The 121896-nt window shown below is 49.2% G+C and overlaps 9 protein-coding genes and 1 long non-coding RNA gene across 13 annotated transcripts; 3 read left to right on the forward strand and 7 right to left on the reverse strand.

Moving 5' to 3' along the window:
• The first annotated feature begins 4374 nt into the window (after positions 1–4374).
• Positions 4375–19243, forward strand: CD300A (CD300a molecule). Of its 2 annotated transcripts, XM_072939525.1 has the most exons (7): positions 4375–4693; positions 9050–9379; positions 9987–10143; positions 11680–11774; positions 15729–15766; positions 16225–16338; positions 17129–19243. In XM_072939525.1, the coding sequence occupies exons 1-7, from the start codon at positions 4633–4635 to the stop codon at positions 17261–17263; spliced, it is 930 nt and encodes a 309-aa protein (XP_072795626.1). In that variant the 5' UTR covers positions 4375–4632; the 3' UTR covers positions 17264–19243. The 2 variants fall into 2 exon arrangements, with proteins under 2 accessions (XP_072795626.1, XP_072795627.1); XM_072939526.1 differs by lacking the exons at positions 15729–15766; positions 16225–16338; positions 17129–19243 and adding an exon at positions 12083–13060.
• Positions 19244–31901: 12658 nt separating this feature from the next.
• CD300LB (CD300 molecule like family member b) lies at positions 31902–40568 on the reverse strand. 2 transcript variants are annotated; one of them, XM_015235253.3, is made up of 4 exons: positions 40427–40568; positions 35294–35623; positions 33971–34058; positions 31902–33331 (listed from the first exon to the last, which is right to left on the reverse strand). In XM_015235253.3, the coding sequence occupies exons 1-4, from the start codon at positions 40464–40466 to the stop codon at positions 32950–32952; spliced, it is 840 nt and encodes a 279-aa protein (XP_015090739.1). In that variant the 5' UTR covers positions 40467–40568; the 3' UTR covers positions 31902–32949. The 2 variants fall into 2 exon arrangements, with proteins under 2 accessions (XP_015090739.1, XP_072796184.1); XM_072940083.1 differs by lacking the exon at positions 40427–40568 and adding an exon at positions 36904–36925.
• Positions 40569–42283: 1715 nt separating this feature from the next.
• On the reverse strand, positions 42284–45916 carry CD300C (CD300c molecule). Its single transcript, XM_015235128.3, has 4 exons — positions 45540–45916; positions 44966–45295; positions 43898–44009; positions 42284–42854 (listed from the first exon to the last, which is right to left on the reverse strand). Exons 1-4 carry the CDS (start codon positions 45598–45600, stop codon positions 42668–42670), a joined length of 690 nt encoding a protein of 229 aa, XP_015090614.1. The 5' UTR covers positions 45601–45916; the 3' UTR covers positions 42284–42667.
• A 3351-nt stretch (positions 45917–49267) lies between these two features.
• On the reverse strand, positions 49268–52449 carry LOC140686156 (protein CD300H-like). Its single transcript, XM_072939106.1, has 5 exons — positions 52389–52449; positions 51558–51896; positions 50097–50104; positions 49913–50010; positions 49268–49415 (listed from the first exon to the last, which is right to left on the reverse strand). The coding sequence occupies exons 1-5, from the start codon at positions 52447–52449 to the stop codon at positions 49268–49270; spliced, it is 654 nt and encodes a 217-aa protein (XP_072795207.1).
• Positions 52450–55643: 3194 nt separating this feature from the next.
• On the reverse strand, positions 55644–62893 carry LOC140686157 (protein CD300H-like). Its single transcript, XM_072939108.1, is given in 6 exon segments — positions 55644–55684; positions 57670–57779; positions 61360–61432; positions 61877–62064; positions 62066–62266; positions 62865–62893. Coding segments are annotated over 6 exon segments (642 nt in total).
• Positions 62894–66362: 3469 nt separating this feature from the next.
• LOC102526663 (CMRF35-like molecule 5) lies at positions 66363–74214 on the forward strand. The gene is made up of 3 exons (XM_072939109.1): positions 66363–66402; positions 72351–72680; positions 74060–74214. Exons 1-3 carry the CDS (start codon positions 66363–66365, stop codon positions 74212–74214), a joined length of 525 nt encoding a protein of 174 aa, XP_072795210.1.
• Positions 74215–77229: 3015 nt separating this feature from the next.
• Positions 77230–82893, reverse strand: CD300LD (CD300 molecule like family member d). Its single transcript, XM_072939110.1, has 4 exons — positions 82839–82893; positions 81879–82208; positions 80396–80492; positions 77230–78701 (listed from the first exon to the last, which is right to left on the reverse strand). Exons 1-4 carry the CDS (start codon positions 82891–82893, stop codon positions 78575–78577), a joined length of 609 nt encoding a protein of 202 aa, XP_072795211.1. The 3' UTR covers positions 77230–78574.
• Positions 82894–90518: 7625 nt separating this feature from the next.
• On the reverse strand, positions 90519–97604 carry LOC102527431 (CMRF35-like molecule 2). The gene is made up of 5 exons (XM_072939111.1): positions 97502–97604; positions 93923–94270; positions 92240–92351; positions 91248–91356; positions 90519–90572 (listed from the first exon to the last, which is right to left on the reverse strand). The coding sequence occupies exons 1-5, from the start codon at positions 97539–97541 to the stop codon at positions 90519–90521; spliced, it is 663 nt and encodes a 220-aa protein (XP_072795212.1). The 5' UTR covers positions 97542–97604.
• Positions 97605–107004: 9400 nt separating this feature from the next.
• Positions 107005–111644, reverse strand: LOC107033098 (CMRF35-like molecule 6). Its single transcript, XM_015235267.3, has 4 exons — positions 111547–111644; positions 109975–110301; positions 108316–108412; positions 107005–107323 (listed from the first exon to the last, which is right to left on the reverse strand). Exons 1-4 carry the CDS (start codon positions 111605–111607, stop codon positions 107212–107214), a joined length of 597 nt encoding a protein of 198 aa, XP_015090753.2. The 5' UTR covers positions 111608–111644; the 3' UTR covers positions 107005–107211.
• Positions 107697–110329, forward strand: LOC140686351 (uncharacterized). 2 transcript variants are annotated; one of them, XR_012060098.1, is made up of 3 exons: positions 107715–107785; positions 108016–108125; positions 110060–110329. It is a non-coding gene; the product is annotated as an uncharacterized lncRNA (long non-coding RNA). The 2 variants fall into 2 exon arrangements; XR_012060099.1 differs by lacking the exon at positions 108016–108125 and having other exon boundaries at positions 107697–107785.
• Positions 111645–121896: the final 10252 nt, after the last annotated feature.

A 121896-nucleotide genomic window follows, 5' to 3' on the forward strand; every position in this document is an offset into this window, starting at 1 on the left:
CAGAAGCGCACAAGTTCAAGCTCAAGGCCAAATGTGTCCCGTGAAGCCAAGTATTAGAGGTTTTTGAATGGACCGCTTGCTGATTCCTCCTATCCCTACCCTTTGTCAGCCCAGGGGCAGGAGTCAGAGGGGACTGTTTTGCCTTTCTCTGCATCCTTCTACAGAGAAGGAGGCCTGGGGCCACCCTTGGGAAGGAGGAGGACACAGAAGGTGGTGGTGGTGATGGGGGGCGGGGGGAACGAGGACTCCCTGGCAGTTTGGGTTCCTGTGGTCTCAGTTGCTCAACTTCCTCTTCCCCATCAGCAGTTTGGACACCTTCCACTGCCTTCTTGAGGCCCCTGTCTCCCTGCCCTGTGCGGTCACCACCCTTTGAGTCATCGTCAGCTGGACGGAAGTTTGGGGTTTACAATGGACAGATGTGGGTTCGTGCAATTAACTTATCTCATCTTGCTATGTTGCGAAGAGCAGAGATAAACACGTGTACCTGGTGGGAGCTGAGGACATCAGAGCGTCAGTGATGTGCCAGCAAATTCACATCCCCGGTTTTTAAGCCTCCCGTGAAGGGAACAGAGTGAGGAGTAGGATTCCCATTTCACAGAAGGAGAAACTGACTGAACAAGGATGCACAAGCGACGAGTGCAGCTCAGGACCGAGACATGAAGGCTGGACCCTCCCCCTGTGCTGTCCCTCAGTCAGAGGGGTCAGGGGTCCTCTGGAGGCCGGCTTCCCTCACCCACCCTCAGCCCTGCTCCCTGGAGGGAGCTCAGATTATTGCTTGTGACTTAGAAGAGACACTGGAGGCCAGTGCCGGGAGAAGGCACCTGCCAGCTTTGTGCTGGGGAGTCGGGAGCGGGTGTTGGTTGATGAGGCAGTGGATGCTGCCTCTGCTGCCCCTTCCAGGTGTGCAGACCGCTGGCCTCTGCTTGAACCTACGTTTCTGTTGAGACATAACTTAGATGACACGCTCACGTTTTGTGTGCTCGGCTCGATGGATTTCACATGCCTGCGCCATTTTAAGCCCTATCCCTTCCTCTCCCTGGGGGTGGAGATTGGCAAGAGGACGAGAGAGACCTCGATGCCCTGGTCTTCTCTGGATCGATCTCCAGTTCTGGTTTCCCTTCTCTGGAAAGGGCAGTGGGCCTGGGGTGGTGGGGGCCCCGCGTGGTCCTTGCTTTCGTGAAGTCTTACGGTCTTTCCAGGAAAAGCAGGACCTGCAGTGACACCCCGGTATAGATGATCAAACACAGAAATAGGCATCGCGGGGCTTAAGAGGTGCAGGAGAGGGTCTCAGAGAGGCCAGGAGAAGGAGGGGCATCGTCTGAGGAGATGGCTTGAGTGGGGCCATGAAAGAGTGAGCAGAGGGCATGAAGGAAGCTGAGGATGAAGGAATGGCCTCCAGCAGCCATCCACACCCCTCCCGCCTCCCCAGTCCCCATGACTGACACTGAGGAGCCCACCACCGTCTCTCTGGGTGGAGCCAGGAGCAGCCCCAGGGGGACGCTCCCCTGCTGAGCCCCCACGCCGCCCCCCTCCCAGCATGGGTGCCCCCGGGAGCTCTGCAGGCCCCCCGTTGGACCAGATCTGATTCCCGGCTCCTCCCTCCAGGCTGGAGAGAGTCTCTCCAGGTCCAGGCGCCTGTGAGGAGGGGCAGAGCCTGCATGAAGCAGTGAAGGAGGATTAACAAAATCCCCGCACTTAGGCTAATAGATTGCTTATTCTTATTCTTGCCCTTAAAACGGTCAGCTAACCTGACTGACCAGTTGCTACTCACCAGCTCCAGGCCCATTGTTAAAACTAAAGCCATTAATTTTACTGTTTCTGCTTCAGTCTAGTAATCGAAAGTAACAATCAGGCTTGGTTTCTGAGTCATTCTCCAGGGAGAAGATCACAGAACTGTAACCTTACGAAACAGCCTGAATCACCAAGAAGACCACGCCTTGGGCGCTTATAAAGAGACGGGAAGAGCGGCAACCACTAGCCTCTGTAGACTTGGTCGCCTGGAGACAGCTTGACGCCACTCTGAGTCTGATGAGAAGATAATTCTGTTGATTGTTATCCATGCCTTACCATTTGAGCTATGGCCACATAATCACCCTGCCCCATCCCCAAGGTGGGTTCACAGGTTTGAAGGCACCAGCCTGCTGTGAGTCCCCTTTGCCTGGCAAAGTAATAAAGATGCCTCTTTTCCTCCAAGCTCCAAGACCCTGTCTCTGAGTTATTTGGCTCGTCAGGGACGGGGGCCGATCTTTCGGCAACAGCAGCCAAGTCCCCTCGAGGAGCCCTCCGAGGGTCAGGGAAGGCTCTCAGGCCTCTGGCTGGGGCTGTCACCCATCTGCTCGCCCGCAGTTTCCTCTTCCGCCGTCTCCACCACAGCATGCCCAGCCCCAAGCTGGAGAGCACGTTACAGCCGTCACATTGGGTGTGGCCCCGGGCTGTGGGACGCACGGGAACCTGGCTGATCTAGCTTCCTTGGCCCCTGGGGAGTCAGGCCATGCTGGGGTAGCTTCCCTGGAGATGGGCAGGAGGGTGAGGTGTGGGTATCCTGGTGGGGTCCTGCAGAGAGGCAGGCCAGGCCGGATCAGGCTGTGGATGCCCGTCTCACCAGGCTCCTGTGGAAGGGAAACCAGATGCTCCCAGCCATCTGTCTGCCCTTCCCCTGACTTCCTCTCACTTAGACCTAATCTCTTTGCCACGTGGATTCCACCATGAAAGCACCTGGAGTGAGGTAGGTGCTCAGTGGATGTCGGATGCCCCCACCACCCCCATCACCAGCTCACCCAGCTGTCAAGCCCCTCCTCTCGCTGCCAGCCACAGGCACCCACTGCTTTCTGTGTCTCAGTCCAGCCTCCTGGCCTCTTGGGCACACTTGTCCTACAGCTGGTGAGACACTCCCTCCCTGAGGCCCTCTTGGCTTTCCTTTGAGCTCAGGAGGAGGAAGAGGCAGAGCTGATGGGGAGCCGCTGACCTCTGTGGGGAGAGGGCGGCTCTGCGATGTGCTGCCTCAGAGACCGACATCCTGCCGAGAGGCCCCACAGCTCAACCATCCCCACATCTTTTCTGGGGCCCCTACAGTTCTCAGGACTCAGAGCTGCTGCAGCAAGTCTGCCCAGACAGCCCCTACTTTTCCCCACTGGTCTCCGAGCACGTGCATCCCCACTGGGAAGAGGATCCCACACTGGTGAGAGGCTTTGCGGCTGCAGGACCCCCAGCCCAAGACGAGCAGGCTCAGGCCTGCAGCGGCAGGTTTCATCTTCCCCTACAGCATGGCTGATAGGGTTGTTAGTGCGAAAAGTGCCACTTCCTTAATTTTCTGTGTCACGTGGCAATTTTGCATCATTCTGTTTCTTGCTTAGGGTTTGTGGAGAGGCTGGGGCGAGCAGGATGGGTGGGGGAGATCGATTCCCCCGCCCTCTCCCCCCGCAGTTCAAGTGCTTCTCCATCTTCCCGAAGACAAGGTCGTCCCAGGGACTATTTGCACAGCGTACGTCTTCCTATTAAATCTTGTTTTCCCACCAACTATCATTAGAGTAAAGATGTTGTCCCCTGGGGAAAAAGACTGGCTGAGGCTGCATTACCTCACAGGTAACTATTTTTGTAATTATGATGCGATTTATCCCCTCAGATTAGCTATTATTATCGACACTTTACAGGAACTGAGGGTTTTGGTCACAGTCAGGCCAGTGGTACGTGGACGAGTCGCAGCCTCTCCTGCTTCTCAGTCTGGCGCACCCCCCTCCTCAACTTTGACACTCAAGACCGTGGCAATGGGTTTCAGTGGTTAAACTGAAAAATCAGCCTTCTGGAAACTTTACAGTCAGGGCAGGAAGAGAAGGGCGTGCTGGGGGCTCCGGATGGTGGCCCTCGGAGTTAGTATCTGCAGGCTCTCAGGTGATGCATGCATCACAGGTTAGGATGAATTTCCTGGACTCGCGTGGCCCTTCTGGGCGAGCCGGGGGCGCTCGTCCGGAGGAGTACGTGTGTCTGTGTATATTTAGAATCTGAATTCCACATGGATCAGGGAAGGGGGGTCCCTTGCTGAGTCTCACTCTGTGCTCAGCCCTGAGCTGGCACAGTCTGAGGACCTTTGGACCAAGTGGAGGATGTGTTTCCAAGACCGGAAACCACTCAGGGACTCTGGGGTCGTGCCGACGTGGGGGTCCGGGCCTTGATCGCAGCGCGGGGCGGGGGGGCTCCTGGAAAGGCTGCTCCCCAGTGCGGTCACACTGTGGGTGACACCCAGGGCCCTGGCTCCTCCCCTAGTGAGGGCCTTTCCCTCCTCCCTGACCACCCTGGTCACAGGGAAACAGAGGGAGTTACTAGAAGGGAACTTGGCCAAGTGGCTTTGGGGGAGGGGAGGGAGGGGAGGCGCACGGTGGGACTCGGGGAGGGGCTCCTCACTGGCTCTACCTGCAGAACCCGAGACTCGGCCGGGGGTGGGGGTCTCAGGCGCTGCTGCTGGCTCTGCCCACTCTGTGACCTCTGTCTTTGCCCCAGCTCCAGAAACAGAACCAAAACAGAGCTGAACAAAGAAGCCCGAAGCCGGAGGAAAAGCAGAAGTGGGAGTCCCGAGGCACGACCCGCCTTGAGGGGGACTGAAGCCTTGGGGGCAGCTGGGACCTTCATGCTGGAGAGATGGCCTGGAGGGACTGGCTCCTGTGTCTGCCCCCAGCCATGCTGCTTCTCTGGGTCCCAGGTGAGGGACTGCCCGGGGAGGGGGCAGGGGGGCAGGTGGGGGCGTATCAAGTAACTCAGAATGGGGTGTGCTCTGTCCACCACGGAAGATGGACAGACGCAGCGGCCGCATCCTCAGACGGGCAGGAGTGAGGGTTGGTCTCCCCTTCTGCATCCACCTGACCTTGGATGAGCCACAGTGGGGCAAAGAGGTGGGCACAGAGGAGGGGCTTTGCAGGGAGGTTTCAGCTGAATTATCACAAGAAGAAGGAGGGCAAGAGGCAGGTTGCACCAGAGTGGGTGGCAGGGGGACTGCTGAGCGCACCTGGGACATGTGCTTTGACAAGAGGTGCCCTCCTGGCTCACGGGTTCCAGGAGGAAGAAGCGTGGGGACCAGGCAGGGCAGACCCTGGTCTCAGGGACATGGAGGTGAACGAACAGCCAGGGAGGCTCAAGGGGCCAGTCTCCAAGGAAGGGACATGCAGACTCCCGTGGGGGGAGGGGAGGTTGGGGAGGGAGAGCACCTGCAGGACCGGGAGGAGGAGACATGCTGGGGAGATTTCTCTCCAGCCCCTCTAGGAGCATTTACAGCATCTGTAGTCATGCTAGGTGTATTCACAGCATCTCTAATTCTTTTGGTTGTTTTGCCTATAAATCGCATCTTTTATTCCATTCTGTTTGCCTACTAGTTGTCTACAGAAAAGCTATGATTTTTGGTGTAATAATTTGGAAACTAGACATCCCCTCACCCCTCATTCTTCTACCGACCTCTCAGGTGTCCTTGCGTGTTCACGGGATCTGCCCGCACGGAGGGTTTGCTGTTTCTCTGCTTTCTTCTCTCATCGATCATGGGCTGGTTTGGCCAGAATGATGCCCAGGACCGAAATGGCAGTGGGCATTCCCGTCTTGTCCCCAGCTAGGCAGGCGTCCAGTGTTTCCATTAAGCACGAAGAGGGCACCGGTTCACATTTTTAAAAACATCATTCGGTGTCGGATGCTTTTTCATTACCTGTCGAGACGATTACAGGCGTAGCTCGTTTTACTGCGCTTTGGTTTATTAAGCTTCATAGATTCCACGTGTTTTACAAATTGAAGGTTTAATTGAAGGTTTGTGGCAGCCCCACGTCGAGCAAGTCTGTCGCTGCCATTTTTCCAACAGCATTTGCTCACTACGTCTCTCTGCCACATTTTGATAATTCTTGCAGTATTTCAAACTCTCCACCAGCAAAAAGGTATAACTCACTGAAGGCTCAGATGATGGTTGTCATTTTTCAGAGATAAAGTAGTTTTTCATCAAATGATGTACATTGTTTTTAACGACATAATGCTGCTGCACACTTACTAGACTGTAGTATGGTGTAGACATAACTTTTATATGAGAAACCAAAGAATTTGTGTGACTCGCCGATACTCCCTGGATTGCAGGGATCTGGAACCGAGCCTGCATTACCTCTGAAGTATGGCTGTTTTTTTTCTCCTTTGAGCTTTGAAAGTGGTGAATTCTGTTAAGAGATTTGGCCAGATTTTAGTCTTGCTATATTACGCTGACTTCATGAGAAGAATTAGGGAGGTTTTTCCTATTTCTTTATTTTCTGCAAATGTTTAAATAAAATTAGGATTATCTGGTCCTTGAAGGTTTTGAGGAACTAACTTTGTGAAACTGTTTGGGTTTTGCTTAAAAAAGAAAAGGAAAAGAACTTCTTCTTTATTTTTTTCATTTCCTCCCAACTTTACTGAGAGAGAATTAACAAATAAAAACTGTGTTTAGGTAAGGTATACAACGTGATGTTTTGACACACATGTACGTTGTGAAATAATTACCACATCGCTTCACATAGTCATCACCAGGAAAGGACTTTGTGTGTGTGTGTGTGTAGCGAAAGAGTTTAAAAGATTAATCTTAAAAAAAGAAAAACTACATCCCCAAGAATGGGAGATGGGCTGATCCGAGGGAGGGAAAGCCAGAAAGGACTCCTTGCTAACATTCATTGCTATTGGCCTACATTTGTAAAAAATCTATTTAAAAAATCTATTTTGGGTCAATATTGGTCATTAATGTTTTTCTAGGAAATCATCAGTTTTGTCCAAGTTTCCAGACTTATTTGTAGAGACTTGCAAATTATCCTGGCTAGTTTCCTTTTTAATTGCATATGTGTGTCTTTTTTTTTTTTTCTTGATTTGGTTAAACGCACGAGAATGTCTATTACACTGTTTGTTTCTCCCAAAAGAAAAATCAGCTTTTCAGTGTATATTCTAGTTCTGCCGTTTTCTGTTTCCTAATTCACTGATTTCTGTGCTGGCTTTCGTTTCTCTTCTCCTGGGTTGGGTCTGTGTGGGCTTGTTCCTCTCCCGACTCCCTGTGTTGGGTGATTCTCTCGCTTATCTGGGACTTAGTGGATGAGACTTTGCGATCCCTAAGTAAAACATTAGGACAATAGAGGAACATCTTGTTAGGAGAGACAGAGAGAGAAGGGGACAGACAGACCCAGAGGGAGAGACCGAGAGAGATAAGGAGAGACAGAGACACAGGGAGAAAGATGCAGGGAGAGAGACAGAGAGATAGAAACAGAGGGAGACAGAGAGATGGAGCAAAGGGAAGTCAGACCCTGGAGACGGATGGTTGGGTGTGTAGGTGGGGGTGGGGGGCACCTAAGACCAGGGAGGGGAGCCAAGAGCCAGGCAAAGAAACATGACAACATACAGTCAAGGAGAGGTGAGGACTAGAGTCGGGATGTGGGGACCAGAAGCAGCATCTTGAATGAAGAAAAGCTGGGACAGACAGTTATCTATTAAGCACTTGGTACATGTCAATTTTAGTGATTTTTATGTTTCTAGAAAAATCACACCTTCGTCCAGATTTACACATTCACCATAGAGAATTTCTGCAGAGGACCAGCTCTGATTCTTTGAATTTTGTCTATCTCTGTGCTTATTTTACCTTTTCATGTCTTAATTCAGCTAGACAGAGGATTATCTATTTTTATCAGATTGAATTTTCTGAGATTCCCACTTTCTTGGTCAAAAACAGCTGAATAGCAGCAACTTCATACGGTTCAACCTAATATTATTTACCAGGCATTTAACGCCCATTATCTCTTTCCGCACCCTCAAATGTCATGTGAGGCTTATCAATCATCACCATTTTATAAATGAGGTATCTGAAGCTCAGAGAGGTTAAGTAACTTGCCCCAGGACACACAGCTGACAAGTCACGAGCCACCGAGCATCTCAGGAAATGTCACACCTGTGACAAGGCTACATAAGGTCTTCTCTGTAGGGCATCTGCACACCCAGGCCGGGAAAGGATGCCTGATGGGCCCCTGGGAGTGGGAGTGGTGGGAACTCGCGGTGATCAGCTTTGGGCTGCTGTGGACTGAGAGCTGCACTGGGTGGGAGAGGTGCTCATGCCGAAATGTTTGTTGACAGCCTATGTGCTGCACACTTGTAGACATTGCAGATTTAAGAAGGAGGCCCCTGTCTTCCTGGAGCTTACATTTGAGTATCTTCAAGTGATTTAAGAACCCAAAAAAGCAAGTAAAATTAAAAGAATTCTTTCCTTTTTTTGTGTATATATATATATATATTTTATTGAATAGAATTCTAACTCTAGGAACAGAGAGCAAGCCACACCACCCCCTCCACCAATCTAGGGGCCCGATCTGGGGGGCTGGCGAGGACCTGTACACACACAAACTGCGTGTAGGGGCAGGGGACAGGCCCTCTGCCTGGTGGCCAGCATTAACCACACGCCCCACTCAGTCTCCCAGCTCAGTAGCTGAGAACCGCCTGGGAGAATAGCAGATGAAAAACTGAGAAAGAAAACATGAATTTTCTTGAAAATTAAGTCTGCAGGAGCTGGGCAGACTGAAGTAAGCCCCAGGATGCAATGAAGGTTGTCATCAGTAAATTTGTGTGTGTGTGAATGATTTATTTTATCCACAAAATTTGCCGAGCGTGTGCAGTGTTTTTGTGACCTATTTAGCAGCCGTCTCCCTGCCGTGGTGTGTCTTCCCTTGGTGGGAACAGACTGGTGTGTGAGGCTTCTTCAGGTCTCTGAGATGCTCAGGGCTGTGGTGGCCCTCGGGGAGGGAGAGCTGGCTGCTTGGAGGCGAATTCTAACTGTCCTGACAAGTTTCCAGGTGGGGGTTTCCTGGACAGTGAGGGGTGGGAAAGGCAAGGAAAGGAGGTTGGGTCTGGAGGAAGGAGCTGCTGTGATCACAATCTGGGGGGTGCTGGAGGGAAGGGGAGGACACCCCAGGTGTGGTCTGGCTGACATGGGGGTGACTGATGTGAGATGGGGAACTTTGGGGGGTGACCCCCAGGGCGTCTCTGACCCAGGTCCACCTGATGAGGAGCCGGACTCGGCTGTGTTTTCCAGGCTGCTGGTCCCTGAGAGGCCCCCGCAGAGTGACGGGCGTCGTCGGGGGATCGCTGAGCGTGCAGTGTCGATATAAGAAGGAATTCATAGATCATATCAAATACTGGTGCAAATCCCCATATTTTTTACCGTGGAGCATAGTGAAGACCACAAAGTCAGAGAGAGAAGTAAGGAAGGACCGCGTGTCCATCAGGGACCATCCTGCAAACCTCACCTTCACAGTGACCTTGGAGAGCCTTAGAATGGACGATGCGGGAACATACTGTTGTGGGATCGATAAATCATTTTCACGTGACCTCACCTCTGAGGTTGAGGTGTCTGTGTTCCCAGGTGAGCCCTGCACACCCACGCCCCCTGTACCAGCAACAGGGTCACCTGAAGAGCCAAGACAGAAATCAGATCAGAGGCTTGGAGCAAACTCTGTGTGTGAGAGAGAAAGAGAGAGAGTCAGGGAGCTGGCATCGCTCCTCAATCCGGAGCGATGGGCGGGGCGGGTACTAGCCAGGGGAAGGGGAGGCTGGGAGAGCAGCGTGCAAAGGAGAGAGAGGAGGGCGTTCTGCGGGCAGACCTGCACAGGGGAAGGTGCGGGGGTGCTGGGTAGTGAAGGTGCCCAGTACACAGCGAGCGCTGACAGGTGACCGTCCGATCTGCAGTTGAGACAGATGTCTCTGACTGGCAGCTTGTGGCTATGGCTGGAGTCTGGGGGTGGAGGTGACTTTGGGGCTCTCAGGGGGACCCTAGCTTCATCAACAGGATGGAATCAGGACTGTTGGGGGCGGTGCCTGTCCCCTTTGGAAGTGCTCACTTGGCCCCTGGGAGGGGTCCTGGGGCCCCTTTCCAAGTAAGCATCTTGTATGAAATCAACCAAAAAAGGTGTTGGTGAGTGATGGGAGAGTCAGAGAGAGACCTCTGGGTCTGATCTGTGTTTCTGCAACAGCATCAACACCAGCACCAATGTCAACCCCACCTACCACAACCAAGACCTCAACAACCACAACCAGGATGTCAGCTCTGTCATCCACCGCCCCGGCCACAGTGAGTGCCACTTACATTGCCAGCAGCCAGGAGGAATCCCAGCCCGTCCTGGACCAGAGGTAAGGTGCCTTAGTCCCCGTGTCCCAGAGGTGAGCCTCCTCCTCTGGCCAGGTGGTCCATCTGGGGTCGGCAGCCTGGTCCCTGTTGGCTGGGGGCCTCTGGTTCTCTTTGTACCCAGGCTGGAAGCAGGTCTGATCCCCTGACTGGGGTTGTTGGGGCCACGCTAGGCCTGCCCGGGGCTCCAAGAGAGGGCTCAGGCTGGGCACAGGCTGGGGAAGGGGGATGGAAGGAGAGTGGCCTACTAGGCACGGGCTAAACGCCCCACGTGATGTCCCCATTTGTTCCTCACACCCTGTACCATTATTACCCTCATTTTATAGGCAAGTGAACGGAGAGGGTAAGGGCCATGTAGCTACCAGAGGCAGGCTGGGCTCCCAGCCCAAGTTTGTGTGATTCCAAAGTCGTGGGCTCTCTCGTCTAAACTCGTGATTCTTGACCCTTTTTTGGGGTCACAAAACCCCAGGAGAATCTGGCAACATTTATAGATTCTCTCCCCAGAAAAATGCATGCTATCATAAACCACCTCTGGGGTTCACAGACTCCCTATTCCGACAACACCTGGTGTCCTGCAAGTCGATTCTCGCACTGACTCCCCACAGTTAGCACAGAACCCTCGGTCCCCTGAGACCCAGAAGACTCAGTCCCGTCAGACAGCCTGGCTGCAGACGCCAGCGCCCTCTGGGGATTCCCAGGCCCTTACGTTTCTGACAAACTGGCTACAATGTTGGGAGTTCCCATGACCCCCCCCCCTTGGGTTGATCATTGTTACAATAACTCAGAATGCAGAGACGTGCTATACTTAAAATTATAGGTTTCTCACAGAGGACAAAGGTCAGGACCAGCCAAATGAAGAGACGCGCAGGTCAGGGTCTGGGAGGGTCTGAATGCAGCGCTCCTGTGCCCGTTCCCAGTGGAGTCGGGGGGGCATCACGCTCCTGGGACACTGATGTGCTCACCAACCAGGAGGCTCCTCCCAGCCTTGGCGTCTGTAGTTTCGGCTGAGGTTCATTACACAAGCCCGATTGACTGCATCACCGCCCACGTGAATGACTTCAAACTCCAGCCCCCTCTACTTCCCTGAAGGTCAGGCTAGCTCAGAGCCCCAGATCTTCAATCACATGGTCGGTCCTTCCGGTGGCCAGCTCCCATCCTGAGTCACGCCATCTCTTAGCAAAAACTCAGGCAAATCCAAGGGGCTTATGAATAGCAAAGACACTCCTGTTACTAGGAAAATTCCCAGGATTTACAGCCTCCCTTCCAGGAGCCAGGGGCAAAGGCCAGTTGGATTCTTTTTTATATGTAGTTCCCTGTGCCAGACAGTAGGTCCTTGTTGTCTATCTCTTTTATGTATAGTAGTGGGGAAGGTTCTTAGGTCTACTGTGTGTGTATGCGGGGGGATTTAGGTTGGTGGGGGTGTGTCAGAGGGAGACTTGATACCGTCTACATTTTTTCCCACGTGACCTAGTCTATCTGTGGAAGCAAAGAGGGGAAGGCATGCTTGGCCGCCCCACCCACCCCGCCCTTTTCCCCTCCAGGCTCCAAGTGCTGCTGCCCTCGTTAGCAGTTCTGCTGCTCCTGTTGGGGGGCATCTCATTGCTGGCCTGGAGAATGGTTCAGAGACAGAGCAAAGGTGAGTTACTCCTATACCCCACTCCCCACCCTGGAGGGCCAGGCTCTGCCCACACCCTCTTATCTTCGAGGCTCTGTGTCCTGGTTCCCCGGAGTGGTCATTGGATGCATCCTCTGAGACCACACATCCTGGGTGACCCTAGAGGCGGACCCCAGAGGAAGTGTCCCTAGGGTGGCAGATCCCAGCTATGGGAGGGGGCTTCTTGGAAAGAAGCTTTTCCCACGGTGGGCCTAGGGTGGGTGCTCAGGAAGCAATGTCCTTCTTCTGTCTAAACCCTTCTGTGACCTCCCACACACTCCGAAGTCCAGGCCCCCATAGGACAGTCAAGGCCCTCTGCAGTCTGGCTCTGCCTACCCCTCTGGCCATCCGTTCGCTCTGGAAGGCAGCCGTTCCCAGCTTTTCATCACTTGGCAAGAGCCACGACCTCAGTCTCCCCTTCTGAGTTTGCTCTGGGCAGCTGGGTTGCCTGCCCCGCCCTCTTTCCCCAGCTCACTCCTGGTCGGCCCTAAGCGATGCTCTCGGACTTCCTTTCCTCGGGGACCTTCTCCTGGCCCCCAAAGAGTAGCGTGGGGGCCCCTCCTGGGTGTCCTCTGGACCGCCACCATCATAGCCCTTTTCACAGCAGATTGTCTTCCTTGCCTGCCTCCGCACCAGCCCGTGCAACTTCTTAAGGTCAGGGACCCTGACTCCAGATGGCACACAATCAGTATTTGTTGAATGAATGTGGCATGTAATAGCTCCAGGGAGCTCCAGGCAGCCTGCAGTCCAGCCGCTCTCCTCTGAGCTCAGGTTAAAGAGAGGAACCTGGAGGATGCACCTAGCCACTTATCTGGTGCTCAGTGAGTAGACGCTCAATCAGCACTTGAGTGAACTAACTGAATAAGAGGAACCGAGGGAGGAGTGGAGTTGTGAGCTTGCTGTTGGCTGGAGGCCCAAGGCCCACCTACAGGAGGGCAGCCATCTGCCTGGGGTGGGCTGTGAGCTGGAAGTCTCCTTCCTGTTCTAAGGGTTCCTTTTTTTCCCCCCAAAGATGCTATTTATTTTATTTTATTTTTAAATTTTTTTGCAGGGGAAGGTAATTAGGTTTATTCATTTTAGGGGCGGGGGTAATTAGGTTCATTTATTTATTTATTTGTTTGTCAGTGGAGATGCTGCAGATTGAACCCAGGACCTTGTGTATGCTAAGCACATGCTCTACCCCTGAGCTATACCCTCCCCACTATTTTTAATTTTTTTCAACAGTGATACTGGGGATTGAACCCAGGACCTCGTGCATGCTTAGCATGCACTCTGCCACTGAGCTACCCCCGACCCCCCCACCCCCACCTCCCACCCGATCTTTTCTAAGAGTTATTGATTCCATGCGCATAGGGCTCTTGGGAGAATGTTTGTTCATAGTTATGGAAGCTGAGCCTTTCAAGGCTGCAGTGAGACTGGAGGTTGCTAACTGGGAGTTGGTCCCTACTGGGGCCGGCCAGGGTCGGGGGACCCTGCCTTACCCTCTCATCTCCAGTACCCCATGGGGCCCAGCCTCTCCCCTCCAGCGCAGCTCAGGCCTTTCGGAGAGAAATCAGACTCAGTGTATTTGAGCTTGTTGATGGAAAGAAAAAAAAAACCCACTTCTTCCCCATCTGCTTCTCCTGTATCATGTTCGGGAAACTCTGCCTAAACTTCAGGCCACGCTGCCCCCCACATGGGGTTTCCCCAGCCTGGACGGCTTCAGATCTGTGGGTCCCAGACATCTCCTTGGCGCCCTTTCGCCTGATTAGTTCCCCATGCCCCGCCTTCTAAAAGAGGGGTGTGTGACTGCTGCAAAAAACTGGAAAAATAAGTAGAGGCACAAAGAAGGAAATAAATTCGCCATAATAATGATGGAAATTCCCACCGGCCGGAGAAAGCTCACCACTGGTGTTTGTGCTGCGTCGAAGTCTCTTGCTTATCTGATTTCTTAAAATGTTTGCTGCATACCGTGATTCCACTTAGATTTTCCTTTTCTTTTTTCTTTTTTTTGCACTTCACAGATTGTATGATTTCCCCTGCTAATAGATGTTCTAAAAATTCCTGACTGCGGGTTGACTCGTGTGCGTGGGTTGCAGCTTGTTGAACTAACCCTTGTTTAACAGGAGAAAGGCTTTCTGTTCAAGCAGCCAGTCGCTCCCCCTGCTTTGCGAGTCCCAGCTCCTGTGTCCTGAGCGCGTCTGGGGCTGTCTTCCCCGTGCCTCTGTCCCTGCCCCTCAGCCTGACGCCTGCCCTGTCCCCCGACTCCTGGTTCTTCCCCTCAGCCCAGTCTTGTCATTCACTCGCTCACTCACGCAGCAAAGCTGACGGAACTGCTGCTGTGTGCCAGGCCCGGTGCTGGGCTCTGGGGGACACGGTCTTGACCAGGGTAGACTGGGTTCCATCTTTAGTGGGCTTCCTGCCCAGCTGGCTGGCTGTCACCCAGCTCCCTCAATGCCACCTTCCTTCCTCAGTGATGGACTCCATGTCCTCCTCACCAGCCCCCTTCTTTCTTCCCATCAAAACCCCTGTCCCAGCCGAAGAGAGGGAGGGGGCGTGGAGCCGGGGGGACAGCATTTGGAACAAAACGTGTTCATACCTTATAGTGCCCAGTGGCGTGTTCTGTTGTGTTGACTGTCGGGGATCAGCAAACACTTCTGTCGTACAAGGTCTCTTGTCTCCTGGCTGTGGGTGTCTCACCTTTGACTTTGGGGCTCCCCGAGTGGACAGTGTCTTTCTCTGCAGTGTTTAATGGAGTGGGCTCTAGAGTCACCTGGCTGTGCCCCTCGGCAAGGGCACTCTGGCTGCGTGGGCACCATCTGCTTGCCACCAGCTCCTGGGGCTCCAGGTCGAAAGGGCCGGGGAGCGAGGCACAGAGCTGCGCTCAGAGGCAGGACATCTGCAGACCAACACTGCAGGTGCCAGAAGCAAAAGGCTGTGCGGCCTGACCAGTGATCCATCAGAGCTACCGGGACCTCCCATCTGGGAGGGACAGACCCCCAGGAAGGCAGTCGGAGCAGATGACCCTGGTGACTTCATGTAGTTTGACGCAGTTCTAGGTCTCTGCAAGGACACGTCCCTTCATTTTTTTCTTTTAAAAAAACTTCAGGGCTTGTTAAAACACTGGTTAAAACACTCCACCCCAGCATTTATGATTCAGTACATCTAGGGTGGGGCCTGCAGATCTGCATTTTTTAAATTACAGCAAAAATACATTAAAATACTATAAAATTTGCCATCTTAACCATTTTTAAAAATTGTAGTATGGTTGATTTGCAATGTTGTTAATTTCTGGTGTACAGCAAAGTGATTCAGTTATACATATATATAAAAATATATGTATATATTCTTTTTCATTATAGGTTTTCATGAGCTATGGAATACAGTTTCCCATGCTATACAGTGGGACCTTGTTGTTTATCCATTTTGCATATAGTAGTTCACCATCTGAACCATTTTTAAGTTTACAGTTCAGTGGTGTCAAGTATATTTACTTTGCTGTCAAAGAGATCTCCAAAGCTTTTTCATCACGAAGACAGCTCCTTTTAAATGAGTTTCCTTCCTTTCTTGCCTTCTCTCACCTGGGAACTTTTTTTTTTAATAGAGCTACTGGGGATCGAACCCAGGACCTCGTGCCTGCTGAGCACACACTCTACCACTGAGCTATTCCCCACCCACCAGAAACATTTTTCTGAGTGACTTTTGAGGACTAGGTTTGTTTGGCCCCTCTCCCCAGGCTGGAGCCTTCCTGCCCATTCGTTTATTCACTCATTTATTTCCTCATTCACTAATTCACCCACTCAGCAAGCCCTTGAGTTCCTACCATGCTGCAGACCTGAAGTGACAGGTCCCCAGAACTTGTCCGAGGGCAAGGCCTTCCTCCAGGTGGATCACAGGGTGCCCCATCCCCGTCTTGTTCTGGGATTCGACCTCCTTACTCTTCTCTTGTCTCTTTAGCTGGTAAGAATCCAGAACCACCCCAGAACCCCAGTCAGGTAAGAAAGGCTCCGGCAGGAGGAGTGTCGGGTGGCTGGGGGGAAGCGCAGAGGATGCTGGCGGAGCAGGGGGGTTGAAGTGTCCCTCAGGCAGTGGAGGTCTGCATGGATCCTACGTGGATGGGGCGAGGTGCTCCTCCACAGCGGGAAGAACGATGCCTGGGAGATCTGTCACTGGGTCTTGCCACGGGTTCTGGCCAGTCCCTTCCCTTCCCAGGGAAGGGGGAATGAGGGAGGGTCCTCCCAGCCCAGCCGCTGACCTGACCATTCAGATACTCCCCAGAGAGGACCAGAGTGAGGGGAGGGAGGGGGGGAAGGCTGGGGCTGGGGCTGGGGCACCCAGAGCACTGAGAGAAAGGAGATGTTTGCAGAGAAGCAGGGATAGAGGCCTCTCTGGGCTGGACCACGGAGGGGCTCTGCGGACACCCACCAAGCCCCGCACCTCCTACCCACCCCAGGCTGCTGAGCAGAGTGAGCCCTGCTATGCAAATGTGGAGCTGCAGACGTGGCCCCCTCCGGCAGAGCCCCGGCAGCCTGCCTGGGAGGCAGAGGATGTGGGGTGCAGCACGGTGGTGAGTGCGGGGGCTCAGCTCCTGTAACGGGGAGGGGGGACCCGGGCTCCCCGGTCTTGTGCTTCCCTAGGACGAGGACACACAGAGAACGGGGCAAGTGCAGATTCTGCCGAGCTCAGTGTCTTTGTAGCTGGGGATGGGGGTGGGAGATGAGGGGCTATTGGGATGGCAGGTGGCAGTCAATAGTCAATAAAGTACAGCATTTATTAGGCCCCTACTATATATCACGTACCCAGCATTAAAACCTCTGACTTCTCACTGTTTTGGTCCCATTGTCTCTGGTATGATCCCCACTTCTCCGATTTGTATCAATGACCCCCTGTAGGTCAGCCCTTAGGCACAGTCATTGTAAAGTAAACTAATGGAAGAGGCTGCCCACCCCTCCAAGGTCGTGACCCGTTAGTGGAAGAGTTTCGGCTGAGGGGTCAGTTGTCAGAGAAGATGAGGGAGAAGGTTTCCACATCAGACACATGGCCCTGGGACCAGCCACATCCGTTTTTCTAACTTGGTGACTAATGATCTCAAAGTGGGTCCCGGAGACTCCCCCAGCTCTAGTGCCGGGGACTTTGTGCTGTGTCTTGATCAGATGGGGTGGAGCAGGTGGGTGGACAGGATCTTGGAGCCCAGTCCTTGTGGGAGAAAGAGGACAGGGCAGTGGGGAAGTGTGGAGCCACCTCCTTCCCAGCGGAGACTCCCCGGGTTCCCCTCTGGCGTGCCCCACCCTCCAGCCTAAGCTGGGGGTTCGTGCTCCCCCCACCTTTCCCCGACCCCCCTGTCTCTGTCTCTGCAGAGGCCCCCCGGTGAAAGTCTTCACTACACCACGGTGGTGTTTGACTCACCAAGACAGGATTCCAAGGCCGACAGGACATCCTCCCTGGGGCCCCAGAAGCAGGAGCCAGTGTACAGCCTGGTTAAGAAGACATAAGCTTGCATCTCCAGCCTTGCCATCTGGAGGCCTCTGTGGGGCACAGGAAGCCTAGGGCTGGCCCCTCAGCCCTCACCCACATCCGCCAACACCGCTTCTCTTGCTGGTGGCCAACAAGGCAGCTGGGCTCCCGAGGGCCAACCCTCGTGCGCCATCAGCCAGGCTGGCTTCATTGAGGACGAGTGGGAATGTGATTCTGGAAGGACCTGTGGGAAACCTTCCGTCCCACTGGCTCCTGATGCGTCTTTCCCCTTTTCTCTGCCTCTTCCCAGCTCTGGGGAAGGAGGGCAGGATCTCAGCCCCACGTGAGGTCTCTGAGAAACAATGGGACTCATGCAGGGTGACACCCATGAATAGCTTTGTACATCACAGCCCCATGGAAATGTCTGGGTTCCTGCAGAGTGGTCCCCACTGGCAAAGAGCCAGGAGAATGCAAAGGCCCTGAGGACTGGGTCCCCCTCATCTTACAGACAAGGAGACCAAGACCCAGAGAGAGGAGAGGCTTGCCCAAGGCTCCAGAACCGTGTTTCTCTGGACTCTGAGATAGGTTCATTTTTAATATGAGGTTAATAAATTAATAAAGTTTAAAATATCTTAAGAGAGAAGAAAATATTATTTATACAATGCCTGCTCTGTGTCGGCAATCTTGTATTTAAAGAAAAATCCTTTCTTCAGAAGGCTGAATAATATTCCATTTATGTATATATTACATTTTGCTTAACCATTCATCCATCAGCGGACACTTGGGTCGCTTCTGCGTTTTAGTTGTGAGTAACGCTGTTATGAACATGAAGTACAAGTATCTCTTTGAGACCCTGCTTTCCATTCTTTTGGGTGGATACCCAGAAACAGAGTTGCTGAATCATATGATGATCTATTTTTAATTTTTGAGGAACTGCTGGGCTGTTATCTGCAGTGTCTGTACCATCTTATACTCCCACCAACAGTGCACAAGGGTTTCCAATTTCTCCACATCCTTTTCAACCTTTGTTTTTTTCTGTTTTTTAAAAAAGTAACCATCCTAGTGGTAATTTTGATTTGCATTTCCCCAGTGAGCAGTGAGGTCGAGCACCGTTTCGTGTGTTTATTGGCCTTTTGTGTATCTTCTTTGAAGAACTGTCTATTCAAGTCTTTTGCAGGTTTTCAGATTGAGAAGGTTTTGTGTGTGTATGTGTGTGTGGCTGTTGAGTTTTTGTTGTCTATGAATTCTGGATATTAATCCTTATCAGATATGTGATTTGCAAATATTTTCTCTCATTCTGTGGATTGCCTTTTTCTTGGATCATGATTAATGCCCAAACAGTATGAATTGGGCCAGTCATCCAATGTGGCTTTTCTCCCACCTCAATATGAATAAAATGCAGTTAAGAACAATTAAGAGAGGGGGAAGGGTAGAGCTCAGTGGTAGAGTGCGTGCCTAGCACGCACAAGGTCCTGGGTTCAATCCCCAGTCCCGCCATTATAAACAAACAAACAAACTTAATTACCACCCCCCACCAAATTAAAAAAAAAGGAGAATCCAGTTATACTTTTAAAATTTATTTCTAACTTCATCCTGTTGTGGTCAGAGAAGAAACTAACTTTTTAAATCTAGTAAGACTTAGTTTCTGGCTTCACAGATGGTCTATCCTGGAAAATGTCCCATGTACACTTGAGAGGAGTGTGTGTGCTGTGGCTGGACTGATGGTTCCGTATACGGCTGTTAGATCTGGTTGATTTATGGTGCTGTTTAAGTCCTCTGTTTCCTTGCTTACCTCCTGTCTGGTCATTCTACCCATTGTTAAGAGAGGGGTATTGATGTCTCCAACTACTACTGTAGACGTGTCTACGACCCCCTTCAATTCTGTCAGGTTTTGCTTCATGTATTTTGATGGTCTGTCGTTAAGTGCATAATTATAAATATAATTGTTGTATCTTCTTGCCGTTACTCCCTATCCAAGTCCATTGCTGGTTGAGACAAATAAACTTGAATGTCTTTAAGTCACTAGTGGTTGCGATTTCTGCTACTTCCAGGGAATGACATTCCACACTGAGAGAGCGCTCTAACCCAGAATCTTTTCCTATTTTGTCAGGGATGTTTGCTAAACCGTCACCAGCCACCCAGAGGGAGGAGACACTGGTTTGGAACTCCCCTACAATGTTCTAATTAAGTCAGTATTCGTTCATCTGCAGCACGACGCTAGGTGGCACCCTTCCCGTACAGCACAGTGTTGAATGGTGTTCCCTAAATCTGTGCAACGTGGAGTCCTGAAAATGAGGGTTTGAAAGGTGGTTGTGAAGGGTGTTGAGGGACCTTATAATGTGGACCAGAGCTTAGCCATGCATCCAGTGCAGAGTGAGCGCTCAAAAATCTCTGCTGACGTGAACTGAATTCAGCTCAATCACCCTCCAGCCTGACCTAAAGTAGCCCTAGAGGCACCCTCTTTCCAATCAGAGAGTGACCTCTGCAGGGCGGTTTAAGACATAAACAGACAAGTCTTGTAATCTACACACATTTATGTAACTTCCTTCCAGGAAGCTGTGCATACCAAAGGGTATTGGGAAAGGCAATCTTTGTCGAGCCAGATTTTTTAAAAATGTGCTTTTCTAGCTTCCCTCCAGGGCTCCAGGCGGACATACATCATAATCGCATGAGGAAGAGTGGCAGCCTGGTCAGTCTTCCCTGAACAAAGATTTGCCCTAGGGAGTTTGTCAGGAAATGCCTCAGCTCACATTTTACTTGAGTTCATATTTTAAACTGTATCTATTAAAAATTAGGCACCATATTGCATGACTGAAAACTCAACATTTATAGGAAAATAGATGGCGAAAATCATTGTCCTTACTAGTCCTGTCCTTAGTCATTTAAAGATAATGTTAAAATTTCTTCCTTGAGATATTTAACCGTATAGTGTATATCTATACAGCAACATTGCTGTCTCTACCCACCTACTTATTTATAAACCCAGCATCTACTTATTGATGACATATATGATATATGTGATATATAACGTATATACATGTCTGACCTTCAGCTTTCTTATCTGTAAAATGGGGAAATAACCCTTTAAGTCTTCATATGTTTTGGTGAAGATAAAATGATACAGCAAGTTCCTTAAATCACCTAACACGATAATAACAAGGGCAGCTGATATAAAACTCTCCCTGCGCACGGAGAGTTGACAGTCTGTGCCCCGTGGTCTTCTCCTCCCCAGTCCCCACGTCAAGCCATGATTCCCTAAACTGGCGTCTGCTAATCCTTCTTCTGTTCGAGCAAGTGATGCTGAAGGGTCAGAGCTTTGACCTGAAAAGAAGCATCTGTTGGCCCTGAACGATCACCTCCTGGTGGAACAGGAGGAGTTGCGGGGAAATCTTTGTCCTACTAGGGAGCTGTTCCCTGCTCCCTGCTCCCTCCCGCCCTCCACAACACACACACACAGACACAGAACAGAAAGTTAAAGAAAAAATACTTTGCAGTGGGAAAATAGTTTTGAAATGCTAGCCAATATGGTTCTGTAGTTCCTTCCAATCCATTCCGTCCACTGGATTTGCTGCCCTCACTGCTCCAGGGAAGCCAGGACACAGCAGAAAGCAGAGGATAAAAGCCGCCTGCCTTTGTAGTTCCCAAGCCACCAAGCCTTTGTTAGAAGAGGAAGCAATGTACCCTGAACAGAGATTTGAGAGAAGAGTGAGGATCAAAAGAAAGCTTGCCAGCCTCAGACCAGAAAAGAGTAGCCTGGGGTGGGGAGGACAGGGGAGGGGGGGGATCTTGGTGGGGCTGGGGCTGGGGCTGGACTTGGAGCTGCCCAGAGAACCAGCAGTCCTGCTGCCCAGATTGAGGCAGACACGGGTCACGGGTGGGTACTAGCTTCTGAAATACTCTAGTCTCAGCTGAGGTGGGCTGTGAGTCTAAGAGGATTTGATACACTTAAGAGAGAATGTAGAATATCTCATTACAAACTTAATACATGATCACATGTTGAAAAGATAATATACTGGCATAAATAAAGTATGTTACTAAAATCCATGTTCTTTCTTTCTTTCCTTCTTTCTTTCTAGGGGAATGGGTGAGCTAAATTTTATTCATACAGTGGAATACTTTTCAGCAGTGAAAACCAATTGGCTTCTTCGTTTTACGTGAAAGCCACAGGCTAGAGAGGTCACCCGAAATGATAAATGCCACTCATACGGGTGCTAGAAAATCTGAATCTTGTGTCCAGGACTCCTGGAATCTTAGTGCTTAGGAAACAAACAATTAATTTTGAAATCATTTCAAATTTACAGAAAAACTGTGAAAACAGTACAGAGAACTCCAATATATCCCTTAACCAGATTCATCTTAAAGCCACATTTGCTTTGTTATTCTGTTTACATCTATGCATATTCTTTTCCTGAACCATCTGTAATCCCAAAATGTAGGGACTGGACAACCGTGTGTCTCCGCCTTGTGGCCATATCTGGAATTACATGTCCTGCTTCCCAGGCCCGCCATGCTTGCTCGGGCTGGCCCAGCAATGCAGGAGGCATTCTGTATTTTCCAGGTCAGTGCAGCTAAGAAGGCGAAGGGCCTGACACAGGGGAAAGGACAGGGAAACTCCTGCTCCGCTTTGCAGTTCCTCCACGCATCCCCTCCTTGGACGTCGTTGTGCTGAAAGAACACGCAGGAGAGGGACCTGGAAGGGACGTCCTCACGGGGAGGCAGCTGCTTCTGCTTGGCGCTGCCCGGGGCCCCTGAGAACTCCCAGACCCCAACATCTCGCCCGCCCACCTGTCAGGGAACCTGCATTCCACCCAAGGGGGCATTTAGTTGGATCTGCAACCTTACCAGATCAATTCCTCTGGGGAAACCTGGGAGCCTCTAGGGCAGGAGGGATTGGGCACAGAGTCCTAAATGAGGCTCAAGATCAGCTGGGGGTGAGGGAGGGACAGTCTCTGGACTTGGCTGGGACTTTGTGACTTTCCTTCTGAAAGGTGTAGGGCTTTTAATATGAAGCCTCTGTCAGCTACGCTGATGCAGCCAGCCGTGGGAGAGGAGGGAGAGGACAGGGACCCAGGCTGAGGTCTAGAACTCTCCCAAAATGCTAGAGAAGGAGGGAGTGAGAGTCTTCTAACCCCAGAACCAGGGAAGTTCTCACTTTTACCTGGACACCAGGTCAGGGGCCACCACAGTGCCAAGCCACGTCAGTAGGCATCAGCAACCATCATGGTCACCGTGAATGTGCAGTCCCTGTGAGTTCCTGAGGGACACGTGGCTTCTGGCCACCTCCAGCCTGAGCCACGTTTCAGCTGGAGTCCCAGGCTGCTCCTGACACCCCAGCTGCCCGGCAGTCTCCCAATGAATCCAGCCCATGAATCCCATCCACCTGGTGCATGACTCCACCCACACAAGCAGAGATGCTCAGTGCTCTGGAGCAGCCCGGAGAACACAAGCCTGGGGACAGAGCTTTAAGGGGTTGACTTCAGAAGGAACCACTCTCGGGGGAGGGTGCAGCTCAGTGGTAGAGCACATGCTTAGCATGCACAAGGTCCTGGGTTCAATCCCCAGTACCTCCATTTAAAAAATTAATTTAAAAATAAAGAAATAGACCTAATTACAACCTCAGAAAAAACAAAAAATTTTTTTAAAAAAAGAAGGAACTACTCTTCCTATAAATATCTGAGGCAAGTCCTCCAATTTCAAATTGTCACTGGCAGAGACAGTGCAGCCTGGTCAGTGATTAAAGAGACCTGGACCGGGTGTCGGAAAGCGGGAATTCTGTAACTTGCTCAGAGTTACGGGAAGGTGGGGCTGACAGGGATGGAACGAGCACGCAGCATCCTTTTCACAGATGTAAAAGCTGAGGCCCAGGGAAGTGAGGGCGTGCACCCGAGTCCGCGCGGTTTGTGCAGAGCCTGGATTCTGGACCCGGCTCTCAGGAGACCTGAATCAATTCTTTGTGCTGAATTCCTCCATCTGTGAAGGAGGCTTGAGACTAGGCTTGGAAACCAGCCGGAGCTGGTGGTAAGGACGGGTGGGATGGATGACGTAGAAGTGGGGTTTGAGCTGTTAGAATGCGGTGCGTGCGTGTGTTATGAAACATCAACACTGACTCATGATGTAAGTTCCCTTTCCCTCTTCTCACATCTGCCCACAACGAGGCCGATTCTTTCTGACCTCCCTCTGTGGGCTCTTCTCCTCGCTGGTGAATTTTAGAGTCAGCAGAGCGATTTAATGAGGACACACGGGGGTGATGCTGAGATGAGAGGAAGGAGGACTGTGAGGATTTGGAGCCCAGCAGACGGGCGGATGCACTGGTCCCCTCGGGGGTCATTCTGCTTCAGAAAGCGGGCCATGGAGACCCTGGTTTCATCTGGTTGGACCAATCCCCCCAAGTGCTTTTGGGGCTGATGGAGTTAGGAGATGAGGCAGAGACAGCATTCAGAGGTCTCCTCCTGTTGCATCACTTTGGTGAATTTACCCAGTCTGGTCCACATCTGCAAAGCTAGAGCCCAGACTCCATCCAGACGAGCAGAGATGTCCAGGCTCCATGATGACTCAACTCAAGAGACTTATTTTGGAGACGCTCCCTTCCAGGCACCTGAATGCCTTGACCCCCATGTCCAGGCATGCTTCAGTGCCTCTCTCCAGTTTCCGGTCTCAGCCACTGGGAGGTTGCCTGAATCATGGAACAGGCAGAAAGTAGCTCATAAGCTTGGGCTGCCTCTAGTGTCCCTGCACCGGGGGCGCCTCCTTCTGCAGCCAGGCTGGCCTCAAATGCCCCTCATTCCTTCAGTTCCATCTCCAAATATTCTGCTACTGGCATCACATTCTTTGTTTAGAGTAGAGTTTCTCAACATTTGCAGTATTCAGGGTTTTTTTGAGTGATTTAAGGTACGATTCACATACTATAAAATTCCCCCTTCCAAAGCATACAATTCAGTGGTTCTTAGCATGTTCACAAAGTTGTGCAATCACCACCTCTGTCTAATTGCAGAACATTTTCATTATTCCAAAAAGAAACCCTGTACGCGTCAGCATCACTCCCCATTCCCCCCACTTTCATTCCCTCAGCCCCTGGCAGCCACTGATTTACTTTCTGTCTCTACCGATTGACCTATCCTGGACACGTCATATAAATGGAATCATACAACATATGGCCTTTCATGTTTGACTTCTTTCACTTAGCATAACGTTTTCAAGGTTCATCCACGTTGTAGTGTGCATCAGTACTTGGCTCTTTTCTGTGACTCCATCATATCCCATTATATGGATAGACCACATTTTTATTGATTCATCAATTAATGGACATTTGGGTTGTTCACACCTTTTGATCACTGTGAATAATACTGCTATGAACTATCATGTGCAAAGTTTCATGTAGATGTTTCTTTTCAATTCTCTTGGGTCTACACCTATGGTTGAATTACCTGCTCATGTGGTAACTCAATGTCTAGTTTTGTTTACCGGTATTTTGAATGAGATAAGTCTTTGTTGTGAAGAGCTGTCCCGTACGTTGTAGGATGTTTGGCAGAATCCCTGGCCTCTACCTAGGAGATGCCCATGGTACCCCCACCCCAAATGCTCACCTATTGTGACAAACAAAATTGCCTCAGACATTGCCAGATGTTCCTCGTTGTCTTGTCCCTGGTTGAGAACCTCTAGTTTAGAGGGTTCATTTGGCTTATTAAAGTGAAGTCAAGGGGGAGGGTATAGCTCAGCGGTAGAGCGCATGCTAGGCATGCATGAGGTCATGGGTTTGATCCCCAGTACCTCCAGTTAAATAAAAAAATAATAATAAATAAAACTAATTACCTCCCTGCCCCCCAAAAAACAAAACAAAATAAAGTGAAGTCACGTCATGACCTTGGTCCTTTGGGCCTGGAAGACATTCCATGTGTCTCTCTAAATTTCCTCTTTCCCTGCCCTCCAATTTAAATTAAGTGGAGTTTTATTTTAAGCTAACTTGTCCTCACAGAGTCAGGCCCCACTCTCGTGCTGACAGCCACGCCATTCTCTATCATTTCCTCATTCCTTTCTTTACCATCCATTTATTAACGGCCTACGGGGCACCAGGTGCTGTCCACCCACCGGGCGGTGGGGAAATAACAAGATAAGAAGGTTCCTGCTTCGCAACGTTCCTCTTCCTCCTTCTGCTCATCGCCACCAATAACAAACGTCGGAGAGAGGGCTCAAGTGTTTTCGAAATTTAAAATGGGAAGCCTGCTAGAAGCGCTTACGTCTATGCCCTCACTGTACACGGGACACCGGGAGGGAAATGGTAGCACGAGGACCACCGTCCCCACAAGGATGTTCCCACTGCGGGGTTCCTTTGCTCCTGGAATTCAGGATTGGGTCCGCTCCTCCTGGTATAGCCAAGCCCTGACTTCCTTAGGGTCCCTTATGGACCCAGTCTTGTCAGATGATGCGCAAATCCAAGGTGTTTTTTTTTTTTTAGTCTAAAAAGTTTATTTTTGAGTCTAAAGGGCTTAAGAGAGTTATTCAATAGAGGAAAGACTGGAAAATCCTTATAGCTGCCACCTGCGGCACCCAGATGGGGAGAGAGTGTCGGCTTTCTATTATCCTGGTGGTATAATCTGTGTTTTTTTCCTCACTGCTGGTTTGTGTGGGTGGCAAATCCCAGCATGTCAAGGGCCCACGAGAAGTGCTCATCACCAGGCGAGGCACCAGAAGACACACCAAGTCCCCCCAGCTCCTGTATGAACTTGGGGGTCAGGTGGCCTCTATGGAAATGATCACTAATGGGTGGGAGGTGATGTCACTGTCAGAGGGCAAACTAGATTCTACGGCCACGGGCACGCACAGAGGACCTCCCAACTGGGGACCCTGGGCTGTGCCTTGTAGACGTTCTTCCTCTTCCTGCTCCCAGGTTTGTGCCGGCAGCGCCACATCTTTCTTTGGCTGATAACACTTGAGGATGCCCTAAAGTTCAGGCATATCCCCCCTGGCAACAGGGAGGCGAACTGAGCTCAAAGGCGTCCAGCACCTGAGGGCCAGTTATTCCCCGATAAATCTAAAAGATTTAGGCTGCTGAATAAAGTCTTAATACTTTTTTTTTTCAACCAGGGCCACCATCACCTGGGTTTATCCCTAGAACCTGGAAAGGCATCATGGCTTATACAAGACTCGAGATGTGAGGAGCCTGTACCCTTATGGAGCCTCCTGTTTGCAAAAAGCAAATTGCTGTTGCCCTGGAGGAGACTGACCTGGGCAAGTGAGGAGAGGAGGAAAGGGTGAGGTTCCCAAGGCTGCAGCCCACAGAGAAGCCCCGGCCGTGAGGGGTGGGTGAGAGAGCAGGGAGTTTGTCATGTTCACATAAACCAAGGTACAGGGGTTCAGGAAGGCTCAAGACAAGCCAGAGGACAGAGGGTTCTGTAGGAAGGCTCCTGAAGCACACACCTCGGTCGCCGTCTACCCAACTTCCGCTCCCCCAAAGTGGAGCGCCACCTTGTCTGGGTGTGGTGGTCCCAACTCTCCACCAGTGATTGGGGTAAGGTGGGTCTGAACCAGCCAGTGAAATCTCAGGGGGGACCTGGTAGTTAGGACTCCGGAGATGTTTCTCAGAGAGGCGGTCTGATTTTCCTTCTCAGAAGTCCTGAGTCTGGGTGTGATCACTGTCTGTACACATTCCCTGGGGGAGAACCAGCCACAGGATGAAGACAGAGATGCAGAGAATAGGAAGGAACTCGCAGCAGCCAGCCCCGAAGGCCGCACGTACCAACCTAAAACCCAAAACACACAGTTAACGGTCAAACCTGGAGGAAGCCGCGGCGGCTGTCAGCCATACACCCTTACAGGGAGGCCAGTCTGAAGATGAACTGTAGAGTCTGGGGAAACAGCAGACTCAGACTTGGGACAGGAGGGACAGGCGTGCGGGCACAGCCATCCAAGGGGTGACACAGCAATGAACACCAAGATGGCGGAAGACTTGACCCCTAGTAGATCTTGAGCTTCCTACGCTCATGTAGTACATTAGCATGGTAAATGGCATGCCCGCAGGTGCCATGACAGCTTTGAGGCTAACCATAAAAGGTCGAACAGAGGGCGGTGGCCCAACTCCTGGGAATCCTAGCCCCTTCCCCAGGGTAATTGGAATGGTCCTCCCACTTGCTAGCATAGGAAGCTCCCAGGCCTGAAACAGCCAGCCGCACTGAGCAAGCCTCGCGGCCACTCTCGCTCCCTCCTCTTCGGAGACGGCCTTCATTCCGTCTGTGGAGTGTGCGTCTGCTTTTACTTTAACCTGAGCACCCAAGCCCCACACCTCATGGCCTTTCTCTCGCCTTTTAAACAGCCTGCACTCTATGTAGTGTGCATCTCTCTTAATAAACATATCTTTGCTCAACTGTGGTTCGCTCTTGAATTCTTGCCTGCACGCAGCCAAGGACCCACACTTGGCCTGGCACATCCCCAGGACTCAACCGAGACCTGGGACACGGCCCTGCTCCTGCCCCACACCCGTGTTTCTGGAATCACCGGGAGGGAAGGTGCAGCGACTCAGGGCAGCTGCTGCTCAGGGTTGATGGGGGAGGTCTAAATTTGCCAGAGAGGCTGTCTTTCTTGTTCCGTTCTTATTGCTAACCACAGAGGCACATCACAGGAAACTCAGTTCCCAGCTCTGAGTGTGGACCCAGGTGGCTCATCCTGGACACTTCCACCTCAGCTTTGTCTCCACCCAGCTCTGTCTGCTGAAGCATCTGAACCATTACATCCTTCTTAAAGAGAAAGTGGCTTATCCCTCAGAACTGAGGGATAAACCAGGGAGCTAATTCCCAGGGGTTCGGCTTTGTCTTGGGGACCAACTTAGAACATAAGATTTTTTTTTTATGTACTTTTTGTTTTACCTGCCAAATCAAACCCCTTTTTGAGTGTGTGTGTGTGTGTGTGTGTTTAATAGTCACCCTATATTTTTTAATTGAAGTACAGTCAGTTACAATGTGTCAATCTCTGGTGCACAGCACCATGTCCCAGTCATGCATATATACACATATATTCATTTTCATATTCTTTTCCTTTAAAGGTTATTAAAGGATATTGAATATGGTTCCCTGTGCTATACAGAAGAAATTTTTTTTTAAATCTACTTTCATATGTAGCGGTTAACATTTGCAAATCTCAAAGTACCGAATCTGTCCCTTCCCACCCCCTTTCCTTGATAACTATAAGATTGTCTACTATATCTGCGAGTCTGTGTTTTTAATGACTCCAGATCCATTCTGGTCTGCCTTCAGGTGATTTTATGTAAATTTGTGTCCTTTGCAGGAAGCTAATGCCTTGAGGATGCTGTCCCACTGCCCAGAGCCTCCAGATCTCCTCTCTGGTCTCTCAGAAACAGCTCTATCTCAGTGTGGTCCTGGCTTCTGCAGAATATGTTTACTTTTGTGAGAAACTTCCAAAATATCTTAAGGGTGGTGGTACCACTTTGTTTTCTCATCTACCATAGATAAGAGCTCCTGTCGCTCCACACCCTCACCAGCATTTGGTGTCGTCAATGTTTTAGGTTTGAGCCATTCTAATAGATGTGTAGTGGTAGCTCACTATTGTTTTAATCCCAAGCTATGCTTCCTACGTCATCTCTGATGGAGGCTGAATCACCTTCACAGGTGACCCTGTGACCTCCCTTCTCAGCTGCAACCTTCTTCTTCAGGATGAAAGGAAAGTAGTTGAAATGAGAATGTGCTCTTGGATTCCAAGTCAAAGGTACAGAAGGAGACAACAGGGGGCTCTCCTCGTTCATACGACAGTCATTGTGCACCAAAAAGGGTGCCTGGATTTAGCAGGTACTTTAATTACATTTGTTGAATGGATGAAACAGTGAGGTAATTAAGATCCAACCTGACTCCAATCCCATGCTTTCCAGGGAATAGTAACCCTCTCTCCCCGCAAAAGGCCATCATCCTTGGAGTTCCCACTGGACAGGGGTCCTACCTGTTGGGGGCTAAGGCTGACCCCCACACTCAGGACACCTTTTGTCCTGGCCATGCTGAGCTGGCCCCAGTCATGGGGTTGCACAGACGCAGGGGTGATTCATGACTAGCAATAGGTGGGTAGGGTCCTGGTCAGGTTTGAGGTTTCCAAGCTCAAGAAAGGTTTGAGGGAAGGTGAGGAGCAGGTGCAGAGCTGGAGGAGATGGTGTCCAGCAGCAGATGGCACTCTTCCGGCGAGGGGATGGTAGAGTGGTGCTCAGAGAAAGTCCAGGACCCAGGCCCCCTCCCTGAGTTTAGGAGGAGCCCAGGAAAGCCACAGAGATGCATCTGGACCCCCATTCTGAGAGGAGCATTGCCGCCCAGACTCACGGGGGCAGGGGTCTGCAGGTCAGGCCATGAGGATCTGGGAAGCCCGAGGCAGGCGGAGGAAAGCCATGCAGACAATAGAGCCACGGAGAGCGAAGCTTCAGAGGATTGCTGAGGAAAAGTGCTAGAAACTTACTCCTTTAGTCTCATTTACTAAGAAAACCCCACTCAGGACACATCCAGAAGAAGGGCTCCCAGAGCCTGGCTGCTTCTGCCCTCGACTTGCTGCTTTCCCTTGGCTCTGGGTGAGCTTCCTCCGTGCTCATGCACCTGCTCAGAAGGCCCAGGAACAGAGACTCAAGGGGAAGGAGAAGCTGTGCTTTCCTCTAAAGGGAGCAATTGCGGGGTGGAGGGTGTAGCTCAAGTGGTAGAGTGTGTGCCTAGCGTGCATGAGCTTCTGGGCTCAACCCCCAGCACCTCCTCAAAGACCAAATAACTAAATAAGCCCAATTACCTCCCCCTGTTGCAGAAAAATGTGTTACAGCTCAGTTGTGACAGCAACCTGGATCCAGACGAGAGACCAAGCAGCACTCGGAGGATTGGAGAACTCAGGTTTATCACACCAGTTGACCCAGAGGAGTGATCACTCCAAGCTCTGGACCCCGTCTGTAGGTTTACACAGGCTTTTATAGGCTGCCAGTTTTACACTTTGCAACATCATATGCAAATAGAGTATAACAGAAGTTGACCAACCAGGAACAAGCTTTGTAAAAATAGACCAATCAGGAGTGACAGAAAGTAACCAATCAGGAGTGAAAGAAATACCCAATCAGAAGTGAGCTCAGGGAACCAATAGAATTTTAGGGGTAAGTAAGCCATTTCAGAGGCAAAAAGTGAGATAGAGCCTCTGGGCCAGGGAACCGGATGGTGCTGGCAGGAGAGTAGTGGCCCTGCTTGGGGGTCCTGCGGGTCTTTCTATGGGGTTTCCCACCTCACCCCTACTAAAAAATAAAATTAAAAAAAGAGCAATGGGCATCTGCTGTCACCATCTGTCTACCTCTACTGACTCTTGGTTACGAAATGCGCTAAAACCACACATGAAGAACCATCTGAGTCTCCGGCTGTTTACGGGCCTCTGCACCAGGCTCCTAAGGGAGACACGTCAGCTGGAAAACGCTGTCTTAGCTCTAGCGCTAATTCATCTCATTTCTGTCTTTCTCCCAACCCTGAGCAGTGGGCATATTAAGCAAGTTTTGCTTGACAGCTTTCACCGGAAGCCAGGGAAATTCCCAGAAGCGTGAGCGCACGTGTGTGTGTGTGTGTGTGTGTGTGTGTGTGTGTGTTTGTGTGTCGGGGGTGGTGCTGGGGACAGACTGGGGCGCCTATGCCAGTGGATTTTCTTTGATGACGTTATGAGAAGTAACAACCCAACCACAGTACCTCCGACGAGATGAGGGACTTCGTAAATATCAACAGTAAGGAAATGCGGGCAGCCACTGGCACTGGGTGGGCAACCGCCAGTAGCCCCCTCACCCCTCTTTGGCTTTGCCCCCTGCAGAGCTGCTGTGCCCCTGAGTCTGGTCAGGTCTTTGGGAGGCTAAATCCAAGTATTCACAGAGCGGGTGCCTCTGGAGCTGGTGGACTGTGCACCTTGGTCCCCAACAGGGCGACTCAAAGAGTCTGAGTCTGGCTCAAATTCTGTCCTTTCTGGCACTGCGGAAATTTCAGGCCAGTCACTGCCCAAATTTCAGGCCAGTCACTGCCCAGAGCCCTAAACCAAGTGTAAGGTGTGAGAAAGTTTCTCATTGGCTGAAGGGTAAAGAGAGGGTATTACAGCATCCTTGGGAAATGGGGCGGGATTGGGGTGGGGAGGCTCCAGCTCCCAACCCTGCCGGGGACTGGGAGACTCCCTTCTCCTTTGTCCCCAGATGAGGACTCTTCTGGTGGCCTCTTAAGGCTGAGAACCAGGGCCAAGCTATTAGGACAAAGGGCAGGGTGGACACGTCCTCACGGGTGTTCAAAGAGAAACAGTCCACGTGGACCCAGGGAGTAGAAAGGGGGCTACAGGGGCTGGATCGGGGGCAGGAATGGGAGAGACTGACCAAAGGGCTGACTAAAGGTAAATAACTCTGGGGATCTAAAGCACAGTGATTATAGTTAATAGTGCTGTGTTGTGCACTGGAAATTTGCCAAGAGGGTCAACCTTACGTGTTCTCACCACACCAAAAAAAAAAAAAAAAAACTAAACTAAAATTAAAATAAATAAAAAAGCTAACTGTGTAAAGTGATGGATGTGTCAACCTGACTGTGGTGCTTGTTTCACAATGTACATGTCTATTGAATCATCACGTTGTGTGCACCTTAAAAATCACATTTACACCTGAAGTACATGTAATTTTTATTTGTCAGTGATACCTCAATAGAGCTGGGGAAAAAACCATAGGGAAACATTCCAAACGTGTGTCTGTCTGTGTGTTCGCCTGGGTGTGTGTCAGGGGCTGCATCTCAGATGGACTGTTTCTCCTCACGTGGAGTGAAGTTCCCTTTGGTCCAAGGACCACGACCCATGTGACACCAAGTGACCAAATCCCAGGGTGTCACTGCTGTGAGTGAGGCCTTTCCAAGAGGCCTCTTCCCCGCAGACTTTTGTACTTATTAAGATGATTTAAACAACCTCATTTAAGAGAGGCAACATTATTTCCCTCAGACAGTTTTCTTTCATCTTATTTAAACAACATTGTTGAAAAGAGACAACGTCATTTAACCAGACAGCTCTTTTAACCATCCTCCCTGACCTGGAGGTAGTTTCTGAGACCCAGCGGCCCCACGGGGGATCCCAGCAGTCGTGCTGAGGGGAGAGGTGAGGGCTGGACTCCCAAGTCACAGCCCCCAGGAAGCCCCAGTCCCTGAGAGGTGGGAGGGGGGCAGGGAGCTAGGGGAGCCAGGATGGAGGAGGAGGAGGATGGGGAAGGATGGGGGGGAGGGGAAAGGAGGGAGGAGGAGGGGGAGGAAGGCCAGCACTGGGCCCCTCCTCAGCCCCATGTACCCAGAGCATCACCCTCCCTGGGCAGAGGGGCCATCCAACCTCTCACGACCCAGAACCAGGACTCTCCACAGAATCACCCTCCTTAGGGTGTGTGTGTCTGTGTTTGTGTGCATTGGTCAGGGTTCTTTTGGGCACGAGCCATCGAAACCCAATTTGACAAGCTCAAGAAAAAAATGTTTAAAAACCCCGCGTATCAGAAGCTCAGACCTAGAGCATGGTGAGCTGGTCTCAGGCGTGGAGGGGGCAGCTCCAGGCAGGGCTCCCCCTCTCTCTTCTGCATCCCTGTTGCTTCTCTCCGGGCCTCGGTCTCCGGCTCTGCATCCAAGTTCTTCCAGCAGTGGGGACACAACCGTCTGAACTCGGGCTCTATCCCAGTGGCTCCTGACGGTGAGCCCTGACCCGCAGGGGTGGGGTGGTGTGGAGGGGGTACTTGCTACCCAAAGAAGTGGAAACGAGGGGCTGGCACTCCAGCCGGCAGTGATGCATCGGAAGGGCCCTGAGCGCTGTCCTCAAGCTGGGCAGGGCAGGGCAGGTGTCTGGCCAGCCTCCAGGGTCCCCAGCCACAGTCACCGCATCCTGACCGCTCAGAGGTGTTTCTTCCACGGCCCGTGTCTCCTCTGGAAAGGGGGTCGGGGGCTGGAAGTTTCTGCTCATCCATCAGTGTAAGGTTCAGTGGGCCAGAGGACAGGTTTACATAGATGGGCTGTCCCCTTTGCTCCTCAGGGTCCCTCTGAGATCCCTTCAACCAGAGGTTGATACCAACCAAGACGAGCAAGATGGGCACTTTCACAAACGCCAGGAGCATGTAGTGGGTCCTGTGAGAGCGGGCAGAGTGGTCAGAGCCCTGGGCCCCTCCAGGCCCCGTCACCCCAGAGCCCTGACACCGGGGTGCCTTGGCCGGCTTAGCAAAGCCTGTGACCCTGGACCTGCCAGCCCCACTCCCAGGTCTTCCCCGGCAACCACCAGGGCTCCTCCAAATAACCTCAGGCTTTTGGTTTCGTTCTGTTCGAGGCCCACCTTCCTTTCTAATTCACCTTTGTCCGAAGCGCCGACAGGTCACCCACGACAGGCTGATTACCTGCCTGTGTGACTCACGGCTCCCGCTAACGCCAGTTCTGGGTTGCCACATCACCCTCCCTGCTGACTTACATCCTAGAGATTTGTGTCTTGTCTCCCGGGAACCACTAGGTCATCAGTGCTTTTTGTTGACAATCGAACGGGCGGAGGATGCTGGCAGAGGAGAGGTCTGCAGAGGGGTTTTCTGGCCAGGCGAGCACAGGAAGATGGACAATGGGGAGCAATGTGGGCTCGACAGACACGGTGGCCGGGCTTTGGGCCTTGACTCTGACTATGCTGGGCTCTGGCATCTGGTGACCGCACAGGAGTCCCCAGGCTTGGCTACTCCAAAGGAGAGGCCCCAGGGAGGGGTGGGAGAAAGGACCACAGTCACTCACCTGATGTAGGAGACGGAGGACATGGCCATAATGCTGTTGGCCATTGTCCCGGAGGGCAGGCTCTCTGATGTGCTCAGAACAGCTCTCTCTATACACAGGCAAAGTTGGAAGTTGGCCACAGGTTATCGGCACAGACTGGGGGCTTCGTGACCCCCTCATAACGCCACCCCCGCCTGCCCGCCCTCACGGGAGCCCCCCTCCCTGGATCAGGAGACTTCATCTCTTTGGATTCAGCCCCTCCAGCTTCTCCCCTTTCTGTCAAGTCATCTGAATCACAGCACACGTTTTCCCTCATCATTTTCAGGTGTGACAAGAAGAAATAAAAGTTAAGCAGAAGGAAGCACTGCAGTTTATTCCGGGGGTGGGGAGAAATCTTTTTACACCCTCTCTGCTGACCTTGTAAGTAGGACTTTTAGTTGAGGGGTCGGGGGGAGGGGGGAACCCCTGGTCCTTTCTACTCAAACAGAGCCTGCACACGGCTCAGGTACAGACAGTTCCAGGGGTGGGGACAGCTCAGTAGTAGAGCACGCTTAGCATGTACCAGGTCCTGGGTTCAACCCCCAGTACTTCCCATTAAAAAGACTAAAAAAAGTTAAAAATTTAGAAGGAGAAAGGTATAGCTCAAGTGGTACAGCACACACTTAGCATGCACAAGGTCCTGGGTTCAATCCCCAGTACTGCTTCTAAAATTAAATACATAAATAAACCTAATTACCGCCCTCCCCCCACCAAAAAAAACCCTTAAAAAAAAAAGAACAGATAGTTCTGGAAATGGGGCCTCTAGTTATTGGGGTGGGTAACGAGGTGGGAGGACTCCAGAAGGCTGGTGACTGAGAGGATCCATTCCGGTGAAATAGTGAACAGTGGCAGTGATGGAGGAAACATCTTTATGAGAAACTATGAAGATGGTTTATGTGAGCAGCCTGGTCCCCAGAGAGGAGAGGCCCCGAGAATGCTGGAACAACCCTGCGTTGTCCAGGTTGCTGGGGCTCAGCACTGGGAACCCCTGGGTTACCCCAGATGCCCCTTCCCTCCTCCATGTAACGACAGGTCTGGGGTGTGACTACCAGAGTTTGACCACCTCCTAGAGTGAGGCCCTGGGACATCACTGCACGTGCCTCGGAGAGGCCTCAGGGACAGGATGGGGCAGCTGCGCTGGGCTGCTCCTCTGCCTTGGCTCCTCCCACTTCCTTCCCATCTGTCTGTCTGTCCCTCGTTCTCTTTCACACTTGCTCTCAGGCACTACCTTCTACCCTTGGAGAGGAGCAAGGCAGAAGCCCTCACTCTTCCAGTCCTGAGCAGTGTAGACGAGGCAGCTCTTACCTGGGACAATGGTCACTTTAATTTTTGCCCCAAGGTCAGTCCCAGTCTTCTCAATCCCGCACCAGTAAGTGTCGGTGTCATTCTGTCTGAGCTCCAGCATGGTCACCATGAGCACGCGGCCTTTCTGGTCGTCCCTGATCGACACACGGTCCTTCTTCACTTCTTGCTCTGATCCTTTGGTTTGGACGAGGATCCTGCATAACTCCCACCTTTCTCCTCGGCACCACCACTTCCTGTAGGTCTCCCATCCTGGGTCATAGCGACACTGAATGGTCACTGATCCCTGCTCTACGCCTTGCACGGACTCTGGGCCTTGGATGGAAAAATAACCTGGAAAAAAGAATCCTAAGTTACAGCTCCTGACAGCCTGAGCCAGGACACACAGATGTCCTTCCCGGCCAGCCCTCAGTCGATGCCTCATGTTTACCTTCTCCTTTGTTCAGTGTCCCAGTCCCCACCAGCTCCCTAGGAGATGGTGTTCTGGCCCATTTGGTTCCCCATCTCCCTACACCTGCTCACGGCATCTGATTTTCTGACACTTTTTCCTTGTCTTCTCAACACTGTTCTTGCTGGCCTCCTCCTTCTTCTCCAATGACTCTGCCCCCGAGGTCTCTACTGATTTCTCTTCTCTTCCTCTCTCTTTAAATCTTGATGTAAACAGTGGCATGTTGATAACTATTTAACAACCAGCCATCTGGGGGGAAAGTCTCCAGTCTGGCACATTTTCCAGTTTCTACAGTATAAATTTTCCCACCATGGCTGATTTCAGGCTACCAACGCGATGTCACTGGACACAGAGTTGAGAAGAGATGTGCCACATCTGAGCCAGTGTGAGGCAGCGACACCTCCGGGGAGCCCCGAGCTCTCCCTCCAGCCTTCATCTGGTCTCACTTTATTGTAACCCCACGGAGTGATTTTCCACTCCCCCGCCTAGATGCTGATGAATCCCAAATCCGTATTTGTAAGCCAAATTCCCCCTCCGCCGTCACTGTCCACGGACAGCTCATCTCACACCAGGAAGGGAATGAGCTCTGGACATAGGAAGACATATCTGCCACAGGCTAGTTGGGAAACCTTGGGTAAGTTGCTTAATCTCCTCGAGTCTTTCTTCCTTATTTGTAGAATGGCTTGCAGGTTGTCATGGGACTTGGATGGGCGTTGAACCCCAGACATATGAGGGCTGCCCCATCAGTGAGAGCCCATCAGTAGGACCTCATCTGGTGCTCAGATGGTGAGAGCAGCATCGGGGGAGGGTCCCCAGCTCCACTGCGCCCCTCCTCCAATCCCTTCCGCATTTCGCTGCTGCCAGAGTTTTGTACCAAAACTGTCCCCACCTCATCCTCAGCATCGCCTGCTGTGAGCACTTAGACGTTTATCAGGACCTCTCCTACAGCCACTCCCCTGTGCCTCAGAATGATTTAAAATGCCTAAGTTTGGCATTTAAGTCTTTTACAGTCAAGATCCAAGTTCTCTGCCCAGTGCCACTTCCTGCCCCGGCTCCCACTCCGTCCTGCTTCCCACCCCCACTTTCCTCTTCCCCTCACCCTGATGCGCCCCCCCAGGCAGCTGTGTCATTGCCCTTCTCCACCCCCTGCCAGTCTATCGCTCACCCTTCAACATTCAGCATTCAATCTTTGCAGCATCAGTCCCCTTCCCAACGGAACGGCTTCCTCTCTTGGCTCCACGCCCCTCTGCATGGACCTGAATGCTGCGCTGGTATTTTGTCATTCTTAGCAGTGTTTCTCTCTGTCTCTGTTCCAAAGAGCAGAGATCCCGTGTTTGTTTGTCTGTTTTCTCTCTATCCCACCCCCGCGTTTTGCACAGTGTCTAGATCCTGGTCAGTATCGATAAAGTTTATGATTGTTTTTGAACAGAAGCTGGTCATTATGATCTGGGACATAATCATTTCAAGGCTAGGGTTAACTATAATTTCCACACCAGTGGGAGACAAAGCATAAGGATGCTGAAATATAAGGATGCGATGGTAAAGGCTGGAAACAAATCCAAATGCCACCAATGGGAGGTGGGGATAATAAATTACGGCCCATCCATAATAAATCACGGCTAAAAGGAAAAGACAAATCACTCATACGACAAGAAAGATGTCCCAGATATATTATGATCAGGTTAGAACAAGTTGCCAAACAAAGTATCTGTGATACCATGTCTGTAGTTTTTCTAAAGCAGGTGCACAGGGTAAAAAATCAGAAAATAACGTGTTCTGATTTTTTACCAGTGGTCAGTGTTGAGATTGGGCTTTGGGGGGGTGGGGGTGGATTTCACTTTCTAGATCACACATTTCTATTTTGTTAAAGCTTTACAATATCATTAACTGATAAAGCAATAATTTTTTGAATTAAAAAGGAGGCGATTAGGAGACGGATTGCTAAAAACAGCAATTGATGTAAATTAAAATCTAACGCAGGGGTGGGCATAGCTGAGTGGTAGAGCGCATGCTCGGCGCACACGAGGTCCTGGGGTCGATCCCCAGTACCCCCACTTAAAAAATAAATAAATAAACCCACTTACCTTCCCCTCCCCCCCGACAGAGAAAAAAAGATCGAATGCAAGAATCAGCAGAGAGGGTCATTTTTTACCCCTTAAAAACATGACACAGCTATAGTAGAAAGCAGAGGTTCAACACAGATTCTATTTGCCAACAATCACGAACAGCAGGGAAGAGATGCTGCTGCTTTGAAAAAGAAGTTTCATTAATGCCAGCTTCAGTCATTCATTCTGACAGCAAAGCACTCACAATGCGATGGGGGTTGTTTTTGAAAAAATAGGTGGGAGGCTTTTATAAACACACATTGTGATGGATGGAGCTCTTCACTGGGTTTATGTGTGTTTGTTTCGAAGGAAGAGAGGGAGAGAAATGATAAGACCGCGGCGAGCTGGGAGCAGAGCTCCGGGGAACGGGGCTAATGGGTTTTAAAAGCACAAGCCGGTCTGAATGTCAAGTTTTTGTTTTTGTGAGTCTGAGATATAAGCTTTCTCCTTCGTGTCAGTCCCGCGGGAAGGTTTGCCTCGTGTGGAAAATTCCTGCGTGAACAGTCCTGTCTCAAAATCGAGACAATGTGGATCTCCACCCCTGGGCTGACCGCAATGACAGAATGACACCTAAAATGAGGCAGCCATGGGGGTGCTCAGAGCAGAGGTGCCCGTGGGGCTGCGGGATGTGCAGTGGGGTCTGAGCCCGTCTCAGTTTGCACTTACGGGGCCAGGATGGCTTCTGGCGCCCCTGAAAATTCTTGCCAGCCCGAGCTCAGGAGAGTGATTTCTGGGGTACAGGTCTGAATGACAGGCCCCTGGTCATTCTTGTAATACTTTGCCTCGTTGGGAGAACAGGGGTCTCTTCTTCCACTTGCAAACACTTACTAAGCGCCTGCTGTATGCCAGTGACTGTGTCCCTCTCAGGGTTGTTGGGGGATCGGGTAGCCAAGCGGACGAGAGACTGTCCCCCGGAAGCTGGGACTTTCTGGCTGCGCCCCGTCCACTTTCTCTCCTTTCACAGAAGTGACCCCAGTGGCTATTGGTGTCTGGAGGTGAAAACTTGGTGGGGTGACTTTTTTTTTATCCTTGACTAACTTCACCCCCTGCCCACATTTTTTCAGCTTTGAAGGTGGAGGGACCCCCATCCCATCTCTGCAGCACCCACCCTCCCCGAGACACAGATCAGCCTCGGTGGGTCTCAGCCTTCAAACGTGTGTGGGGTGTGTGTGTGAGGGAGACTTGTGTGAGCCTGTGCGCACGTGTGCTTAACTGTGTATGTGTGTGTTTGTGTGTGTGTGAATTTGCGTGAATGAGAAAGACTGTGTGTATGTGTGGGACCGTGTAAGTGTGTGTATCATTTTGCGTCTCCGCGAGTGAGTGTATGTGTTGTGCCTGTGTGTATGCACGTGTGTGTGGATGGATGAGTGTGACTATGTATGAGTGTGTGAGAATGTAGGTGTGAATGGGGGTGTGAGTCCCTGTGGGTGTCTGTATTCACCTCCATTGTGTGAATGTGTTGTGTGAGTGTGTGTAGCAGGGTGTGATACCCTTCTTCTTGGCCTCCAGGTGAGCTGGATGTTGGGATAAAGACAGAGAACAGATGGGGGTCCTGGAACTCAAATGCAAAGCTGGAGCCCTAGAGGAGGTGCAGACTTTCTGCACCGTGGTCCTTTGGGAATTCTGAGCCACTTGGAGCCCCACTTAATAAACGTGGCCATCCCAGAGAAGCCGCTGCCCTCACAGCTGGTCTACGGGTGGCGTCACAAGGTTTCTGCATCATCAGTAAAACCAGCAATGGCAGTGGTACTTAGGGGGAAGGCCCACAGCCCTCATCTGCTTGTATCCATGTGAATAGTGGAGTCCTGTGTCATTAGCACTAAAAGGGCTCAGGGACCCCCACTCACACCAGAAGTCCAGGTCTTAGAACAAGGAGGGACTGGCCGAGTCACGCGCCCCAGTCAGGACTGGAGCTCGGCTCTCTGATTCCTTGGCCGTGCTCTTTCCCGTGGTCCCTCAATGGACCATCTGTACGTGTCAGGTGGTCAGTCCCCAGACCTGGAGAGAAGGCTGTGTGACCCACACACACTGCACACATGGTGCGAACTCCCACACTGTCCCCTTGTGTCCTCTAAGTGTGGGCAGTGGTTTTCCACAGAAGAGAAGCCCCTCCCGTCGCCCACTTAGGTCCCTGAGCAATTTCCTCTTCAAAAGTCTCAGTTCCAGGGCATGATGTCCTGGGTCCTTCATAATCCTGGCTTTCGCGTTCCCAGCCTCACTTCCAACCAGTCACCCCAAAGCTCTTTGCAAACGGAGCGGTCCCTCTGCACAAACCCACTGTCCTTTCTCAAGCTGCTGACCCTTGGCCATGCGGTTCCCTCTCTTGGGAATGCTTTTCCCGCTTGGCTCTTTTTTAAATTTTTTCCCTGCTCCTCTTTGAATGATCAGTCCTAGTTCTCTTTTCCCTTCATGTCCTCAGAGCCTGATGCATGCCTGGCATAAAGAGGCCCCCAGCACGCTTTTGCTGAATAAATGAACGAAGCTGCCTCCCATTTCCCCCGTGTGACACCTCTCTCAGTACCGAGCCGGACACCCCGTCACCCCCGACCCCCACCCTAGCCCTGCCCCAACCACCGCACTCACCTGGGAGGCTGAGAAGGAGCAGAGCGGGGGGCAGCCACATGGTGCTGCCTCCCAGGCTCCTCGCCCCTCTGACCCGTGCCCACAAGTCACACTTGGATCCCGGCTGGACGCTCAAAGTTCTGTCTGAGCACAGGTTTGTACCCTCGGCTTGTCCAGACTCGCTTTTGAGCTTCTTACTCATTCACTTCCTTTTATACAGTGAGTATTTCCTGCTTTTAATTATTCAGCAAAAGGAGGGTTGTTTTTTGGCAGGGCTGGGTCATAGGGCATGAGATTTTGCACTAGGTAAGAAAGAGGAAGCAAAGAGGCTGTGATGGGGAGGGGGGCGGAGATGTGTCCACAGAAGGGTCAGAGGAGGGGGGATCTGGCCTGTCAGGCCTTTGGTCCCCGGGGTACAACAGTCTGGGTGCCAATTCCAGAAATGGTTCTCCAAGACAATAACGGGTCCCAGCATCAAAGAACCACCCCCAACTCAGGGGTCAGGTGAACATGCTTGGACACCCGGCGATGCATTTGTTCAAAGGCACTTGTTACAGCCAAGTGCACGAAGTGCAGGCTGTGAGATGACACAGACCGCAGCTCCACAAGCACCTCTTATAAGCTGTGTGACAGTGGACAACTTAGCCTTTCTAAGCCTCAGTGTTTGTATCTGTAAATTGGACTAATAAGAATTGTTAAGGGAATTAAATGAGAAAATGTACGTGAAGTTCTAAGGACAGAAAGGGTTAGCACTCTAATAACCAGGGTTATTATTAACAACCTGGGCAAGACTTCAGACACTAGATGAAGAGGAGGATAAATTAAGGCCAGGACAGGGGGCTGAGAGGAGGCTGGCGGACTGGCTTTCCTCACTAGTAATAGGACAGATTCTAACCTTAACCTGATAAAATTTAATTCCGATTGCTATAGATACAACCCAGTAGCTAAAACTGTTCTTAAAGAACAGTTTTGGGAGGCAGGTAAAGATATTTTGTCCCAGGTGTCCAGAGCCAACTGTGGAGGGAGGAGCTCTCTTGTAGGCTGGTGACGCAGGACACATTCAGAAGGGCTGGAGAAGTAAGAGGTCTTGGTCATGCACCAGGGCCCTGGGGGCACCAAGAAAGTCTTGGGAAGGGGAGAGGGTATAGCTCAGTGGTAGAGTGTGTGCTTAGCATGCACGAGGTCCTGGGTTCAATCCCCAGGACCTCCATTAAAAATAAATAAATAAACCTAATTACCCCTCTTCCATAATACATGTATATAATTCATCACAGTAATGTAATAAAGGAGAAAAATCATACAGTTATAAATAAATATAATGCATGCAAAGCATTAAAGAAAAATCCATTATGATTCATGACAAGCTAGGAACAGAAGGGTTTCATGAGTAAATGTTCTGCAAACACTGAAACCAACGGTGAATCATAAAAAGACTTCCCTTAAAAAGCAGGAGGAGAATAAGAGTGTTGAAAGTCATTACTTCATTCAACACTGATTAAGTTATGGCACAAACAAACAAACAAAAGAAACAAAAGATATGAGAGTTGGAAAGGAAGAAACAAAATTCTAACTAATTATAGATGAATTGATTGTCTACATATAAAACTGAAAAGAATGGGTCCAATTTTTAGCAGGATTGCTAGATAGATACATGATCCCTGTGATAGATACATGATCCGTGTCCAAATGTCACTCATGCAAAGTGTGGCTTCAAAATTTAATGAAAAAGATACCATTTTTAATAACAATAACTACATAAGAGATTTATAATTAAAGTTAGCAAATATGCGAACAAGCTCTAAGGAGAAAATAATATGATGTTATTAAAAGACATCACAAATTGCCATATTTTTTAAATTTTTAAAAAATTGTGGTTAGATGCATATAACATAAAATTTACCATCTCAACTGTTTTGAGTGTACAGTTTAGTGCTATTAAATACCTGCATAATGTTGTGTAGTCATCACTGCCATCCATCTCTGTAACTCTTTTCATCTTGTACAACTGAAACCCTGCACCCATTAAACTATGACCCCCTCATTCAGAGTTAGAGGAGGAGCTTAGGGCTTCAGAAGTATTCATGATGTTTATGACTTAAGCAGCAAGGTGAGCACTCAAGTGTTGAAGAGTATGCCTGGTTGAAAGAGTACATTTATTAGGTATATTCTATTGTTTGCATGAGACGTTGCAGGAAAAAATTGTTTCCCAAAAGTTTATGGAGTATTCTGAGAGACACACAACAGGGGTGCTGGATTTATTGGTCAGAGGTCATTACCATCCACCAGAGCAGGCTGTGGTCCTGGGTCGGGATGGATGGGCAAGAGATGTTGCTGGTTCCCAGAGCTCCTCTGAGGCCTGTTGACCCAGAGGACAGCACCGAGCATGCCCAGGAGCAGGGGCACCTTCAGGAAGACCAGGAGCAGGAAGTGGACGCTGCCCAGCAGGGACCTGTGGGAGACACGGTGACAGACAGTGAGTGGCATCCTCAGAGGGTGGCCCTGGTGCCCCTGACTTTCCCCTACCCCAGTGCCCAGGTCCTGAGGCCATGACAATGCACATAAAGATCACCCCTGGGCAGGCAGCCCCACCCTGTGTGCCTCTGCCCCTTTCTCTCTGCTTAATAATTGCCCTTGAGAATTAGGACTGTGGACATAGGCAGGGCATGGCCACTGGATAGATGCAAGGGAGACCCATCCAGACGGGACCTGGACAGGAGGATTTCTTCATAAACCTCCACATTCGGGAGGTACCCTATCTCGGGTACAGGAATCAATAATAGACTTATTTGTCTGATGTGTGCTCGCCTATAAATAGCAGTTCCCTTTAAGGAAGGAACTGTTTGTTTTACTCACAGGGAGAAACTGGTACTGCCTTGGTACCTCCAAAGGTCCGTAGTAGTTGATGGGATAAATGAATGACCTCCCTCAGCTCCATCCTCCCTCAAGAGCCTGGATTCTTCAACAGGATGACACTTTGACCGGGGCTTGGGAAAGGCAGGGGTCCTGCAGGTTCCTTTTGTAGAATATTTGTACTCACTTTTCCCTCTGCCTGGACCCTTTTTTCCTGCACATACATGAACGCCAGGCTCCCCAAATCCTGCAGATCTCCACTCAAATGATGATCAGCGAGGCTTTCCTGATTATCGTGTATTAAACAGCAAACCCAGTCACCTTCCCACACAGGCTCTCGCCAAACCTAAGTGATGACTGTCTCTCCATCACAAATTGCCATATTTATATACTAACTACGTATTGATTTGTTCATGGTGTAAATCCCCCCTTAGATCACAACTTCCGTCAGAGGAGGTTCCTGCCCGGGTGGTTCGCAACTGTGTCCACTGAAGAGCGCCAGGCACTTAGTAGGATCTTCACAACTAGGTGTGGAATTAAATGAGGGACCTAGAGACAGGCGACCCAAGTCCCTCTACCCTGCCTGCTGACCTTGCAGAGTAGTCACCCAGGTACCGAAACCCTGGGATGCGGGCCCCTTACCGAGAGTGTTGACCAGGATCGGGGGTCTCCTGCCCAGACACGGTGCTCCAGGTGGGTGCTAGCAGGGTCGTGGGAGAATCTGGGGTGCTTGTGGACCTCTCGGGGCTGGCGGCTAAGGGAGAAGTACGAGTCAGGCCCAGTGTCCTCCCCCTGGGTCCCCGCTCTACATCACTGGTGTGGCTCTGCTCACACAGGCAAGGTCACTCAGGTCATCTGGAAAGACGTGCTGTGTTCGGCATCCCCCTGTGGTTGCACCCAGGCCTGACCTGCACCTTGGGCGCCTCCTCAGCCCCTCTCCAGGTGCACCCTGGCCAGGTGGGCACTTTGAGATGCAGAGAAAGAGAGGGGGCAGGGTCAGCCCGTCAGCCCGGCGGGGCAAGGTGAAGTCCCCCAGAGGGACAGAGAAAGCCCAGCGCAGGGGTCTGGGCTCCTTTTGTGCTTTCCTCAGGGTTACAACAGAAGGCCTCAAAACCACAGGAGGCCCTTCTGTTTCTGGAAGGATCACTGGTGACCTTGGGGCCAGCACAAGAGCAGGACATACGCTAGGAGCTGGGGACGGGGCTGGCGAGGTCAGCGCAGGGCGTGGACTCTCAAGCAGGCACCACTCAGGGCACAGAGTGAGGGCGCATCTCACGTCCTTGGGGCCCCAGGGTCCGGGCTGGCCTGTGTGGGGCGGGGTCGTGTGAGAGTGAGACCAGCGATGCCGTCATGGTCGGGTTCCCTGCAGGCAGGACCTAGCACAGGTCCAGAAAGAGACACGGGGTCCCCTTCAGAGTGGACGTGGCCCTTGCAGGACAGCAGGCAGTGTAGGTGCCCAAGTGCGGGACACTCTCCGCTGTGGGCCAGGAAGTTGCCAGCCTCACCTATGTCGGGGGGAGCCCCAGGGCAGGCCCCACACGGGGACAGAGATATACACATGGGCAGGCGCACACACAGACTCCGTGTCCCGAGCCACTGCCCAACCCCCTCCTCGCATCCTTGTCCAGCCTTTCTGTCCCACTTCTTCTCTGAGGGTCAAGGTGTGACCGGCCCTGGTGCTGGTGCCGGGGGGGCAGTGGGGGAGCTCACCTGGGAACACAGACACCTCAACCTCATAGGTGAGGTCAAGTGAAAATGGTATATCGATCCCACAACAGTATGTTCCCGCATCGTCCATTCTAAGGCTCTCCAAGGTCACTGTGAAGGTGAGGTTTGCAGGATGGTCCCTGATGGACACGCGGTCATTCCTTACTTCTCTCTCTGACTCTGTGGTCTCCACCATCCTTCTCGGTAACAAACATGGGAATTTGTACCAGTATTTGTTATGATCTATGAATTCCTTCTTATATCGACACTGCACGCTCAGCGATCCCCCGACGACGCCCGTCATCCTGCGGGGGCCTCTCAGGGACCAGCAGCCTGGAAAACACAGCGAGTCCGGCTCCTCATCAGGTGGACCTGGGTCAGAGACGCCCTGGGGGTCACCCCCCGAAGTTCCCCATCTCACATCAGTCACCCCCAACAGCCAGACCACACCTGGGGTGTCCTCCCCTTCCACACCTGGAAGCTTCTCTGCCTGCCCTCCCTCCCTCCTGTTGCGCTGCTGCTCACTCACCTCCACCCCCGCCCCTTCCTCTCCCCCAAGAAGGGCTGAGCCCCTCACCTGGGACGTGGAGAAGTAGCAGAGCTGAAGGCAGCCACAGGGCCCCATCCCTCGGGGTCATTCCTCCAGCACAGATGTCACCTGCAGCAGCGCCAGACCCTGGGCAGGGACAAAATGGACCCTCCTCAGAGGACTCACTCCAGTCCTCACTTCTGCTTTTCTGGGCCTCTCTGCTTCCTTGTCCAGCCCTGTCTTATGTCTTCACAATCTTCCACAGTGACTGGAGCTGATCAGGGTGCAGGAGGCGTGGGGAGAGAGGCAGCCCGGCTGGTCCCGGGACCCGGTGCCCTGGGCTTCTCTCAATCCAGTGGCTGGACAGGTCCAGGGTCCCTCGGTCGGGGATGCTGCCCCCTCCTCACAGCTCCCAGCAGCTCCTCTCTCTCTCACATGCAGCCCCTCACAGCAGGGCCAAGATGGGTTCCTCCTGGGTGGGGCCTCCCCGCCTCTGTGATGCATCATTTCCTTGTGATCAGGATAGACAGTCCCATCCATCCTCTCTGGCCTTGGTGGAGACCACAGAGGGGCTGTGTCCCCCAACCTGCAGCTCCAGGCACCCACAGAGCTCTGCCCCTGTGAGACCCTCAGCTCCTCTTCCGGCCACACACGTTGGCACAGTGATGCCGGACAACTTCAAAGGTCTCGTCTTGGTTCTGGGTTCCCAACCCAGGTACCAATCCTTCAGGCTGTGGCTTCTTTCCTCTTGTGCACCTTGCTTCCCAGACTTAGATACATAGTAGCAGTGACCAGCCTTCTAAGACCCCTAATTCATTCTTGTCCTCTTGCCAAACTCTACTCCCTTTTGAGAATCAGGGAAGAAAACTGTGAACGGGTAAGACTTCAGAGGTGGAAGATATGAGTGGGAAGGATGGGAAGTTGGGGGCCTCGGGGGCTGAGGCTGAGCCTCCCTCGACTCACTGGCACAGAGAAGGCGGTTTTACAAGAGACCCCAAAGGCACCGAGTGCTGGTGCCCCTCTCGGATCTCCAGTGACAACCAGGAGCCTCTTCAAGGTGCAGAGCTGGGATCGGACCTGCCTAGCAGATGGGAGGCAGGACTGTCCTCACTCAGTGTCTTGTTCGCACAATGTGTTGGTTCTTGTTGTCATATTTCCCTTGGAAGTGGAATGGGGTAATGAGGGCCTGCTCTCCTTCCCTCCGGTAGGCTGTTGTTACAGCGTCTCAAGCTTGTCGTGCACAAATCAGGTTGCTTGCTTCCTCCAATTCAGATCTCCTACCCTCCCCACTTCCTGTCTGGGGCAGCAGCACCTGCAGCCCAGTGCGCAGCGCTGAGGAATGCAGTGGAGGCAGCTGGCTCTGCTTGACCCCTTCTGTGGCTCCCGCTCATCACAGGTGAAGCCCCGTGTTCTGACTGTCTCCACACAGCTCATGGTGGTCCCCAGACACCCAGCACTTGCCTCAACATCCCGACTCCAGATCCACCCCCGTGCTGCCGCCCTCCCAACTTCCAGACCTGCCCGGGCCCTGGAACTCCTCCTCCTCTGCCTGACTCAGCCAATGGGCTTAACTGGACACCTTCCTCAACCCTCCCACATTAGGCTGGCTCCCTTTTGATGGTTCCTCTTGGCCCATCTGACACTTCCCTCTTGGCTTTCATCAGACCTGTGATTTGGGGTTCCATGTCTATCTCCATGTGGACAGTGGCCCATGAGTGGAGGGGCCACATCATGCTTCCTGCCTGGTGTCCTTCCTGGACGTGCTGGTCGCAATTCAACAACTAGGCTGTTGAATGAATGAGTGACTCAGTCATTCCCTCAGCTTTCACCTGCTTTCAGAAGACTGAGTTATCCAACACTGCTGCTCCTTTTCCTCCTCAAGCTGGGGAATAGGACATGTAATGATTCTTGAAGCCCATGGTGCCACCTGACCGATGGAGGTATCAGCTCTCTGGTCTTCCTGGATCCAGGTCTAAAATGCTCCCGTGGCAGGACATTTGCACCTGCCCTTTCCTTTGCCTGAGGATTCTTCCTCCAGGTGCCAACAGGTGCTCCAGGTGCCTCCAGGTGCTCCATTATTTTCTTCTGAACCTTGCTTAAATATCACCCTATTCTTGGGCCTGATAAGAGTCACCTCTTACTACTGTACCAATAACATCCCATCTTATTTTTGTAGGGTGGGGAGGTAATTTCTTATTTATTTGTTTTAATGGAGGTACCAGGGGATTGAACCCAGGACCTCATGCATACTAAGCACATGCTCTACCACTGAGCTATACCCTCCCCCCACCAATAATACCCTATCTTATTTTATGTTACTCCAAGATACTCTTCAACTTGGACTTGTACATTTCCGCATGCTGGCACATGTGGATCTGGAGTCGGGATGTTGAGGCGAGCGCTGGGACTCTGGGGACTGCCATGAGCTGTGTGAAGACAGTCAGAACACAGGGCTTCATCTATTAATTACCTCAGCCCACCAGCTGGCATGTGAGCTCCATAAAACTGAGCTCTTTCTCCTGTTTATTCATTGTTGGAACTCAACCCTTGAAAAGGAGATATGCAAATATATATGTAACATATATATGTATATACTTAAAGATGCTTATTGCAAATGATTCATCCAGTAAAAAAAAAAATTGGAGGCAAAATGAATGCTCGTCAATTAGAAAATGGTGGCCTACGGTATGGTATATTTCACTGCCTGCTACTTTGGTCATCTCTCAACATACTTGCTGGATGAAAAAGTAGGTGCAATTACCCAGGTCTAGGCTGCTTTGAATGGAAGAGTCACAATAATAACCGGCCTTTCAGAGGTCATCAGTGTTGGCAGATTCACCATGGTGCACCTTGAACTGAATCAATGGGCAGCCTACTCAAGTCTTCCTTTACTTGGATATCTAGTAGAGAACGAGGCTATTGAAGAGAAGACCCACTCAGCTACTAAAACAGTTTGCAAACTTGAACTAGTTCTACACCCATAGGCCTTGGAGGATGTGGGGAGGGGTCAGTGACCCACGAAGAGGAGGAAGAAAGGACTCTGTTAAGTTGCAACATTTTAATAGTATTATTCTTCTAGAGCCATCCGCAAAGTACCTGAATACACGAATCTGGTTGACTCAGCATGAGGAAGGGAGTAATGAGATTGTTCAGGGAATGCAGGATTCTGTTGTGAACTAACACCAATCAGAGAAGCCCAACATGGTCTGTTGGTCTATGAGAAAGAGTATAGGTTTATGGAGGTCAAGGAACGATGGATTTGTGACTCAGGTGGGCCGCATGGACCGTGATCCTCTGTGTTATTTCCTGACCTTCAGGGTGCATAATAAAATACATGGACTCAGCAATTGGAAGATTCCCCATGGGGGAATCCCAAACTTGTGAGTAGGTGTGACCATGGTAGCACAGGTCAGGGGGAAGCCACAGAACTGCCTGGAACCAGGAAAATGGAACCAAAACCAAGTCTACTGCATCCCTGGAAGGGACTGAAGATGTCAGAGAGAGCCCCCGAGAGTTCAGCGCATTAGTGATGCTCCGTGGATTAGCTGGAAGGCGTGTTCGCAATGTTGATCTGTGGTTGTAGTTCAGAAGCACCTGTTGGTCAGCTACACTCTTGGTTTATGAGAATCATGCACTAGAAAAAAGCTACCAAGAAGGTCACAAACACAGTAGTCTGAGAGAAAGGTGGAGAGCAATGCAGGACTGTTGGGTCGGAAGATCATTCCCATCCACCGGGTGGACTGCCTCCCTGAACAAGAAATCAGAAAACCCGGGGGCTATTGGTTCTTATAATTGGACTGACTCTCCTTGTCTGCAGAGCTCCTCTGAGGCCTGTTGACCCAGAGGACAGCACTGAGCATGCCCAGGAGCAGGGGCACCTTCCGGAAGACCAGGAGAAGGAAGTGAATGCTGCCCAGTAGGGACCTGTGGAAGCAACAGGGTGACAGACAGTGAGCCCCACACTCAACAGGAGGTCCTGACGCTCCCCACTCTGCTTGGCCCTTGGGCCCAGGACCTGTGGCTACCACAGTCCACATAAGGACCCATCCTGGGCAGGGCAGCCCCACCAGAAGGACCTGTAGGGCCCTGACCTTCAACCTAAGAATTTCCCCCAAGACTTAGTATTGTGGACATAGGGCTGGATGTGGCCATGAGAAAAGTGTGAGGGAGACCCAGGGATCCAGGTGGGACCTGGGCCAGGAGAAGGATTCCTACCTAAGCCTTCCACGTTTGGAGGTTACACCATCTGGGGTACAGGAATCAATAATGCAGAGACTTGTTTGATGTCTGCTTGCCTGTAGAGTGCAATGACCATGAGGGCAGGGACTGTTCTGTTTCACTCACAGGGAGAAACTGGTACCTGCCCAATGCCTCCAAAAGCTCAGCCCTGGTACCAAAGTCCTGGGATGCGGGCCCTTTACCAAGAGTGTTGACTGGTATCAGGAATCTCCTGCCAAGATGCGGTGCTCCTGGTGGGTGCTGGCTGGGTTGTGGGAGAAGCTGGGGTACTTGTGGACCTCTCGGGGCTGGGGGCTGTAACTCGGGCTAAGGGAGAAGCACAGGTCAGGCCGGGTGCCCTCTCCCTGGGTCCCCACTCTCCATCACTGGTGTGGCTCTGCTCACACAGTCAAGGTCACTCAGGTGGTCTGCACAGATGTGCTGTGTCCAGCATCCCCCACGACTGCACCCAGGGTCACGACCGGCACCCTGGGTGCCCCTCCCCGGTCGCTCTCCAGGTGCATCCTGGCCAGGTGAGCACTTTCAGATACAGCGTGGTCCTTGCTCACCAGGAGATTTCAGAGTCTATGGAAAGAGTACCTGGCTCCAGGTCACCCCCAGCCACGGCCACACCTCTGTCCTCTTCACCCACCCTGGCAGGGGACAGACAGGGTGATGTTCACTGCGTAGGGATTGATCCAGAGCAGTGGGGCAGCCAGGGCCCTCGGGCATGGCTGATGGCTGGAGTGAGACGCAAATGAAGCAGACGTGCAACAGAGTCTGCCCTGAACGATGAGACCCATCTTGCTCTCAGCCCCTAACCTCTCAGCCAGGCCTGCCCCCCCCGGGGGGTGGGGAATGACTAGAAAGAAAGATCTAGAGCAACATAGACCTCTGTGGACCCTGCAGCACGTGGCCTGCCCTGAGGTCAAAGGACAGCCCTTTCCCTCACACACGCCGCAGTCCAGTGAACCCTCGATTCCTCACTCGTAAACAGGAACCAGCAAAGGGCGTGTTAAGGGAGACCTGTCCCGTGAGAGCAAAACTGGGACCGATCGGGGGGACCTCAGAGGAGCCGGAGACAATCTCAGGATGAGAGAACTCAAGGGACAGCGCAAACACAGGCGATCTCGTTTAGGCCCTTAGGAAACCAAACCAGCCTTCTGTTACAGAATTATTTGCAGCACATGGCGGTCGGTTTGGGGCCAGAACATCTCCTTGGAGCCCGTTTCCTCGTCCTTCTCCCTTTGCCTAAGGCAAGCAATTTCTGGGGTTTTCTGGGGGTATTTCTGGGTTTCCTCCTGTGGGTACGAGGTGCCAGAAAAAGACGGAGAGAAAGGGCCAGCCTGGAGTAGCAGGGTGGTCTCCACAGCATGACAGACACCTGTACAGGCTCTGGGGTTCCTCCCCATCCTTCTCTGTGGAGACCCCCGGGGACCACTGCTGTGAGGTTGCCGCCCCAGGACCCCTCCTGGGGCAGCAACAAGGGGGACACAGGGATGTCCTCTCATGGCCCTGCTGGGCCCGTTCCCATAGGGACAGCTGAGAGAGGGCCAGGAAGAGACACAGGGTCCCCTTACAAGTGGACTCCATCCTTGTGAGGACAGGAAGGCAGCCTGTCCCCAGACTCGGGCTCACTCTGCCCCCTCCACCCAGGAAAGCTTCCGAGGTGGACACAGAGAATCTAGAAGAGCCAGAGGTGGGCATGCGCTGTGAGCAGGCAGACCACTCACAAGCTGGGTCCTGATCCCTGACTCTGCCACCCCACGCTCCTACTCCAGATCTTTCCTGAGGGTCAGGGTCCCAGGTGCAGACCAGGCAGCCTCAGTGCCAATGTCGGGGGCTCACCTGGGAACACGGACACCACAACCTGGGCAACCTGGGAGGCGGAGTTCAGTGAAAGTGCTGTATGAATCCCACACAGGTAAATGCCTGCATCCTCCACTCTAAGGCTCTCCACGGTCACTGTGAAGGTGAGGTTTGCAGGATGGTCCCTGATGGACACGCGGCCACTCCTCACTTCTCTCTCTGACTCTCTGGTCTCCACCATCCTTCTCGGTAGGAAACATGGGAATTTGCACCAGTATTTGTTATTTTTAATGAATTCCTCCTCATACTGACACTGCACGCTCAGAGATCTTCCCTTGATGCCCGTCACTCTGCGGGGGCCACTCAGGGACCAACAGCCTGGAAAACACAGCCGAGTCCGGCTCCTTATCAGGTGAGCCGGGGTCAGGGGCACCCTGGGGTGTGAATCCCTCAAGGACCCCTGGGGTCTGGAGGAGGCTGAGGCAGGAGACAAGCCTTTCCTCAGACCCTGGGGAGGGTGAGCGGGGAGTAGCCTGCTCACAAAGGAGAGGGTGTCCTTGGAGACAGGATGGGATCAGGATGGGAAAATCTCTGTGAGTATATGTGTGTGATGCCCCAAGATGTCATTTCTGACTGTGACAATTGAGGTGTGACCACCACAGGCGTCCCCTCTCACTGGTGCTGCCCTATCCAGCCCAGTGGATGAGACTCACCTGCCTTGTGCACTGAATCCTCGTGGTCCCTGCTGAGGCAGGTGCTGGCTGTTCCTGGAAGCTTCTCTGCCTGCCCTCCCTCCCTCCTGTTGCGCTGCTGCTCACCCACCTCCACCCCCGCCCCTTCCACTTCCCCCAGAAGGGCTGAGCCCCTCACCTGGGACGTGGAGAAGCAGCAGAGCTGAAGGCAGCCACAGGGCCCCGTCCCTCGGGGTCATTCCTCCAGCGCAGATGTCACCTGCAGCAGCGCCAGACCCTGGGCAGGGACAGGGTGGACTCTCCTCAGAGGACTCACTCCAGTCCTCATGTCTGCTTTTCTGGGCCTCTCTGCTTCCTTGTCCAGCCCCGTGTCAGGTCAGGTGATCAGGGTGCAGGAGATTTGGGGATCCCGGGATCAGTGCCCTGGGCTCAATCCAGTGACTGGCCAAGTCCAGGGTACCTCGGATGGGGATGCTGCCCCCTCCCCACAGCTCCCAGTTGGTCGTCTCTCTCTCACACAGGCACCCTCGCACAGCAGGTCCAACCTGGGTCCTTCCTGGGTGGGGCCTCCCCGCCCTCTGTGATTTGCCATTTCCTTGTGGTCAGGATAGACAGTCCCAGGGTTGGATGTCAGACTCATCCATCCTCTCTGGCCTTGGTGGGGACCACAGAGGGGCTGTGTCTCCCAACCTGCAGCTCCAGGCACCCATGGAGCTCTGCCCCTGTGGGACCCCCAACTCTTCTGGCCACACAAGATGGTACTATGACCTCAGATGCGTCCAAAGGTCCTATTTTGGTTCTGGGTTCCCAATCAGGGTACCAATCCCCCAGGACATGGTTTTCCTCCTGGCAGGCTGATCCCCAGATGTAGACCTGGAGCAGCTGTCACCAACCCTCCGCATACCTCACTTTTCACTCTTTCTTCTCTTCAAAGTGCACTACATCATGAGATTCAGGACAGAGAACTGAGAATGGATGAGAGTTCACTCATGGAAGATGCTGAGTGGGAAGTTGGGGACCGTGGGGACATCCCTCACCATCTGAACCCCCCTCATGCCCTTTTACTGTTTATATGTTATACTGCAATAAAAGAATTAAAAAATCAAAAACCAAAGCACAAACATAAAAAATGAACACATACACATGCAGACAATGTAAGCATGAACTTATACCTCTAAATGTCTGCTTGACTTGGAGGGGGAAGGTATTGTCGGGTTATTTTGGTCTTTTTCACATAACGAAGAGGACATAGATGAATGTCCCTTCCTCCGAACTACCTTTCCAACAGATCAGAGGGTAAGCAAACTGATCAGAAGAGTATTGTAAGCCATAAGTGACAGTGTCAAGATCTGAACCCAGATTTCTCTGGCATGAATGCCCAGGTGTCTTTCCACTGCACCGTCACTCTGAAAGAGAGAGTGTAGGAGGTGGGTATAGCTCAGTGGTAGAGAGCATGCTCAGCATGTAGGAGGTCAATCTCCAGTACCTCCATAAAAAAAAAAAAAAATGAAGGTGAGAGTAGGCAAGGGCTAGTAAAAGGGAGAAGCACAAAATTCAGACCCAGGAAACAGAATGAGAGGGATGTTGGGCAGCTGGTGGCCATGGTAACCCATATTGAGAAATGGCCCAGGAGTTGCTGATTCCTGTCTTTTCCCCTCACCACGGTTTCTCCTGCCTCTCTCACTTCCCTGGTGCATCTTTTCAGAAAACACTTCTTGAACTAAAAGCAGTTTCTGCCGGCTCCTAGCCGGGCCGATGGGTTGGAAGATCCAACAGGTGGACAGGGCAATGGCAGCAGTAACTTAGGAAACGCATTTGGTTTTAGGTGTGAGTGCCTGCTGTGATGGTTCATTTTAGGTGTCAGGTTGACACATACATGGGGTGCCCAGATTACACCTTTTTTCTGGGTGTGTCCACGAGGATGTTTCCAGATGAGACTGGCAATTGAATGCGTAGACTCGGTAAAGCAGGTTGCCCTCCCCAGTGGAGGTGGGCATCGCGTCCAATCTGACCAATAAAATTAGCATGACAGGCAGATTTTATTGGATAAAGGATGGATTTTATTGCTAAAGGAAGGAGGAACTCAGCCTTTCCTGCCTGGTTGCTCCCTGCTTCTGGTTCTTAGACTTTTGAACTTGGAATGAATTACGCTACCATTTTTCCTGGGTCTCCAGCTGGTGGACAGCACATGGTGGCATTCCCCAGCCTCCATAAGTGTGTGAGTCAATTCCTTATACTAAATATCTTCAAATACATACATCTCTTGCTCTGCTTCTCTAGAGAACCCCAGGAATTTCCTTCTTCAGATCTCAAGACTGCACATGAAGACCTAACTCAGAAAGAGCCCGGTGAGGACTTGACACAGAGAGACCCCCGATCTCCCCAGGCCGACCCCCCTCTCACCTGCAGTGACTTTCACACGGACATTCCCCAGAGCTGATGAAATGTTTGTGTTTCAAGGGGCTGCTCTAGGGAAACAGAGCAAAAAGCCTGAAAAGTCAGGCTGAGCATTAAATAGCATGGGGACCATCCAGAGTGAATTGGGTCTCTCTTCCCCAAGGGAAGAAATAATTAAACTAAGATCAAATTAAAGCCAAATGATTGTCCTTCTTTGAGGGAGAATCAGGGGTACCTGCTTTCATGCTCTGTGGCTTTCAGGGCCTCTCTAAGGTCCAGAGAAACCTGAGCCACTTATATTTTTTGACGCTCATCTCAGCATCTCAAAAAAAGAGACACCAAATTAGGGCTACAAATTTGTGGTATATTTTAATTTTTAATTTTTTTAAATTATTATTATTTCTAATTGAAGTACAGTTGATTTACAATGTTTCGGTCTACAGCAAAGGAATTCAGTTATACATGTATACATATATATCTGTCTCCTTTTTCAGACTCTTTTCCATTATAGGTTATTACAAGACATGGAACAGAGTTCTCTGTACTAAACAGTAGGTCCTTGTTAGTCGTGTATTTTAAATGTATAAAGTTCACAAATCAACTTTGTGTAACTTAATTGGCCATAAAGTATCATTAATTGGGCCATAAAATGATTATTGGATTAAAATTTTAATTTACTGGTGGTCTGATAGGCATAAAGCACATGCATAACTATGTAGGATGAACACTTCTGTCAATGCAGCCCTGTGGTCCTATAGATCATTCGGTTTAGAGATAATGTGAAAGACTAAATTTGAGGCCCTTCGTGGGGTGCTAGGCCAGGGCCAGACTGCAGGTCTCCCCCTCTGTCACTGCAAGACAGATCTTGCCCCCTGGCGTCTCCCCCATTTCAACTGTCTCTCTTGGTTCCTGCACCTCTGTTTCTCATCCTCACATGCTCCCCTGGGCCTTTCCTGGCACTGGTCATAGAGCTGGTTCCCTTGTTCATGGAAAATATGAAGAAACACAGACAGCTGCTGCCACTCCAAGTTCCCCGCTAGTCGAACGTGTTCAGCAGGGGGCCCTGGGTCTCTCCACCTCTCCCAGAGGGTAAGAAATCCAGAGAGGCAGCGTGAGTGTTGCTTCTCAGTAGAGCTGAAGACTCGGACTGGACTCCGTCGTGACCTCATCTTTCCTGCCTGGTTCTGACCCCTCCCCTGGGGCATGCCTCTTTAGGGCCTTGATCTACTCCAGGTTGAACTGCCCATTGGGCTCCAGACTTCTGCTTGTACCTTGAGCCCTGAGCCCTGACCCCTGAATGTCTGAATCCACATCTGACTAGTTCCCAAGGAGACAAGTTGATCCCTACTCAGACGGTTCAGGCGGATGAGCTGTAGGAAGGACCCAGTCTGGAGAGGAAAGGCTGTCAGGATACAATGGGTCTAGTTCAAATACTCCTAGTGGCCAGGATCAGGATATTCAAGTCAGCCAGGAGGGACCCAGCAGCCGAGACACCCTCCTGTTAGAGCAGAATTATTTGTAGTCCTTGAAGAAGTGAATCTCTGCAGTCACTCGCGCCATCTGTTGGTGGCTTGAAGAACTGCCACAAGCCTGCTCTGGTTAATTTCTGTTCTTACCCACAGGCTCAGGAAACAGACATGCTTCTGTACTTGAGTATCAAGCTGTGTCAACCATCCCTCCAGATCCCTCCAGACAGAGGCTGGACCTCAAGGAAAGGCTCCAGTCCCTTGGAAAAGGATATTTGGTCTTGAGTGAGGTAGATTCGAGCTCAGGTTTGGACTCCTGTTTCGGGTAGGAGTAGGGTGCTTTGCAAGAACAGAAATCACAGAAAGAAAAATAAGGTGGATCCTCTAAGAATGCACTACCCAAGGAGGGGGCCTAAGAGCGCTGAGTGCAGAGACTTAAGGGTACTGGAGTACGCAAGAGATGAGACCCTCGGGAATGCAGAGATGCCCAGCTGGCTTGGCTGAGTGAGCAGCTTTGGGTGCTCCCAGTCCAGCGAGGGATTCTCAGGCTGGGGTGTTTGCTTCCTGGTTCTGGAGTTGGAGCAATTCTGAGCCTGCAGGTAAAATTTTAGGAGACCCAGGTGTGGACCTGAGATAGGCGGGGGTGGGGGGGCTCCTCTCCTGTACAGTCAGTTCTCCATGGTACCTCAACCAGCAAGCCTGATGACTGACACGGGACTCAGACACGGGAGAGGCTCCCAGCAAGGTAAACTGCATCTCTACCCACTTCTCAGAGAGAAAGAGGCTCTATTTTATGGAGACAGTGTTTTTGACGTTGGATTAGAGGAAACAACACAGTGGGGGAGAGGGCTTACTCAGGGTCCTCACCGCCCTGGCTCCTTCTTGACCCAGCCGCTGCCTTTGCCCAGTCCTTCCACTCTCGCTCCCTCACCTGCCTGAGGCTGTCATCTGAGAGGCCATCCCTGGCCTCTGTCACCCCATCCTCTGAACTCTGGTCTGTTTTTCTCCATCTGTTTATTATAAACCCTGGTCTGTTTATTATAAACCAGTATTATTTCTTTATTTTCTGAAAACACCCGTTAGAATATAAAGCCCATGTTTTGGCGATGGCTCTACCCCCAGCACCTAGAAACATGCCTGGCACTTACTAAGCTCTTTGTGAGTATTCGGAGAATGAATAAAGGAATAAAGAAATCCTAAGTTGAGAATCCACACCTTGGGGGAAAGGTACTCAGGTGAGTAAGATCACAGAAAAGCAGCCCCCTTACCTCGGGGTCCCCTGGCCAGACGTGCTGTGCCTGGCGCTCTCTCCTAGGGAGTTAGGAGTTCTGGGGGCTCTAGTGGAAGGCTCTCCCCCGTCCTCCCCAGCCAAGCACCAGACACATACATTATATACACACTTTTGTGTATGTGATATATTTCATTACAATTTTTAGTTTTTAAAATAAGTCTCTAGCAATAAGGTGAAAAGAGATATAAGATTCAGGGTCAGAAGTTCCTTCCTCTCTAGTCTGAGTGGCTGTGTCTCTGGACAGGCTGTCGATGCGCGAGGGGAGAGGCAGATTGTCTGGGTCAGGCTGACTCTTGTTTCCCCACCAGTTGCTCGCTGAGGCCTGTTGACCCAGAGGACGGCACTGAGCGTGCCCAGGAACAGGGGCACCTTCAGGAGGACAAGGAGCAGGAAGTGGACACTGCTGAGCAGGGATCTGTGGGAGACACAGCGACTGGCCCAGGCTACGCCCCATCCCCATCTTTCTTTGTGCCCAGGTCCTGTGGCCTCAAAATCAGTATCAGCATCACCCCTGGTTGGTACCAAAGCCAGAGCACCCCATGCTGAGGGCCACAGACTACTGAACTCGAGTGTCAGGACCCAGCAGACAGGTGCAGGAGGATGTGGTGGTGAGGAACAGAGAGGAGGAGAGATGTAGGGACCCTGGCCCCGGAAACAGCTTTCTGAACCCACGTGCTGATCTATCAGCCATCAGCACTCCCAGGAACTCAGCTCTCACTGGGACCAACTTCAAGGATGAAATGTCCCCTTAGAACCACTCCTCAGTCAAATTAAGGTCTTCACTCATGCTCAAATACCTTCATGGGAGCAGCTCTTCTGCTTAAATGGTTCGACAATCTCAGTTCCATGGAGTGACCTCTCCAAGCTCACCCCTCACCTCCTGGGTCCCAGGACCTGCCCTCATTCCAGCTCCTCACAAATGCTGTGTCCTCTCCCCACACCGTGCCTTTGTTTAATCTCCCCACCCACCCTCTTCCTGGCTTGCAGTCTAGGGGTACAGCAGATGCCCTTCCAGGTCCTCTCCAAGATTACTTCCCTCCTGGCATGTATCCTGGTCCTCTGCCCTGTATCCTCTTTGCCCACTTGAACTCCTGGCAGCTGCGGACAGTCTTGGACCCGCCTGTGGTTTCCCACCTCAAGCTCCTGCATCCTTTGCCCAAGGGCTATCTCTAGCTTTCAGGACAGGGTTGGGGGCACATGGCTGACTGAGCAAAGTAGGCCAGACATGCCACAGAATTCATTCCCCAACTAGTGACCCTCTGCCTGGACACTCTTTCTCCAGATTCTTGTTTGATGGGCTCTCCCACTTCCTTCAGGTCTCTGCTCAAATGACACTTTGTTTGAGAAGCCTTCTGTCATCACTTTGTGTGAAATTAGCAACCCTACAGTCTTCTCCCACCATGAGGACAGATGTGTGTGGATCACGACCTCAGCTTCCTCACCACGCAGTGGGCCAGTTCCAAGGAATGTCCTACACTGTCTCTCTGAGGGTGGCCAGTGGGACTGAGCCCGGCTGCTACAACTCTCTCATTCATGTCCACTCCATTGGCTTTCCCCATTTCCCTCTCCCTCACCATATGTCCTGGGATCACCCCTCTGCAACTAATTGCACCTAAATCCTTGTCTTAGGACTTGGTTTTGAGAAAACCCAAACTAAGACAAGTTTCTTTGTTTTTTGTTTTCACTCAGCATCATAATAGCCTTCTTCATGCCCCATCATCTTCCCACGCACCCTCACCCTGTCCTTAGACACCTGCTTAATTTTCCTCCATAGTAATTACCATTAACTGACATTTCCTCTATCTATCTACCTGTCCAACTATCTACCTACCTATCCATCTATCACCTTTATCTGTCATCTATCTATCCATCCTGTCACATCTCTCCATCTCTACCAATGGTCATCTGTCTATTCCTATGTATGTATCTATTATCCATCCACCCATTTATCCGTAGCTATCTATCTATCTATCTACCTATCCATCTATCATCTGTCTTATCCATTTTGCCCCTGTTTACATCTACCCATTTGAAAGAAACTTCCTTGAGAGCAAACCTTGCCTTTTTTTCACCACCATATTCCCAAGACTTTGGATATGTTCCCAGCACACAGTAAGTAAATTAAGTATTTGTTGAGTGGTGACTAATCGAGGAAATCTGTGTCCAGAAAGCCCTACCCTAGGGAAGAAGCCATGCAGATGGTAGAAGACCCTGGGACACGTGCACCTTACCCTTGGTGCTGGCTGAGAGGTCCAGGTGTCCTTGCTGCTGGAGGTTGTTGCCGAGGGGTGGGGGGGGGAACAGTGAAAGGTGAAGAACAGAGATCCAGTGCCCTCTCTCCAGCCAGCTACCTGTCACCTGCATGGGTCTGACTTCATGAAGCAGAGGGAACTCAGGGAAAGGGCTGGACAGATGTTCTGGGACCATCATCCCCCCATAGTCAGACCCAGGCTTGACCAACGTGCAGGAGACTCTCCCTCTGCTCTGCAGCCGGGTGGACGCTTTATAAACCAGGACCAGAGAATCATCGCCTTCTGCCAGTAAGCATTTCAGTGCTCCTCATCTCGCTGAAAACAGGAGTGCGTGAAGGTCAGTACAGGAGTTAGGTCCCAACCCCCGGCCAGTGCATCCGCATACCACCCCCACCCCGACTTTGTCTACCCCCACAGAAGACTGGAGCTTGCTTCTGGGGAGTTTGAAAGCAGGGACGCCTCACATGGCTGATGGCTAGAGAGCGCCACCAGCCCCAAACAGGGAAGGTAGGTGGAATCTGCCTCTGGAAAGTGGGACCCCCTTGGCGCACCCAGATCCTCAGACATTGGCAGCTTAACCTCCATTCCCTCAGGCAGGAGACTGGAGAATCCGCACTGGCTCAGTGGCCAACCAGGAAGAAGGACATAATACAGAGACACCTAGGGACCCGGAGGAAAACAGCCCAGTGTCTGGGCAGTCACCTGAAGGTGAGGCGCCTCCCCCAGCCCCCCACAAGCCCCTCCCTCAGCTCCAAGCTCAGGGCCAATCTCAGATTCTTCTTTCCTTCTTCACAGTTTTATAAATTTAATAATCCATAAAGCAAGTATGGCCACATTCTGAAATGCACATAGACAAGACCTTCTAAGGAACACCTCATGAAACATGAAAGAGAGGAACCAACACAAAGGAAAAAAAAAAGAAACTCAGAGGAAGCTGAGACAATGCAGGAAGCAGAAGAATAAAAAAGAATATCCTTAGATTGATAAGGGGTGATACAGCGCTTATGAAACAAGAACAAGCTGAAAGAGAGAAAGAAAGGAAGAAAAGAAAGAAAGAAAGAAAGAGAAAGAAAGAGAAAGAAAGGAAGAAAGGAAGGAAGGAAGGAAAGAAAAGGTAGAAAGAAAGAGAGAGAAAGGAAGGAAGAAAGAAAGAGAGAAAGAAAAAAGAAAGAAAGAAAGAAGAAAGAAAGAAAGAAAGAAAGAAAGAAAGAAAGAAAGAAAGAAAGAAAGAAAGAAAGAAGGAAAGGAAGGAAGGAAGGAAGGAAGGAAGGAAGGAAGGAAGGAAGGAAGGAAGGAAGGAAGGAAGGAAGGAAGGAAGGAAGGAAAGGAAGGCTTATAAAAAGATTAAGAAACAAAATTCAAAAAGAAAAATGCTGTGTTAGAGGTCCCCCTCCCACTTCTGCCTTGTTGGGTCCAGGGGTTTTGAGGCTCCCTCCTGCCTGACCAAGAGTCCAGAGAGGGAAGGTGCAGAAGTCAGAGAGGATGCCAGACAGACAGACAGACAGAAACATACTGAAGCCAGACAGAGGGCTGAGGGCCCCCTCTTGGGCTTTCCCACAAAGCCCTCTGGCCCACAGCCAAGTGGCCAGGGCCTCCGGAAAATGCAAGAAATGGGTTTTCCCCGGGGCTAGCACAGCCGTCAGGGGCTGAGGAAAGGCCCAGGGGGAAGGGCTGGGGCTGGAGCTTGGATTTCTGGAGCAGGGATCACGCCATCAGAGGGGTGAGGCTGGCAGTCTGGGTCACCTCTGAGCCTGGACCATCTCAGGGTTCCTCTCCTGATCCTGGGTGAGACTTGGGGCCCTGGCTCTTGAGAGGCCTAAATCCTGAGAGCTCAAGTCAAGGGGGAGTGAGAAGGGAACCCCTTGGTTGGACCCTCCATCCCCACACATAAAGCCCTGTGAGGACAGGGAGGTGGCAAGAGCCTCTCAGTCCTGATGGAGCTGACGATACAGGGCCCTCCCCAACTCTGCCAGCCTCCCAATCCCTGAGGTCCAGAGTGTCAGGACCTAGGGCAGTGGCAGGGACCTGGAAGTCACACACACTCTACTCACACCCTCACACTCTTTCACACTCACTCTTCCACACCTGACACACATACACTTCCTACACACTCACATTTACACCACACACTTGGTCTTGAATCTCTGATGCACAAACACCAGCTCAGTTCTTCTCTCCTGGATTGAAATTTCCTTGGATGCTCTGCAGAGATGAGCTCAGATTCCTTCATCACTGGTACCAGAGAAAAGGAGGGTCTTACCTGGGGAAACAATCACCTGAACCTGGAAAAAGGGTTCAGGCAGGAAGCCAAGGAGTCCTTTCTGCAGGATCATTGTAACCCCACACCTGTATTTTCCTGCATCGGCTGCAGTGAGGTTCTCCAAGGTCACGGTGAAGGTGAGGTCCCCAGGATGGTCCACAATGGACACTTGGCCCCACCTCACCTCTTCTTTGGCCTCTGGCCTGCATGATCTGGTGCCAAAGTAGCAAGCATGGTTGTCTGCAACAGTATTTGTAAAAGGCCTTATATTCCTTCTTGTACCAACATTGTATGCTCCAGGATCCCCTCACGGTGCCTGTCACGTTGTGGGGGCACTCAGAGTCAAAAAGCGTGGGAAACACAATCAGTATTGTTTTCACCCTGAAGACACTGAGCCAGAGGAGCCTTGGGTGTCAGGTCCTCTGGAAGCCCGGAGGTCACCCTGAAGCCAGAGGAAGGAAAGGTCAGGAGCCAGGGAGGTAGGAGCTGTTTGCAGACCCCAGGGGGAGATCTAAGGAGCCATCTGGTGTGGATTATGAGGCTTAAGAGGCCATACCCAGCCAGTGTGAGCTCAGCTAACTTGGAATGTGAGGGGGAGAAGAAGACTTCGGTGGCCCCAGATAGGTTCTGGGTCCCCAGAAGTGTCAGTCCTGTGAGGGGACACCTGTCCCCATCGAACACCAAGAACTGAATGAAGCCACTGAGTGTACTCTGAATAAATAGATGAATGGATGGATGGATGGATGGATGGATGGATGGATGGATGGATAGATGGATGGATGGATGGATAGATGGATGGATGGATAAATGGATGGATGAATGGACTAGGAAATAGAAAATAAGAATGGGAAGCAGGAGAAACTGGGTGAAGCGCAGTCCAGGGGGCTAGGATGAAGCCTCCAGCTTCTGGTTATGCCCTCTTCTCAAATGCTCATCCATGGGCCCCAGGCTCATAACCCCTGCTGGTATAGATGGAGCCTCTGCTCACAGGTCTGGGTCACACAGGACACGGGCCATGGGATAAAAAGAGGCCACTTAGGAAGGGGCTTTTCTTGGCCATGATCCAAGGACAGCCACACTTTGATTTCCCTCCTGGGATAGAATCCTGTAGCAACACTTGCCATCACCCTATGTCTTGGGGGGGCTCCCTGCTCCATGCTGATGACCCACCAGAGGTTCCTTCCCTCCCCAACCCCTCAGTAGCTCCCCACTAGCCTTGGCATGCCTGGGGCTTCATCTCCAGGCCCTCTGCCACCTCCAAGATTACGACATTGTCCTCCCTCCTCCAGTCACTCTGGAGGCCCTGGTTCCAAATAACTAGGACCCAGCTCCCTAAACTCCCTGCTTCCTGCCTGGAGAGTCACGCTGGCTCCAGACACCGGAGGCGTCATCAGTGCTCCAGGGAACAGCTGCTGTCTGATCTGCTCTTGACAGAAAGGTGGTTAACCCAGGGCAAGGGGCTGTTGAGAAATGGTTTTGGCAAAATACTGAACTTCTGAAAAAGAACTGGATATGCAATCTATCTACTTATCGCCCATCTCTATGTCTGTCCATTTGTCCAACCAATCATCCTTCCATCCCTCCCTTTCCCTTTCCCTCTCCCTCCATCCACTCATTCAGCCATCCAGGCAATCCTGTCATCCACAGATTGTGAGGCTTTTGCTATTTTTTACCCTAAAATCAAAATAAAAACCATACTTTCTGCTTCTTCATTTTGAACATCTTGCATTTTTTCACTTTACTTCCCAGCAAGTTAAAGTGGCCTGTTTTCTACATCAGAGTGCTGTCTGCCTCTCCCATCCACAGTCCCTAAAGCAGTGGTTCCCAATCAAGGGTGAACCCACAAACCCAAGGTCAATTGACCTTCAACAAAGGAGGCAAGGCTGTACAATGGGGAAAAGACAGTCTCTTTGGCGAGTGGTGTTGGGAAAGCTGGACAGCCGCACGTAAAGCAATGAAGCTAGAACGCTCCCTCACACCATACACAAAAATAAACTCGAGTGGCCAAAAGGCTTAACCGTAAGACAGAACGCCATAAATCTAGAAGAAAACATAGGCAAAACATTCTCTGACATAAATCTTGGCAATGTTTGCCTAGGTCAGTCTACCAAGACAATAGATATAAAAGCAAAAATAAACAAATGGGACTTAATTAAACTTTTAAGATTTTTCACAGCAAAGGAAACCATAAACAGAACGAAAAGATAACCTATGGACTGGGAGAAAACATTTGCAAACGATGTGACTAACAAAGGCTTAACTTCCAACCAAGAGTGATATTGCGTGTCAGAGGAGATCTGGCAAAGTTTGGAAACATTTTTGATGATCTCAGTTGAGGTGGGGAGTTGCTACTGGCATGGAGTGAGTAGAGACCAGGGATGCTGTTAAACATCCTACAGCGCGCAGATCAGCCCCCCACCACGCAGAGCGGTCCAGCCCCGACGTCAGCAGTGCTGAGGTTGAGGAACCTTGCTGGAGGGGGCAAAAGGCCTCAACCTGAAGACTTCCAGACTCAGGCTTGGGCCTCTAGGGAGCAGGGGCAGCGGCCCTGAGCCCTCTCTGTGCAATCGTTGCTGTTCTCGGCTCAGGCTCTGGGGGCGCTATTCTCTCCGTTTCTGGGGGCGGGGCGGGGCCAGGTGAAGCGAGGCACACGGGTGGCTTCAGAGCTGGACTTGGACTCAGCAGACTCTTTCAGTTGCAGAAGCCCCACCCTTTAAGATATGGGAACCACTTCCTCAGGTCTGGATCGAAAACATCGTGAGAGACCCTGGGAGTGACACTCAGAGCCTCCCTCTCCTCTGATGCTCCGCCAGACCCTGACCCTGAGCTAGCATGGCCATCTCCCCCAGCCCACCCTAGCCCACCCCTACAGCAAGCTCCTTGCCCCACCAGCGCCTCAAAAAGAAATGTTCGATTTCTCCTTCCACCATCATTTATGGAAATTCTCAGACCAGGACTGTTGACAAGTTCCCAGCAGTGTCACATTCCAGGGGTCCACAGTGCAGAGCCCCAGGAATCAGACAGGGGCAGGCCACTCCCACCCCCACACCTTCCACTGGCCAGACATAGGCTCCCACGTGGAGATGCATCAGTGCCTGGAGATACATAAATGGATATTCACAAGGGGACTTAGTAGTAGTATATTGTATTGCATTGTAAAGTATAATGTACTATAATACATTGTATTATAAAGATGTGAGATACAAACACACACACACACACACACACACACACACACACACACACACAGGAATACTATTCAGCCATAAAAAATGAAAAATGAAATAATGTCATTGCAGCAACATGGATGGACCTAGAGATGATCATAGTAAGTAAGTCAGACAGAGAAAGACAAATATCATATGATATCATTTATATGTGAAATCTAAAAAAATGTTACAAATGAACTTATTTACAAAACGAAGAGACTCACAGACATAGAAAACAAACTTACAGTTATCAAAGGAGAAAGGCAGGGGGAGGGGTAACTTCTCCTCATCTCTCTGGCGTATGAAGATGCTATTCCTGATTTTAAAAATGATGGTAATAATGACTCAAGTGGCCAAATTTACTTAGGGCTTAGAACGGCTCACTCTGTGGGAAACGTTTTACATTTCGTCCTCATCCCACCCCAGTGAGGAAATACTGTGAGCTAGGGTTTTTACACAGACACCTCATACCCTTTTTCCTTATGCCTTTAGTTCTCCTCCTCCTATCGCCACCCTTTCTGCCAGCGCATACTTCACTACACCCAGCACAGCCCCGCTCACCTGGGACCCAGAGAAGCAGCAGAGCTGACAGCAGCTACATGGCCCCAACTCCCTGGGGGATGCCCTCAGCTACAGCTTGTCCTGAGGCTGGAACTTTCCCATCCAGGGTTTGCTCACCCAGCTCCTTCTTCTGCTTTTCTTGGCACTTTTCTGCTTCCTTTGTCAGCCTCTTGGTGCTTTTCTCATAGCTGGTGAGAAAATGAGGGAAGCTGGGGCCCCAGTGCATCACGTCATCTGTTGGTAATGATGCTGAAAATTTGCTGAAGTTCATCCTCATCAAACATAGTTGAACTGGCAATTCCTGTTTCTGTTCCCAGTGAAGATAATGCCCTTCCCATCCCTTACCCACAGTCAGCAGGCTCACCCCCCCTTCTCTAAATTACAGCATAGCCCAGACAGCCACTCCAGGCTGGGTTAATTTCTATCAAGATTTCCAAGCAAGTCTTCCCCTCTGTAAATAGCCCATTTCCTGTGGCTGCCGTGAGTAGTCCCATGTGGTCAGACATGACTAGGCCCTCTCTGGATGAGGCCAGCTGTTGGCAGGGCCCAGTGCAAAGTGAAAATCCCTTATTCTAGAATTATTAAGAATTTCAAGATGGTGGCCACAGAGCATTAGACCAACCATGGGACCCTTCTAAGTAGCCGGTGCAACCACACAGGGTGCAGCCCCGTGAAGCCGGCTGTCAAGGCTCTTGGTGGTACTGATCAAGGGCCACATGGAGGCCAGGGAGGCTGCCAAAGACCGCGTGGAGGGAGGTTAGTCGGACATGAGGTCGAAGAGAAACTCAGAGTGAAGTGAGGACCGTGAAAGTTCTTGAGCAGAGGAGTGGCATCCCACGCACATTTTCAAAGCATTGTTTCTGCTGTCGGATGGAGAACCGACTGTTCAGATGAGGAAGGGGACTAATGTGAGGACTGGGAGACCAGGGAGTCTCCAAAAGTCCAACAGTCGTGATGACTTGCACTCAGTCAAGAGCAGGGAGTGCATAGGGAGGGATCAGAGCCTGGAGATGGGCATGTTGAAGGAAAAGCAACAGGACATCCTACCAGATCAGTACAGCAGATGAGCAGAAGAGAGGGGTCAGGGGTTAAAGCCTGAGTAGAAGAATGGAATTGCAATGAACTGAAGTGGGAAAGGCTGGTTTTGGGACAAAGATCAGAGTTTGATTTAAATTTTAAGATGTTTGTTAATCATCTGTCATGGACCTAATATCTGTGCCTCCTCACAACCCCAGTTCGTATGTTGAAGCCCTAAGCCCCTAGCTACGTGACAGGATTTGGAGATGAGTCCCCGGGGAAGGTAAATAGGGTTAAATGAGGTCATGAGGGTGGGGCCCTGGTCTGATAGGATGAGTGGCCTTATAAGAAGGGAAAGATTTCTCTCTCTCTGTCTAAGAAAACAAAGAAGAAGACAAAAGCGGGATTTAGTTCATTTGAAAACAGAAAAGCAGTAAAAGCATGAATAAACCCGAGGACTGACTTTCCGGGGCATGGAGGAAAATGAGGGGGAAATGCAACAGAGGAATTAAAACAGAGAATAGTCCCAGATAAAGAGAAAATTAAGGGAATTGCAGGAGAGTGTTTTACAAAAGTCTTCTTGTAAACTGAGTAATTTTCTAGGAACTTATAAATGAACTAAGCTTACTGCAGAAGAAATAGAAAATTTTTTAAAAATACTATGGAAAAATTTGAGAAGTTATTCTTTCTGGTCCTGACTTCAACCCCCAAATGATGGACAAAGCCCAGTGATTTCACAGGTGAATCCATCCAAGGCGTTTGAGAACAGATGCTTCCAACACTACGGAAAGCGTTCCTGGGCATCTAAAAGGAGGGGACACCAACATTTTTTGGTGAAATTGGCATAATACTGATACTCCAACCTGACCAAGGTAACACACAAGGAAAAGAAAATATAGTCCAACCTCATTTCTAGATATCGATGCAAATGAAACTCTTCAATAAAACACTAGAAGATAAGCTTGGTGTGGATCATCAGCATTATTTCCCCTCCCTTGAGACACTGTGGACTTTCAACTGCTAATAAATAAAAATGCCGTCAATTTGTGTGTGTCTCCCTGGAATAGGCCGACTTACTCACTTCTTTGGTTTGTTTGTTTGAAGTGGTTTGTTTGATTCTCTTTGCTGAGTGAAACAAACCCAGCTCTGTCTCTGAGGACCTCGCTGCAGCACCCCTAGATGGGGCCTTTGTGGCCATGTTGCCTTAAGTGACCTGCGCAGCATCCTCCAACCACAGCCACAGGACAAGGAGCTGAAACATTCAGACCTCTGTTGAATTTCCTGGACTTTATTTTAAAAGAATAAGAGCCACTGAAGGAGGGTGATTATTGTTGTTTAAAGATCATTCTGCCTAGAGTATTGAGGAACGGACTAGATTTGGGCAAAACTGGAAGCAGAGATAATACTAGTGTGCAGATGGACTAACGCAGATGAAATAACAAGGGTAGCCTGGCCTTGGGTAATTCCAGTGGGTACTGAGAGCAGGGAACACCTTTAAGAGATGTCTGGGAAGCACCCACTAGAGGAATTACTGAATGATTAACCTTGGGGCATGTGGGAGAAGGCTGGGAGGATGACATGTGGATTTCTGGCCTGGGCATTCCCCTTGAACACATTGCTCCAAACAAGGATGGCAAGCAGGCCTTTGAGCAGTTACAGAAAATTGTCACCTGTGCAGGTTTGAGGAGGTGTGGCTTGGGTCACAGCTAAGGTTGCCAGATTTAGAATGAAAAAAAAAAAAAAAAGCCAGCAGGAGTAGAGAGGGAAAGAAAACAAACACTAAGAAAACTCTGGGAATTACCACCTCCCCCATCACTGTTTTCCTTCCCGGCCCTCTTGTTTCGCTCATCCTGAGCTCTGAAGGTCCTGTCTTGAGTTTTCAAGTCATTCGATGTGGACTGTTGGGTTTGCACCCAGGCAAGGCGATCTAGAGGAAACAGAACCAGAAAATTCCCATCTGGATTGGTCTGACTCCTTATGGTTTCCTTCCCCAATCCTCCAGTGACCCTTCATTTAGCAGAATCCTTGGCTGCTTCAACGAGGCGTGGATCATCTGTCTTTCTCATAATGCACAAAGGTCTTGACACATCTCCTGTCACCTAGTGCAAGTCCATCCTCACCAAGAATGACACCCTTTTCTCCTAATATGTAAAATGCAGAAGTAGGTGTAGACAATGGGAAGTGAATCAGAGATACATGCGAAGCAGATTCAAGTGGGTTCACTTGAACCTTGAAGGAGGCTCAGGGTGTTCATCTCCGACTTTGGCATCAAGCCCTTGAAGAGTATTGAGCTCGTGTGATCACCAGAGATGGGACGCAGGACCACGTGGCTGCTCCCAGCTCTGCTCCTTCTCTTCCACCCAGGTGAGTGGGGCTGGGCTTCAGGAACTGGAGTGACTCAGGCTGGGCAGGAGATAGAGAGGGTCTGTCCTACGGGAACATGGCAGGGACAGGGCAGGGAAAATTCACTGCTCCACACACTTACTCGTTATACAAAAATCAGGTTTTTGCTACCTCCCAGGTTCTACATTAGGTTCTAGGAAGCAAACAAAAAGCAAAACCAAACCAAAACACCCCCCATCTAGGACAGTGCTTCTCAACCCTGGCTGTTCTACACAAACAGATCCAAGAATGAAAGAATGAACTAAGGAAGGGATCTACCCCTGATGATCACAGATGCTCAGGCTCCAGCTCAGATCCGCTTGGTCAAGGTGGGGCTCAGGCATCTGGATCATTTAAAAGCCTCCACCACTGGTCTTGCCTTCCTCTAAAGAGCTCAGAGGACCGGGAGGTAGACAGGCAGCAAAGCCAGTGGGGGACAGGCTTTCTGGAGTGTCGCGCAGCCCCACACATCAACCTGCCTGAGCTTTTGCCCTGGACAAGCCAAAGACCAGCCCATGGTCCAAAGTAGTAAGCACAATAGTGGAGACACATCGGCGGCGGGGTGGGGGCTGGGTGTCACGGCGGAGGAGAGACCAGAGATGAGAAGGTGTCTAGTTCTGGGCTCGATGTCAAGTCCCTGAGGGGCAGCTAGTCCTTGATGCTCATAGAAGACAGGCTCTAGGGAAGTAGGACCATATGGCTCTGCAACTTCTCATCCTCCCAGGGGAGCCCCTGAGGAACAGGAACCACAGGGCTCGGGGCAGGGTGCAAGGAGAGTCTCTTCAGGGAAGGAGGTTGTCATGGGAAATAAAATGACCCCATTTATTCATCCATTGACTTACTCAACATCTATATAGGAATCAAAAATCTGATAGGAAGATTTGCATGTGGAAAAGTCACTGGGGAAACTTGCATGTTATTATTAGCTTAATCTGGAAATTATTCCGGGTAAAGAGACATACATGTGTATAAGTTAGCTTGAAGTGCCGTAGCAGAACACCGTAGACTGGAGTGGCTTAAACAGTAGAAATTTCTCATCTCACAGCGCTCAAGGTTGGGAAGTCCAAGATCAAGGCGCTAGCCTATTCGGCTCCTGATGTGGGCTCTCCTCTTGGCTTTCATTTCCAAGGACGATTATCAGTGTCTGCATTCTATTTCCTTGTATAATTATTCTCCTAGTTGATGGAAGTTAGCCTTGTTTCTTTTATTTTCTGTATGGTAAATAATTATGTAACAAATCTTTGTGCAAACCTTTTTGTTAAATTGTATGATTCCACTTATTAGAAAGGCCCAGAAAGGCAAATCCACAGAGACAGAAGGTAGATTAGAGGTTGCTGAAAGCTTCAGGGAAGAGTGAAGTGGGGCAGTGACTGCGAATGGGCACACGGCTTCTTTTTTTTTCAGTGGAGGTACTGGGGATTGAACCCAGGACCTCATGCATGCTAAGCATGCACCCTACCACTGAGTTACTCCCTTACCCCCAGTAGGGCTTCTTTTTGAGGTGATGAAAACGTCCTGGAATTGGATAGAGTTGATGGTTGCACAACTTTGTGAATATCCTAAAAACTACCGAAAGATATACTTTCAAAGAGTAAAATTTATGATACGTAAATTATATATCGATTTTAAAAGTGGGCAAAAAAAGTAAATTCTTAGCCTTAAACACGCTTTAGTTAATTTTAGAAAGGAAGAAAATTATCATAGTATTTAACTTAGCAAATTGGAAAAAGATAGCAAGTGATAATTGCAAGGAATAAAATTATACATATGAAATATTAATAATTTCAAAATAAAAACAGTAGCATTTAGTAACTAAATCTCAAAATGGTTTAATACAGGAAAAAGGAAGGAGGAAGAGGAAGGGGAGCAAAAATAGTGAAGGAAGGTATCTCCTCGCACATGTAATCAATTAAATCAAATGGCGAGTGTAATGAAAATATGTCATTATGATAGTATGAAAAAATTAATTACAAAAGGGTACTTTATTTTTTTTAACCTGGTTGTTTTGATTTTTTTATTAGAGAATTCCAGCTTTTAAAAAAGCAATTTGTGAGAAGATATATGTCAAAAATAACCTGTAGGTAAGTAGAGAAAAAAAGGTCTAATACAGTTAGTAATAATTCCAAGGATAAAAGGGTACTTCATTATTAAAGAACTTTGACTACTACATACTCTTTAAAATAGGTAACTTTCTAGGAAAAACAAAACCAAAAAAAAAAAATAGAAGTGACCCAAGAACAATTTTAAAAACTTGAATAGGTCAATATTGATAGGAAAAAAGAATCTGCTCCAATAAAGAATTTGCCAGATAGTTTTACAGACAATTTTTTAAGATCCTAAAGAAACAGAAATTCCTTTGCACCGTTTACATTCTGATCTCAGAACACCAAAAACTGGAAGTCTGCCAGATCAATTGTGTGAAAGTAGCAGTTCTCTGCTATCAACCCTGACAAAGATGCACAAAGAAAATGATAGAAAAAACCTCCCGTATGAGGATGGGTCTGAGTTGAGCCCGGACAGAAAGTGAAAGAAAGAAGAAGAACATGTGAGAAAATGCTGCTTTACTCTGATATCTGCCTTACTGCAGAGTTACAGTGTTCAAGACAGGATGGATTGGCATAAAGACAGACAAGTGGATCAGTGGAACAGAATGGGAAATCCATCAATAACTCACAGATTTGCTTTTTGACAAAGGAACCAAAGCAGTTCGATGGGAAGACGATGAGACCTGTGTGATGTGGATTCCACAGTGTGGGGGGCCAACTGGCATCCCTGTTTTGGTCGACTTCAGAGGCGTTCCTGCCAGGGTGGTTTACTGTGAAGCACTAGAAGCAATTAGAACCATTAGGAACAGCTTCTCTTAGGAACAGCTGGGTGATGGGGCCTCTTCACCTGGACCTCTGAGGTCATCAGTACAAAATCATCCTCCATGGAAATGGGTCCTCTGGTCTTTCCTCCCCATCAGACCAGCATAACATAGATGGTTGCATTAAAAACATGGATTGAAATATAAAGACTTACTGGCCATACACAGGGAGAAGGGGTGAACTATAAGAAGCTATTATTAATCAGTGTCAACATTTTGTTTCCTTGAGATCTATGGTTGTGCTTTTATAGGATTTTCATGGTAGCTTGACCCAGTGGAAGTTTGAAGGACAAAAGATCTTCATGTGTAAGGTATATTTCTTCCTTCACTGTTACTCAACTCATGAAGCCCTTAGGTTTATTGGAACTCTCTGCAGTGCAGGAGGCTGTGACTCTGCCCTTAGGTGGATGGTGACAGGTGCATGGTTTGTGTTTTCCAGGTTCAGCTGCCATCACGGGTCCAAAAGCAGTGAGAGGCCTGGAGCAGGGCTCGTTGACTGTGCAGTGTCGATATGGCCCTGGGTGGGAGACCGATGTGAAGTGGTGGTGTCGAGGAGCTGACTGGGACCGCTGCAAGTTCGTTGTTAAAACCACTGGATCAGAGAAGGAGGTGAAGAAGGACCGTGTGTCCATCAAGGACAATCAGAAAAATCGCTCGTTCACTGTGACCATGGAGAAGCTCAGGCTGAACGATGCAGACACTTACTGGTGTGGGATTGAGAGAGCTGGACCTGACCTGGGGATCCAAGTTGAAGTGACCGTTGACCCAGGTAAGAGTATATGTAGATGTGGATGTGTCTCCTCAGGGCCTGCCCTGTCCTGGTCCCTCGGGTCTATCTTAGGTGACTTAACTGTCATGCAGAGGGAACTGTCACAGGTGGTAGGTGAGTCCTGAGGTCTCATAGGACCCCCACTGGCCACTTGGGATGGGGAGGGACAGGGCTTCCCTTAGATGCTCTCATGGCTCCCAGGGCCTCCTCTGGGATGGGATCAAGCCCTTCTTGGCACATTATTTTTCCCTCGGCACAATCAGTGCCTGAGTCTCTTGCCCAAGGAGATAAATATGATGGTCCCAGTTGCAGCCCATGGGCAAAAGGGACCCTCTTCCATGGACCCAGAGACCCCAGTTCCTGCCAATGCTTTCCTGCCCTTTCTGAAGTTTGGGGCTGGGACTTCATAGCTGCTGTTCCCACCCTCTGTTCCATATCCAGTCTCAGTGGGGGAAGAGACCCAGCATAGTCATGGTCTCTGTGGTTAATTCTTGAGGTCTGCAAAGGCCTCCAGGGTCAAAGGGCTGTTGAAATCTAGCAAATAGTTTTGTCTGATAATCATGATTTTTCTTCTTATGTTATTATTGTAGCATGTTACACTTACTGATTTTCTAATGTTCAAACAATTTTGCATTCTGGCATGAACCCAAACTGGTGACAATGGATTATCCTTCTTGTATATCACTGGATTCAGGTGATTTTTTGTTCCAGACTTTTGCATTTATGTTCGTGAGTGATATTTGCCCATGATATTTCTTGCATTCACTAGCCTTGTAGGATTGGCATCAAGATTATGCTAATTGCATTGAGTGCACTGGGGATTGCCTCCCCTTTTCCTTTGTTCCAGTATTTTCTGTTATAAGCTAGACATTATTTCTTCCTTAAATGTTTAGTGAATATCTCCATTGAAACTGTATAGGCCTGGCATTTTCTTTGGGGGAAATTTCTAATAATGGATTTGATTCATTAAATAGTTGTAAGATTATTCAGCTTTTTTATTTCTTTTTGTGCTAATTTTAGTATATTGTTTTTTCCAAGAATTTGTTATTCCACCTAAAATTTCAAATTTATCGGCATAAACTTGTTTAGATATCATTTTATCATCCTGTCCCCTTCTTATCTTAGCCTCAAATTATGTTTTTAATAAGTGCAGGGTATATAGTGATGTCCCCCTTTTCATGATTGATGTTGATTATTTAGACCCCTTCTCTTTCTATCACAAACATCTCATGAGGGTTTGTTTTTTTTTAAAAAACAATTGCTGGCTTTGTTGATCTCTGTTTTATATTTATGTTCTACTTCATAGTTTTTGTTCTTTTCTTCATCATTTCCTTCCTTCTACTTTTTCCATGTGACCACTCACTGTCACTACGGCCCAGGGTGGGAGAACTATGTGAAGTGGTGCTGCCGAGATGCGGATCAGAATAACTGGATCATCCTTGTTCAGGCCACTGGCTCAAAGCAGGAGGAGAACATGAACCGTGTATACATCAAGCAGAACATGACCATGTCTGATGAGAAAAACGGCTTATGAGAAAACCAGTTTTGTTTTTCCTGACTTGCTGCCTAGGCATTTTACAGTCCGATATCCCTACTCACACCCAGAGCCTGGACGTTTCGATAAAGACCTGAGCTTCAGATTCCCACCATAAGTTCCCACCTTGGTTTTCCCAGGGCACCTTTCAAAATAACCACTCACAGTTAAAGCTGCAAAAAAATCAATGACTTCTGCCCCAACACCTTATCAGTAACAGGTGCTTGCTACCCTGCTCTGTATCTCCTGCTGTCTTGTGACCTGGGATGGAGGACTGCCCTTCCTCCTGATCATTGCCACCATCCTCCTCCCGCCTTCCCAATCCAGCTTCTGAGACCTGTAAGTAGTAAATCTTTTGACTCTACTTCCTTTGTGTGGGTGTGTTAAAACTGCGCCTCCAACCATATCCGTGTTAAACCCTATCTGACTCCTTAAATAACTTGACCTCTTTGCAGCATCCCCTCCCCTCTGCCCGAATTCTCTGCAACTGAATCTCCAGCTGTTTCTCCTATTTCTCTGGTTGCTCTTAGTCTACTTGGAAAGAAACATTCTTCATCTGCTCCTATCTTAAATTTTATCCGTTCATGAGATTTCCATCCTACCTGTCCCTCCTTATTCTATCCATTTCTGTTGGGTGGTCTCATTGTATCCATAATTATATTTACCATTAGTATTCTTACATCAGTTTTTCCTTCACAGATTTCCCCAAAGTTTCAGATTAATGTATCAACTGCCTACATAATCTCATCTACGGGAAGTCTCATTGGTACATTGTCCCATGAAAACCACATTCTTCTTCGCCCTCCCCTTCCAACCGGCTCCTTCTCCTGGGTTCCCAAGTCCAGCAAATGTCATCCACATTCCCAAATGTCATCCTGCCAGCCTTCTTCTCCCACATGCCACAAGGTTAATCATTCAGTAATTCCTCTAGTGGGTGCTTCCCAGACATCTCTTAAAGGTGTTCCCTGCTCTCAGTACCCACTGGAATTACCCAAGGCCAGGCTACCCTTGTTATTTCATCTGTGTTAGTCCATCTGCACACTAGTATTATCTCTGCTTCCAGTTTTGCCCAAATCTAGTCCGTTCCTCAATACTCTAGGCAGAATGATCTTTAAACAACAACAGTCACCCTCCTTCAATGGCTCTTATTCTTTTAAAATAAAGTTCAAGAATTTCAACAGAGGTCTGAATGTTTCAGCTCCTTGTCCTGTGGCTGTGGTTGGAGGATGCTGCGCAGGTCACTTAAGACAACATGGCCACAAAGGCCCCATCTAGGGGTGCTGCAGGGAGGTTATCGGAGACAGAGCTGAGCCATCCTTAAGGGGTTTGTATTATTCAGCAAAGAGAGTCGAACAAAATATATCAAACCAACCAACCACAGAGTTGAGTAAGTTGGCTTTTTTGTCAGTAGGAGACCAGTTAGACAATTCAGTGGGGAAAAGAATAGACAACGGTGATGAAAAATATTAAGAAGCTTAAAAATCAGCTCAAGAAAGATGTGGGACAGATTTTGAAAAATTCTGTAAAATTCTATTGAGAGACATAAAGAAACATTTGAAATTCTTTCCCCTCATCACAGAAAAATAGCACATTTTTGATATTGTCCTAAAACTTCCCTATTTCCCCTTGAAGTATTTTGAAAATCATTCCATATCAATACCTATAATTTTTTGCTTTTAATAGTTTCATAGTATTTCATAATTTATATGTATCATGATTTAGTTCTTTCTTTCTTGATGGACATTTAAGCTGTTTTCAAGTTTTGTTTTGTTTTGTTTTTTTGCAACTATATACAATTCTGTAATGCATATTTTTGCATGTGTGACTTGATATACATTTGTGAAGATAGGATAATTTCCTGTAAATAAAATAGCTGGGTTAGAGGTCTGTGCACTTTTCCAATTTTGATGGATGTAAAAATTTCTACCCATGCCTAAATGTGTTAACAAATGCCAAATCCGACCTCAAACACTGGATGTGGTCAATTTTTTATCTTCCCAAGTCTGATTGGTAGATTTGACATGTTGATCAAGCATGACCTGACATGAACCCGCAGGGAGAGGAAGTTGCTGGAGAAAGGGGGATGAAGTAGAGAGTCGAGAGGAAGGAGCAATGGACTGCAAAACAGAGAGCCATGAAGCGGGTGATGTTGTGTGTGCTGAGAATCAACAGGATACCTGCCCTCAGGGTGAGGGGGAGGCCAGGCCACAAACCTGCTCCAGTTCCCGGCCCCTCCCAGCTACCTCTCCTCCCCATACTGGTCTTTGGCAAATGCCAACTTTTACTCCAAAGGCAAGTGGCAACTGGCAGAAATATCACAAAGCGGTATTTCAAGCAACACAATATAAAACTGTTTGGAGAAGCAGACTTGGGTCCAGGAAGCAGAGAAAGGAGATTCCACACCTGTATGCTGGCTGTTCCCTAAGAAAAAAGTAAAAATAATTTATAAGTTTAAAACAAACCTAAAATAAAGAGATCTTCAATCTGCAACTGAAAGTCCACAGTGTCCCAGGGAAAGAACTGATACTGATGATGGACACCAAAAATATTCTGAAATTACAGACCTTCAAGCATAATGATAGAATCTAATGGGCTCATATCAGAAAGGATATCAAATCAGAGAGAGCAAGTTGTGCATGTGATGGAAAGACATCACAACTACACTGCATCCCAGGAGACAGTGAAGGAAAATCTACACGTTCAGAGGAAAAGACAGGGAGTTCCACGAATTTTATACTCAGCGTTGCTGTTTTTCAACTATTTGAGCAAGCAACAATCTCATGGCTGCAAGAACTATGAAATATAGCACCCATGAGCCCTTTAAAAAGAGAAAAACTACATTGTGATGAAAATTTGCCAACAAACGGAAAAGTTAAATCATGAGAAAACAGAAGCTATGGTGAGCAATGAATAGATTGAAAACTAGAAAAAGAACTAAATGATTATTTTTTAATTTACATATCTAACATTTACAGAATAGAGTAAAAATCTCATAAATACAAAAATACTACACTAAACAAATCAGTACTAGAAAGAGGAGGGAGGGCAAAGTTAGGTAAGATGCAAAAGCCGTCGTCTTTCAGGGCAGGGAAGCAGCGGTTTAAATACTTTGTTAAAAATAAGAAGGTAAAAGGGGGACTTGGGGCCCAAGCATAGTGCAGAGGGAGTTTAAGTGAGGGGCTGCTTGGCTCGGGTGTCAGGGCCCCAGCAGGGAGCAGGGTCTCCCTGCAGACCAGGTCTCCTCCAGCTGTGTCCTAAGCTGTCCTTCCTGGCCTGGGCTGCCCATGCTTCTCCTACCCCTGCTCAGTGGTCCCTCTGCTCTAGGGGCCTCCCTCTTTGGTCTTGAAGCTGCCCAGAAGTCAAAGCTTAAGAGGAAGGGAACAGCTGTCCTTTTCTCTTCATTAAGGAGCTCCTGGTGCCCTCTCCTTTCCTCCACAATGAACCATCAGAAAGAGCTTAATTCACATCTGAGGAATCTTGGTCTAAGGCTCTTTAAAAGGATGAGGAGCCGTATTCCCAGACTCATCCCTCCCCAGGCACCTCTAGCTCACAGTTGCTGGTCTGTTCTAACTCTGGTGTCTGATTGATGGAATACCCCTACAGTCCCCCAAATGCATGAGGTTATCTCCCTCGGTACCCCAAATGAAAGCAGCAGTTAAACTGAGTACATGCAAAAGAGGAAAGAAAATATGGAGCTATTAACAGGAAGGGCTCTGGTGACCAGGAGGGGATGTGAGGCCATGCTCATCTTCAGTCATGCACGTAGGAGGTGAGGGATGGAGCTGGTACCAGGGTTTCCTTCCACAGAAGTGGCAAAAATACATCAGGGCAGGGGTGCCAGAGTCTTCTGTTCATTTGTAGATTCATGTCTTCACTTGTGGTTGGCACATGATCAGCGTTTAGTACAGTTTTTCTGTTTCCGTGGGGTCTAGAATTTCAAAACCCATTATTTATTGAAGCCCTGAACCCCATGGAATGCAAAAATTAGTCCGTTACATTGCAGGCGGCTCACAGGCCTGAGATTATCTATGCCCTCCAGCAACTGGGCCCAGGGGAAAGGCATTTTCTTTTGCATTTCTCCTTGTATTTTTTTTCCTGTGTGGGAGGCCTCAAGAGAAGGAAGGCCGGAGGCTGTACAGAGAAGGGGGACCCCAGAGTGAGGCCCAGAGGCCCAAGCATCACAGTTGCAGGTTCCCAGGGACTAGGGGACTGTCTCCTGAAGCAGGGCCACGCTGCCTCTAGAACCACAGTCACTGCTGACCACAGTCATTTCCTGATAAAAATTTCTTATTCTTCTACTTGGGGGGCTTTCTCTTTGGACAAGACATTGAAGAGCATGGAACTACTGGTTCTCATGGGGCTAACTCTGCCTCCTCACAGAGCTCCTCTGAGGCCTGTTGACCCAGAGGACAGCACCAAGCATGCCCAGGAGCAGGGGCACCTTCAGGAAGACCAGGAGCAGGAAGTGGACGCTGCCCAGCAGGGACCTGTGGGAGGAACAGAGGGATATGAAGTGAGCTGCCACCCAGGCCCCTTCCTCCCATCTTTCCGGGTGCCCAGGTCCTGGATTCCAATAACCTATGTGAGGGCCAGCCTGCGGCCCCAGGCTGACAGTGGCCTGCACTCCCCTAAACCCTCCTTCCACATTTCTCACTGTTGTCACCCTTGCTGCTCTACTGGGAGGGAAAGGACGGGTGTCCTTATAAGAAGGAGAGGAGATTAGGACATAGACACATACAAAGGGGAAACTACGTGACGCCACAGGGAGAAGACAGCCGTCGACACGCTAAGGAGAGAGACCTTAAAAGAAACCAGTTCTGCCAACTCCTTGATCGCAGACCCTGGCCTTGAGAATTGTGCAAAAATACATGTCTGTTCTTTAAGCCACCGGGCCTGTGGTTCTTTGTTATGGCAGCCAAGCTAATATACGAATTGTCTCTTATTCTTCACTAGTCACAGAAATTTGTAGAATAAACTCGTCAATCAAGTACTTAACTCTGTTTGGTACATTAATTATGTAATATAAGTACCAGGAGGGCAGACGGCTGGATATTTTGTTCATCCTCACATCTCTTTGTATTTCCTAAAACCAGGATAGGCAGGAGTGGTGCTCAGTGCTCATTTGTTGGATAAATGAATGGATTATTCATCTCATGCTGATCAAAGACCCTAACTGGTACATACGTATGCCTTTGATTCATACAGTGAGGGCATTTCTTAACTATTACTTATTAAAAGCATTTTGGTAGAAAGAAACTTTCAAAACAGAGAGCAAATGGGAAAGGGGAAGGAAAGGGTTCCTGGGGGTGGGAAGATTGGGGATCTCCCTCTGGGATTCTGCGGGAAGGCCCAGCAATAGAAACAAAGTTGAGGAGGGGAGGGCAAAGCTCAGTGGTACCGTGCGTGCTTAGCATGAGGTCCTGGGTTCAATCCCCAGTACCTCCTTTAAAACAAAGAAAAAGAAACAAAGTTGAGAGGACCAAGGGGAGAGAAGGGAGGAAGTGAAATGGGCCGCTCAGCTTCTAGAAAGCCCGTTTGGCTGCGATGGCTGGACAGGGCACTGAGGAGCCTGAGTGAGGCTCTGCTTCTTCCCCTGCGAAATGGGGAAGTGCATATCTACCCATTCCGCGGTGGTCTAGACGAGGGCAAAGAATTAACAGAGTAAAGACAAGAAAGCCCCTCTGTGAGCCGCCAGGTGCTCTAATGACGCAGGGAAATATGAGCATCGCTGCTCTTGCCGTTACAGAACTTAGGGAAAACAGCACTTACACAGGCCCTCCCTGCCCTCCCAGAATCTGCCGTGCCGCCCTCACGGGCCGCCTGCCCGTCCAGCTCCCACACTCTGAGTCTCCATCTCTTGAGTTCCTCGGGAGGACGCTCCAGGTCTATGTCTCGAGCTGAACGCAGTGCCAGCCACAGAGAGGTTAACTCAGTTAAAATGAGATGGGTGGATGGATGAATTTATGAACCAACAAATCTACAAATAGCACTGAGGACCAGGGCGAAGGATCAGGGGTCTCCTGTGCAGCCTGAGAGCAAGGCGGAAGAGGCCCTGGCATCTTTCTCCTCTCAAGGGAGCCTGAGGGTCTGGAGACAAGCTCTGGCTGGGACCCGGGACTACAGAGGGTCCCGCCGTCAGAAAAGTGGGCCACCGGGAACAGCACAATCTGAGCTGGCTTACCTGCTGCCGTCGGAGGGGTGGCCTCTGGTGTCTCCCGTGGTGACTGGCGCTGTGAACGTGGTGGTAGTGGAGGTGGCGGTCGGCACTGTAGTTGGTGCTAGGTGTATAAACCAGATTACGCACTGCTCAGCCTGCTCACCCGCCCCCAGCCCTGCCCGTGGCTCTGAACCTGGGGGATGGGAGGGAGCATGGGCTGCCCTGGCCTGAGGATTCTGGAGCAGGGCCACGGAAAGGGGCCTATAGCCTGGACCTTCACATTTCCCTGGCCTCTAGTAGCCTCAGAGGCAGGAGGGGCTGGCACAGGTCCAGGGAGGACACCAAGCAGAACCTGGAAGGTTAGAGGGGCCCAGGGTTGCCCCAGGACACGGGCAGCTGGAGTTTAGCTGAAATTTAGACACTCCAGCTGCTTATGACCAGGCCTCGGCCAATGCCCACCCCCCATCTTATGCATCCAGCAAGGAGAGGAGCAGGATGGGGGCTTCCCCGGGGGGTAACACACCCAAGATCTGTGACTTCAAAGATCAGGACCAGCCCTGAACAAAAGCATAGGGTTCAGGAAGAGCCTTTACTTGGGGCAAGTTATTAGGCTTCTAAGATGGGGATGGGTATTTCTCAGGAATATTGTCAGGATTCAAGGAGACAATGATCGTGCTGTGCTTTGCAAGTATAACGTGCCTCAAGGGCTCCGGGTGTGGTGGCGGCTCTGCTGGCTGTGTGCCCGCCCCCCTTGCCACAGGAGCCCTCTGAGCTGGTGCCACCTGCCCAAGGGTCAGCAGAAGCAGAGCCCAACAGATAGACTCGTTCACACCAAGGCACTGAGACCCCTGAGCCAACGTGCCCAGAAGTGTTTGCATTCTAGAAGGACTTCAGAAGAGAACATCCCTAATCCCGTATGTGTAAATGGCTCAGGATGGGATTTCAGCCACCAGGAATGCAGCCCTTTGACTGTGGAGGCCTTTTCAGACCCCAGGAATTAACCACAGCACCCCCGCTGTGCTGGGTCTCTTTCTTTGGGACTGGATATGGAACAGGGGGTGGGAACAGCAGCTATGAAGTCCCAGCCCCAAACTTCAGAAGGGGCAGGAACCCCTGGGCACCAAAGCTCCCAGGAAAGCATTGGCAGGAACTGGGGTCTCTGGGTCCATGGAAGAGGGTCCCTTTTGCCCATAGGCTGAAACTGTGACCATAATATTTATCTCCTTGGGCAAGAGACTCAGGCACTGATTGTGCCGAGGGAAAAATAATGTGCCAAGAAGGGCTTGATCCCATCCCAGAGGAGGCCCTGGGAGCCATGAGAGCATCTAAGGGAAGCCCTGTCCCTCCCCATCCCAAGTGGCCAGTGGGGGTCCTATGAGACCTCAGGACTCACCCACCCCCTGTGACAGTTCCCTCTGCGTGACAGTTAAGTCACCTAAGATGAACCCCAGGGACCAGGACAGGGCAGGCCCTGAGGAGACACATCCACACGTACACATACTCTTACCTGGGTCAACGGTCACTTTAACTGGGACGCCCAGGTCAGTTCCAAATCTCTCAATCCCACACCAGTAAGTGTCTGCATCGTTCAGCCTGAGCTTCTCCATGGTCACAGTGAATGAGCGATTTTTCTGATTGTCCTTGATGGACACACGGTCCTTCTTCACCTCCTTCTCTGATCCAGTGGTTTTAACAACGAACTTGAAGCTGCCCCAGTCAGCTCCTCGACACCACCACTTCACATAGGGCTCCCACCCAGGGCCATATCGACACTGCACAGTCAACGAGCCCCGCTCCAGGCCTCTCACTGCTTTTGGACCCGTGATGGCAGCTGAACCTGGAAAACACAAACCATGCACCTGTCACCTCCCACCCTGAGGGCAGGGCCACAGCCTCCTGCACGTGTCTCCACTGTTGCACTTACTACTCTGGACCATGGGCTGGTCTTTGGCTCGTCCGGAGCAGAAACTCAGGCAGGCCGCCGTGTGGGGCTGCACGACACTCCATAGAGCCTGTCCCCCACTGGCTTCACTGCCTGTCTACCTCCCAGTCCTCTGAGCTCTTTAGGGGAAGGCAAGGTCATTTGTGGAGGCTTTTGAACAATCCAGATGCCTGAGCCCCACCTTGACCAAGCGGATCTGAGCTGGAGCCTGAGTATCTGTGATCATCGGGGGTGGATCCCTTCCTTAGTTCATTCTTTCATTCTTGGATCTGTTTGTGTAGAACAGCCAGGTTTGAGAAACACTGTCCTAGACGGGGGGTGTTTTGGTTTATTTTCGCTTCTTGTTTCCCAGAACCTAACGTAGAACCTGTGAGGTAGCAAAAACCTGATTTTTGTTCAATGAATAAGTGTCTGGAAGAGTGAATTGGCCCTGCCCTGTTTCCTGCCATGTTCCCCTAGGACAGACCCTCTCTATCTCCTGCCCAGCCTGAGTCACTCCAGTTCCTGAAGCCCAGCCCCGCTCACCTGGGTAGAAGAGAAGGAGCAGAGCTGGGAGCAGCCACGTGGTCCTGCCTCCCATCTCTGGTGATAACAGGCGCTCAATACCCTTCAAGGACTTGACGCCAAAGTCAAAGGTGAACACCCTGAGCCTCCTTCAAGGTTCAAGTGAAGCCACTTGATTCTACTTTGCATTTATTTCTGATTCACTTCCTATTGTGTGCACCTACTTCTGCATTTTACATATTAGGAGAAAAGGGTGTCACTCTTGGTGAGGACAGAATTGCACTTGGTGACGGGAGCTGTGTCAAGACCTCTGTGCATTATGGGAAAGGCAGATGATCCGTGCCTGGTCGAGTTTGCACATGAGGAGCTGAAGGATCTATGCTGAGAGGAGAGGGCAGAGCTGGCAGTGGGAGTCAGGAGAGAGGACCTCTAGAGCAGGGGTCAAGGCAGTGATGGACACAAGGTAGGTCTGTACTTTGGGAAGAACGCAGCGCTCAGGGCTCACACTCAGCCTCCCTGGAGAAACAGCCCCATCCTACCATCCGTCCAGGCAGCCCCACCATCGTGCGTCTCACACCACCCTTCCTTCCCTGGGCCATGGTTCCTTCCTGCCCCTGACCCTCTGCCCTGCTTTCTAGACGGCTTCCTCTGAGGTCCTGAGTCACTGTGAATCAGAGGCCACAAAGGAGAGATCATAAAGAAGGAAAAGTGCCTTTTCCCTTCATCTCTTTTTGTCGCAGAAGCTTCCTCCCGTACCTCTGCATATTTCTCCTCTGACTGTGGGCTTTTGGCCACCTCACTGCATGAAACTGCTTCTTCTAACGTCCTCCTGAGTGACCTCTCCCCTCTTCCTTCAGATGCTCCCCTCCCTCTGTGTCCCCTGCTCCCTCTCCCTGGCCCCTCTGGATTGATTCTTTCTGTCTCTTCTTTTCTATTTCACACTTTCCATATTGGTGAGTTCTGTCCCACCTTCTCAGAGGTTTTAGTTTAGGGTTGTGTTGTCTTTTGACTTTTAACCCTTGCATGAAATATTTATTTTAGAAATTATATTTTTATTTCAAAAAGCTGCTCTTTGTTCTCTGATTGTTGATGTTTTTAAAACTCTCTTCTATTGCCTGAATTATATCTCTTCCTCTGTGGTCATGTTTTTGTTGGCTTTGGTTTGGTTTGGCCTTTCTTAGATGTCTGATAATTCTTGGTTATCAGATCATACATGAAAATGACCCAAAAAAGGGCCGATCTTTTGAGTATATGAGAGCAAAATACTATGTAAAGTAGTTCTGTTTCATCCTCCCAGAGTCTTGAGCCTCCCATCCCTTCCTGACTTATAAGCTGCACTTTAAAGTACGGCGGCAGAGAGAAGTCTTCTAAATTCCAGAATAAAAGGATTGAAGCTGGTCTCCAGCATCCTCTCTAACTGCCATCCTCTCTAACTCCACCATCCTCTCTAACTGGTTTCCTATTTTATTCAGTTAAAGGACTCTCTGATTTTTCGCCTAGGAGTTAATGCCTGCCTACAGGTTTTGGGAGAATATGCAAGGAAGCCTGTGCTTGTGGAACTGCTCCTTGACCAGAGCACCAATCGCTTCCCCAGTTTTCAGGCCCACCTCCGCTACACTCTCCATTACACCTGCTGACTCTGAATTCAGGTAAGCCAGAGGTAGAACTCACAAAATATAGTTTATTTCACCTGCCCTTTTCCTTGGGGGTGGGTCCAGTGTGTCCCAGACCACCAAATCCCTGAAACTACTGACACAGCAGGTCCCTGAATCTGAGGGGGGTTCACCCCCAGTCTCTGGAGCACATCTAGCTACTTGTCTCTTCTTGTTATCAAGACTGATTAGATTGATATCATCTCCACAGTGGGCTAACTACGTTCTGAGCAGTGTCCAGATGATCCAGGCTCCTTCAGATGATATTGTGACAGAGAAAAAGAAGAAAATGAACACCATTCTGGGACAAGACTATGAAAGTATACTGTTGCTCATGCTGAGTGGACACAGACCGCCTCTGTTCCTCCTTCCTGGTGGGTGTTGGAAAGGATGCATTTGCCAGATCTACAGTTGCACCAACACGCCAGGCTGCGTCAATGACTCCAGTGCAGCAACCACAACGGACACAGAGCTGTGTCCTGGCTCCCCCTTGGGTGGGTTTCCACCAACCCGTGTCATTAGTGAATTAAAGATGCATATGATGGTCCCCCCGCTCTGTGTTCTTAAACTTGGAGGGTGGCACTGACCTCTGACATTTCTCCAGGATGGGATGTTGATTTCCATTCACTCTCTTGGTCACTGCAGGGGGGCCATTTCGGGGCTTCCACTTGACCTTCCCCAACATGATCACTTTTACCCCACAGGCCAAGAAATCAATATGAGAATTGTGCCCATTGTCAGGGAGCTCCATTTCTGGTATGTTTCCAGTCCAAGAAAATGACCATTGAGAGACCTCACCTGCCTTTCGATCTGGATCTTGCCTCTTGTTCTTTTAGTCATTGCCACCAATCCTTGAAGCTGATTGCCATTCGGAATTTGGTACCTGGTCCACCAAGTGTGTTCACCTTGACCTAGACAGGTAAGTTCTACCACCTGCCTTCTGCTCTTCTGGAACTCTGTCAGCACCACTGATCCTCAGTTATGTAATGGCATCACCTGTGAATCCAGCACAGAGAGACCGGCCACCGTGGAACCTCTGGTAATACGCATGGTCCCCTCACCAGCATATTTCTTACTTTCCTTGTAAATGGAGTGTCCTCCAGGGCGTCCCAAGGATGATACTCATTTGGTGGGTTTTCAGGTCAGATATAGCAGTTCTGTCTTAGCATGCTAAATTCTTTGAGCCTATGACCCTCCCTTCCACACTCTGTCCCTGCCATTCTGGCTCCTGGACTTCGTTTAATGTGGGGCTTCATTGCTTCCCAGCTTCTAAGAGCCATCCCAGCCATGCACTAGTCCCAGTCTCCCAGGCTTTGCAGGTGTGCAGAGTGTCCCTGTGTTGTGTGCATGAAAGCCTCACGCTGACGGATTCTTCCCAAGTCAGCATTATATTCCACCACCCAGCCTAGCACCTGCAGATTCTCTCCCAGACACACCCTCCTGGTTCCTGCCAGTACGATTTCATTTTCTTCTTCCCTTGGTAGCCCTGCATATCCCCAGGTGGGCCACGCTGGCACCTAACGTCAGTCAGGGGTGAGGTGGTCGGGAGGGGAAATGATGGCCAGGTCCTTAGGGCATGAGCGTGTGCTGTGTACTCAGCATCCTTTCAGACTTCTGCACAGTCTTCAACGTGGGGAGCCCCTATATTCTAACAAGTGGACAGGCCACTTCTGGGGACCCAAAGGGAAACTAGGGTGGGGGGATTCAGATACTCAAGTGCATTGGTAGGTGTGTCAGCCCAAGTCTCAGGGCCTCACTTTTCCCTACCAGGAAACACTTGCCCTAAAACACTTGGTGAAGCTAAGAAATTAACCCTGACTGAAGTTTCACTTCTCTTAAAATTAGGTCCTGGCCTGATCTACAGCACAACTGTCCTTCCCAATAAAAGAAATGAGAGGCCCCTTTAATGCTAAGAAGGAAGGTATACAGATGTTCACCAAAGGCATGGGCCAGCATGTGAGAGCAACATTACTTATGACAGCCAAAAACTTGACGCTAGTCGAACGCCCATCAACAATAGAATGGACACATTTGGTCTATTCACACAGTGGAATATTGCATCACAGTCAGAAAAAACAAACTGCAGATAAAAACTGCATTGAAACAGTGTAGACGAAGCTCATAAACACATTGGTGACCAAAGGAAATAAGACAGAAGTGTGTGGATTGTATGGTTCATTCATATAAAGTTGCAGAACCAACAAAATGAATTTAGGCTGTTTAGAAATCTAGAGGGGAAGGACGTTGTGACACCGTGACTTTGTAGGCAGTGGCTGGAGGAGAACACAAGAGGGCTTCTGGGGGCTGGTAGTGTCTGCTTCTTGAACTAGGGTAGGGGCTCGTGGCATGGATGTGTTTCATTTGTGCACATTGATTGAACTGTGCACTTTCAATGTGTTCATTTCTGTGTGTATTTTATACTCCAATAATCAGTTTTAATATTTTACTACAGAAATCTTTCCAAGTCACTGCATACATGTTTACTGAATTCTTTAAACAGCTGCCTGATGCTGAATTGTGGCGCTCCACCACAATTAACTATTCCTGCAGTGATGGCCGTTGAGCCTGTTTCCAGCTTTTCGCTCTTGCACATTGACGGTGCAGCTTCCAGTTCCGGGTAAGATTTCGTCTTATCCGGAAAGAATAATCTAAGTGATGGAAATAAGAACTCAGGCTGGATGCATGCGTGGAGCAGCTATCTAAGAATTCTGCTGAATAGGTGGCACCTGAAGGATTGGGGAAAGCAACCAGAAGCAGGGCCAATCCAGCTGTGACTTTTCTGGTTCTGTTTCCTCTAGATCTGTCTGCCTGAGTGTGAACCCTGCAGCCCAGATGCTGAAACTTCACACTCATCAGGGACTGTAAGAGTTCAGGATGATCGGGAAAAGGGAGCCGGAAGGGACAATAAAAGGGTGGAGTTTGTTGTTTGTTTTCTTTCCCTCCCACCCAGCCCCAGCAAGCCTCAGGGCAGAAGCTGCAACTCCACTGCAGCAGCTGGAATTTCCAACACCTAGAGCCCTGAAAGAGGAGAGCCCTCTCTGAGCAGAGGAACCATGGTCTGAAGAAGGGGGGTGGGGGATGTCGTGGCATGTTCTCTGTCTTTATTCGCCCTCTGCTTGACCCTGGACGCTGACTCGGCCACAGGAATTACACAGATAATAGACGTGAGAAAACCGCAGCTTTCCAGCCAAAAGACCAGGAAGTGGGGTGGAGGGCTCTGAAAGCTGGAAGGGGGTCGGAGAGATCAAAAAGAGAGAGCAGCTCAAGAAAGGGACCCTACTAGAACTCCCAGCTCGCTGCCACCCACCCCTCTCCTAAACTCTGTGCCCCAGTGGGACCTTGAAAATACCCAAGACTGAGAACTTTGGGGAAGATCACCAGCAGGGTCACAGACTGGCCGCTGGGGGGCGCGCACGGGCCGGATCCGAATGCACCTCCCAGGCTGGGAAAGCTAAACTAAGTTGGAACCCCAGTTCTCAGAAGCCAGATCAGCACCTAAAAATTCCTAATTTCACCAGCTTGACTGCCTGCCATTTAAGAAATGGGATTCACAGTTAAAGACGTTTGGGGGAAAGTGATGGAATTATGTTGCATGTGTGTGATGGTGGTTTCATGAAATAATGCATGTGTGAAAAATTACAGAACTGTACATCACAACAAAATGGATCTAACAATACGTAAAATTTGAAAAATAATAAAAGCAGCAAGAAAAATTCTTCCAACTGTGCACTTTCAATGTATGCAGTCAATTTTATCCCAATTGCACTTCAATCAAATTGTTAAGAATGGAAGGGGGGGGTCGATGTTTCCTGCAGTCCTGTCCGCGGCCCCTTCGCAAGTTCTTGGCTGCAGGCAATAGCGCCAGGGCTCACTGGAACACCCGATCCCAGGAGAAGGCTCAGCCCTCAGATGTAAACACAAGCAGAAGCTGTTCAGCCTCTTCCTCCCTCACCCTTCCCTCCCTGGAACTGGCCCACCACGCCCTCTCTTGCTCCTGTAGGCACAGCCCTTTGTCGCTTCACCTCCAAGCCCCCGACCCCTGCAAGGCCCTCTGAGGGTGAGAAGTGGCAGGAAGAAGACTCGGTGGCTACGTCTTGGGAAGGCTAGTCTGGTGGAGCCAGGTGGGAAGGGAAGCCCTAACCCACAAACCAAGTGTGACATTTCAGTTTGAGGACTGGTGATGACAAGGGCTATCATTTTGAGCCCGTCTAAGCGGCTAACAGGGTAGGTAGTTCCACAAAACAGCATTGACTTTGAAAGTCAAGAACTGAGCCAGAGACGAGGTTGGCTAGAGATGCACATGTGACAGTCCTGCGCATGGAGGTGATGCTAGGGAGAGGGGTGGGGGTGCAGGGACCCAAGAGCAAGGAGAGGGATTCAGCAAAGAAGAGAGAAGAGAAGGAGAGGGAGCTGGGGACAGAGGGAGGGAAGCACCTAGGAGGGGAGATGTGTGGGAACGTCACTTAGGAGGTCATTAGAATAAGTGATTTCGGTGCAGTAAAGTGGCCAACAGTCCAGAGCCAAGGGAAGTATGCAAAGAGGCAGGAGAGGGAGCATCTGGGACAAAAAGAAGTGAAGGCAAAAAGCACTTCTCCTTCCTTATCCCCTCCCCGCGGCGGCCTCTGCTTCACAGAGACTCAGGACCACAGAGGAAGCTGTCCCGAAAGAGGGGCAGCGGGTCTGACTCAGGGAGGGACCGTGGCCCAGGGCAGGAAGGGTCTGATGTGCACGGTGGTGGGGCTGCCTGGAAGGGGTGTTAAGGCGGGGCTGTTACTCAGCGAGGCTGGGTGTGAGCCTTGAGCGCTGCATTCTTCCCAAAGTGCAGATCCAACAAGTCTCCGTTGCTCCCTCCTCCCCGGCCTCTGGAGCCTTTACCTCCCAGCCCTGCTCCACACTTCATGCTGCTTTGCCGGCAACCTCCTCCTCAGGTCCTCACACAGACCTGCAGTGGGGTCCTGGCCAAACTGGATGCTTTGCTTCCCCCAAACCCCTGAAGGCACAGCTCCACCTTAGCTCCCCTAAGTCAGCTACCACGGCACTGCCACAGTTTCACCCCCCGCCCCGGACATACTTCCACCACAAGAAACTGTGACAATCACACTCTGTTTGCTGACAAGTCCTCTGCGGGTGACTATTATGGTGATTTTCTGCCGCTCAGTTTTCACTTATGCTGCTGCTGCTCTAAGTACGTCCTCTCTCTCTCTTCTTCCTCTCCACCCCACTCCCACCCCAGTCGGCTGACATTCTACACCTCCTTTAACATCATTCTCCAGTGTCACCTCCTTCCACTGATCCATCCAATATGACATAATGTTTTCCCCTCTGACATCATGAGGCATCTTGCTGGTGACTGTGCTGTGGCTCTTACCAGCCTTGCTTATGCTACATTGACTTGTGAGCTTATCTTTTTTATAAAGTGCATCATAATCTCCTCTCTTGCTCACTATTATGTTTCCTACATCACCCTGTGTATCTTATTATTATTATTATTATGAGCCTCTTTAGATTGAATTTTTCCTTCAGCTGAGTTTGGGGCCAGCCCCAGATCTCCCTGAGATGCCATGAATGTCCCCACCCTTGTGGGAGCCAATCAGCGCTCAGGCTCGGAGAGAGGCAGCCCTGCATGAGAACTCAATGCTCAGAGGAGCTCCCAGAGGAAAGGATTGGTCTGGATGCAGAAAGCTGAGTGAAAATGGTGACGCTTGCTTGTGACAGACTGTGCAACTTCTCCTTGCAAACTTCAGGGATAGAGCAATAGACAAGCATTCAAAAACCAACTGAGCCCTTTCCTGGGCTAGGTTTGCCTGTAGTGGCTGTGGCATCATACCATCCCAATGTGGTAAAAGTTATTTCCTCACCTCTGTGTCCTACACCTGCACCTGCGCCTGGAAACACATCTGCCTCTTCTGTGAAAAGGGTTAATTGTCAACAGACGGTCAGACTTCTCCTAACATGGATCAAGCTAGACGCTCTGTTAGCTCCATGTACAGGAGACCCTCCAAGTCAAGGATTTCCAAAAGTATACAGGGGCACCCACTGCCTCCTTTTCCTAGTACTGCTCCAGCTGGCCCCAGAACTTTAAATTGAAGATGCTCAGCCATGGCTGAGCCAGGCAGAGATGCGTTGGTCATAGGGACAAAAAGAGGAGGGGGATCGAAGCCCAGTGAGACCCAAGAGGAGTTGGAAGGGAGGAAGAAGCCCAAGGGTGCAAGACAGAGGGAAGCTTCGTGATCACACTCTGTCAGGGCCAAACTCCCCTGTGACGGTCCCTGAGGAGGGGGTGGGGGTCCTATGAGCCCAGGACTGAAGCTGTGAGTGCTGTGTCCTCGGGGAACCTCCTGTCTGCAAGAAGGAGGTGTTTATTTCCCTGGGGACACTGAGCTGAGAAGCCTTTGTGCCAAGGAGAGGAGAAAAAGGCCAGGCTTCTGAGCATGCAACTTCCAGAAAATTCTTGCCTTTGGGAGGTGGGCATGAGGGCGAGGAACCAGGGGGTCTGTGGAGGAGAAAAGAGGATCGCAAACAGGGGCAGAGGAGACCCAGCCCTCCTCCGCCTAAGGACTCAGAGCAAGTGTCTTCTAAGATCCAGGACTCTCCCTTGACCACTTCCCCCAGAAGACCTGAGTCCCTCCAGAACACACTCTGCTGCCTCCCCGTCCTGGAGTCCAGAGTCCAAAGGTCTCCCTTGTCCAGTCTGAAGGGCTATATTCCTGGACAGGGCTTTCCTGGGGACGGTGCACTGCACAGGATTCCCCTGCTCAGGCTGACTGCCTCTCCCTGCAGGGCCCCTGTGAGGTCTGTTCACCCAGAGGGCAGCACCGACTGTGCTCAGGAACAGGGGCAGCTTCAGGAAGACCAGGAGCAGGAAGTGGACGCTGCTGAGGAGGGACCTGCAGGGGTCACAGTGACAAAAAATGAGCTGCCTCCTCTGGAGAAGGACCCTGGACCCTTCTCTCTCCACCTCTCCCCGTGACCTGACTCTAAAGCCTGGATAACTCAGAATCAAACCCGGAAGAGACCCACGCCAGGCAGACCCTCCCCGGGGCCCCTGGCAGCGCTCCTCTTTTGGTCGGGAAATGCCCTCCGGACCCTCCTTAGGGAGATGTGATGGAGCAAAGAGGGAAGAGAGACCCAGGTGGTGGCTGCTTTCCAGAAGTCTGCTCTCAAGCTTACCCTCTCTGTCCCTTCCCCCCTACACAACTTTCCTTTATCAGCTGACGTCTTAACCAACCCTCACCCCTGCGTAAGGCCCTTGTCCCTCAGCTCCCTTCCCTTCAGGGTCTGGCAGCAGCATCACAGCCTTTTCTGAGCGCCTTTGGGAGGAGGAGAACAGACCCAAACTTCAAGTTAGAGCCAACCCATCTCCCCACAGACCCCACAAAGCACCTCCTGGTAGCAGGGTCTTTGTTACAGCAAAGACCTCTGGAAGTGGGCCCAGCCTAGGGACCAGAGAACCAGGACCCCAAGTCCAGAACTGGTTGAGGCAGGAGAAGGAGGTGGGAGCGGGAGGAGGGGCTGCTCGTCCACCTGAAACCAGCCTCCGTCTGTGTCCCAGCAGCTGCACCACAGGGGACAACGTTCATAGAAGAGGTGACATTTTCCACTCAGAATCCCAACGCAGCTTTGGAAAATATAAAAATTAGGACCGGATTTGGAGGAAAAACCAGCAGAAAGTGAGATTAAAAGGTCCTGGTGTGCTGCCAACCCGCACCCCAGGGTGCCCTAAGGCTGCTGACCCCCCTCCTCCGTGGTCTCCAGGCCTTGAGCCATGACCTTGTGCAGCGCGTTGACACCTCCTTGGTGCTGAGGGTCTGCCCAGCATTCACGGTGGGGAAGGGAGCAGGTGCAGCTGGACATGTGGTCTGCCCTGTGGTTGTACTTGGTGCTATAGATAAAATCACACGTCAGGCACTGCTCTCTCCCCAGCCATGTACTAACAACTATTTGGATCTCATGTCGCAAGGAATCATCCACTCACAGAAAGGACTTGGGAGTTGCCCTGTGGCTAGACCACCTCCTGAGCACATGAGACTTTTCCAGACCTGGCCATAAGTGCCACCTTTCTCCATCTCAGGTCTGACTCTGCCTGGGGTGAGAGCAGGGGTCTCTCAGGGGCTTCCCCAGCCTGGTGAAGAGCCCCAGAGGAAGGAAGGGCAGGAATGAGTCTGAAGAAGGCAGCTCATCCTGTGGCCCAGAAGCCTCACAGAGACAGTGGGACGGGGCTCACAGGCCCAGGTCTGTCCCGGTTCTGCTGATGGATTTTAGGTAGGGTGACCAACTTGCCCTAGTTTGCCTGGGACTTTTGCAGTTTTATCACTGAAAGCCCCGCATCCAAAGAAACCTCAGTCCCGGACACACACTGAGGGTAATTTTAGGATGGATCCAGTGGTAAGAGTTTCAAAAGGCAGATAGGAAAATGGTGCGTGAGAGTTGACGGTACTGGTAAGAGAAATATATAGAGTCTACCGTGAAGGCTGGAGCTGGCTTAGGAGGGAAGTGAGGCCAGGGCAGGGAAGGGGGGAGCAAGACATTGGGAGAAAATGGAGAAGGGGGTCAAAGGACAAGAGGTGTGTGTGAGCTTGAGAATGGGGATAGAAGGGTGAAGGAACTGGAGGGCTGATGCATGGAACATTGTGAGAAAGCAAAATGTTTGAGGTTGGGTTCTGGACATGGACCCGTTTAGGGTGACAACAAGATGTGCGTTGTTGCCATGGAGTTGGATTCTGAAAGAGTGGAAATGCAGGACACTGAAGTTGAGAGTCATAAAATCTGAGACAAGGATGTAAAATTTAACAAGTTATTCACAAAAACCTCCCAAGATGATGCCAGGGACTAGGGTGGAGAAATCGCTAGGTTCCTGCTGAATGTTGAGGAATAATCTGGAAGCCAAAGGATGGCCATGTTAGGGAGAGGAAGAGGGTGGGTGTGGCCACATGACACAAATTTTAAAGGATGCAGGTGGGAAAGTGTTAGGTTGGAAGTTGTGATGGGAGGTTGGGAGAATGGGGCCACGACTTCATGGCCATATAGTATATGGGGAATAGGAGAAAGAGTGGCTTCCACTCCGAAAGCCTGCCTCCTGACACAGGAGTGAGATCAACTTCAGGACAGAGTGGTAGAGGCAATGTCCTGTGAGCAAGCCGAAGATGTATGTATGCAGACTACAGCTGCTGAAGGGCAGAGTGGAAACAGCCTTGGCTCAGGTTGGAGGGGCCTCCCAGGTAATGCAGTGAGGCCCAGACTCTGTGAGAATTAGGGCACCTTGAGCTATGCCTGCAACACATGCCAAGGCTGAAGGATCAGCCCCCTTTCTCCCTGCCCATATTATAGACTCTTCCCAACGCTACTGAGACAGAGGACAAGACCCAGAGACACTCTTCAGTAGAGCACCCATCTTTGTCCCCAGGTCCAGTGATATCCCATAAGTTCTGCTGCTGGACCAAGGGGAGCTCTCACCTGGGAAAACAGACACCTTAACCTGGACTGAGGGGTCATATGACAACACGTCCAGGATCCAGACTCTCTGAATTCTACACCAGTAGGATCCAGCGTCATTAGCATTGAGGTTCTCCATGGTCACTGTGAAGGTGAGGTCATCAGCATAGTCTCTGATGGACACGCGGCCATTCCTTTCTTCTTTCTCTTCTCCTTTGGTCTCCACAATGACGTCACGTGATGTGTCATACTTTCCTCTGCACCAGTATTTGTTATACCCCTTGTACGCCTTCTCGTACTGACACCACACTCTCAGAGAGCCTCCCATGGTTCCCATCACAGAGCTGGGGCCCGTCAGGGACAAGCAGCCTGGAAAACACAAGCCACATCCCAGGACTCCATCCCAAAGGTCCTCAGCAGCAGCTACCTGCTTAAAGCCCAAGGGGAAAGTTACCATGGAAGTGTGGACTGTTCTAGGCTGGGGGATGGGGACCTGGAGAGACACCTGAGCTTAAGATCTAAACCAGAGGGTCTGGAAACTGTGGTCAGCAGAACCAGTACAGACCTGAGCCCTGTGAGCCCAGAAATGCTGAGTAACTGCGCAGGGGCCCTGCCCCTTGGGGAGGGGGAGAGTAGGACCAAAGCTGGAGGTGGGAGCAGGGATTGCCGGCTGTCCTGCCCTGTCCTGCCCTGTCCTGCCCTGTCCTTAGCCCTGCAGCCCCTGCCAGGCATGAGATTTGGAGTGAGGCCTCTGCATCCCAGTTTTTTTGGGGTTTTTTCTTTTTTTTATAACTCAAACTTATTCTTTAAAAGTGTAATTTCTTGTTTATTCTGTTCTCCATATGTTCCCAAGGGAGGAAAAGCAAATCTCTGGGTCTCATCACAGACCTTCAGATTTAGAAGGTGGCTTTTAATACCTTAGCCCAATTTTCTGTCCAACCCATAAATATGTCAGAAGCAAATATTCATGCAGGGTGTTGACAAATGATACCAAGTTACTGGTGTTTGAAAGAGGAAACGGGATTGGATTGAGAAGAAAGCTGTTATTGGTAGCTTTCTAGTTCTTGAATTGGCCAATGAGTTCACAGATGCTTGTTAAACTACACATTATTATATTATATAAAAGAGGGCTCTGCATGGACCAATGATGGCAAGGTATTGAGCCATGACCAATCCGATTTTGGGCACCAGAAGTGAAGAGAAAAGAAGATTCTGTTCATTCCAGAAGAGTACTCTCCTCTGTCCTGCTAGAATGCTGTCTGAATGCAAGATTCGCAGGCTTTATGTAGGATTATATAGATGCATACATGTATCTTTTGATTAAAGTGTTTTGCTGGTGGCTTGCAGTCCGTGGGAGCTAGTGCAGGAGAGCGATCAGTTCACAATGGAAGCAGTAGATGGGGTAGCAGAGCGGTCTGCAGAAAGCACCTGGAACAGTTTTGTTAATACTACCAGCACGGAGGTTCTGGATACCTCCACGGCCAGAGCGAAGAGCCCTGGGAGGAGCCAGACCTGAATTTCATTTTCAATCCTTTTACTTAGTTGATATGTCATAGGCTAAGCCCTTTACCATCTTATCTGTAAAATGGGGATAATGCTAACTGCCCTGCCTGGGTCCTAAAGTTGCTCAGAGGGTTGAATTGTGTCATAGGTTTGAAAGTGTTTGTAGGTTGTAAAACGCATAATAAACAAGAGTTCTATCCTTGCTTACTTAATATGGGAATTCACTTCCTCCAGTTTCATCCTTTCTCTCCTTGTTCTGGAATTGCCCTCAACACCTTTCTTTATATCCCTTCCTCATTCCCCATTCTCAGGCTAGCAGTACAACCTTCTTGGGTGTCCTCCATAAATTTAAAGTAATCACATTTTTCCAAACAGTGTTTATGACCCCAGATGGGTGCAGGGGGTGGAGGAGAATGCTGGGAAAGATAGGAGGGAGCTGGATCAGGAGCTGAGATGAAAAAGATGAACTGAAATTTTAATCTTTACAAATGACTTCAGTGTTTTAATCTGAACCCATGAGGAACGTCAGCTGCAAACGTACCCTAGATGGAAAAATAAACTGGTAGGGCTGGTGACATCAGCCAGTTCCACATAAAGAGGTGGAAAGAGGTTTCCATCTTCAGTTTAACTGCACCCAGACTGGAGCATTTAAGTCATTTCATCAGATTTAAGGAAGAAGATTTTAAAAAGCAACAACACGCTAGGAGGAGGATATAGCTTAGTGGTAGAGTGCGTGCTTAGCATGCACGAGGTCCTGGGTTCAATCACCAGTACCTCCACTGACAGACAAATAAATAAACCTAATTACTTCCCCCCTGCCAAAAAAATAGCAATGACACGCTAGTAAACCAGCTCTCTGGGGAAGGGTGGGGAAGAAGCCCTGATTTGCCAGTTTCCAAGGTGTAAACATTCTCGCCATGACTGATTTCAAGCTAATAACATGCTGTCACTGAACGTGGTGTTGGGAAAACACACTCACCTCTCGTGAGCCAGTGCAAGCTGCCTCCAGCCACCACTGCTTGGGTGCCCACTTTATTAATCATTTGCAAAATATCCGTGGTCATTGTCATCATCATTTAAGACATTTTGGACACCTCTCATGTGTAACGAGATGCATCACTTGATGTGTCCTTCTGAGCGTAAGATCTCGATGAGCCTTAGGAGACCTTGACGATCATCTAATCCACTCTCATTTTCCTGATAAGAAATCTAAGTTTTGGTCAGTGTCACTCAGCTGGTCTTCTCTTAAATCTCTGCCTTTTCCATCCAATTTTCTGGAAAAGTCTGTAATGTTGGGCAAGTTCTGTTTCATGAGGGAACCCAACATAAAAATTATTCTACAAATGTTATTAAACCCTCTGATTTTTTATTATAAATTTACTTCCCACAGAAAAATGTGCTCTCATGCACTTTGAATGCCTTTTTAAAGATTTTCTCTTCTGAAAGTCCAACCTTTGAGAGACGATTTTATTAGCTTATTCCAGGAGGCATTTAAGGTGGAAGCTTAGGTTGGCATCCCAGACCCTTTATTAATTCCTTCTAATAAACCTTTCCTACCCTTTTAAGCTAAGCTCTGACAAAATGGAACTTTTGCGAATTCCTGTGCTTTCCATGGTCTCTACTCTCTCCACACGTTTGCATAAGCTACTCCCATTTTTCACTCAGCCAACTCATTCATCCTTCAAGCCTAACGTCCAGTGATGACTCAGTAAAGACCCACATCCTTCTAAGAGTAGAGTTAGGGGCCCCTGTTGTGCATTCTCTTCAGGCGTGAATGAATCTCTTCTCTCCAAGTTCCGTGCTGTCGCGTAGTAACCTGACTCCCTCATTCAACCATGAATCTCTGAGTGCAGAAGCTGCTCTTAATAACAGCATGCAAAACAGTCCTGGCACACAGTTGGTGCTCAAAAAGGGTATGCAGGATCTGTGGGTGAATGTTTGACTCTATAGAAGGATATACAGATAGATAAATGGATGTATCTTTCCCATTTCTGCTGACACTTTGCCCAGAGGCAAAGTGAACTCAGGACAGACCTCCCACCCACTGTCTGCCCTCTGCAACACCAGGTTCCCAAAGTATCCCCCAGCCCCACTCACCTGGAAGGCAGAGAAGGAGCAGAGCTGGGGACAACCACATGGTCCTATCTCCCTGGCTGGTATCCCCAGAAAATCCAGGTCCCGGCTGGAATCCAGGTGTTTACAACACAGCCTGCGTCAGCCACCTTCTACTTGTTCAACATTCCTTTGCATTTCTCTCTTATCCTCTTCCTTTTTAATCTCTTAGCTACTTCCTAATTTGAAGCCTTAGAAAAAAGGGGAAGGATGGCAAAAGACACTTCAGAGAAAAGACTAATCAGCAAGGGAAATCTGCTGGTTTTTTGGTTCATTTAGTGACAATATAAGGTTTGGGTCACACCCTGAGCTTTCATGAAAGTCAATCCCAAAATACGAAAAAACTCCAACAAAGGAGACCCTTTGTCCCTTGCCTCTCTCCCTCTTCCTGTCTTGGGCTGCTTTCTTAGTCTAATCAACCACCTCTGGCTGCCTACTTTTGGATCATAAAACACCTCCACTTAAAGATCTGGGGCTTGGACTCCCCAAATCTCTCTCAACCATGACTTCCATGTAGATGACCTCATTCCTCTTCCTTTAGCCTAATATCCCTTCTGGGCTCCAGACTCAACTTTCTAGCTTCCTGTGGAGAAGCTTCTCCTAGTTATATGTACACTATTAACCTAATTCAGACACAAGCCCCATCGCCTCATTTACTAACCATGTACCCTTGGGCATGTTGTTAAATCACTCACACCCTCAGTTTCTACATCTGTAGAGTGAAAGTACTCATTCCTATCCTATGGGAAATAAATGAGTGAATGAAAGCAAAGCACTTGGCACAGTGCCTGGAACAGTAAATTGTTCAGTAAATGTCAAATATTTTTAGGATAGTCTTGGACCAATGTAACAGCTTCTCCCCTGGTTTCTCAGCCCTCTGCACCTTCCCTCCAATGTAACTGACACATCAGAAGCATATTTTTCTCTAAGACACAGGTATCTGAAAATATAATTCCACTGACAACCCCATCTGTTTCTTCTACTTTTTCTTCTCTTTCCCCAGAGGTTGATCTCCATAACGTCTACATTCACTATCTTTTGTTTTTTGAGGTATCAAGTTCTATTTTTATTGGATATGCATTGTGTTTGTTTAATTTTATTTTATTGAGTTACAATCTGTTTACAATGTTGTGTCAATTTCCAGTGTAGAGTTCAATTTTTCAATCAAACATGAACATGCATATATTCCTTGTCACATTCTTTTTCACTGTGAGCTACCACAAGATCTTGTGTAAATTTCCCTGTGCTATGCAGTATAAATGTGTTTGTCTATTCTATATGTACCTGTCAGTATCTACAAATTTCGTACTCCCAGTCTGGGGGTCCCACGCCCCTCCCCACTGGCAACCACAAGCTTGTATTCTATGTCTATGAGTCTGTTTCTGTTTTATATTTAAGGTCATTTGTCCTCTTTTTTTTTTTAAATTCCACATGTGAGCAATATCATATGGTATTTTCTTTCTCTTTCTGGCTTACTTCATTTAGAATAGCCTTCACTATCTTTTAGAACTCCCTACTGGATGATTTGTCATTCCAATCTTTTGCTGTAAGTTAATATCTTCCCTCTTCGACTATGTCTAATGAAATATGACTTACAGGTTGAGCCTTGGATAGAACAATCAAGCCACACAGGTCCTGTGCCCATGTAGTTACTACCCACTCCCCTGGGGGACCCAGAGTGAGCTGAGCTGACAGTAGGTGCATTACTGTGTTCCCCCATGTCATTTTTTCAGCATGGACAACAGCTGAAGGATTTGTTTGATCTTGCAGAGAGGATCAAACAAATCTCCAGTCCCTTCACAGTTCTGCTTTTATGTTGTTTTCTTCTGCTTCCCTTTTTTCCCCAATATGATCCGGGAATCGTTTAAAAAATAAAGGAAACGGGAGTAAGTAAAATCTGGTGCTGATGGTTGAAAAATATAAAATATGACTAATGTGGGCACATTTCATTACAATTCAATAAGAAAGTACAGATTGCTGGCAATATGATAGATGAGTCAATACAGAGACTTCCTTCTAGACCCAAACAGAAATTCTGTATAAAACGCAGCCGCCAAAGTTGTAATACATAACTGAAGTCAAAATCAAGCAAAGGAAATCCCCGGGTGCCAGACACATTGAGAACTGAAATTCAGGACTGTGAGCAAGATCTGATACCTTACAACTAATGGGAACTATTAGAAATGGATGTGGTTGCAGAGGGGAGAGGGGTGGGAACGGACTGACTGGGAGTTCGAAATTTGTAGATACTGACAGGCATATGTAGAATAGATAAACAAGATTATGCTGTATAGCACAGGGAAATATATACAAGATCTTGTGGTAGCTCACAGCAAAAAAGAATGTGACAATGAATATATGTATGTTCCATGTATAACTGAAAAAATGTGCTCTACTCTGGAAATTGACACAACATTGTAAACTGAATATAATTCAGTAAAAAAAAAAAAAAGAAAGAAAAAAAAGAAATGGATGTGGGCTTTAGGAGGAGAGAGGCTGGCCACTCAGGGACAGGCGCTGATGCTGCAGGTCTAAACCAGATTGGAGCTGGAGCAGAGCTCACTCTCAAAAGCTGGGATCCATGAAGAGTCCCCACAGCCTCAGAATGGAGTGAAGGGGAGCTTCACTGATGGGCTTAGGGAATCATCAAGCCATCTTGACCCCCTACAGCCACGAGGAGTTAGAGTCTCCCATAATATCAGCAGTACCAAGGTTGGGAAACCCTCAGCTAAGGAAGAAGCATCTCAGGCAGAGGGAACAGCACGTGCAAAGGCCCTGAAATGAGAGAAAATTGATGTGTTTAAAGAACAGGGAGGAAACCAGTTAAGTCTGCAGACTGATAAGCTGGAAGGGAGGGTAAGAAAGGCTGAGAGGGGGCCTTGTGAAGTATGTTAAGGAGTTTGTATTTTAAGTGACAGCAATGGGAAACCGCTGAAGGATTTTGAGTAATGTGGATTCTGGTTTATGTATGAAAATAATCACTCCACTATGTGAAGAACAGATTGGACATGGAAAAAGCAGGAGCAGGAAGATGAGTCAGAGGCTCTGCTGTCATCCAGGAGAGAGGTGGTGGTGGCTTGACATAGTGATGGACCAAAGTGCACGGCCCTGAGTGTTTTTTGGAGGCAGATCCATCAGGATTTGTGATGGACTAAATGTAGGACGTTAGGCAAAAGGAGGAATCCAGAGTGACTCCCAGGTCTTCTCCGGGCAAAGCTAGGTGTCAGTTTTTTTTCCTTTTGGTGGGAGGAGGTAATTAGGTTTACTTATTTATTTATTCTTAGAGGAGGTACTAAGGATTGAACCCAGCACCTCAGGCATGCTAAGTATGCACTCTACCACTTGAGCTATACCCTTCCCACTGGGTGTCAGTTTTTGCTTAAGCTGCCATAACAAAGCGTCACAGGCTGGGTGTCTTAAACAACAGAAGTTTGTTTTCTCTTAATTCTGGAGGCTGGAAGCCCAGGATCAAGGTGTCAGTAGGGTTGGCTTCTTCTGAGGCCTCAGTTTTATAGATGGCTGTCTTCTCCCTGTGTCCTCACATGGTCATCCTTCTGTGTGTATCTGTGTCCAAACTTCCTCTTCTTATAAGGACACTGGTCACATTGGGTCAGAACCCACACTAATGACCCCACTCTAACTTAGTTACCTCTTTAAAGATCCTGTCTCCAAACATAGTCACATTCTGAGGTACTGGGAGTTAGAATTTCAACATATGAGTTTTTAGAGGACACAACTCAGCCCATAAAACTGGTGCCACTTCCTAAGGTGGGAGAAGGGCTTTGAAGATTATGATGGAATATAGAACTCCACAATGAAACATAAGAAAATACGGTATGCCAGGAGATGACAGATAGATGGAGAGAGAAAGAGAGAGAGAGATGGAAGCTCTTGGATCTAAGAGCAAACAGGCAAATGACAAGTGTGCTGTCCCTACAGATTCTCTTGAGCATGAGCACAGAATGTTGCCCTGCTCATAACTGCAGAGCACACTTGGCAACAACAAAATCCACAGTAGAATGGATAAACACATTGTGGTATATCCTTGCAGTGGAATCTTAGTCAACAATGAAAATGGACAAACTACAGCCGCAATGTGATGGATCTCAAGCGCAGTGTTACATAAAAGAAACAAGTCGTAAAACAGTATGAACGGATGATCCCACTTCTATAAAGTCCCAAAGTAGGCAAGACCAAACTATAATACTGGATGTATATAAAGGTGGCAAGATATTTTTAATTAAGAAAATGATTTACGTGAAGTTCTAAAACATATGAAGCTAAGACATAGGTGATAGAAATCAGACCAATGGTTGCCTGGAGTGGGCATGTGGGCTGTCCATAAAGGGGCACAAGGGAACATTCTGGGTTAACAAGAAATGTCCTATATCCTGATCGTGGTGTTAGTCATAGGAATGTATAGATTCACTAAAATTCACTGGACTATACATATACAGCAGGTGCATTTTACTATATGTAAAGTGTACTATAATAAAGTTGACTTTTTAAATCAAGGGAATGAATATCACAAAAGCCAGAGTAATGGTTATTTCCAGTGAGGGAGGGAGAGGGTGTGAATAAGAAGTAGATTTCTGTTCAATTTCTTAACCTCATTGGTTGTTATGTAAACTTTGTTTTAAAATTATTCTGCAAACTACACATACATGTTTTATACAGTCTTCTCTGAGTATGGTGTATTTTATATTTAAATGAATATGTGTGTGATTAAATATATATGCAATTAAATATACTTACGTATGCAATGTCCATGGATTTTGAGAGAGAAAATGCCCACGAATGCCTCACTTTATAGAGGAAAACAAAACCACATTTTTAAAATGTAGGGACTCCAAATGTACACTATCCATTTATACTGTCTTTTATTTAAAAAAGGAAAAGAAAAAGTAATTCAATACACTTCACCCAACTGAGAAATCAACCCAAATAATTTTAGTTTGAGGAAGAAGCAATATAAAGGAAATAACAGTGGGAAACAAAATCAGTTAAACTTCAGAATTTATGTCTAAATCATTATTGTATGATTTTATTATAACACAGTTATTATATTTATTAAAAATGCTAAAGTTAATTCTTGGAAGAGAACACATAATTGGTTTTAATTAATACAAATAAGTGTTTGGGTCCCAAAGCTCATATCATCACAGCTATTTCTCACTTCCTTTCAAGATTCTGGGGAAGAGAATGGTGGCCGGGTCAGTGGGTTCTATTCAACCACTGAAGGGTGTGGGTCTTTCTTCTTAAGCAGGACTCTGTAAGTGGAAAATCAGATATTCTGGGTTGACAACAAAGTCGTAAGCTGGCCATGTGGGGATGGAATCTGGAGCTTCTGGGGAAGACCTAGGGCATCTCAGGGAAACAGTAAATGGTAGAGCTGCAGCCATCAAAAGAGGTTAGATGGGGTTCTTGGTAAAAACAACCCTGTTCTTCCTCAAGCCCAGTGCTGAGAGCTTTGCCCAAATTATTTCTAAAGTTCACAACAAAGCCATAAGGTGGGTACCATTATCCCCACTTTACAGATATGAAAACAGAAGCATGGAGACATCCTGAAACCAGGTATCATCTCATTAAGATCACCAATCTCAGTTTAGTTTGTTGTCCTTTGGTGCCCCAATCACCCTCCCCGACCCCGTGACCAGTTGATCTGGCTTCACCAGGTGCCTCAGGAATCAGGGATCCACTCTTCCGAGGCTCTGCGCCCGTAACCGCCAAGCTTCTGGCTTGTCCACAATCTGCTCCTCATGAGAAGCTTCGCTGTTGACCCCTTAACTCACTGGCCTCCCGCCCCTTCAGAAGGTACATCTCTTCCTGCCTGGCACAGCTGAGGTCCCAGTTTCTTTGTGAGGATGACGGTATCCACCTCATAAGGACTGTGGTGAAGAATAAATGAGATCATTGATGCCAAGTCCTGGGCACAGACTGCGGCATAATGTTAGCAGCTGGTATCACACACACACACACACACACACACACACACACACACACACACACACCTGTGGGCTGACAAAACATCCCCCATCTCTGCAGTTCCCAGTGAGCAGCCATGGTCTCGACATCCTCCCACTCACCTGAGTAGGTGGGTAAGTGTTTTCATGAGACCTGTTATTACCTGCTCTCCCAAACATCCTTGATCACATCCCTTCTTCTCCATCCCCTGTCCCCATACAGGGAAGATTCTATAAATGACAAGTCCCAGCCCCACTCACCTAGAGGCACAGAAGGGGCAGAGCTACAAACAGACCCAGCAAAAGGCAGAACTCCCAGATCCTTGTCTTCTGACATCTCACCTAGGAGTTCCGGCCCTCCACACTCTCACTTCCTGTCCATATTTTCTGTTATCTGTTTCCTTCCTCTGCTGTTTCTTCCCTTTAAACTTTGAAGTTATCAGGAAAGGGGGAGAACCTGCTAAAAAGGAAAATGACCCCAAACCACAGCCACAGTGGGGAGCTTGATGACACCTTGTCCCACACCCACTTCACCTGCGAGGGATCCCGCCCAGCCACCCGGCCCATTTCCTCTAGATCCCACACTGTCCTTGATTCTCAGCGGGGTGGCTTTGCACAGCTTGGGCCCTACCCTGCAGGCTGTGCCCGCCTGCTGTGGTCACACTGCAGGTCCTCTTGGGGGATGGTTTCTGGTCCAGCTGTGAGCAAGGTTTACATCCTGCACAGTTCAAAGCATCTTTGACCTGAACGCTCTCTTTAGTGTCCCATGGAGAGGAGCAGGGACGTACACCATTCTTACAATTCTAGATGTCAGAAGTCCAAAAGCAGTTTCCCTGGCTTTTTCTAGGATCTAGAGGCTTCTTGCATTGGCTCATGGCCCCTCATCACTCCACCTGGGCTTCCATCATCACATCCCTTTCTCTGATTCTAATCCTCCTGTCTCTGTTTTATCAGGACTTTTACTGTAACATTAGGCCCACCAGCTGATCTAGGATAATCTCATCTCAACATAATCACATCTGCCAAGTCCTTTTTGCTGTGGAAGGTAAAATATTCACAGGTTCTGGGGATTACAATGTGCACATCTTTAAGGGACTGTTATTCTGCCAAATAATGGAGCTGTAGTTGGAGACAGAGCCCACTGCCTTTTTCTTATAGCAACAAGTTCCTCTTTTTACATTATAAACACCATTTCACTCTGATCCAGGGGTCCCATGATCCCACCACCAGTTTGGTGATTCACTGGAAAGATTCACATAACTTAACAACAGTTTTTAATCATGGCTAAGGTTTATGACAGCAAAGGACACGGTGCAGGGATAGTAGGAGAGAGATCCACAGGCAAGGGCTAGAGGGGCGGGGTGCAGGCTTCCAAGTCACCCTCCCCTGCAAGGTTCGCACAAATGTGCATTTCTCTGCAGCTGTGGATTACAGAGATATGTGTGGGATGTCTCCACCCAGGGAAGCCCGCTGGAGTTGAGAGTCAAGAGTCTTAAAGAGGGTTGATCAGGTAGCTACAAATCAGGCACCAGGTGCACATCATGATTCTTCATGCTGACGTGAAAGGATACCAACGATCTGGTCCAGCCTGACCCACTGCCTCAGGTACAAAGAATAACATCACTAATCAGTGCCTATGCGAACTTTCCAGAGTTTTAGGCCTCAGAGTCTGGCTGAGAGTCATTGTCATGGCTCCGGGCATTCCCAGAAACAAGCGAGAACTGAACGAAAGAGACCAACTATGTCAAACGCGGACACGTGAACATCCCCTACCCACCTCTGCCTCCTGCCCAGGTAGGGTAATCCTGCATTCACCAGTGACTTCAACTTGGCTTCACCATTTCTGTGCTCCTGTGTGTCATCACTGTGCTAGTTCCTGAGGAGGCAGAGGGAGGTGAAAATCCCATTCTTGAGATGATGATTATCTTCTGCTGCATAATAATTACCTCCAAACTTACTTTAAAACAATGAACACGTATTATCTCACAGGAATCCCAGTGCAGTTCAGTGGGCACCTCTGCCTAGAGGTTTCTCACAAAGCTGCAGTCAGTATTGGCTGGGGCTGCAATCTCATCTGAAGGCTGGGCCGAGGGTGGGTCTGTTTCTCAGCTTGTTCACATGGCTGTTGGCAGGTTCAGTTGCTCACAGACCAGTGAACTCATGGCTGTCCTGGCTGTTGGTCAAAAGCCTCTCTCAGTTCCTTGCCATACTGGCCTCTCCACAGGGCAGCTCACAACATGGCATCTGGTTTCCATGACAGCAAACAAGTGAAAGCCAAAAAAACAGAAGCCAGAGTCATTTTGTACTCTAATGGCAGAAGCAGCACCCTGTTACTTTGCCTTATTCTATTCATTAAAAGCAAATCACTAAGTTGAGCCTGGTGAGTCACACTCACTTCACCTTAACTCTTACTGGGCTGTCTTTGTAAGCCCTCCAGCATGCCCAGGGAAAGGAAGCCTCTTACTCAGGGTGCTAAGAGTTGAGAGATCTATTGTCTCACCAATTAACTCATCAAAAGGATATCTTTCTTCAACTAAAAGTGATGCACTAACCAATTAATAGCTTGTTGTCACACCTGTCTAGAGGGGCAGGATCAGGGGTGTCTGCCACATTCCTTGTCCTGGAGGAAAGAGACCATGTTACCTAGTAAGTAGTCTGTAGTTGGATGCCCAAAGGCTCTACCTTGAGTCTCACCCATTCAAAACTTTTACCAACTTAGATGAAGATACAGAAGGCATGTGTGTTTCTTCTAGAGGTCATGCAAATCTAGTGGTTGAGGGGATCAAGAAGAGAAATAGTTGAGATGTGACTTCTGTACCCAGGGTATAAAGGCTGAACCTTAAGGGAGGAGAAAGGAACTCCTTCCCAGGGGCAGAGGCCACTGAGTATGGAGGACAGAGAGAGAGTGAGAGGGGAGGGTTCAGTCTGGAGCTGGGTCAGGCCACCTTCATGCCTGGCCACTGCCCCTCAAGCAAGGAGCTGAGCCCATTTCTGTTTGTAACTTGTCACAAAGAAACCTTCCTCCCAGCACTACTGCACCTAAGAGTGGAGCTCTCATCTGCTCTTTGAGGCAAGGCCTCCATTCTTTATCCCTTTCACCCATTACTGAATGTGTGTTGAGCACTGTACATTCAGACAGACATGGGCGTGGCCCTCTGGGGATAAAACCACCTTCCCCCATTGTGCCTGGAGTCAAGCAGGAGGCCCAGGAGGCCTGGCTCACTCTTCCCAGGTCCCTCACCTGCCCACCTATTTTCTGCTGCTGTGGACCCAAGCCAGCAATTGTAATGGCAGCTCCATGTGGGAGCTCCTCCTGTGTGGTCAAAGCCCTCTATGTATCATCTCAGTTATATACAAATCAAAGAAACAGACGATGAGCCATCAAACAGCCTCTCCTGGGCCACATAGTAAGTCAGCACCACTGGGGTCTGAATACAGACCTGTCTAAGTCCAGAGCATGTGTCCTTACACCATGTCCTCTCTGTCAGGCCACCCCATGAAAGGATTTGGCAAAGGTGACTCAGCTTCTGGGCACAAAAGTCTCTAGTGAGGCCAACTTATTTTCGATTTCACATTCCAGGGAGGGGTCGGGGCTGAGTCTGGATCCCAGGGAGGGGTCGGGGCTGAGTTTGAAGCAGAGAATCCAGGAGCTGTGTCACCAGACAGGGAGCCATTGGGATGGAAGCCGCAGGTGCTCTGGGCTGGGCTGATCATGGTGCATGGACATGTCCCTCAGAGGGGACGCTGAAGCCAGGCCAACAAAATCGCAGCATAGCTGAAGCTCAGGAAGAGGACAGCCTTCAGCAGGACCAGGAACAGGACGCTGGCAGAGAGCAGGAAGGGCCTGGTTGAGGAAATGGGGTCAAGGAGAAAGAGGCTGTTACACAGTCACCCAGAAGACCCCTCCATATCCTACATTTGCATCCCAAACTCAGGACACCAGTCATGGGCCATCAGCAGCCCCCATGCTGGTTCTCATAAGTTGTTCCCCAGAGGCAGGCCTGTGAGGGGCAGAGAGACAGAAGGGAGAGCAGAAGAGAGAACAGCTAGTGGCTGACAAGGCTGGGCGCTCACTGTGGGGACACTGGCTTCATGCTTCACCCAGTTCATCTCAGGTGTTCCTCACAATGGATCTGTGAGCGGTGCTGTCATTATGCTTGTGGCAGGTCATAAGAAGGATACAGTCTCCTCCTGGCTCTCTCTGGGACACTTGCTCATGAATCCCAGCCGCCATATTGTAAGGAAGCCAAGACCACATGCAGAGGCCACATGCGGAAGTCCAGCCAACAGTCTCTATTGAGTCTTGGTGAGTGAACATCAGCATGTAAGTGAAAGAGCTTTTTTAAGTGATCCCAGCCCTCAGCACCTGAGTCTTCCAGCTGAGGTTCCAGATCTCCTGGAGCTGAGACAAATTTCCCTACTGTACCCTGTCCAAATTCCTGCCCCCAAATCCACGAACATCATAAGTGGTTACATTATGCCACTAAATTTTACCATAAAACATCCATAGTAACTAAGATCACCCTCTTTTTACAGATGAGGAAACTGAGGCATAGAGAAGTTAAGTAACTTGGCCAGTGTCATCACCCTGCTGGTAAAAAGTGGAGCTATCATGGAAACCCAAACATTGGACCTCACACTTAGAGGTGGGGAAGGAGACAGAGCAGAGAACTGAGGCAGAGGCCAGTACCAGGGGCCCTGAGCTCTAGCTGGGACCTGCAGTGGGTACTAAAGTGTCACACCAGGGCCAGGGGTGCCCCAGCCTCAGCATCCCCATCAGGGGACTGTCAAAGCCAGGACAGTAGGAATCCCCAGCAAGGGCTTGGCCTTTCTTACCATGGAGGAAGGCCAGGGCTGGACACGTGGCTGGTCAGAGCCAGGGCACCTGTGCTGGCTGACGTCCCAGTGGTCCTCATTGCTACTGTCACTGAGCCTGCAGACAAGGTCACAGATCACTCTCTGCCCCAACCTCCCAGTGGCTTAAAGTCTGCTGTCATTAGGAAACTGTACATCTCACCTTCCTCAAGGGACACTGGGACAGGAGGGGCAGCACAGAGAAAGGAGAAGCATCCTTGGGGGCCAGGGAGGTGCCAAGGCCAGCCAGAAGGAACCCAGTGTTACTCCCTTTCCAGGTACCCAGCCCCGTCTCACACCAGGACACACCAGGCATGAAGAGATGTCTCTGGTAGGGGGCGGTCCAAAGGAAGGATCACTCAGGGGCCTTGGCCAGCCCTCCAGGAAGCCCCCCAAGAGGACTTTGGGTGAGGTTCTGGCACATTCCTGCACTGTAAGGACTCTAGAAGCCCAGTGAGGACCAGAGAGCAGGTTGCAGGCCCTCCTTCTTTCCCTCACCCCTACAAACAGATCAGGCATATGGTGCAAAGTAAAATCACAGGAAAAACACCACCATGGATCTGCACATGCCCCGTGCTGAGTGGAGGCCTGAGCAAGCGAGCGAGGTGACAGTAATCACATACAGATGTGTTCATGCTGGGCTAAGACTGAGCAAGGGGCGGGGCTGGGGACGCAAAGGAAGCCTTGTGGCATGGGGGAGGTGATGCAGCTTAAATGCCACCTCATCAGAGGGGCCCTCCTTTGTGCCTTGAACCTAGAGTAACCGCCTCTCCCATCAAAAACCACTTAATCCCTACCTCACCCCCTCCCCGTTATCTTGCATTGCACCTGTCGCCATCCATGCAGATGTGAGTGGCCTCAGGTCTGTAGCAGGCGTTCCCTGCCCCACCAATGTTCCTGAGCTCTGCTGTCCTCTGCCGCTTCCTCTTCTCAGGCCCCACTCAGAGTCCACACCTGCCATCCCCCCTCCAGGCACATTCAGCTGTGGGCCTCACCAGGGCAGAGACTGAGTCTGTCTGCTCCCCTCTCCATCCCCTGCATCACCACACCCGGTCCATGATAGACAGGCAATAAATGTCTTCAATGACTGAGGAGGAAAACCAAAAGGACACGCCAGAGCCTATATGCAAAGCACCTGTTCCCTCTGGAATCTAGAGATCTGTGTGCCACAGCTTTGATTTGGTCTGGATGACAGCACCAATGACGACCATCTAGTAAATTCTAACAAACTACCAGCCACTGGGATCAGTGCTTTACACCTTTCAACCCATTTAATACTCACAACCACTCCCAAGTCAGTATCATTGTCAATCCCATTTTACAAATGGGGAAACTGAGGCACAAGCCCGTTAAGTCACTTACCCAACTCAGACAGTCAGCAAGTGGCAGAGCTGAGACCTGAACTCAGCTTTCTGACACCAGGGCCCAAGCTTTAACCCGACACATCCCACCTGCCACATTTATGCACAGGAAAGGATGCATGCTCTTACACACGTGTGTGCACACACACAGGTGTGCTCCTGGTCCGCCTGGGCAGCCCATCCTGGGGCCAGGCTGAACCCTCCCTCCACCTCTCCGCAAGACAGATCCAGACCCCTGACCTCAGCCCATGCCAGGCAAAGAGGGGAGGGGAGGCATTACCTGGAAAAACAGTCACTGCCACCGAGGCCCAGGGGACACTTCTGTCCACCCCACACCAGTAAGTGTCTGCATCTCCTTCCTCCAGGTCCTCTATGATCACAAGGAAAATGTGCTCCGTGGGGCTGTCTCGGAGGGTCACTCGGCCGCGTCTTACTTCCTGCCCCACCAAGTGTGCCGTTTCAATAACTCGGATGCAGTCTCTCCAGTCGGGCCCTCGGCACCAGAACTTCCTGTGACCCTCCTCTCCTGCACCGTACTGGCACTTCATCACCAGTGTCTCTCCTACTGTACCCTTTAAGGTCCTGGAGATGCTCAGAGTGAAACATCCTGAAAAACATAAATCCACACACCCTTAGCCAATGTGTCTCGGGCTCCAGCCCCCATCACCGTTCCTCACAGTGACCCTGAATGAGTGAACAGATACGCCACCCCCCATCCCTGGGTGTCCCCCACCACACCCTCCCGTGGTCAACCCTCTACATGCCTAGTCTTACAAACATGCATGCAGCTGTGTACCCCTCGGTTCTGTGAACAAGATGGTCTTTCTGCTGCTTCTCTAGGAGACCAGAAAGATCCTCCTTCTGTGGAAAATTAACCACCCCCCACCTAAATAATACACACATACTCATTCTTCTCTCAAACCCTTTCCCCACGTTAGCCTCTCTCCCCAAACCATCTGACCTTCCTGCATCTCTGGAGGAGATAGCTCGTGAATCATCTCCCTGGGGTGGGTGTCACTCCTATATGAGTCCGACTTGACACCCCTTCATTAAGTGCGGATCGAGAGAAAACTGAGTGCAGATCCAGCACCATCCTCATTATAATGGCTAACAGCAACGTAGGGCTCAGGAAGGACTGGGCACTGTCCTATGGTCTTACATGTGTTAATGGGTTTCATCCTCAAATCCTATCTGTCCTCGGAAGGACTCACCTAAGACTATCCCCAACATGACCAGGCATCATTAGTGCCTGAGTTAACACGGCGTTAGGATGGGCAGGATTTGGAATTCGAATATAGAGGAAGGAAGGAAGGAAGGAAGGAAGGAAGGAAGGAAGGAAGGAAGGAAGAGTTTCTCTCCAATTACAGGACTGAAGATGGAATAGTTTGATTCTAAGAAAGGATTTCGCAGTGGGTAACGTAGGCTGTCAGGTGTGGAGGGACTTGTGACCTCCTATCCAGCCGAGGAATTAGGTGGCAGCAGAGACCTAGGGGAAAGGGACTAAGAGGCAAGTGAGCAAAGGCTGAAGTATCTGTGCTAACTAGACTTCAATCAACCCCCTTTTCCACCCTGACAAGGACAACACACCATTGTACATGTAGAACCCCTCTTTGGACAGTAGTTCATGCCTTAAGTCAGGTAAAGGCAGATTTGGGGCGCAATTATGATGAGGATAATTTTCCCCTCCTCCACTCCAAACGGAGAATACATGGGAAAATAAGGTAGCTCAATACATGCGATCTTCCAGGGAGACTCTCCCAGCCTTCCGGATCTCCTATGCGGCTCTCTCCACAGAGTCTCCTTCTCCTACATTTGGCAGAGTAGACACACCCAAGTCCAAAGTCCCACTCACCTGGGAGGCAGAGGAGCAGGAAGGCCCCGGAAAGGTACATCTTCTGGCCCCGCTGGCTCATTCCTCTACCACATCTACAGAAGGAATAACACACTAGGCCCTCTTGGTTGTCTAGAGATCCAAAGCCAAGTTCTTGCTTCTCCTTTTTTGTTCCTCCTCCCATTCCAGCCTTGCTATCACATCACTTCTTGATTTTTCAAAACATAATTCTCAAAATGAACCATGAGACTTAGCAAGGGCCAAGGGCTCCTACAAAGCTTCAGGGTCCAGAGACAAAACTGGACACTTGATTTTTCCATAAAAGGCGTTACAAGGTCCTCATGGGAAAAGCAAAATTTGTTGGCTTCCTTTACACTTAATTTACAGATTGGTGTTTCATTTTAGAATTGTAGTGTTTACTTCATGTCTTTAGTGTTTCTACTTTTACTTACATTTAGAGGAATGGTTAGGGGCTCTAAAGCTGTCAGTCCTATGTTGCACCCACCCAGGTAACTGTGCAGGTCAAATTGACCAAAAAAAAAAAAGCAGTGGGAACCCCTATGCACAGAACTTTGACCTACTTGTTTCCAAACCCTTTCCTTCCTTTTCCTGCTCAGCTTGTGTTTCAGGGACCTGAGCTTTGCAGGTTGTGTTTCCTAAGCTCTAAAGTCAATCTGCTCTGATTGCTTTCAGCCAATGGGAAGTCCTGGCAGGACAACAGAGGGAAGGGGTAGGGGAGGGCAGGGGGCTTCCTCACTGCCCACTCAGTGGGTGTGACTCCTCTATATTCCCGTCACCTCCATGACATCAGCCCCCCGGGAGAAGCTAGCTGTGCTTCTGCCTTCCAGCAAGTGACTCTGCAACTCTGGGTTGGGTTCTGGGTCTCTGCCTCCTAGCTCTGTCCCTCCAGCCTAAGGGTGGCCGGATCTTCTGCTGTTGCTAATCTCTGTGCCTACATTCTCTATTTGGCTTCTCAGAATTTCCATCACTTCCATTATAAACACTTCTGGTGGTTTCTGTTGTCCTGGTTGGGCCTTGACTGATATAAGCTGTCAGATCCTAATCTTCATGCTTTATATGCGGTTACTCAGGTGAAAGGGGCTTATTAAAAATAACAAAAGGTGCTCCTAATACTCTTACCACTCAGGAAATTGCAAGGGTTTTAGAAACTCTGTGTCAGGAACTGGGCACAAAAACTAAATATATATTTAGCACAGCTTTTAACTCTTTACGCCATCAAATCACTCAGTCATTTGGTAAAGCCAATGGACTTCCTTGTAGAATAATGCTCTCAAATGTCTGTAACAAAATGCAGAGGATTACAAAGGCAATCAATTACCCTGAAATGCTGCTGTCAAGAAATTTTCAAAAATCAGATTTGTGGGATTTCCATTTCTGCCCAAAGTGCAGTAACAAGGATTGATTTATAACCAAAAACAACAAGAGCAACTAAAAAACGAAAATAAAATCAGAATATATGAAACAACAGTTTGAAGACACTGGGCACCAGGCAAAGAAGGACAGTGATCCCTGAGGATGGAAAATAAACAAGTGGAGCCCTGTGATTGCCCCGTCTTATACTGGGAGTTTCCAGGCTGGGGCACAGGGAAGGGGAACCCCAGCAAAGGCCGGTAGACTTCCTGAGTTGGTAGGACAGAGCATAGATTCCAGGGAGACCAAGTTAGGCTGAGGGTCTCCAGCAAGTAGCCAGCAGAGAATGCTGATCAGTGCGTGCCTGTGAGAAAACTGACCAAGGCCAAAGAAACAACCTCCTGAGAGGATTAGAGAGGACAGTAACTGGGGTTCATACGAGCCTGGGAGTATTGGCTATTCCCACAGGCCCAACTAGAAAATCTCATAACTCATGGGACATTGGGAGGAGTACTCAAACAGTCCTTGCCTCAGTAGTGGGAAACAATTAGCCCTAGACTAACAAATCTTAGTATCAAGATTCAAAAGGATCAAAATATTTTCCGGTAACTTAACTACATCCCAGAACAAAATTCAAGAATATTTACAGGGCTACAAAAATACCTAGCACCTAACCAGGTAGAATTCGCAATGTCTAGCTTCCAATCAAAAATGACCAGGAAAGCAAAGAAGCAAGAAATTACAACCAATAATGACGGGGGGAAATCAATCAACTGAAACCAACCCAGGACTGACACCAATATTAGAAGCAGACAAGTAAATAAGAACATTAAAATTAATAAACGAGATTTTACTGCATAGCACAGGGAAATATATACAAGATCTTGTGGTAGCTCACAGCAAAAAAAAATGTGACAATGAATATATGTATGTTCATGTATAACTGAAAAATTGTGCTGTACACTGGAATTTGACACAACATTGTAAAATGACTATTACTCAATAAAAAATGTTTAAAAAAAAGAAAAAAAAGAATAGTTAAAATTTAAAAAAACATTAAAATTATTGTTTAAGTATACTTCATATGTTCAAAAAGCTAGAGGAAAGATTAAACATGTTAAGTGGAGACATGAAAGGTATTTGACAAGATCTATATTGAACTTTAAGAAATGAAAACTCTATCTGGGGTGAAAAATACACTAGACGGGGTTAAGAGCAGATTAGACAGTAGAAGGAAAGAGGACTGAACACGGAGACTTAATGGAAATCTCTTCTGTAATTGTGAAGCTTTCAGTCTGGTCTCGCTCAGCCTCCGTGGTCTGGCACTAAGACCCCTCCGCTGCCTTGCTTTCAGGAAACAATCACAGGAAAACAAAATCCATAGCATCCAAGAGGGAGTGAGCAATCCAACAGCACATGTGGCACTCTGGTCAAATGCAGAGGCTGAGTGACAGGCGACGCTTGGAAAAAATCCCAAGCCAGCAGGCTTGTTTCTTCTTCCAAAAGTGAGATTCAGATTGAGGGCACTGCTGTCAGGCAGGAAAAGCCAAAGTCACCACAAGTTCCGTGTAAGAGTCTGCATGAAGGAGAAGCAAAAACCTGCACCAGCCCTGACTCAAAGCCCCTTTGCTGAAGAAGTCCTGGTTGCTGGCTCCTTTTAGATATGACTTTCTCCATAATTGGATAAGGGAGAAACTTGCCACTTGCAAAATAAGACCAAAGTTATAAGTGGACCTCACCATACGTGGAAGTTGCATTTGAATTTCATGTGAGTCTCGGCCCCAGAAAGAAGTGATTTTTTTTTTTAACGTAGGAAAGTCAAAACACTCTTTCCCCTGCTGGAATCAGTGTGAGGTATTTCCCCAGAAGCTGCACAGCCAGAAAGCCCCGTGTCATTCTTGCCCGTCCTTTCAACCACCCGGTGAGCAAGATCAGCTCAGGGGCACTGGACACTTAACATCACCAATGATTCACACCTTCTAGCAAAGGGCAAAAACGAGGAGCCCAGTGTTGTCGAAACCGAGGGTCGAGACCTATTGGTGGGTCTTGAAATTAATGTAGTGAGCCTTGAGCAGACTTCTTCTTATAAATAAGATATGTTCAGATAGATCAGAGCATATCTCAGGGAGTCCTGGTAAATACTGAAATTTTTATTTCAGTTTCCTCTACGTGTGGGCCGTGCTGCAGTATAAACTGTGAGTCACGGTAAAAAAAAAAAAAATTGAAAGTCATGACCCAGATGGTGTTTGAGCATTTAACATTTCACAGGAGACCCTCCCACCATTCTCTGTCTCTTGGAATCACCATCAAGCATGTTCTGGTCCAGAAAGGAGAGATGGCCCTGAGTTTGGCAGACTCTAGAACAAGCAGATAACGCCTTCATGTGTGTAGTGGACTTCACATTTTGAAAGTGAAGTATCTGTCAGGGATGTGAAACGAGAAGATCCTCGTGGTTATACCTGAAACTATCTGCCCACGTCATTCCATTTAGGGATTGCTTTTTTGTAAATACTCAATCCCAACACAGACGAGGCTGAGAAAGGGGTGCTGGTATGGGGAGAAGACAGTGCACTGGAAGAACATGCCCAGAGGGAGGTAAGGCACAAAGCAAGCTGCTACTTTGGCGGTGAGCACCAGTGCCCCTCACCCACTGACTGGTATCTTCCTCCAGGACCACCCTGGCCAGCTGACTCACTTGCCTTCATCCATGTGAATAACTTCCTCATGGCTTGCTTGCTTGCTTGCTTGCTTGCTTTCTTTCTTTCTTTCTTTCTTTCTTTCTTTCATTCATTTTTAACTTCCTTCTCTTCCTTTTATTTCAAGCTATTAGGGGATACAAGGTTAGCAGCGCTAAACATAGCCTGGAACAGGAGAGAGGACTCCACAGAAAAGATCTGGAAAGATGAAGTGAGTAATACCACCATTAAGGGTCTGGAGGTCCAAGAGGTCCCTCCGTAACCTTCACATCCACACAGGCAGGGCTGGTGAGAGAATAATGGGGTATTCAAGGTGAGAGACAGTCCCCTGAGCCAGCAGGGCTGAGGGAGAGGACCTCCTGGGCGGGGCTGAGGGAGAGGAACATCCAGCAGGGGCTGGAGTCCTTGGCAGGACACAGACATTCCCAACTCAGCAAGGAGACATCTTTCTTTTCTTCCTGCCCTTCCACCTCCTGCTGCCCATTAGCTGAACCCAACCAGAAGCTGGAGAGTGAGGTCACGTCCTCTACTCTGCTAAGACCACAAACCCCTCCAAGACAAACACCATGTCTGATTCATCTTAATATTCCCAGCACTTAATGTAGTGACTGGTATATAACAGGTGCTTGGGAAACATGTGCTGCATGAATAGATGAATGAATGAAGGAATGAATGAAGGAATTCCATCTCCCTGGCAACCAGAGGCAGGGCATGGTGTTTGGCTGATAATTAACTTCTCATTATGTGAGATGGATAATGACCCCCAAGCATGCCCACGGAACTCAGTTTGACACACTAGTTGCTCTGCAGAAATAGGTCATCCTGACATTAGTCACCAGACTCCCACTTCATACAAACACATCAGGTGTTCCAGCTCCCACTGTCCAGAGCTGGGATTCAGACAATGCCCAGGCATGCTGGTGAACCAGAAGCAGGAAGACTTTAGGAGGACTCCAGGGGTCTACTTTGGAGAAAGGAGCCCGAGCGCAGAAGAGGCGGGGGTAGGGGGCAGTAGAGAGGCATCCAGGGGTCTCAAAGCAGCTTCTCCCTGTACCTGAGCTCAGGACTAGCCTGAGGAGAGGGTAGCTACTGGCAGCAGTGACAGAGCTATCCTCACCAGTCCCCTGTAATGTATGGAGGGACAAGCAACTCTGTTTCAGGGCCGAGTGACAAAGTATGATTCAAAGAAGGGAGAGAAGACACAGCCTGGCCTCTCTGAGACCTCAGGGGCCACAGATCTGGGCTCGCTTGGAGCTGGCACCTTTGGCACTGGTGTTCACCTATTTTAATGATTGGCCCACTTAGAGACAGAAGAGGTCTACCAGAAGAGAAAGATACTAAAATTAGGCCTTCAAACCAGGGAAATATCTATTTCAAAGACACTTTTCTATTTCTTCCCTTTGCCATTTGAAGGCCACAGAGAACCTGGTGCTACACCAGGTCCCAAGAGAAGCACTTGGCAGATCACTCATCGGATAATGACTTCCATTAGAATAGCACACTCGACTATTCAAAGCACTTCTGCATCGGTTACCTAATATCCGGTCAGCACAGACAGGCTCCAGGATAGAACGGCGTCTCAGAAATCATCGCTTTCAAGCTTTTGATCTTTCCTGCCAATTGGCTTCAAAGCTGCTTTTCCTTCTGAAATCTATTTTTGGGTCATTTGCAGAAAATTCCCCAGTGACAGTCTCTTCTTACTTCTTCATTTTGGCCAAGAATTTTTTCTTTTCTTTCCTTTTCTTTTCTTTTCTATTTTAATTGAAATAGAGTTGATTTACAATGTTGTGTTAGTTTCTGGTGTACAGCATAGTGATTCAGTTACATACACACACACGCACACATATATATAGAATATATATACATTCTTTTTCACATTCTTTTTCATTATAGATTGTTCCAAGATATTGAATACAGTTCCCTATGCTACATAGTAGGACCTTGTTGTTTATCTGTTTTATATATAGTAGTTTGTATCTGCAAATCCCAAACTCCTAATTTATCCCTCCCTCCTCACTTTCCCCTCTGGTAACCATAAGTTTGTTTTCTATGTCCATGAGTCTATTTCTGTTTTGTAAATAAGTTCATATGTGGTTTGGTTCTTTTTTAAAGATTCCAAAAGAATGTTTTCTTTTGGTGCTGTAATTCTTTGCATAACTCATTCAGTGGTCAAAAGAATAAAGTTGGTCAAAAGCAGACCAATTTTAATGTGTATTATTATATCCCACTCATTTGTCAAAGAATTACCGAGAGCTTGAGTTTTGATTTCTATGTGAAAGAGGCAACAAGGTAATGCCTATGGAAGTATGTACACCTCTGCCTCATCAACCCATCACTGGACAAATCAAAATGTGGGCACGTGCCTCGGCCCCCCACCCCTAAAACTTTACCTGTCCCCAGAGGAACCCAGCAGAGGAGAAACTCAGCAATGCTGAGATGTGGGTGGCACGTTCCCACACTCTGGTTTCTGAATGAGTCTGGGAGCCCCTCACAAACCTGAGCTGGCCACCAAGATAACCCGAAGCAAAGGTTTATGCACACAAGCTTTCCCAGGGAAAGAATCAGAGCTGTCAGAGACACCAATTTCAGCTCTCCTGACCAAGTGTGAAGGCCAGATTTCAACAGTTCACTCCACGATGAGACGTCTGGGTCAGGTGAGGTCAGGACTGGCGCTCTTGTTATTTCTAAGTAGATAAACCAAATCAAATAAGCATCTTCTCTCCTGACTGCCTCCCATTACCTTCTATTCTCCATCTGGTCCTACACAGAAGAGGAGTTAGCTGGCTTAGAGCATCTCACTGCAGCCGCCAGGGGTGCAGGGTCACTAACCAGCAAACGAAGTCAAGAACCATCTGAGACGGTGCAGACACACACAAACAATACATTGACTCAGAACACATACAGATGCAACATACATGTATACAACAGATACATACAAAACACACAGATGCAATACACACAAAACACATACATAGACACTAAACTCACATAGACACAATACACACATGCAGAAGAGATATACACAAAACAGACACACAATATATATACAGAGAGAAAACAGGTGGATACAACACACATATACAACAGACACACACAAACACATATACACACAATGCATATAGACACAACATATTCTTAGAAAAAGACACAAGCATAGACACATATGCAAACACCTAAATACACACACGCATTTCCACGCACCTGAGGAAGCCTCTTACCTGGGGCCACTATGATTTCCACTCCATCCCCCGGGTCCTTCAGGTTTATTCTATGGTGCATCTGTAAGTGTCAGCATCATCCTCCGGCAGATTCTCCATGGCGACAATGAAAGTGTAATGACTGTGACCATCTTTTTTTTTTTTTTTAGGTGTACATAGATTTTATTTATTTATTTTTTAAGACTGTGACCATCTTTAATGGAGACCCGATCTCTTCTTCTTCAGCTACTTCGGTCTTAATGAGGTAGGAACAGGAGTCCCAGGTGGCTCTCCAGCACCAGCATTCCACATATGCTATATGCTCCCAGCCCTGTCCCCATTGGCACTGCACTGCCAGGGACCCTCCCTTCGGGCCACTCTCCTGGCCTCTCACTGAGGAGTCATCTGAAAAACAAATGCCCATGTATCTTCTCAGCCAGCACTATGACCTGGAAATGCCAAATTCTGGCAACAACACACACATCCATACGACAGCAACAACAAATTAAAACCAGAGGGAAGATGCCCCATGAACAGAAAGAGAACCACCATTTGTTGAGACCCTGCTGTATTAGAGACCTTGCAGCAACTCTCCGTGGGGATGCTATATCCCCATCATACAGATGGAGAAACTGAGGCTCAGGGAAGTTGTATGACTTGCCCAAGTTCACAATAACCTATAGTGAAAGAGGAGGCATTTGAGCCAACTTCTGCCTGACTTCTTGCTTTGATCAGCAAAGTCTATCCCAGGGCAAAGGGATGAGGCATCTGTGGTTGCTGAATGCTTTAAGATAAATGTACTTAGCAAATGTTTATTAATAATTATAACAATAACCCATATTTATTGAAAAATTCCACTACATAAATCATCTCATTTCATTCACCCATGAATAAGGAAGAATCATTATCCCCATTTTGCAGATGAGGAAACTGAGATTTAGCAAGGTTAAGTGATTTATCTAAGATCAAAAAGCCAGCAAGTAGCAGAGTCAGAGTTCAAACTCATATCCCTCTGTTCCCAAGCCTCATGCTTTTAACCAATTTATTCTCAACCTCTACTGGTCGAATAAGATCCACAAAGATCAAAGAATAGATGTTTCCATCCCCAGCCTTTCTCTGAGTAACTACTCTGAACTCAGGGTGCTGTCAACAAGGCCCCACGACGCTTGCTTCTTTTTTTGGAAATACCAGAAAACATCAGAGACAGACTCAAGGATAACAGTGGTTCTCGATATCTCCAGGCACGTGCACAGGGTCTACCTGCAGATTCCAGTTTCCTAGCTGGTAAACCCCACAGAAGAACACATGCAAATGCTCACAATCAAATACAAGGAACTTCCACACAGCCCACTCACTCTCACATGCCCAGTCCACTGGTTAGCAAGAGAATAACAAAAAAACAATCTTCTAACTTAAGTATCACAAAGATCCACAGAAGCGGCAGCTCTTAGGAACCGCCCCACGTTGCACGAATCCTTCTCAATCCAGCCTGCAGTTTCGATTCCTAGATTCGACAGAAGTTTCAGTGTGAGCTCATGCGGGTAAGAGGTGGGGAGGGCTGAGTGTCCCAGAAAACTGAGGGGTGTAAACAAATGATGAGATGCAGCCACAAAAGTAGCTCGGGGCTTTCTGTGGTTGATGGGTGGGGGACGGCAAGTTAAAGAGGCCATTGTCCCCCTAAATCTGTGGACAAAGTTAGACTAACAGATTCATGGAACTGTATAGAGAGTCCAGGAATAGACTCACCTATATGTATATGGCCAATTGATTTTCAATCAAGACAATTCAATGGAAAAGGAAAAATAATACTGGAGCAATTGAATATCCATGTGGGGGAAAAAATGAACCTTGACCTCTATTCACACCATACACACAGATGAATTCTAATTCATTCATTCATTCATTTTTAAATGATCACAGACCTAAACACAAAGCCAGACCCATAAGAGATACTTTTGCAAACTTGACATAGGCAACTATTTTCTTGGGACACAAAGAGCACCACTGTAAGTTTCGGACTGGATTTCATCAAAGTTAAAATTTTCCATTCATCAAGAGACATCATGTAGAAAATGAAGAGGCAGACCAGACACTGGGAAGAAATATATGCAGTGCATGTCTCTTGTCGTGGACTATAGACAGTGGATATCTGGCATACATAAAAAATTCTCATAAATCACCAATAAAAAAGGGAAGCAACTCAGGTTTTTAAGCCCCTGTCTTTTATTTATTTTAATTGAAGTATAGTTGATTGCAACTCAGTTTTTTAAATAGGCTTAAGATTTGAACAGACACCGCACTAAAGAAGATATATGAAAAGCTAATGCATATATGAAAAGGCACTCAACAGCACTGGTTTTCAAAGAAATGCAATTTAAAACCACAATGCAATTTAGAACAGTGTTGATGGGTGCACCAAAAAAAGTGGGATATACTTAATGCTACTGAACTGTGTACTTTGAAATGGTTTAAATGATTCATTTCATGTTATGTATACCTTACCACAATTTTATTTTTAAAAAAGAACAGGAAATGGACACACAGGTACTTAGGAGATTACCTCGCATCAAAAGATCATAATTTTCATAAAAAGATTCGGTCATACATACATCCAGACCCACCCTTTCTTCCTGGCTAGTAGATCTTTAGTGTCATCCCTAACTTAAATAATTTTATACATTATTTCACAGATAAGGAAGTAACATAAATGAGGTATTAACAGATAAGATATTAACATAAATTTTTAAAAATTTAAATGTACCCCCACCCAAAAAAAAACAAACCCACACTGAGACACCATTACACAGCCACTAGAATGGCTAAAATAAAAAACTCAGGCCTCCATGCCCTCGTCTCTAAATTAAAGAGTCTCTTATCTCATTGCTATAATGCCCTGTTCTATGGACCCCGACTTCACACAACTAATGACAAAAGGAGTCAAAACCCAAGAGATGAAGCCCACATCATCCCATGCCATGACTTGTTCACCATTTATTTGTGACGTTCGATTGCCTCCCGATAGATCACTGGGACGTAGCTAAGCTAAAGCATCACATTAGAAAAATAAAGAAGCAAGAGCTGTAACAGTGACTGAGCACGAGGGCTGT

Source organism: Vicugna pacos, chromosome 16 (genome assembly GCF_048564905.1).
Source record: "Vicugna pacos chromosome 16, VicPac4, whole genome shotgun sequence".
NCBI classification, from domain to species: domain Eukaryota; kingdom Metazoa; phylum Chordata; class Mammalia; order Artiodactyla; family Camelidae; genus Vicugna; species Vicugna pacos.

Coding starts and splice junctions, on each gene's coding strand:
- CD300A (XM_072939525.1), top strand. CDS start 4,633: ATGGCCTGGAGGGACTGGCTCCTGTGTCTGCCCCCAGCCATGCTGCTT. Junction 4,694..9,049: donor GCTGCTTCTCTGGGTCCCAG/GTGAGGGACTGC, acceptor TGTGTTTTCCAG/GCTGCTGGTCCCTGAGAGGC. Junction 16,339..17,128: donor ATGTGGGGTGCAGCACGGTG/GTGAGTGCGGGG, acceptor CTGTCTCTGCAG/AGGCCCCCCGGTGAAAGTCT.
- CD300LB (XM_015235253.3), bottom strand. CDS start 40,466: ATGTGGCTGCCCCCCGCTCTGCTCCTTCTCAGCCTCCCAG. Junction 35,624..40,426: donor GCTCCTTCTCAGCCTCCCAG/GTGAGTGCGGTG, acceptor TCTTTTTTCCAG/GTTATTTTTCCATCCAAGGC. Junction 33,332..33,970: donor TCCTCCGTCTCCTACATCAG/GTGAGTGACTGT, acceptor CCGCTCTCACAG/GACCCACTACATGCTCCTGG.
- CD300C (XM_015235128.3), bottom strand. CDS start 45,600: ATGACCCCGAGGGATGGGGCCCTGTGGCTGCCTTCAGCTCTGCTACTT. Junction 44,010..44,965: donor TGAGGTGTCTGTGTTCCCAG/GTGAGCTCCCCC, acceptor CTTCTCCCTTAG/CCGCCAGCCCCGAGAGGTCC. Junction 42,855..43,897: donor GATCCTGGTCAACACTCTCG/GTAAGGGGCCCG, acceptor TGTCTCCCACAG/GTCCCTGCTGGGCAGCGTCC.
- LOC140686156 (XM_072939106.1), bottom strand. CDS start 52,449: ATGACCCCGAGGGACGGGGCCCTGTGGCTGCCTTCAGCTCTGCTGCTT. Junction 51,897..52,388: donor GCTGCTTCTCCACGTCCCAG/GTGAGGGGCTCA, acceptor TGTGTTTTCCAG/GCTGTTGGTCCCTGAGTGGC. Junction 49,416..49,912: donor GATACCAGTCAACACTCTTG/GTAAAGGGCCCG, acceptor TTGCTTCCACAG/GTCCCTACTGGGCAGCATTC.
- LOC102526663 (XM_072939109.1), top strand. CDS start 66,363: ATGGAGGCCAGGGAGGCTGCCAAAGACCGCGTGGAGGGAG. Junction 66,403..72,350: donor CAAAGACCGCGTGGAGGGAG/GTTAGTCGGACA, acceptor TGTGTTTTCCAG/GTTCAGCTGCCATCACGGGT. Junction 72,681..74,059: donor TGAAGTGACCGTTGACCCAG/GTAAGAGTATAT, acceptor ACTACGGCCCAG/GGTGGGAGAACTATGTGAAG.
- CD300LD (XM_072939110.1), bottom strand. CDS start 82,893: ATGGGAGGCAGGACCACGTGGCTGCTCCCAGCTCTGCTCCTTCTCTTC. Junction 80,493..81,878: donor TAAAGTGACCGTTGACCCAG/GTAAGAGTATGT, acceptor TTATACACCTAG/CACCAACTACAGTGCCGACC. Junction 78,702..80,395: donor CACCCCTCCGACGGCAGCAG/GTAAGCCAGCTC, acceptor TTCCTCCCACAG/GTCCCTGCTGGGCAGCGTCC.
- LOC102527431 (XM_072939111.1), bottom strand. CDS start 97,541: ATGTGGTTGTCCCCAGCTCTGCTCCTTCTCTGCCTTCCAG. Junction 92,352..93,922: donor TAAGGTGTCTGTTTTCCCAG/GTGAGAGCTCCC, acceptor TTTTATCTATAG/CACCAAGTACAACCACAGGG. Junction 91,357..92,239: donor GTGTCAACGCGCTGCACAAG/GTCATGGCTCAA, acceptor TGACCCCTGCAG/GTCCCTCCTCAGCAGCGTCC.
- LOC107033098 (XM_015235267.3), bottom strand. CDS start 111,607: ATGAGCCAGCGGGGCCAGAAGATGTACCTTTCCGGGGCCTTCCTGCTC. Junction 110,302..111,546: donor CCTGCTCCTCTGCCTCCCAG/GTGAGTGGGACT, acceptor TATGTTTTTCAG/GATGTTTCACTCTGAGCATC. Junction 107,324..108,315: donor AGCCCTGGCCTTCCTCCATG/GTAAGAAAGGCC, acceptor TTCCTCAACCAG/GCCCTTCCTGCTCTCTGCCA.